A 140,394-nucleotide genomic window follows, 5' to 3' on the forward strand; every position below is an offset into this window, starting at 1 on the left:
ATGGAATAATAAAAAAAAAAAAAAACTAAAAATTCTACCTAAGCACAAATCCGCGTCGGCGGCGCCAAAATGATTATGGTTTTTGATGGGGTTGTAGTAAATAGGATTCATTTCAGACTTGTGAAGGAAATGGAATTTTAGATTTAATAAAAATATATATACAAAAATATTAACAATGGGCGAGAGTACTGGGACTAAAGATTCGGCCGTTTTTTTCATTTTCAAATGGTTCAGAAATTAATTCTAGCAATTATAGTTCAAAAACAAAACAAATATTAACTCTAGTTTATTGCCAAGATAGATTTTATAAAATATTACTTGTATTTCTTAAGCATGGCATATCAAAAATCCCTAGGACTAAGCATACTCCATCAAATGAAATCACAAGTAATTAATTTAAAATCTTAATTCAATTAAAATTAGTGCAAAAAGTAAATAAAAGAGTTAATGAAATTACCACATGGATGAAATTCGACCTCCTCCGCCGTCCCAGTGTTGGGGTTTAACTCATCATGTAGAAAACACACTCAAAATATTTATTTATTGCTCAAATGGTGTTTACAATGAAGAGAAGAAGAGAAAATGGTGTAAAACTGTAATCTGCGACGCACAAAAAGCGTCACAGAGTGAACGATAAAAGACAAGTGCTGCTGCTCTTTAGACTGCACTGCGACCCACACCTGTGCGTCTTAGACACTGTTGATAAACGACTGTCCTTGCGAGTCCGTTCTTCGTGTTTTTGGTGTTCTTCATCAGCAGCAGCAGCAGCCACAGAGTTTCATCAACTCTTGATTTCTGCTTCTCTGGACCTCCTCTCGATCCCAAACTCTCGACACCCCTTCTACTCAACCCCATCAACCTATTTATACCCAACAGACCTATCGAATCTCGCTCATTCACTCCATATAATTCTCTTTAACTCGGCAGTAAAGAAAATATTTCTGGGAATATTTTCTTTCCTGTTTCATCTTCTCACGCGTTTTCAAGCCTCCAAATTACCATATTTAACTCCTTCACGCTCCAACAAGTCGTTCAAGTCATTACACATCATCAGAACACGTACAAATTCTTCCAGAACCCGTGGATATCTTCTCCCTGTACGTGTTTTCCCTGTTTGAAACTCGTGGATTGCCTAGCCGATTCTAGCTAATTCTGATCGAACCAAAAGCCCACAACGTGTTTTCTAGGCCATATCAGAACTTCCTGCCAAAAATCAGCCATTGAATCTCCCTAGAACACGTTCAAAACTTCAATCAAAAATCTACCAGTGAAGAAGGAAATTTTCCCGCCAAAAATGAAATTTGAATTTTAGAAGAAGGAAACCCCTTATCCAGTGGTCTCCCCTTATCCGTTGCTGGAGTCCGAATAACACATGTCCTTTGGGTGCCTTAACTAATTTTTCTGGGGTGTTTCCAGCATTTTTTCTGGGTTCCTCCGGCGCATTTCTGGGGTGTTTTTAGTCTCTATCCTGGGGTGTAAAACACCACTTTTCGAGCCAATTTCGCCGCAAGAGCTTATTTTTCCAAAAGCATCTACAAAAACATAAAATAACACAATAAGTATTTAATCGAGTCTAACAATACAGAACATTGAGAACAAAATAGACACATAAATGCGTCCATCACGGGTCATTACAAATGGTATCAGAACCGACGACGGTTCACCGGCCGAGGGTGGGAAGGTACGCTGGACGAGGTTTGTCCAGGTGCTTCTCATGAGGAGCAGGGAACGTCGGAGATCTGGGCTTGAGCATATATCCAGGAGCTGAAGACGGATCCAATTTAAGGTGGTGGTATTGTAATACCCCGATATTCGACAATTGTTGGAATATAAGTATGATTTGTCATTTCCTAACACCGAGGCCTGATGAGTACACTTGATTGAGTTGTGGGAAAAACTTCTCAGTTAAGCGTGCTCGGTCAGGAGTAGTCAAATGATAGAAGCTGTTGCTGGATGACCGCAGTAGTGTCGTTAAAAATCTCACACTACTGGATAACCGCAGTGGGTAAGTGGGAACAATATCGGTGTTAGTTGGGATACAACTTGGGACGGTTCGCTTGTGCTCGGGTGGAAAAGTATGATGGGGTGTTATGCCAGATACTGCTTTCACATGAGGTAAGGAACTTCTACATTATACCGAGGCCTTTTCAGCATAGTTGGCTCCACAGTTGGCAGAAAACTCTGCAGTTAAGCGTGCTCGGGCGGGAGCAATCCTGGGATGGGTGACCTCCCTGGAAGTTGCTGTTGGATTACCTCAGCGATGCCCGTTGAAAACCCCACACTGCCGGATAAACGCAGTGGCTAAGTGGGGACAATATCGGTGGAAGGACGGGTCATTACAAATGATATCAGAGCCGACGAAGGTTCACCTGCCGAGGGTGGGAAGGTACGCTGGACGGGGTTGGTCCAGGTGCTTCTCATGAGGGGAAGGGAACGTCGGAGATCTGGGCTTGTATATATATTCCGGAGCTGAGGAAGGCTCCAATTTAAGGTGGTGGTATTGTAATACCCCTATATTTGGTAGTGGTTGGCCGTATGGAATATAAGTAATGATTTGTCCTTTCCTAACACCGAGGCCCTTTCAGTACAATTGGCTCTAGAGTGGCAGAAAATTCTGCTGTTAAGCGTGTTCGGGCGGGGCAATCCAGAGATGGGTGACCATCCGGGAAGTTGCTGCTGGATTAGCGCAGTGATGCCCATTAAAAAACCACACACTGTCGGATGACCACAGTGGCTAAGTAGGGACAGTATCGGTGGAGAGACGGGTCATTACATCTTCTAATGGAGAAAGCAGAAAGATTGAAAAGAATGGAAATTATGAAAATCAAGAAAGTGGTTTAAGTTATGTTTTCGTATTTAACTAGGATAAATATATATATAGTAATAATAACGAAAATGATTTTTGACTACCAAATTTCCTACTCCCATTGTTCCCAACATTAGTTGGCTGTCCACGTATATCTAAACTTCCCCAAACTTAAAAAAAAAAAAATTAATTTGCAGATCATCCCTAAAACCGGAGGTGAGCGAAATGATGGTGAACATTTGATATACGTATTGATCTCTCCGATACATGATATATTTGATCGACTTCGAAACATTAAACATGAGATTCATAAGAATCATTGTTCATAACTTGTCTTGAAGCATCTCAATTTTACTTAGTTGAGTAGCGTAATTTTTTTGGTGGTGGTGTGGGGAATATATTGTATGGGCCGGTCTTCCTCTTTGGTTGTGATCAGGATCATTTCAAATTTATAATCCTTATGAATTCTAATTTTCAGTTAATCTCTTGACGTTTAAAAAAACATTTTACTGCAACTTATTTGTAAGCCATAATATATCTGTTACTCGAACTTGAATATACATATTTAGATAGATGCAAGTGGTCCTCACGAATGAATTGAATGATCACTTACATATGAACAATAAGCTGGGCAAAACGTTATTTGTGTTTCATTCAATATTCTATTTATAATCTTCCCCTTCCTCTGACAAAACCAAAAACTGGGTGTTCATGCCCAATAGTGGTGTACGTGTTCATGCTTCATATTCGATCAAAGACTAAAAAGTGCAGTTTTTAATGAACCATCCATAGTCTAGGCCGATCAAACTTGATATTGTGATCGCTCACTACAATAATTATGATTTGAAATTCCTATAGTCAGGGGGATATTGAATCATACAACAGTACTGGCTGCAGATGCAGATGCGTAAACAAATTATTGATAATAACCTTATGCCCTGATAAAAATCAATAAAAGTTATCAAAATCCTACATAAAGTCTGGCTTAAAATCGAATGCTTCCACCCCTGTAAGATTAGTGACTCTCAAATCTCAAAACATAGAGAATCAATGTATCCAATTTTAATCTCAAATCTTATTCTATGGCTGAAAAATTATTTCTCCCACCTCTTGTTTTTCTGTAGGAAGACGTAATTATTATTCTTCCAGTTTTTGGAATTTTATTGAAATAAAATTACATGTAGACGCCTCCTAATATTGGGAGTAATGGGAGTCGGATATTTGGGACTCACAAATCATTTTCATAATAATAAACAAAGTTGGCTAGCTTAAGATGGAAAAACATGTGTCGTTATTTTATTTGCAGGCACATAGGGTACACGGCTGCTTGGGCACTGAGGATCCAGACCCTGCATGCATTTGGTTATGTTAAGTAAGTTGTATGCATTTAGTTAAGTAAATTGTATGCACTTAGTTAAGTTAAGTAAGATTTTTCCAAATAAAAAGGTTATATCTTTTTGAGTTTCCCCCTAAATAAATTAGTGATGTAGTACTCTCCCCTAAATTTTTAATGAGGTAGGATCCATATGGACATTCATGGACAACGTCAAAAAAGATTTGTGTCATTTTTTCCGCAAAATCCAAACGACAACGAATTTAAATGTAATATTTTGACGATATGTTTTTCTTATAAGACTCTACATTCCTACAAAAAAAATGAACGCAATTCGAGATAGCAAACCTCACCATCTACCAATCTTAATTTCAACCGTTAAATTTGAACGACTGATATTCAAAGGGGTAGAGGGTTGTTTTATAAATCTCGAATTGTGTTCATTTTTTTATAGGAATGTAGAGTCTTATAAGAGGAACATATCATCAAGATATTACACTTAAAATCATTGTCGTTTGAGTTTTAACGGAGAAAATTGCACAAATCTTGTCTGACCTTGTCCATCTAAGAGTGTCCATGGATCTTCCCTTGTTATTAATTTTAGTAACTTATCTCCTAAATTAATTTTTTTGACCAAAAATTCTTTAACGTGGGGGTGCGATCTACGCATGTACATGGCTAGTACATTTCTGTCCTAATATACCCGTTTTACCCCCACTTGTTTCTCCCCATCTTCTGCGCCGCCTAAAGCATGGTGAGTTCTTTTCCAATGAGTTTCGTGCAATTAGATTAGGGTCCAGTATTTTTGTGTTCATACTGTATTAGATATGAATTTACCATATCATTATTATTTGATTTGATTTTACTCATATCCCACATTAGGACACCCAAACGATCGGTGAAACTTTAGAATTGATACTGAATAGATATTCCTACAGTAGTATTGTTGGATGTGTATTAATAACAGATTGACAGACTTAGTCAAGTCATTGACTTGACTTCACCTGTATTCCTAATACACCCTCCTCAAACGTTACAGGAAAACGCTGAAACAGTTTGAAGAGATGAGAAAGAAAGGGAAAAACAAATCACTCACAAGTCACAAACTCAGCTATCTAAGACAGACACATTCACTCGAAAAAAGCACCAGAAATGCAAAGACAGTTGATATTTATAGTCAACAAGACTTGAATTATTAGAACAATTGGCAGCAGCAGTCTTCAACGGAAAATAAAAGATATCAGAAAATTACTGAGAAACCCTTCAACAGAAATCCAACGTGAAGGAGTAGCACCAGTTGTGGCATCAAGAGACCAACACAAATAGCAGTAATTGCAGAAACACAAATAGCAGTAATAACAGCTAAAATAGCAGCTTCCGGTATTCGTTTTGGTGTTCTCTGTTGGTTAAGAGACTCAAATTATTGTTGGTGTTCTCTGTTGATTAAGAGACTCAAATTGTTTTTGGTGTTCTCTGTTGGTTAAGAGACTCAAAAAATGATATTTAGAAACCGGTATTTGTAAGACCAGATCTGTAAAGGTATTGATATGACTTGTTTTGAAGTAATAAGTCATAAAACTGGTTATTGAAATGTTTATCGGACCAGTTATATATTGAAGAAGTATTACTCCATCTGCGAAACACACACAATAAAGAAATGGGGAAATTTTTTAAGAAGTTATTACCCATATGAATGTTGACATACCCGGAAGTTGCTACTGCTGTAGAATTGATTATGAAGTTGTTACTTTTGTGGAATCAGTTGACACTGTTGTTGTTGTTGCGGTAAATTATGCTCTTCAACTGCTTCAGTAAGTACTATGCGAAGTAAGTATTTCTATGACTAGTTGTTGTAATGTTGCTTCTTCTGTTGTTGGTCAGTGATGGCCTTACCATTCTGCTTAGCCTCTGACAATTGATTAAGTTGAAGAAATGGAAGTGCTGAGGTTTGTAAATTCATATCAACAATGTTGAGTATCTTTGCTTGTTTCTGTAAATCTTCTCCTGGGTTTCCATATGTTCTCAGAGCAAATTCCATCCCTTTTCTTTCTCAAATCGATGGAACTCACTGTTTCTTTCCTTGCACAACCATATCCGCTAACAGTGCGAGTACTTCCGATTTTCGCAGACATTCTTTAATTCTTACTAACTGAGGCTGACAATTCTCCCCAATTACTACTCATCTCAACAAGATTTTGAGATTGAGAAATTGAATTGGACTTGATAAAATCATCTTGTGTTGTCTCTACTACAAGAATGAGGTGTTAATCACCATTAACTACATCTTTCAATTGAAAGACCTCATCTTGCTTACTTGCTATACAAATTTTGTTACTACTTTCTGAATTCATCATCTTAACCACAACATTTTCATATTGAGACATGGATGGGGGTAAAGAATGAACTTGACATACCTCCTCTTTTGTTGAATCTTTAGAATAAATCTCTTCTTGGGTTTCTTTCATTTGTTCTGCAATGAATGAATCATCCAATTCTTTGTTGACTGGTTCTTGATTCTTCTTGACAACATTTTGTAACTGAGAAATGGGTTCATCAGAATCTTCTTTCTTCTCCACATCCACCAACAATACAGAAGTGATGATAGTATTAACATGAAAACCCTCAGAAATGACCATTTCTTTATTCTTTTCTTCTTCTTCTTGATCAATTTCTAGAGTAACTTCATCTTTCTTCTTACCGTTATCATCAATTACACACATTGCACGGCATTGATGCCCAGAGATTTGTGAAGGAATAAAACCCAAGACTTCATCTTTTTCGATTTCTGGTTTGAAATGGGTAAAAATAGAAGAATCCATAATAGTGGGTTGTTGGATTTCTTTAGACATAAATGTGCACTTGAAGCTGAATTAGGGTTTGGGTTTAAAAGAAATCGTTTGAATCAGAGATTAGAGACAGAGAGGACTGGGTTAGGGTTTCAGAGAGGAAGAAAAAATTATATTTATATCAAAAAAAATTACTTCTATCAAATAGAAATTCACCATCGTAGTAGCCAAAACACCATAAATTTCTGATCATTAGAGCAACAAAAGTGAAAACATCTTCAATATCAATTTGATTTCTTCTTTTTCTTTTTATTCTTATTCTTAGGACAACCTTTTGATGATGATGATGATTGTGATGATGCAGCGGAAACTAAAAATCGATTTTCCATTACAGAGAATTATGGAGATGAAAAGAAGGCCTAGGATCGAATAAGAATTTTAGTAGATGTTTTTCCCGAATGATACCATGTGAAACTTTAGAATTGATATTGAATAGATGTTCTTACAGTAGCATTGTTGGATGTCTAATACAAATACAGGAGAGGTGTATTTATAACAGACTGACAGATTTAGTCAAGTCATTGACTTGACTGCACCTATATTCCTAATACGATCACCTAAAAGAGTAGATCATGACTTAAATTCCAACAATGAACCAAATCATCGACTATTATCCAACAAGGAGATGTGGCCATGATTTTGCTTACAATTAAGTAATGGGGGTTTTGCCTCTATACAGATACCCGAAAAAAAAAAATCGTCGCACAACACTAACAAAAATGGAGAAGATAACACGGTTTGAGTCAAAAACAACAATGAGCTTTCTTAGAATACAAAGGGAAACAAATATTGAGTTAGGACGTCGGCCAAACATGTAAAGGGGAAAAATAGGTAGAGTTTAAAATACGCTAGTCATTCACATGTATACATCGCACACATGTATACATCGCAACATGCGCCAAGGAGTTTTTGGACACAAAATTAGTTTATGGCATAAGTTACTAGTATTAACAATTTCGGGGAAAACTACATCACTAATTTGTTTAGGGGGAAAACTCAAAAACCCCTAAAATAAAAGATATGTTTTTATACACTTAGTTAAGTTAAGTAAGTTTTTTTTGAAATAAAAAGGTTATATTAAAATAAAAGATATGTACAACCCAGAGAAAGATTCAAACACTTATATTAAGAGGGTAGAACCATTTTCCAGTTAAACACAATAGGCCTAAAGGAGCATGTATAAAAGTATTCTTCTCATGAAGCCATAAAAAAACACCTTGCTGAATAAGCATAACTAACTCATTAACAGACTTATGCCTCGCTCCAAAAACTTTATCATTTATCTGTTGCCATAAGTGTCAATTGATAACATAGTGAATCTTCTCCCAAACATCCTTAGTTCTGCTTTGAGTTTACACCGACTCCAAATCTCAAAAAGACTATGTAGAGTATTGGCATCACTCATTGCATTTTAAAAGCCTCCAGGAAATGCATCTAGACCTCATGAGCATACTTACACATTACAAATATGTGATCAGCTTCCTCCACCTCAGTCAGACATAAATGACATATACGTTGTATACATTATGTTAAAGGGACAAGATCCAATGACATGGTTATATTGACATAATCATGACATGGTTTGCCCATTTTTTCTACAAAATCCAAGCGACAACGAGTTTGAAGCTAATTTTCTGGAGACATGTTCCACTTATATAGCTCTACATTCCTGCTAAGAATGAGAGTATTCCGATATACAAAACTTCAACATCCAAAAATTTAATCTTCAACGGTTGATATTCAAAATGGTAGATGGTAGTCTTATACGTCTGAGAATTCTCTCATTTTTTGTAGGAATGTAAAGCTATATAAGAGAAATATGTCACCAAAAAAATTAGCTTCAAATACATTGTCGCTTGGGTTTTGTAGAAAAGACAGTCAAACCATGTCATGATCATGTCAATATAACCATGTCACTGGATCCTACCCCTATGTTAAATGATAAATTAAAATAACATATAATTTGCAACGCTACTTCTTGTTCATAAATCTAATTTTCGAGTTAGTTTACATTGCCTTGAAAGTGAATCTAGATAATAAGATACAAACTAGACAATCATAACTTAAAATAAAAGACTTTAAAAATTAAAATTAAGGACAATGTTCTTCATCTTGTTTATCTTTTTCATTTCAAATAACTTCCAATCAATACATTCATGAACGGAGTTTTTTTTGTTCTTATTTTTTTCTTTCAAATTTTCCTTGGCTTGAACTCTTTTTTGCCTTTTCTTAGCTGCAGGTTTGATTAGGTTAATATCTAGAACTTATAAACTTCTTTGCTTTTTACCCATTTCTTTATAGTTGTCACATATCTTGCTAACAACAGCTTCAAGCACCACTCCAGAAAAATCAAGTTGGGTTTCTAATTCAAGTTGGCTTTCAAATTGTGCCATTTGAATTACACATATTTATAGCAATAGATAAATAGCCATTGGAGAGGGAATACCCACCGAACGCCAGAGATTAAATTGATAACAATCTAGTCTTGATTTCTAACGGTTTAGTCTCTACCGTTCGTTAGCTACTCCATCACTGAACCTTGTTACCATAGTGGCGCGGCCAGTTTTCCAGGCCACCTGGCATGGCATATGCGAGGGTTTGCCAACCCCCATAGGACCGATCTAAGTGGAGGTAAAATAAAAATTCTAGATAAGAGCATCTCCAACGGGCCCTCGAAGTCTTTCCTACATGGATGTATTAAAGAAGACATCCTTAAACCAAAATCTCCTTATTTTTAGGAAATTGGATAATACCATCTCCAACGGGACTCTGGCCAAATGTCCAAAGCATATTAGTTTCCAATTTTATTTTAAGTTATCCTATTTTTTAAAGAGTATTACATTAACTAGTTGTAAATGTAACAAGCTAAGCTCCAACAACGCACTACTACATTAATTGAACAGGTTGCTGTGCTAGCTTACCAGCGAGCCTCATGGGTAACCTATTTCAGGGAGCCGAAGCGGATGGGGGGGCTGAGATTGTGTCACAAGGGGGAAAGCTAACTCTACCTTCCATGTTAATTCCTGCAACATTACGTCATTGAGGGCTCGAACCTGGGACCTCCTGGAGCGCATGAAACTTTGGAAAACGGGGATAACCAGCTGAGCTATGTGCCCGTTAACATGGAAGGTAGAGTTAGCTTGCCCCCTTGTGACACAATCTCAGCCTCCTAAATCTGGAAGAAAGAAAATAAGAAGAAAAAAACGTTAGAAGTGTTTTAGATAATTAACTTTATCACCTTTTAAAACATAAAAATAAGAATAAAGTGGCTAAGTAGAGTTAATACGTATGTTACCTTTAAGACTCGAGGATGTCTAATTAATAGGTCTCGAGCTCATCCTCATATTCCCTCTTTACATCTTTGTGGGGAAAAATATTAGGTAAAAGTTGTATATATCCTAGGTGACCATGTGGAAAATAAAGATTCTCTCATTAAAGATGCTCTAATACTTTCTCCATGATCTTAAGTCTTCAGTCCACATCACCATTTTGTTTCTAAATTTAAACAAAGTTTCTTAAATAAGACCTTGTATTGGAGATGAACTTTAGGTAAAAAGTTTCTATCTTTATTTTTTCTACGAAAATGGTTTATGACACGCCCATTTCATACTTGTGTTGATCTCGATGTTAGTTAGCAAACACGTGGCTAGAAAATAGAAGCCTCTTTGGAAATTCAAAATCTCGGTACAAATTGTTTGTACCTAAATTTTGTAACTATATAGGGTAAAACAATATATTGTGTAAGTACTTTAAGTTCAGAAGATCCAACTCGCAAAAATCCGGCTCATACTAACAAATCGTCGTTTCATCCTTGCTTCGGTTATAGAGGAAACAAAAGGGTTGATTTTAGGGGAGGGAATAAGAGAAAGTTTAGGAATCACGGTGGTAATATTTTACAGTGTGGAGTTGTTGAACTAATATGTGAAGGATAGATCTGTGAACATAGACTTGTCTTGATCCTCCTCCTTGGAAAACGAAACTATGTATTTATTGTTGCAATGAGCACATATTGGTTCCATGTAAGATGTGGAGGTTGTGAAGATGTGGAAAAGTGGAGTTTGTGGAGGTAATGGTGAAGTCATGGCCGATTTGTTAGGGAAGACCTCATGAAAATTACTGAATTACTCGTCTAATTGCTCTTAAACGTTTTCTCATCATGGAGTGTTTCCACGCCACATATTTTTATAAATCACCAGACCAATACCTCATGAGAATCCCCCCATGTGACATATTTTATATCTTGTAGAAAATAATGGATTCATGTACTACCTCTTATTTCGGCTAAACCATAACCATGGCGTGTTGAGACTAGATGCACAACTCTAAATAGACTGACTAGTTTCAAGTCTTATAATAATAATAATGAGTCTATTCATAACTTGTAAGTCTAAGAGTAGATTATATCATCACATCTTAAGCGTTGAGATCTGATGATGATACCATATGAATCTAAGCAAGATGATACTCATCAATGATGTGAATGACCAATGATGGTGTCTTAGTGATGATCTCATCTAGAAGATTTAATTATAGAATATTTGCGACTCATGGCTTCGAGAAGGTAGCTTAGATTTGAACACCAATGAGTAATACGAAGGTATGGTCGTTCACTTGGGTAGAAAGCTTGGTCTTTCAACAAGGTTGAAGACTTGGTATGGCACGAAGGTTGAAGGATTGGTATGTGTTAGAGCAGTGCTCGGTTGAACCCACCAAGCATTGGTATTGTTAGAGCACTTCTCGGTCGAACTCGCAAGCGTTTCTATCTCAAGCTTGTTTGTCAAGTTTAGTTGCCAAAACTATAAGTCTTGATTTCTAGTATACTTATAGCTAAGTCTCGGATTAGGATTGAAAGTGTAGTTGAGCATTAGAATTCACGGCATTCATCGATTGAAGATGAAGAACTACTGAGGGGAGCTTGTGGAACTTCATCAACAAAAGGTGTGTGGAGACTTGAACTCATCTATCACTCAAAAGTTTATCTACTCTATCTCCTATTTGATACAAAAGTCGTATAGCTATATAGACTTCGATTATACACATTTGATATTTCGATATTAGTTTAACTCGCTTACACATAACAATACATGAAACTTTTTGTTATTAAATCTTGGACCCATTGAACAAAAAACTTGGCCGTTCTCACTTACTTATTTCAAAGGGTTTTCATTTTCTTACCACTTTCATTTTTAAGTTAACCACATTTGACTTTGGTCGGTATCTTTGGACTAAACATGCCTTAGTATTTTTAGAGTCGAACCTCTCTAATTAAACTCTAACTCTTATCCTCTAATTTATAACCAAGAACCACAATATGAGAAAATACCCAATTTTTTAAAAACCCTAACATTTAATTTGAATCTATATAAAGTAATAAACCATAAGGAGAAATCATAGATACCCATTTCATGGATTCACAAAAGAAGTCAAATGTGATGAAATCCTCATATTTTCAGTGAGGAATTCTAAGTCTCAAGATGACCCCTAATGCATTGAAATCAACTTGTTATAACACAATTTCATGGAGATTAAAAACATGAATTTCAACAATCAAAACCAAAGCTAAACATCAAAACCAAAAATCAAACTCGTGTATATATAACGTGTTGGATCATTACCTAAATTTGTTGTTCTTATTCCCCATTCTTAGTAATATGATAAATGAAGAAGAAAATATTTAGAGTGAATTTTTCCATCTTGCAAGAAATTGGAAATTTCTTGTTTTCGATTGCTTGGAAGAGAGATGAGAAGAAAATCTATAAAAGTATGTGTTTAAGGAATAAAATTAAGGCTTTGAAATAGTACCTTGTTTTCGATTATTTTCAAATATCCACAGGTTTGAATCAGAGGAGAAGGATAAGAAAATACTCATAGGAAGATGATCATGTTGACAAAACTTTGGTTTAGAGGAAATAGGATTTGTTGTCATGTTAAGTTTAATTAGGGTCAGTTAAAGGGTATGATAATCATTTAAACTGTTATTATTATTATTGTTGAAACAATTGGAGATGGTGGGTTTTTCTATCGAATTCATTTCATGTAACTTTATTGTAGAGAGGGTTGAAGATATTTGTTGTTTGTCTGAATACTCATCATCTGCTGTAAAATCCAGAGTGAGTCATTTAGATTAAGGTAGTTGATTTACATAATTCACCAAATACCCTTGAAGATTGAAGACTGCATATCACATGAAGACATCAGCGAGAACTTCGTCAACAAAGGTAAGTGAAGACTGATTTTCCTACTTGACTCATTGTTTTCTACCTATCCTCCTTTTGAGATAATGTTGCCAACTCTAGTAATTGATTATGTACAAAGAAGAATCGTATCACAAAATTAACTTCATGCTATTATCTTGTGACGTTTCAAGTTCAAGCTTGTTCTAAACTAATTTTGAAACTAGAACTAAAGCAAGAGAAGTTCATAGCAGTTATCGCATTTGAGGTTGAGAGCAACTTTAATTGTTCAATAAACTATGTTTCTGCAAGAAGTACCTAAAACTCTAAGTTTCACATTGAGTCCGCGAATTGAAATTGTGAGTTCGTAAACTGTGAAAAAGTTGGACATTCTTGAACTCCAAATTACAGGAGAGTTCGCAGACTACTTTTATCAGTTCGCGAACTGTGCAATTTTCGGTGTTTTCTGTTAATCCAAAAATACACTCTTGAGTTCACAAAACACTTATGGGAGTTTGTGAACAATGCATGATTGTTCGCGGACCATAATGGGTAGATCGCGAACTTTGATGCACGGTTCTCGTTTACAAATATATGTGTGCACTTTCTTCTTTGTATTACAAGGAAAGCGTCTTGCATGCTTAATGGTTTCTATTCTTGGTTCCATGTTATTGCGAATAAGTTAATTCTTTTCGTAATTGAGTAGAAGCTAACTTTATAAGTACATCTCTTTGGAAAATACTTGGTTAACAATTCGTACGACTTTAACCAAATAAAAGAACTTTACTACGAGAAAGTTCAAACTATAGAAACAAGTTTACTTACCAAAGTAAAAACTATTCTAAGTAGTATTGGGATTACTTGGGACCAAAGTAATTTGCGAGATGATAACTAGTTCACGAACTTACTTAGGTATTCCAAAAAATAGTTGCTTGAAATTAAGAAACCTAACAGTAGTATCATCAGTATAAATAGAGGACTCCCTGCAATAGAGATTCTTATCCCTACATGTTGTGCATCTTTGTTGTTGTAAAGATTCGTCCTCCATAAACCTAATATTTCTCGAGAAACATAATTAGGTTACGACTTAAAGACATTATATGAGATTCTTTAAGCACCAATCGTATTATCTTCTACCTGATAGATCTTTGAATTCGACATCTTATCTCAATCATCATTGTTCTTGTCTATTCGAATGTCTTTCTCTTCTGATTTAAGGCCATTTAAGAACTATATATCAAGGAATACGATTTAAAGAAATTACAAGGGGTTATTCGTCTCAGACCTTGTTAGTTCCACAAGATTATGATCTAAAGTTGTACTTAGATAGATTTTTCTTTGATAACTCTTTTCGAAGATTTTAAAATCTAATAGTTGAGTGCTTTGGTAACTCTTTTTTCTTTTGGAGATCCCTCAACACATAGATCTTCATTCCTTATGTATATAATATCCAAAAGAAATCAAATACATACTATCTTAGAGGCAGGATAGCATTAGTCTTCACGAAGGACGGTAGAGAAATTCTTATACATGGTTGGGGACACAATATCCACCTCCTACCGGAATAACTCGTAACCTAGATGTATCTTACGATCCAAAATCTACAATTGTGTGTCTGAGCTTCATAATCTATCCGAAGACCAAGAATGTGCTTAGTAAACCAACAATTTAAAATTTATATTGTGCCAAAAAATCTACCATTGTGTCTGAGCTTCATAATCTATCCGAAAACCAATAATGTGCTTAGTAAACCAACAATGTATCGTGCGTCCGTGAACTAGCTGATATGCTTGCTTCACGTTCTGTGACCTAATTAAAATAACCTAAATTCCTAATTAAATCATTAAACCTTTTGTTTAGTTCAGTTTACTCTGATTTCCTTTTAGTACCAATTTCCCCCACTACGTAATCTGACTAGCTTACACCAAAGTGTTCTATTCATTTGTCTTTTTTGGTTCAGTTATATGGTTTGATGTTTTCCATTGCTGGCTTGTAGTGTTTACTCCTTATTGTGTCAGTGTCTAAGCCCTATTTATTCTTCTTGTCCAAGCCAATAGTGCTTCTTCATTCTTAACCCTATGGATTGTTCAAGTCCTTTTTTTTAGAAAAAATCTCTCAGTGATGTGTTAATCTTTCCTTTTCCTCCCTATTTCTGTTTTGTCAATTACTTATAGAACTCATCCTCTTGTATACCCTTTTTGCTGGACTGTCTTATCTTTCTTTCTCAATGAAGTTGCTATCCTGGAATGTCCAGGGTTTTGGAACTCCCATCACTAAGGATCATTTTCATTATTTATGTTAATAATACAAGCCGGATATAGTTTTTTTAGCTGAGACAAAAGACCCTTCGTCTCGCATGGACTCCTTTTTCAAGAACTCCTCTTTTGGAGACTGGTTCATTGTTCCATCCATGGGAATAGCTAAGGGTCTAGTAATTTCCTGGCACAACAATATCGAAATGAAATTAATATCATCAAAATTCAATGTTTGTCATTTTGATTCTAAAATAGGAAATACAGATATAATAATCACATGTGTATACGGAGCAGTTGAAGCATATGACAAAATCGAACAATGGACATATATCTTGGAAATTGGGCAACAAATAAACAAGCCCTGGGTTCTAATAGGCGACCTAAATGTAATCATGGACCCAGACGAGAAACAAGGTGGGAATAAAGCTAGATCCAGCAGTAAATCCTTCATCATCGATACTATCGACACTTTGGGCCTACAAGATGAGGTTTACGAAGGATCTCCTTTCACCTGGTCAAATAATAGAAAGGGGGAGGCAAACATCTGCGAACGAATCGACAGAGCGCTAACTTCATTTTTGTGGTCTCAGAAATTTCCGGATACCAAGGTAACTCACCTCCCAAGGGTAGGTTATGATCATACGCCTATTTTATTTGATTCAAACCCAGAAAAATATAGGCTCCAGAAACCTTTTAGATGTCTTCGATCCTTGTTAACTCATTCCACTCTTCCTACGGTAGTCGAAGCATCTTGGAATTTACACTCCGCCAATTCCAATGAGACATCTTTTACTGAGCTTCTAAAATTACTCTCCACCGACTTAGCCCATTGGAACACAAATATTTTTGGGAACATACACAAAAATATTAAATCCATAAACAATAGAATTGATAGTATTCATAGATCCGGAAATATCTCTAAAGAAATAGACACGCTAAAAAATCTTCAATCGGAGCTAGGAAAATGGTACAAAATCAAAAATGATTATTACCGTCAACTTTCTAGGGATAAGTTCTTCAAATAATATGACCAGAATACAAAATATTTCCATGCATCCGCCTCAAATAGAAAAAGAATCAATGCGATAAATTCTCTTAGAGAACCTTCTGGGCTATGGCTTTCATATAGAGATCAAATCAACTCTCTTCTGGTTAAACACTTCCAACAAATAGGCTCGTCCCAAAACAACAACTTCGATTTTGATCTATCTATCATCATAAATCCTTGCATCAGTATCGAAGGAAATGCCTCATTGACTGTAATTCCCACTAAAGAAGAAATTTGGCTCACCCTTTCCAATATGAATCAATGGGGAGCTCCAGGTCCGGATGGCTTTCAGCCAGGATTCTTTAAAGCCAACTGGGACATTCTGGGAAATGATATCATCGATACTGTCCAAGAGTTCTTTCGCTCGACCATTCTCGAGAAAGATCTTAATCATTCTTTCCTAACCCTCATCCCAAAAATTTCCATGCCACAAGCGCCGGGGGATTTCAGACCTATTAGCCTGAGTAATACCATTTCTAAAATCATCTAAAAAATATTAGCTAATAGACTAAAACCCATTCTCAGTAAAATAATATCCCCTAATCAATCAGATGTCCTCCCTGGTCGACAAATCACAGATAACATCATAATTGCTCACAAACTTATCCATTCGATGAAAACCTCCAAGAAAAAAAAGGGTTTCCTGGCGTTAAAGCTAGATCTATCAAAAGATTTTGATAGGGTCGAATGAAACTTTATTGAGAAAGTCCTCTTAGCTTTTGGCTTTTCGGAATTCTGGACAAAACTCGTTTTACAATGCATTTCAACAACCTCCTTTTCAATCCTTCTAAATGGTTCCCTGGGACCATCTTTCAATACCTCTAGGGGTTTAAGACATGGTGACCCTTTATCACCATATCTCTTCCTAATTTGCATAGGAATTCTTTATAGAATCCTCGAAAAAGCAATAGAAGACAAGAGAGTATCTGGGTTCCAAATAAACAAAGATGCTCCAAATATCTCTCACCTCTTTTTTTGCGGACGACTGCTTTTTATTTACAAAAGCGGACCTGGGGGAAGCGAAAAGCCTATTGGAAATATTACATTTATTTGGGAGCATCACGGGACAAATGGTTAACCTATAAAAATCCAGTGTCTATTTCATCCCAAAAATACATCCAAGACATGGAAAAATCATAGCAAGAATATTAAAAGTCCCGCTGATGACCAAAAATGATAGGTACCTGGGTACACCGCTATTCTTCGACAAAAACCGAAAAGCCAACTTTGAGCCTCTACTACAACGTTACTACTCTACGTAACAAGGTTGGAAATCAAAACTGTTATCTCAAGCAGGGAGGACTGTTTTGATAAAATATCTCCTTCAATCCTACCCAACATATCAAATGCAAGTCCTCGCCCTGCCAAAAACAACTCTTGATCAGCTCGACCGCATTCAGAGAAACTTCTGGTGGAAAAAAAATGGGCAAAAAAGACAAAGAGGATTTATAAGGGTTTGGAAAAGTATATGCAAACCCATTTCCCAAGGTGGTTCAGAAATTAAAAATCCCCATCAATTTAACTTAGCCCTTCTCACTAAACTTGCCAGTAGACTGGTAACTGAACAAGACCAATTATGGGTCAAACTTTTAAAAGCAAAATATTTCCTACACTCCCACCCTCTCGAAAAATCCAGAACTTCGAATCTTTCGTGGATTTGGACAAACATACAAAAAGGGTTAGAGTTAATAAAAGATAATTTTATTTGGCAAGTCAAAATGAAGCTTCGGTGAAAATCTGGGAAGACAGATGGATCTCTAACGCAAATATAATCCAAATAACCCCTAATAGTCAAGAACATGCACCAACTAGAGTTCAAGATCTAATTATGTATCAGAATAGATGGGATCAAGAAAAGCTAAACCAATTCTTCTACTCGGAGGACAAGGAAAAAAATCCAAGCTTTAAATCTAAGGAACCATGAGCAAAACATTATTAGATGGAGACACCATCACTCAGGAAAATTCTCGGCCAAAAATGTTTACACTTTTCTAGCCAATCAGGATCTCGACAATAATGATAACCCAGATTTCCCATGGAGCAAGATCTGGAGAATTCAAGCCATCCCAAGAATTAGACTTTTCATTTGGAAAATAGTGCAAAAAGTTCTCCCAACGTCGGCTAGATTAGGTGCTCACAATACGGAAATCGACCCGATTTGCCAACTATGTAACAATCAAGCGCCAGAAACGGAGGTTCATTTCTTCTGCGAGTGTCCTTTTGCAAGAGCCGTTTGGTTTGGTCTATCCCTACATAATATAATCCTTAGATACCCTCCCAACACCGCTATTGATTGGGTTAAGTGGTGGATTATGGAAGCTGATTTGAGACAATTTCAGGTAAAAATATCTACCACACTTTGGTTCATTTGGAAATACAGATGTTCGGTAGTTTTTGAGAAAATCCACCCAAACCCAGCCAATTTAATAGGACAAATAAATAGTTTCTTAAATTCCTCACCGTCGAATACCCTTCAAAGCAATAAGAAGAATCAAAAGAAAATATCAATCAACAATTCTTGGTCCAACCTAAATTCAGATTGGATAATCTTCATTGATGCTTCTTATAAGAAAGAGGATTCATCGATGGGATACGCTTTCATCCTATATTATGCTGATGAAGAGACTTTCATGCATCTTTCTGCGGGTTCGGAGTGGGCAATGTCAGCTTTCCACGCAGAAGCAAAAGCCTTGCTAAAGGCAGTTACATGGTTAAGAGAAAATATTTTATCAAGTGCGGTCATTGTAACTGACTGCAAAGCTTTGGCAGACAACTTAAACACGGTTATTACAGAATCTTCGTGATCGGCAGAAAATACCTTACAGGAAATAAGGATAATATTGGGCGATTTACCTCAAGCTAAAGTGAAATTTATAAAGAGAAAGAACAACAATGCAGCGGACTACATCGCTAAGGAGGCAAGGATTAAAAGGCTACAACACATGTCAGAAAACCTATACCAAAAAGTTCATAAATCTAGCATAGATTCTAATTCTTTTGATAAAAATGATTTTGTAAACCTACTGTACTACATTTGCTAGCTTTAATATACGATCTTTCCCATCAAAAAAAAAAAAATCCTAATCAATAGTCGATTAAAATATTCAACTTAGTTGACCCAAGTCTACATAGAACAATATACAACTAATCAGAGATTATCCTTTCAGATTAGCCTAATTGATACACGCAAACACATCCCAAGTGTTTGCAAACAAAAGCATATACTTTTGTACTCCACTCTTAATAAAAAAAAGAAAAATTTATTTTGGGTCTGAGAAAAACCAAAATAAAGTAGAGAGAAATAATCAACGATCATGCCAGAGGAGAAAACGAGTATGGATTATGTAATGGAAGCAGCTTCTGGTGCACACTTCTCTGGTTTACGTGTAGATGGTCTTCTTCGTTCTTCTTCTTCTTTGTCTTCTCCAACATCAACTTCTTCTCCACCTCCTTCTTCTTCATTATCGTCAACCATTACCGACTCTTCAAAGCAACCCTTTGTAATTGGTAAGTTATATCATACTTTTAAATCAATTTAAACAAAACCCTAGTTTCAATTTTTGTGTGGGTTCTGATTTTTACTGATAATTTTTTTTTTCTTGTTTTGGGAATTTTTCTTTGAATAGGAGTTTCAGGAGGTACTGCTTCTGGGAAAACTACAGTTTGTGATTTGATTATTCAACAACTTCATGATCATCGTGTTGTACTTGTTAATCAGGTAAAACTGATTATAAATTGAGCTTCAATTTCGAATGTAGTGTAGGTGTTTAATAAAATTACTGAAAAGATATTTTGCGCTTCTTTATTGGATAGGATTCATTTTATCGGGGTTTGACGGCTGAAGAATCTGAACATGTACATGAGTATAACTTCGATCATCCTGGTAATACATCACTGAAACTTAACAAATGTTGTTGTCGGACGATTACATTTTGATAAGACTTGGTAGTATCTGTTTATGTTGTTAACTCATTTAGTAGTTTATGTGCAGATGCATTTGATACTGAACAACTACTTGAGTGTGTTGGCAAACTGAAATGTGGCCAATCTGTTCATGTACCAATATATGATTTTAAGAACCATCGTCGATGTTCTGAGAGTTTCCGACAGGTATTTTATTTTTAACTTGATTGCTCGTCGTCTGGAAATTCTCTTATCCTTGGTGCACTCCAGTTGATTTGAGCTGTGGATGTGATGACCAGTCTTTCACGTATGTTAACTGTCTTATTCATACCCTAGGAAGATGTAAATCTTTGCGTGTGTAGACCACAAGTTTTTATAGAACTACATTGAGATAGTATTCTCTCTCATCTAGTTCATTCTGTAATGAATCATGCTCTACAGAAATAATGTTTTTTATGTTACTTACGAAGACAATCATTTTTCAGGTAAATGCATCTGATGTAATTATTTTGGAGGGGATATTGGTATTCCATGATCAGCGTGTCCGTAACTTGATGAATATGAAAATTTTCGTTGACACAGGTAAGTTTGCTCCTTGAGTCCATTTTCCAACATCATGACCTGTTATACTTAGGACACCTTTGTTATCTGTTAAAACAAATACTTAACCAAACTACGCTGTTGTTCTTCCCTGACTTCCCCATGCAACACATATTTGAGTTCTTAATTAGGTTTCCTAGGATAACTTGTGTCTGTTTTGAGACGTTTCCGATTCCATGCAACCCAGCTTGTGTTGTATAGCACAGTTATTTTTTCCATGTATCATATCAATCATTTCTGCTTGTCTCATGTTTGAGTCTTTATATGGTCAAATATTAGTACCCTTGCTATATGGTCTTTTCTGCATGTCTCATGTTTGAGTCTTAATATATTCATACATGGGTATCCTTGCTATGTTGTAAATTTGTAATGTCATTTAAGTGCAGTTTTCACCGTTTATTGTCTCGTGTACAACCCTTGTTTACCATACTGATTAATCTGTGATTGTTCAACCTAGATGCTGATGTCAGGCTTGCTCGAAGAATAAGGCGTGACACTGTTGAGAGAGGAAGAGATGTAAACTCTGTTCTTGAACAGGCAAGTGCCAATTGTACTAGTTTAGATTTCTTCTTAATCTTTTGTACCTTCTCAAGATTTTCTGTTTGATACGCGATGTGAAATTTCATTGTTCTTTTCTACCAAATATGGTATTTGCTCCAAATATCTCGATTACACAGGTGGATAATCTTATTTGCAGTTATCACTACCAAGGTTACATTTTTTTTTTTTTGATTAGTTAACTCACTCCCGATTTTCACCACCGTTTCTTCATGGGTGTTTTATACATGCCGCATATTAGTGTTGTCCTTCTATTTTCCCCACTCTGCTTTATTTTTTGTTGTTTTTAGTTGTCGTGCACAAAATACTAAACTCCTGCATGACGGCTAACATCCGACTGCTCCTTAATCTTTATCTCTGATACCTTATTGTGTAAGAAATTTCATTTTTGACTGTGCAGTATTCAAAGTTTGTCAAGCCTGCTTTTGATGATTTTGTTCTACCGTCGAAGAAATATGCAGATGTGATCATACCGCGAGGAGGTGATAATCATGTTGCAGTTGATCTGATTGTGCAACATATCCACACAAAGCTTGGTCAGCATGATCTATGCAAAATATATCCAAACGTATATGTCATTCAATCAACATTCCAGGTACCGTTCATCTTGTTCAGCACTGCTCGTTTATTTGTAGGATTTTGGTTCCGAGATGGAAACATATAGGCATATATTCTTTAGCATTCAAAATTCCAAATTGATCATGTTGTTTTAATCAGTCAGTGTGCACCTTGGGATAAATGACCAAGAAAATTGGAAAGACAAGATGCACTTTTGGTCTCTATGATTCTAGAGTGTGCATTCAATAGGAGATCTTGGATCGAATCAATATTGATGCATTAGTCACTTGTTAAAGCAGATGTGCTGACATGCACTTTTAACCATTGATATATAAATTGGAATGACCTTGGATGCTTATCCGGCATGATTTTAAACAACAATTGCGAGAAGTTTTCAGTTCTTTGTTCAGAATCATCACAATAGTCGCATTTGTACTTACATGCTGCAAGCCCTGATTACAGATAAGAGGGATGCATACGCTTATTCGGGATAGGGAGATATCAAAGCACGACTTCGTCTTTTATTCAGACCGGCTTATTCGTCTGGTAATTTCACAAAACTACTAATTTGAAGTTAATGCTTTACATGGTTCCCTGCCTTGGATAAATATATCAGTTTACTTGATTGTTTGTATTGATCAGTGAGTACTATCTCAGGTTGTTGAGCATGGGCTTGGTCATTTGCCTTTCACAGAAAAGCAAGTAGTTACTCCTACAGGTATTTGCTTAAAGAAAAGGTTGAAATTCAGATACCCATTTTTTCAATCAGTATACCTCATAGCTCATAGGATATGTGTAGTATGAGAGGATAATTTTTGAAAATGTTGAAGCATTATTCTCTTTTGACTCCATGATCTGCAATATTCTCTACTCTATGAACTCCACTGCAAGTTCTGAATCGTGTTATTTCTTTAACCAGGATCTGTATATACGGGGGTTGACTTTTGTAAGAAATTGTGTGGAGTATCCATTGTTCGAAGGTAATTTCATGAGTCATCTGTTCTTGATGAGATTACCAATGAAGTATAACATAGCTTGCATTAGCTATAACTCCACTATGTCATCAGATCTTAACTAAAGTCTTTGTCTGCTTTGTTTCAGCGGTGAAAGCATGGAAAATGCATTACGTGCATGTTGCAAAGGTATCAAAATTGGAAAGATACTGATACACCGTGATGGGGACAATGGGCAGCAGGTATCCCTCTTTTAAAAATCTATAGTGCTTCCCGTACTAATATATTCTCCCTTGAAAATTCTTCTCACGGTACATTTCATGTTGAATACTGCAAGCAGCTCATATACGAGAAGCTACCCAAAGATATTTCGGAAAGGCATGTTCTGCTTCTGGACCCGGTTCTTGCTACAGGTAACTTTTCTGTATATGAATCAAGATTTGAACAAATCCACACCGTAACTCGTGATGGCATGAAATTTGTAGACTTAACTGTCTCCACACACAGTGGGTTCTAATTGCTAGCCTAAACTACTCTTCAGCATTGAAGTTGGATATTGTTTGCACTTGTCAAATTGATTGTTAACCTTCTCTGTAATATCTCTCAAGGTAACTCTGCTAATCAAGCAATTGAGCTTCTAATACGAAAAGGAGTCCCAGAGTCCCACATAATCTTCTTAAACCTCATATCTGTAAGTACTTCATCTTCCACCTTTTGTTTGTCAAGTGTTTGTATCTTGGTCACTCTTTGCGTCCTTTAATCTCCATGTGATTTTGTTTTTTTCCTGACTTCAGGCACCTGAGGGAATTCATTGTGTCTGCAAACGATTCCCGGCCTTAAAGATTGTCACCTCAGAGATCGATGAGGCATTAAATGATGAGTTCAGGGTTATACCAGGATTGGGAGAGTTTGGTGATCGATACTTTGGCACAGACGATTGATTGAGTGAGATGTACCTTTTAGTGCTTAAAATTTGAAAATTGATTATTGGGAGAGATTGAATAACACTTTCTTAATCCAAATCTCCATCAAAGAAGGTTGTTTTGGTGCATCTTTAAAAATAAATGAATGCAAAATATTCAGATTCCTTTCGTTGTGTGGAGTGTACTGAAAAGTTAAATTAAAAGAGGTTTGTTTGAGAAGTATATCTCTCCCTCTCTCTATATATATATATTGAATATTAATCATATACCTCTCTTCCATCAACAGTAACAGAGGTGTTTTCTTTTACCAGCTAGCTTTAAACTTCTCTATGATCCCCGGTAATGTAATCTTCCTCGAAACCTGGTCTCAACAACAAATCCTTAAGTTTGAACCTGTTTTCTCTCTCACTACCTTCCCAATCTGCTTCCGTTACAGTTTTAATCGCTTATCTGCTTGCGTTACAGTTTTAATAGCTTATCTGCTTCCATTACAATTTTAATCGCTTTACAGCCACTTTCCTTCGTGAACCATCCCAGTTGTTGAATCCAACCATTTTTGACAATCCCACTACCTTTCTATTCTTTCTTTGTAGCCCTCGGGTAATGCTTCTTCACTCGTAATGGTGGCTTTAATGCAAGTAAAAGATGGCATATTTGTTAATTCAAAACCCAGAAGTAGCTCTTGAAATTGCTCCCTTTTCTTCTAATGACACAAAAAATAATAGAATGAGTTTCGAATTTGTTCAACCACATATCTCATTTTTCCGTATTGTTTCTGCACAACATCCATGAAAGCACCTTCAAGTTCCATACATACACGATCTAAAACCAAGTGCATCAGCGTTCTTGTAAGATAATGTGGGACGCTCATGAAATGAAATTCTACCGTAATCACGGTATGTAATGAAACTCATCATTTTAGCTTGATGAAGATGGAGTCTAATTGATGATCCTGGGAAACCCGGTGGTTGCTGCATCCTGTCTTAGCCTAACATGGAAAAGCAGCACGAATTCATGAAAATCTTCAAGTTATGGTATTGGTACGTACGTTGATGCTTGCTGGAAGTAAGAGATACGAAGCAGATGTCATGCTAATGTTACAGTAAAGGCAAGCTTTAATGCCGAGTTCTTTGGAGCCAATGAGTAAAATCGTAAAACACGTAATCTGGTTCAAGTTCACGAAGAGCAGACTCAACTTGAGGCCTGGTGAGATCCATGGCAGTCATTAGGAGATGGTGTAAAGCAAGTGGAACATTTGAAGTGGCTTCAGAACCAGGTGGAAGACCTTTGACGGCGGGGACAGTAAGTGGGATAAATTTGATCTGATCCGGGTAAAAATTGAAGGGTTCTAACTTTGGTTGTGTATTGGTAGGTAAGGAGAAACTAACTCAGTGACCAAATGCAAACCATGGGTACATAGCAATGTGTAAGCTCCTTTTATCTCCCATCATGTCTTAATCTAAAGATATACCCGATGAAATATTATTTCACGACGGAGATCAAAGGAGCTTACACATCGCTACGGGAGAAATAATTAGAAAGATTGGCACACCATACGCCAATTTTACTGTGCTGTAATTCGGATGAGAAGTTTAAATCTCCTTTTAGGTTTGACAATTTTATCTTAAGGCATCCTAATTTTCTAAATAGTCTTAAAATTTGGTGGATGAATTTAAACTTTTCTGGTAACCCAAGTTACATTTTTGCAAAGAAATTACAAGCTTGAAAATTCTTTATTAAGAATGGGCAGAAATCCACTTTTGGTAATTTACAATCTCAAATTGATAATTTAGAGCTTACAACTTATGTGCTGGATAGTTTAGAGGAGATCAATTAATACTCTTTCTGATGATGATATTATAGCTAGGGCTAAAGTTCAACATGCTTCTCTTTCTTTGAAGTTCAACATCTAGGGTTAGCCCAGTTGGCCAGGAGGAGTCTGATGCTGAAGTAGGAGGTCTGCAGTTCGAGTCTCCGCTCAAATATTGGAGATTTCGTGTAATTACTACTAATTTTATTATGGGGAAGGGGGTCGGGTTTGCTCTACCGAGGGGAAGGCTCGGTGGCTACGCTGCCAGGGGGCAGGACGGGTCTATGCCTAGTTTCAAAAAAAAGAAAAATCTTTTAAATATAAGTTGAATAACATAAATTGTCTGATAATTGGTGGCAATATGTGTTATGACAAGAAAATGATTTCTAAGGAAACTACTTCCTAGTATTTCTTTTGAAGAATGTATAAGTCTGGAAAACTCTTTTTCTGAAGTCGAAGTTAAGCAGGTGATTGATCAGTTTGGTGCTCGGGATCAGATGGCTTTACGATGGAAATCTATAAGTATGCATGGGACATTGTCAAGTCCGATTCAATGCTTGTTGTTAGAGAGTTTGAGAGAACCAGAATGCTTGATTGGAGGTTAAACTATACCAATATTACTTTGATTCCTAAATATAGTGGGGGAGTTTCTCTTCATACATTTGGATATCGAGATATAATTTATCTTGGAAATTGAACAAAGCATATCAACCTGTGGTTTTCTTCACACATTATCTACAAAAAAAATGGTGAGATTGTCATCAACAAGTATACTCAAGTAACAGTATAACGTACCTCTTCTTAACGAATTACCAACTTCGATACTCAATAAAATTATTTTACAAAATTGGAAATTATGCGTCGAATAAATTATTTATAAGCCAAGATTTTGCTGAAGTACCCATCAGGGGAAGTATCATTATAAAAGATAACTTATCAGACTTAACATGTTGTACTCTTTTTACTTCGGGAAGGTTTTGTCCCTCTGGATTTTTCTTCTCAAGGTTTTCATGAAGCAACATATGCGTGTTCAACACTATTCTAAATCTTACATATTTTAGGGATTTATTCTCTGAGTTTTCTAAAGATATTATAGTTATTAAGTACAGATTGGTCATCATGGGAAGTGTTATAAACACATATTACACTTGGGATACCTGGGATAAACTTATTATGCCTACGTTTCTTTATTAAGGTGCCTTTGTTTCTAACCATTGTTCTACACATCAATAATAAAAAATTTCATCTCTTTCTCTTTATCTCCTCTCTCTTTATCTTTATAACACTTTTCATATTGATATATGCACATGAGTGTTGTTTCGCTATAATTAACTCATATTTCCAAATTTGAAACAGTTAGACGACGAGAATAATTCGACATGTGTTATGTGGAGGATTAAGGGAATTCACCTAAGGGTAAGGTTTGAAAAACGGTCATGAGAAATATTTGTGCGGTCATTTTAGTACTCGAGGTCATGTGTCGTGAGTCGTGACCAAAATAGTTAATATCATGTACCGGCTAGTGCAGGTGAAGTCCACCTAGACAAAAATAATATATGAGTTATATTCGAATTCAAATAAACACAAGTAACATTGTAATATTACAATTTGCACATTTAAATATTATGTTACTCAAAAGTTTTAATGTGGGGTATTTACAATGGGCAGTGACTAAATACAACCTAGATTTTGACTAAATCTAATCCTCATTGAAAAATACAAATAATGATAAACCATAAATAACGTGGGTAGTGAAAACCCGTCACCAATTCATCTTCTCAGTAGAAAAAGTCAAACATAACAAATGTTATTCTTTTGTCCAGATCTTCCACTTTAATATATTCAATTAAATAATATTTTCTTCCACTTTAATATATTCAATTAAATTCCAAAACCAAAAATGTTAATCTTAAATCTCAAAACCTAAGAATTATACCATAATATTTGATATTACTGATTGATGTAATTATATTAATTTTATGGTGATCATATTTGTTGATTCCAACTACTACTTACTGATGGGACTGTATTTACACGAATGATTCAAGAAAGGGCTCTAAGATCTAGATCAAAAACAGAGACTAAAAAAGGGTTTAACGATCTTATTATAATTTTTGTATTACTTTGATATAGAGATTAATTGACCTGTGAAATCAAAAGACCAATCGCAAAGAAAGTATCTTGCTAACAAACTCAATCACATCGCGAAAACGCTTTCACACGAGAGAACCCTATTTTCCTAAAAACTTCCTCTTCTGATTTCGTCGGCTCTGATGGTATCTGTTACATGGATAATTAGGGGTACTGCTAAGATCTAAGATTTTGATTCGATACAAATGAAGATTTGATTTTTTTTATTTGAAGATTTGCTTGAGGATTCACAAAAGAGAAAAGGGGTTCCGGTATTCTGAAAATTTCGGCGGTTCAGAAAAAAGAAGTTTTAGAAAGATTTGTTTTTCCTCTATTCTTCTCGATCTCATGGCCTTCTTCTGATTTCAGCCACCAAAGTCAGGTATTGTTCCTCATCAATTTTCAATATTGGGTCTTTTAATTAGGTTTCTCAGAAGATCTGATTTTTTAATCTGCTATTAGAACCTTAGAGTATTCAATATTGACATTTGGAAGAATCACTGGTAAATCCCCCACAAATGGTTGTTTGCTTTCCCTGTTTCCAAGCCTACCTTTGCATATTCCTCTTGCACACTGGTTTATCATTTCTTTGTTAAGAATTTCTAATTTTCTTTTAGTCAGTTGGGTTCCCAATTCAATCTTCTTCCTATAAATACTCTTGATGATGAAGTTTGTTGTTATACCTGAGTTGTGCGTCTCATACCAGTTTATCCCTGTAAAACCCCAATTTCAATACCTAGCTATCATTCAACTTCTTGTAGCTTTTCAGTTGTTCATCAGTGTATCATCATGTATGCAGTCTGGCATGGTGATGTTTCCCAGCTAACAAATCAATTACAACAATCCCTGAATCTGAGTAATGGGAGACACTTCAACCTTAATGAAGTCATACCTACTAGCTACCAAAACACTCATTTGCTCTGGACTAACTGTCTGATAGGAGTTTTTACTGAGCCAGTAGAAAGGAACTGTTGGGATATAAAAAATGCATTGTTGTTTCAATGGGAGATCCATGGGGGGATTTCTGTGAGAAAAGCTAGTGAGTGGGTTTACCTTATTAGGTTTCAACATGATTATGATATGCATAGAGTCTTAAATCTAGATACTAGAAGAGTATTTGGATATATTTTTAGCATCAAAAAATGGGAAGCTTCTGATGATTTGAAGAATTGATGTCCAACAGTGGAGATGTTCTTTATTGCAGTCAAAAATATTATTCCAGCTCAAGTAACAAGTGACAACATTAGAAGATATTTGGCTAGCATGGAGAGATACTTTCCTTCTCTTATCCAGTGAGACAATCAAATGGAAGTCTCTTAATCACAGTGAGAGCAAGTATAAGGTTCAGATAGAGGATAAAGTTTAGTGTAAAAGCTGAAAATGAATTGGGAAATGGCAACACTGTGTTCTTTCAGTTTCATAATTTTCCTGTTAATTTCTGTGATTTTTGTTAGCTGATTGGTCATAAAACCCAAGATTGCATGAAATACCACATGGCTCTACACCAAGCTGAAATTCAGCAAGCTCAGGCCGATGAAGTCCTAATTTCCATGCAGCAAGAACAGATGCAGCCTGTGATGGTGCAGGATGGCATGGAGTTTTCAGATGACAGTCTTGGTAATTCATCCCCTGATCGTGCTGCTTCTAAGGTAACTTACACTGACTATATTAATCCAATTGACAGTGAAATTGATAACAATACATTTTATGGATCGCGAAATATTTCTGCTTCTATTGAGTTTCCTGCATCCAACTGGTTTAATGGATCTACAAGTAATGATATGGAAAATAACACTAATAAGGACTCTTATATGTGGAAGCTCATACCAAAAAGAGACAGACCCAGTAATCCTTTTAATTTTGTTTCTGGCCTATGGGGTGAAGCTAACACATCCCAGCATACTTCTAGCCTGAACAACACTGCATATGCTAGAAACTGGGGCTTGATGCAAAACTACTTTCATTGGGATTGTCCATTGCCAGCACCTAAGAAACCAAGAATCTATGACATTGATTTGAATCTTTCGCTGGGAATTGCTAGTCATGCAGAAGCAAGAAGTAGAGATTATTGAACCAGAAAGGTATTTCAAGGAATACACTCGCCAATGGTTTAACGGTGAATTCTCATCAAACCCAACTGGTGGTCAAGATGATAATACTCAAGGTGATAAATAAGAAGACAATGCCAGATAGTTCTAAATCTCTTGAAAAGAAGCTACCCTGTTAATCTGTTATATCCATGTAACAAGCCATCAGAGCCTATGAGCTCATTTTCCTGTTGTTGATGGTGTTTTTTAGCTTAGGGTTAAAATCGTAAAACCTTGCATCTGACGTCACTCTGCAAGGAAACGGTGTCGTGAGTGCTAACCTCTCCACCAGCATATTTATTGAGACATTCAATATATTTACACGAAATTTATCCAGACTGGTGAATGTAGCAACCATCCCAAACACTCTGTAAATTTCGGCACCTCTCCAATACAAGACTCACTGAGTACTTTCCTGTGCTATGTTTCCCGGAAGAACCCTTAATATCGGTATGGCATGACGGATTTGTGTTCACTCGCAGCGGAATAGCATGAACCTCCAAGTACCAAAGTTAAGGCCATCGCACAAAGTGCTCAGACGGAAAGCACACTACATTCTGTAGATAAGGATTTTTGTGACAACATACAAAATCCAGCCAATTATTGTGATAACTCACAAAAACCTCATAAACCCAACTAATTTGCAAAGTTAGGGTTTCGCGCCCCGCGCAGTATACTAGACCCCGTTGGTCGAAAAATTATGCTTAGCCCAACTAGGCGATTAAATCCGCCACATCACACTGGAAGTGTGGCCACGCCCTAGCTTGCCGGCCCCACTTCCCATCGACCAATCATGTCGCTTTAAATCTGCCACACTCACACAGAAGTGTAGCCACGCCCATGCTTGGCCGACCCTCTTACATTAACCAATCATGTTGCTTCAAACTCGCCACAGTGTTGAAAAGGAGGAAACCATGCCAGATGGTCGCAAAGCCAATTAGCTTCCCAAAACCCGCGCCAAACGCGCATGCCAGGTGCACATGCCAATCTGCATGCCTAACTTGCCAAACGCGCATGCTAGGCGCACATGCCAATCGGCATGCCTAACTTGCCAAACGCGCATGCCATGCGCACATGCCAATCGGCATGCTAAACATGCCAAGCAACATGTCAAACTCGCCGAACGCGCATGCCAGGCGCACATACCAATCGGCATGCCAAACACGCCAAGCAGTATGCCAAATGCGCATGCCAGGCGCACATGCCAAACGACATGCCTAACTTGCCAAACGCGCATGCCAGACGCACATTCCAAGCAGCATGCCAAACTCGCCAAACGCACATGCCAATCAGCATGCCTAACTTGCCAAACGCGCATGCCAGGCGCACATGCCATATATGCTAATTAGAGTTTCGGCATGCTAAACCCTAATTTAGACAAAGTTTCCAGGCGCCGACAGAAGGTAGCCATAATCAACGGCTATCATTCCTCATGAGATGCAATCTCAGCCGTCCAAGTTCGCCACCGAGCTGATAGACTTGTGGCAACTTTCAGGCGACCAGCCGCGTAAAACTAATGGTCATGGCTACGCCAGGGTCCACTTGCACCATCGTGCCACTGGCATGCACGAGCCATGCCAGCCATGCCGCATTGCCACTAGCGTGCACCAAAAACGCCACTGCACCATCTTCAGGCGCCAACATAAGGTAGCCATAATCAACGGCTACCCTTCCTCCCGAGATGCAATCTCAGCCATCCAAATTCGCCACCGAGTTGGCAGGCTCGTGGCAAGTTTCAGGCGACTATCCAAGACAATCCTAATAGCATCACATGCTATTTTCCTAGGACAGGCCTCTCGACTTTAACTTGCCACACGTAGCAAAGTGCTACATGTTTTCCACGAAAACACTCGAGACGTCAGAACATGTCACAAACTGGGGGATACTCATCAGGGTATTGGTCTGGCGGTTTACAGCGTGCGGCATGCAATATGCCCGTTACAAGAAAGTGTCATAAAGCGAGGTGGTTAGTAATGGCAAGAAGTAATGGTGAAACGTATCCTTCATTATGGAAACATCAATTCCAGGCATTACCCGTTACTCTTTTCTTCCACCACTTAACCGTTTCCACTTCCTACGAGACCAGGGTACGTTTTATTGCGACTTGTATAAATAGGTCTCACCTATTCCCACCAGATAACAAGTTTTGTTCAGGAGAAGAATACAACATCCATAAATCATCTGATAGCTTTTCATTCAGCTAGCCAGTTCAATTTTCTGATACAAGTCACGAAACACCCACACTTCCAGAATCAACTATTCTGGTCTCAACACTTTCTTCGCTTCCCTCCCTAAGACCAACCCTTCTCCTTCACTTTGTGACCGAAGCAAGCATGGAACGGTCATTTCTTGGTTTAGGCCAGTATTATACAAATTGATCTCTCGAATCAAAAGTACTCCCGTGCAGTACATTGTTTAGGGTTTAGACTTGTTTCTCATCCACACACGAAATTACCAAAAACAGCAGAAACTGTTTTCACCCACAAACAATTGGCGACCACATTGGGAGATTAATCTCTCGCTTACAATATCAATTTCCAATTCCGAGTTTCATTCTTCAACCCAGACATCAATATGGTAGAAGCAAACGATCTGCGCGGGGTTCAATGGCTCAGTTGTCAGTTATTACACGATGAGGAATGACTGAGGACTTCTCACAGTCACAACGGCGTCGCCCATAAAATTCAGACTTACGCCCGGAAGATCCATTTTGTTGGGAGACCCTAAAAGCGAGTAATTCTTGTTAGACAAAGTACATAATCTACTACTTCAAGTTTTCACGTTGATAATAGAAATCGATAGTCGTGTTACCCCAAAAATTCATCTTATACTTTCTATCGTCATACAACATTCACAATTCCATGACTCTCATGGAATATTCATGCTACTAACAGTCATGATCAAAACGACATTATTCTAAAATTCATTCCAAAGAATAATCCAAAACCCTCATAGGTAACAATTATCTATCAATCCAAAAATATCAAACCATAAACCAGGCGTTTCGTTTGCCTTTCAAAAAGAAAACCTAAGCAAAAGAAGTCCAGAAGACATAAGATATTCAAGGAAAATCATTAAACAATGGCTTGCTCTTCTTAGAGAAATCCTCCTTCGCGCTTTGGAGAGCCGCCCGTTTCAGCTTCAATTTTTTGGAAAACCTTTCGATTTACGCTTCATGTTGATTGATCACATCCGCGGAGGGGCCGTCGGTTTCCTCAGCCTGCAACTTTTGGATCTCGATGAAACCCCCAACAAACCAGGGGTGTTGAACTCAAAGTTTATGCACATGTCCCGGTGGAACTTCCAGCTCGAGATTACATCCTCGAAAATGGTATGGCCAGTCACATTGGACATGTCATCAATCGAAGATAAGGCTTCTTACACGCGCCTGACTAGCGCGAACTGGATAGTGATCTTTTTGGTTGTGGCGATATGTCTGTACCTTTCCAATATCTTAGTGTATAATTTCGCATATTTTCCTTGCACACTGAAGCCTCCAATCAGCACATGATCTGGAAAAGGAACCAAATATGGAGGAGCAAAAATGGCTCCCGCAACTGAATCTGTGACCGACAGAGGATTCCTGACTACAATTGCGCCAACGGTCGCCTAAGTAATTTACACCATCTGGGTTGCAACGACGTCTTCAATCTCCATTTCCAAATCACCAACAGGCGCGGCTTCCACGGTTGAGGTCGAAGCTACATCTTCACCGTCACGAGTCTCCACCTCAGTGACATCTTCAGAACCAACTCCTCCCAGCGATATTACAGTTTAGTTTTGTTTCAAAAAAAAAGGAGAAGAATGCAGAAACTTACCGACTCATTCGCGGACTTGCTGGAGGAAGACTCAGCGCTACTTTCAGAAGTACTTCCATCATCACCACTGGATCCCGAACATTCCTCTTCTCCTGACTCTTCTTCATCTTCAGAAAACTTAGACGCTGATTTCTGACCGTGCGCGAGTCTGGCAAAGGGGTTCATGTTGTCAAGACCCTGAGTTGTGAAAGAAAAGAAGAAAAGATGTTCAGCGACGAAACAAAAGATTTGTGTGAACCAGTCAAATCAAGAAGGAGCCATGCATACCCGTATGTTGGAAGAACTGAAAGTCACGAGAGATGACGAATCCGACTGAAAACCACCCGCACGGTTTTTAGACCTTCGCTCCTTTTCATGGGGATTGTCCACATCCGAGCTGGGAGATTTCCGCTTAGCCGTAGGAAGCTCCCTCAACAATGTATGTTTCGCTAAAATCGCAGGGGAAGGCTTGCCACGGGGATCTTTCACCACCTCATTCACAAATCCATGAAGGGAGAGAAACTCATCCTGCCAGAACACATTGTATTTGGATGTCGTCGATGGACTTCGTTTTGAGAGGGCTTTTACCCGGCGCAAGAACACTGGCATCAAGAACAGCTGACAACAATTCTTTCGGAGCCTCCGAATGACGAAGAAATGAGACTCCTTGGTCAAAACCCATATACCGAGCAGACCTGTCAATATTATAAGGAACCGCCTCATAAGATCCCCTGAAGAAAGATGGCACATGTCCAGGTGTACAGCTTCGTATGAATATGATTTCTCCAACGCTCATATTCTCTTCAGCAGAAAACAAAGTCATATTTGGGACAACAACAAAAGTGTTCGGCTGAAATATGGATGCATGGACCGGATCCCAAGGACGAAAGCTAACTGCATACGCATTGTCGAGGAATTCGATGAGATTCGACCCGGAGTTTGGACGCTTATTCAACCAGCGGAGTATCCTGAAACCGCCATGGGAGTCAGGAAATGAAGCCAGCGGCTTAGGAGCATAATTTTTGAAATGCTCCCACAACCACATTTGAAGAAAAGTGATGTGTACATACGAGTCTACTTTTATATGACCATTAGAAGCATACATGTCCGCGGTCAAGTGATCCAGATGGTTGTACAAAGATCCAAGAAACAAGCCGCCGATGGGGAGGATAAAACCTTTCGCCGATTTGATAGCCAGTTTGATAAGCTCCTGTCTTATCTCCTTCTTGCCAGAGCCATCATCAAGAATATCTCTAGATAACCACAAAGCCAAAAATGCAGCGACATGGAGCGTACCGTTCATCTGATTCGGCTCTGAGTCTTTCGAGAACCATTTAGACACCCACCAGCTATAGAAGCACTTCGTTTCGTAATTTTTCCGAACAAACCCTGCCGACTTGGCAACGAGAGTGGCACGCATTTCCTCTTCCTCATCAGACAAAGTAATGTCAATGTTCCCTGTTATTGGAAGATTCAGCAGGACGGCTACACTCTCTAAAGAAATAGTCATTTCACCCCACCTGCATGTGGCCGTATGAGTATCTGGACACCATCTGGAGATAAAAGTGACCAAGCCCACGATGTCCTTCCTGATTTGAAGTGTTGCAGAATCCATGACCGCGTTGATGATTTGCGCCCTGGTCAGACTGTCTCTTACGCAGTCTTGACTTATCATGAACTGCATCCATTCATCAAAAGAACGCAATGGGCTCTGACAAGCCATGAAGTCAATAGGAGAAGCAGGTACTCATTTTTTTGAAGACAGAATCGTATCACGCGCCCTGGCCGAACTAATGGGCGTCTCCTCCATTTTCTGAACCGCTCAGAAGGATAGCCACATATTTGGGATGGTTTCTTTTAACTGTGGCAGATTGTGTAAAGAATTCGTCATCCGTGTTGGGCTTCGAGTTGCTAACGTTTTTCGACATAGCGACAGGACTATTCTCAGGCGACATCCCTAACAAAATTTTCTTATACTGCTTTCACTTTCAAAGTAACTACAACGGAGCAAAACGAAGAAAAGTTACTACCAAAAAAAAAGGTGCATGAAGACTACTTATCACCGGCGGAGAATCTATTTTGGTCGCAAGCCAATTTATTTTGGTCACAAGCCATAGCACAGGTAGCCAAAAGGGACACGCATAGACAAAAGAGTGAGGACTGATACTCCCTTCAACAAGCCATGTTTTGCCGCGGAAACGTGCCCCTAGCCAAAACCGTGTCTCGCAGCAGGAAGTATGCTTTCGACCAAAGGGAGAGTGTGTCCCACCATGGAAATTGTGCGACGACCGCAAAAGGAAAAGGAAACCCTAAGGCTAGGTTTTCATAGGAGAAGAACTAATGGCGGCCACCCATCCGTGCGCGCCTACTTTGCATAACAATTGGCTTCCTTACCATCAATGTGGCGGCTAATATTACTACGATACTGCTAGCAGAGAAGAATCATTCATACACGAGTATTTCTACGGGTTTATGGAGGATATGCTTATGGCTATGGTTTACAACAACACAGAAGAGCAAACAAAAGAAGAAACGTTGATAAACATACCTAAAATACGCTCGCCTACTTTTGTTGCTGCTCTCTCCGCCGATCCAAGCCTTTGCCGCTAGCACCAAGATGTGAAAACAAAGTAAACAATACGAAATTAAGGAAGATAGGTAACGCCTTTTATAGGCATGGTGTTTTGGAGTTCGACTATAGAAAGGTTTCTATTTTGGGACACGCACGAAATAAGGTAGCTCGGCCCGCGGTGTTGACATTCCATTGCTAATCTCCACGTCCAAGCCAACACTACACCAACGCCCCATGGATCCATCTCTACCACTCCTAGCCTACGCCATCTCTACCCACTCCAAGTTAGTTGCGCCATCCACCATGCAACAGATGCAGCCAAACCAATAGTACCACGCCAGCGCCAGCAGTCCGCGTTCAAGCCTCGTGCCAAAGGTCCGCGTCCAAGCCAGCAACCATCTCGGCCATTCCGCGTCCAAGCCAGCGGCACCATCTCCGTAAGGCCAAGCTAGCCGCACCACTCCACGGATATCCCAAGGTAGTCGCGCCATCCGCCATGCCAAGCTAGCAGCGCCAACCTAGCCATTCAAAGCAGTGCCATCTCCACCAGCCAAGGAAGCGCCATCCTGGCCGTTCAAATCAGCGTCATCTCCATATGTTCCGTAACCTATCCAGCTAGCATTCACCAATTCTCGAACCAAATTATTGTACCATCTCTGCCAATCAGTAGGCGAAGTTTCAGCGCCAACTTTTCCGCTCTTGACAAGTGCCATATGCAGCCCCAACCAACTCCCACCGCGTCCTAACCAATGCCTTAGCCAGCAGCGGCGTGAACCATTCCCTAACCAGTAGCCAAAGACGCCGCATTGGTGCCAACATCCCACGGCTAAGACGAATTTATGCAAAAGACTCCAACACAAGGATCACTGATTCCTCATGCCTTCCACCAAAGGTTAGTTGAATTTCCTTGGAAATCTCTTCACGTCTTGCTCTTTCGATTTTACTCTTGTCTGTCACCATCTCATGCTTACCCCGCAACAATGCCACTGTTACGTGTTAAGCAGGGGACTTGATGTTGATGGTGGTTTTTAGCTTAGGTTTAAAATCGTACAACCTTGCATCTGACGTCAATCTGCAAGGAAATGGTGCCGTGAGTGCCAACCTCTCCACCAGCATATTTATTGAGCCATTCAATATAATTACACGAAATTTATCCAGACTGGCGAATGTAGCAACCATCCCAAACACTCTGTAAATTTTGGCGCCTCGCCAATACAAGACTCACTGAGTACTTTCATGTGCTATGTTCCCCGACAGAACCCTTAATATCGGTATGGCATGATGGATTTGTGTTCACTCGCAGCGGAGTCGCATGAACCTCCAAGTACCAAAGTTAAGGCCATCGCACGAAGTGCTCAGACAGAAAGCACACTGCATTCTGTAAATAAGGATTTTTGTGGCAGCATACAAAATCCAGCCAATTATTGTGATAACTCACAAAAAACTCATAAACCCGACTAATTTGCAAAATTAGGGTTTCGCTACCCGCGCAGTACACTAGACCCCGTTGGTCGAAAAACTATGCTTAGCCAAACTAGGCGATTAAATCCGCCACAACACACTGGAATTGTGGCCACGCCCTAGCTTGCCGACCCCACTTCCCATCGACCAATCAGGACGCTTTATATCCGCCACACTCACACAGAAGTGTAGCCACGCCCATGCTTGGCCGACCCTCTTACATTAACCAATCAGGTTGCTTCAAACTCGCCACAGTGTTGAAAAGGAGGAAACCACGCCAGATGGTCGCAAAGCCAATGGCTTCCCAAAACCCGCGCCAAACGCGCATGCCAGGCGCACATGCCAATCGGCATGCCAAACAAGACAAGCAGCATGCCAAACTCGCAAAACGTGCATGCTATGCACACATTCCAATCGGCATGCCTAACTTGCCAAACGCGCATGCCAGGCGCACATGCCAATCGGCATGCTAAACATGCCAAGCAGCATGCCAAACTCGCCGAATGCGCATGTCAGGCGCACATGCCAAACACGCCAAGCAGCATGCCAAACTCTCCAAATGCGCACATGCCCAACGGCTTGCCTAACTTGCCAAACGTGCATGCCATGCGCACATGCCAATCAGAATGCCAAACATGCCAAGCAGCATGCCAAACTCGCCAAACGCGCATGCTAGGAGCACATGCCAATCGGCATTCCTAACTTACCAAACGCGCATGCCAGGCGCACATGTCGAACGGCATGCCAAACTTGCCAAAACGCGCATGCCAAGCGCACATGCCAAACGGCATGCCATATATGCTAATTAGGGTTTCGGCATGCTAAAACCTAATTTAGACAAAATTGCCAGACGCCGATAGAAGGTAGCCATAATCAACTGCTATCCTTCCTTATGAGATGCAATCTCAGCCATCCAAGTTCGCCACCGAGCTGACAGACTTGTGGCAACTTTCAGGCGACCAGCCGCCTAAAACTAATGGCCATGGCTACGCAAGGGTCCACTTGCATCATCGTGCCACTGGCATGCACGAGCCATGCCAGCCATGCCGAATTGCCACTAGCGTGCACCAAAAACGCCACTCCGTCATCTTCAGGCGCCAAAATAAGGTAGCCATAATCAACGGCTACCCTTCCTCCTGAGATGCAATCTCAGCTATCCAAATTCGCCACCGAGTTGGCAGGCTCGTGGCAACTTTCAGGCGACTATCCAAGACAAGACTAATAGCATCACATGCTATTTTCCTACGATAGGCCTCTCGACTTTAACTTGCCACACGTAGCAAAGTGCTACATGTTTTCCACGAAAACACTCGAGAATCAGAACATGTCACAAACTGGGGGATACTCATCAAGGTATTGGTCTGGAGGTTTATAACGTGCAGCGTACACAAGAAAGTGTCATAAAGCGAGGCGGTTAGTAATGGAAAGAAGTAATGGTGAAACGTATCCTTCATTATGGAAACATCAATTCCAGGCGTTACCCGTTACTCTTTTCTTCCACCACTCAACCGTTTTCACTTCCTACGAGACCAGGGTACGTTTTATTGCGAATTGTATAAATAGGTCTCACCTATTTTCACCAGACAACAAGTTTTGGTCAGGAGAAGAATACAACATCCAGAAATCATCTGATAGCTTTTCATTCAGCTAGCTTTTCATTCAGCTAGCCAGTTCAATTTTCTGATACAAGTCACGAAACACCCACACTTCCAGAATCAACTATTCTGGTCTCAACACTTTCTTCGCTTCCCTCCCTAAGTCCAACCCTTCTCCTTCACTTTGTGACCGAAGCAAGCCTGAAATGGCCATTTCTTGGTTTAGGCTAGTATTGTACAGATTGATCTCTCGAATCAAAAGTACTCTCGTGCAGTACATTGTTTAGGGTTTAGACTCATTTCTTATCCACACACGAAATTACCAAAAACAACAGAAACCGTTTTCACCCACAAACACCTGTATTTTTGCTTTTGGCTTTACTGTTTTTTGCTTTCTATTGTAATAGCTGTAGTTAAGTTCTGTTTTTAGTACTTTTCTGTACTTTGTTTCTTCCCTGTAATCCTCCTAGTTGTTATTTCTTGTAAAATTTAGTATTTTCTTTCCCTTTGTTAGTTTCCATTGCCCTAAATCTTTTGCTTTTCTATCCTCTGTTCAGAGCTTCCATATAAGACTTCTCTTATGCTTATTGTCTTATCCTATATACTCTTTTTTTGGGTTTCCTTTTTACTTACTTGTGCCTGTTTTTTACTTGAGTCCATGTTCTTCTAGGCTTGCATAAGGCTTGTTATGTCCCCTCTCTTTTGTGAGCTTTCTCCTGCTCTTTAATCTGGTGAAGTTTTTTTTATGCTATCTTATTGCTTCTAACACTAGTTTTCAGGTGCAATTCCTTTCTCTTCTGGATTGAGTAATTTATCTTGGTGGTCTCTGAGCTGTTTTTTTTTTGTCCTGGGCTTGAGCGGTTTTCTTTTCTCCCTCCCCTGTGTGGCTTTTTGTGTTTCTCTCCATGCCTTTTTGAGTCCTCTGGTGTTGTTCATTTTTTATTGTCCTTCTTTTTGGTAGTCTCTCCTAATAAACATTTTTATGAGTCCATTCCTTTTCCTCTAGGGTTTTCTCTTTTCCCTCTTATTGTTTTGTGTCTTCCCTACTGGTTGTTTTCTTCGCTTATCCAATGAAACTTCTTTCTTGGAATGTCCAAGGAATAGGGACTCCTATTACTAAGGACTATCTTAATCACCTTTGCCATTTCTACAAGCCAGATATTATTTTTTTATCTAAGACAAAGGCCACATTCGATAGAATGAACCTTTTGTTGAAAAAATCCGATTTTCATGATTGGTTCATAGTCCCGTCGGTGGGGATAGCTAAGGGGTTGGTGATAGATTGGCATAATAATGTATAGCTAAATCTAATCTCAGCTTATTTAAATGTTTGCCATTTTGAATCAACAATCGGAGACAAAGAAATAGAAATTACATGTGTCTATGGCACCGTGGAAGCAGATTATAAAGTAGATCAATGGTCTTATATTCAGGATTTAGCGAGACAAGTACAAAAACCTTGGGTCCTAATTGGAGATTTGAATATAATATTGGACTCGGGTGGGAAATAATACGAGCTCAAGCAGTAAATCCTTCGTCAGGCAGATAATAGACGCGTTGGGGCTACAAGATGCAGGTTACGAAGGAACGCCTTTCACTTGGTCAAATAACAGAACCGGAGATGCTAATATATACGAAAGGATCGATAGAGCTTTAATATCTTATCAGTGGATTCAGTTATTCCCGGACACAAAGGTAAGTCACCTAACCAGAGTTGGCTCTGACCACACCCCTATCCTTTTCGATTCCAATCCAGAAACAAAAAGACTTCTTAAACCGTTTAGATGCATTAGGTCTTGGCTCTCCCATCCCTCTTTATCTACTGTGGTAGAAGCGTCTTGGATTCTTCACTCACCCAATTCTTCAGGAAAAAATTTCACTTCAAGTCTAAAAGCTCTTTCGTTGGATTTAGCCCAGTGGAACTCAGATGTTTTCGGTAATATCCATAAAAATATAAAAAACCTCAATATGAAAATAGATAACATTCATAGATCCGGAAACATCTCCTCCAAGATAGATATCCTCAAAAATCTCCAAGTTGAGCTAGGAAAATGGTACGAAATTAAAAATGACTACTACCATCAACTCTCTAGAGAGATAAAATTTTCAAAGAATACGATCAAAATACTGAATATTTTCATGCCTCTGCTTCAAATAGGAAGAAAATCAATGCAATTCATTCGCTCAGAGAACCTTCAGGGCTCTGGATTTCTGACTGAGACCAAATAAATTCTCTCTTAATCAATCACTTCTCCCAAATCGGAACTCCCAAATGAAGAACTACAATACTACACCAACAACAGCCATTTTGTGGCGCTTATAAACGTTGCGCAAAATTGTGCAACGACAATAAAAGTTGGTAAAACGGCGTTGCGTTTTGATATGCAACGTATAACATGCGTCACACAAATTAATTTGTACAACTTTTATAACGGTTCACAACCGTTGCACCTTTTCTTATTTGTGCAGCATATAATTTAGTTTTTGAAACGGATATTATTTACAGAATAACACTTTTGTGGGTCCCATGGTGTATTCTGTCAACGTTTTATTTATTTGGTGGCAGTTAAATCCGTTGCTCACTTCAGGTGACCTTTGCAACGGATAATTTTCCTACCTTTATATCCGTTGCACAATAATTTTCAGGTTAAAAAAAAGTTACTGTCGACACAAATTCCGGCAGATTTCTGCTCCTGAATTACAATCGATCAAGAACAATTATTGATTATCACAATCCATCAAGAACGATTCATACATCAACAAAGTAGCTAAGCTAGATAGATGAACCATAAACCCATTCAGATTAAACAACTTGTGCAAAATCCAAAATGTTGTAAACACAAGTTCTGAATTTGAAACTACGAAAACCCTAACCCACTGTTGTTACATTCTGAGAAGCTTTGCGCAGGCACATTTCCTTGAATCGATACAAACTCCTTTGCAGTTGTATCCAAGCAGGGGCCGAGTGAACGAAAGATGAATTCAGGGTGATTTTCTCGTTGAAGCACACGAAAGATGAAAACGGCTAATGCATCAAGAGTGAACGAATTTAAGTCACTTCCTGCAAAATGGAAAATTTACATTTCATATATCAACCAACTCATCCGGGGAAAGGGAACTACTAATTACTATGATCTGTCAATTAGTTAAGATGGAAGTAGAATCGTAAATGACAGAGTTAAGAACCTTCAGAATCAGGAACAACTGGAACTGCAGACGTTCTTGTGCTTACCAGTTGGTTATCTTAAGAGATATTACCCGCCTTGTCTCGGGAGAGGTTAGCTGGCGAAAAAATTCTGGATTCTACATCATTTCTCGCAACTGAGGACTGGAATCAAGCAGGCCTCGCAGTTGGGGATTGAGTCCCAACACCTAACAAGCAAAAGGTAGCGTTAAAATATGAGAAAAAGTTACATGTTCAATAATAGATCAATTACAACCTGCCTGGCATATTTGATAAACTAATACTTGATTCATGTACTGATGGTTAGAGAGAATGCTTTGCATTATCTGGCCAACAGCTGGATTCTGCAGAAGTTGATTCATTTGGGAAGGATCTTGTGCGCCATTAAGCATCCGTTCCATATCTGGAGGTAGTCCAAACCCACCTAAGCCAGTAATATTCGGTGTCCTAGCATCACCAGCAGGATTTGGCCTTGCTGTAGTGTTTGTTGGCACACCCCCTGCAACTGAATTCATTTATCCTTGAGATAATCTTCGAAAAACTATGAAATTATAAACTTCTGAATTAATGCTGCTCGTGATAAAGCAAAGCAGTCTCACGATATGTTAACAAACCAGTATCTCTTACAATTGGATTTCACAGTTATATTATTCAACATAAACACGTTGATGCCCAGAGTCAAATCGCCCTTGGGCTAGAAAGAGTACTGTACAGATCTTACCTACGTAAACACTGCTGTTCAATAAGGATACCAGTCCTATACTAAGGCGGGGGACTTGCACTACTAATTAAAACATCCAATTCATGGATAGTTGGATACCCAGATAAACCCAAAATTAGTTCTGAACTCTTAATAAAAATAAACCCCAAATAGAACACAATTGTCATCAGCATAAAAATTAAAAAAATGAACTTAATTAGACCATAACAAATACTAACTTTGGTAAGATAAACCCAAATTTCACAACCAAAGTATTTGTACAAACCCACGGAGTAAGTTGAAGACAGGGGAGGAAGAGATTGCCGGAAATTGCAGAGATATATAGAAAAGTATGCGCATTATAATCCACCACTATGGGTCATTAGTATAACATCACTTCGACAAAGTCAGCATACATATAATAAGCATGTACTGGCCATAACTCAGAAAAATGACACACAATTAATAAACATTTAATTATGACTTTTCATATGTGTACTTCCTACAAGGGAGTATAGCAACTATCTTACCCTAAATCCTTACCTGACCTTACATTCTTTAGTTATTTATTATCTGATGTCACCTTAATCATCTCCACAAATTACAGAAGCAGACCTATATTTAACTTTTAACATAAAGGAAAACGACTAGAAATGCCTAACTACGATACACAACAGCACTTTCGGAAAACAGGCATACTCATAGTCTATTTACCGTAGTGACACACTCAATCTTATTTAGGATTTTATTTTGTCGATCTAGGGCCTATAATTTAGCAGAAGGAATTCCTATTAACCAACACTTCTTACAGACCATCTTATCGTTTGGGTATTTCATCGAACATCTGATTATCATTCCTTTGGTATAACTACTATAACCTATTGATTGTATTACTCAGATTCATTATCAATAGAAAGGGGTTTAAATCTTACCTCCAATGGCAACTAAAAACTCAATCCAAATCTATCTAACGCCAAGCTCACCAATCAATCAACTCCCACTTACCTTAACTCTTCAAATCTATGAAGCAAAATTTCAAATTTCATCAAACCCAAGATATACAAAAGAAAAGGGTTTCTTTAACTCAATAATTAAGGTAAACTGCTGAATAGAAACAAACCCAATTCGTAAAAAGTACATATTACAAACCCAATTCATAAAAAGTACATATTACAAAATAAAGAACGCCAAAATCAAAAATCCGTAACTCATTCACAGAGTTGGGTCAAAATTAAAAAAAAAAACTCCAAAAGATTTCGGATAAAAATAAAATTAACAAGCAGTAGTAGTAGCTGAACGATTATACCTGATTATAATCCACAAAATTCTGCTAATAATCCTATTGAATTATGATTTAATGTTAGATTCAGGGAAAAAATTGATGTTCTAAAATTAGGGTTTAGGAAGATTTCAACTATTGAATCGATTACAAGATGTTTAGAACATGGGTTTTGATTTGTTGAAACGTTTTTCTCTTCTCTAATTCTAAAATCTAAGCAGATTTGATGAAGAAAAAGAAAAGTTTTTCTCTTCTCTCGGCCGAAGATATAAGAGTTATCGAATGAAAATAGAAAGAGAGAGAGTTCGGAGAGATGTGTGAAATAAATACGGGGGATATTACGAAAAAATTAATAAATCAGAAAATTAATTAATAAATAAACTACTAAAAGCCCATAACATACTATGTATTACAAAAAAACCATAGGCTGTGCAACGATTTTAGGTGTTGACCAGACGTTGCACCCCTAGTTTATTTTAGTAAATGAAATATAATTAATTTGTGCAACGGATAATCTGGTGCGCGACGGATATTAAGATTGTTAAGCATGCAACGTTAATATCCGTTGTGCATCTCCGTAAAAAAAGCGTTGCTAAAACCAGGATTTGACCTAGCTGATATTATAAAACCTTGTGTTACCGACTCGGAAATCATAGATTTAACCCATATTCCTTCTAAAGAGGAAATCTGGTCAACTCTCTCCAACATGAATCCTTGGGGTGCACCAGGCCCAGACGGTTTCCAACCGGATTTCTTCAAAGCTAATTGGGACATCTTGGGTCCAGATATAATAAGTTCTACGCAAGATTTCTTTAGGTCTGAGATTATGGAAAGGGACTTTAACCACTCCTATATTACTCTTATACCAAAAATCACAACTCCTCAAACCTCAGCGGATTTTAGACCTATTAGCCTCAGCAATACTATCTATAAACTCATCTCAAAAATATTGGCGAACCGTATAAAACCCATCTTAAATAGGTTAATTTCCCCAAATCAATCAGCCTTTCTCCCAGGAAGACAAATTACAGATAATATTATCATAGTCCATGAATTGATTCACTCAATGAAAACTTCCAAGAAAAAAAAGAGGTTTCTAGCTCTCAAAATTGATCTTTCCAAATCCTTTGATAGAGTAGAGTGGCCTTTTATTGCAAAAGCCTTATCTTCCTTCGGTTTTGGCGATTGTTGGGTCAACCTCATTCTCAATGCATTTCCTCAACCTCTTATTTTATTCTTTTAAATGGATCTCCGGGTCCAACTTTCTCCACCTCTAGGGGGATTAAGGCAGGGGATCCTCTATCACCATATTTATTCCTAATTTGCATGGAGGTTCTCTCAAGACTCCTCGAAAAAGCCACAGAAGAAAATAAGATTTCGGGCATTAAAATAAACAAACATGCCCCTACTATATCCCACCTACTCTTTGCTGGCGACTGTTTTCTTTTCATCAAAGCGAACCTAGGGGAAGCAAAAAATTTACTGGACATTTTATCTAATTTTAGGGAAATCACAGGGCAAATGATAAATTTACAAAAATATGGCATTTATTTCAGCCCTAAAATACACCCAAACACATGCTAAGGTAATTGCAAAAATCCTAAAAGTCCCTCTGTTGACAAAAAAGGACAGGTATCTTGGTACTCCTCTTTTTTTTCAATAAAAACAGAAAAGAAAATTTCGAACCGCTCCTTCAAAGGTACTACAACACTCTACATGGCTGGCAATCAAAGTTGTTATCGCAAGCGGGCAGGACAGTTCTAATTCAATCTATTCTCCAAGCTTACCCAACTTACCATATGCAGATGCTAGCACTTCCAAAAGAAATTCTAGATAAACTTGACAAAATCCAAAAAGACTTTTGGTGGAATAAAGATAAGCCAAACGAAAAAGGTGGTTATATAAAAGCGTGGAAAGGCATGGGTAAACCAAAATCTTAAGGGGGGTTAGGAATTAAAATCCCTCACAATTTCAATATAGCCCTCCTGACGAAGCTAGCGAGAAGATTAATGACAGAGAAAGATCAATTATGGGTAAAACTTCTAGAGGCGAAATACTGCCATGATTCAAACCCATTTAAACCGACCAGAAATTACGAACTTTCTTGGATATGGACAAGTATTCAAAAGGGGCTCAATATCATAAAAGGAAACTTTATTTGGCAAGTGAAAGATGGAGCTAATACGAAGATATGGAAAGACAGTTGGATCCATAATGCGGATATAGTGAATAAACCAAGTGATACAGTTGACCCCTGCCCCAAAAGGTCCAAGAGCTATTAAAAATAGACGGTTCATGGAACATTCAACAAAATTGACGATTACTTTCATCCAGATATTAAGGAAAAAATTTTAACAGTTACCCCAAACAAAGATAAGAGGGATCGGAATAGATGGAAATATCATAGTTCTGGGGCATTCTCAGCAAAAAATATTTACAACTATCTCATCAAGCAACATAATAATAATGAGGAGGATATAATTTTTCCGTGGAACTATCTTTGGAAACTGCAGTCAATCCCCCGGATAAGACTATTTATATGGAAACTAGTTCAAAAAGCGCTTCCGGCTAATTGCAGACTAGCTGCTCACAACGCAAAAATGTCCCATGAGTGTCCTTTATGTGATACTCAAGCGTCGGAAACAGAAGACCACCTTTGCTAGATCGATTTGGTTAGGCTGCGATCTGAATACGGTCAATTCACTGATTAACACTAACTCAATTGTTTAGTGGGTGGAAACTTGGATATTTGATCCTAACTTCTCAAATTGTTGTGAAAAAATCGCTACAATCATCTGGTTCCTATGGAAGTATAGATGTGAAGTGGTATTTAGGAAAACCATCCCATACCCATACTCTTTGATTCAACAGATTAAGAACTTCTTATAGACCCATGCCGTTCGAAAAGGAGAAAATTAAAAAATATATTCAGATAAAGAAAGCAAGTAAATATGTGTGGAATAATTTCAAAATGGATTGGATAACTTTTACAGATGCGTCGTTTAACAAGGAGAACTTGTCCATGGGTTACGCCTTCATTCTTTATTCGGTAGAACAAGAAACCTTTATGCATCTTTCTACAGGTTCAGATTGGGCGTCATCGGCTTTACATGCAGAAGAAAAATCCTTTTTAAATGCTTTAAAATGGCTAGAAGACAATATTCTTTCCAGTGTCTTTATAGCTACATATTGTAAAGTCCTGGAAGATATCATTAATAAAAAATGACAGAAGTTTCTTGGACAGCTGAGAATACCATAGAAGAAACTACTAATATTCTAGGCAGATTACCACAAGCAAAGGTAAAATTTATTAACAGAGAGCACAATGCAGCAGAGGACACAGTGGCAAAAGAAGCAAGAATCAGAAGACTACAACACATGACGAAACATTTGCAACAACAAGTGCAAAAGGAAAGCATCCTTTCTAGTATGTTCGGACAAAATGAAATTGTAGACCTTCTATATTATATTGCTTAATTAATACATTCCTCTTTATAGTCAAAAAAAAAAAAAACTCAATCACCAATAAAGGAAGGAGGGTCTTGGTTGTTACTCACGTAATAATGGTTAACAAATATTTGACTTTTACCAAAAGGTTGTATTTAACCAAATGTGGGGTTGTATTTAGTTATCGCCTTTACAATACATCAATCAAGGAAGATTACATGTAATATACTATATATTATTGTCATTTACAAACACATATCTCTCATTTTTTAAAATAGCCAAACATACTTACCATTGCAGAAAAATAAGCAAAATTGATTTTAAAGTTGAAAGTTTAAACACGTGAATAACCAAAAGTTTTAAATCCATAACATGACAGTTCTAACATGAGAATCCTAAATATTACGAATTTGAAGTTCGATTTTCGATTGAGTTTTAATTGAATTCTTACAATGGGTTTTTAGAATGGGTTTCTAAACAAGGATGTTTTGATTTCATTATCAGATTTCATTTCATGTTTTGACATCTCATCTGAATCTTCACTCTGGGATGCGTCAATTAGTAGTCGGTATTTGTCTAAACAGATTTAGATGCGTCCTGATGTTGATGGGGGTCTTCAATTTGACTACTAATTCACCTAGATTTAATTATCATCTGAACATATTTCATGATTTTGACTCAATTTTGATTTGCTTATTTTGGATGTATCGATTAGTAGTTGATATTCAATACCAAAATTGAGATTAACCTACCTTGTCCTATTAAGTTTGTTGGAAATGGATTTTAGTGTAGTTGCAAGACCAAAAATCAGCTATCGTTTGATGGTGCTACTGCTTCCTTAGATTTCTTTGGGTGTGTTAGAATGGTTTTGACTGATTTTGGAGGCCAGGGTTGGATAAGAACTACAAGATCAAGTTTGATAATGTTTAGTGTAGTCTTTGGTCTAACAGAAATACTTGAAAGAACTAATGTTGTTGTTTTATTTTGTGACGCTTTTAATAAGTTTCTGATAGGTAGTTTTCAAAGGTTCAGTAAGAATAACACGTAGGCAGGATGATCACAAAGTTCAGGTGAGTAAGCTTTGGTTTTGAGCTCGAGTTCATGGAGTTTTTGCTTCTAGTTGGAACTGAAAAATCAACAAGAAAACAAAGTAAGAGAAGTGCTTCTGTTGCTGTTAATTTAGAAGATGAATGAAGAGGGTTGAAAGTAGTTTTAGAAGTTAAGAAGGTCACAAAGCCTGGGTATGAATTAGTAAAATATTTGGGTCTTATTCGGTTAATATGCAAGGAAGAAGGTATAAGAGGTGAACATAACAAAATCTATCTCTCAAGTTACCAGTTTGACGCCTTCCAAGTGGTCGATAAAATTCCACAAAAAACAAATTTAGTAGTTTATTATACCAGCGGTTGTAAAACAGCTTAGGGAGTGTGGTGTTGTCATTGGTGTTCTCACGATGCACGGTGGTTGATTAGAGTATTATGGATTCGAATTTGGAAGAAAGGTTAAGCTGTAAAAGGAGATGCAACCAATTGGGTGTGAACTGCACCACTCAACTGCTCGTGAAAATACCCGACCGAACTGAATTAACTAGCATCTGAAATCTGGCTATTTGGAACAGAGATACTTTGTTAAAGGGTCGCATGTTTAGGGCCTGGGTCGTAAAAGATGCAGTTGATGTATTAGGGTCATAGACTAACAAGAGACTGTTAACAAACCGTTAGCTTACTTTTAAAATTCGTCAAAAGTTCTGATTGTTAATTAAGTTTTGTTGACTGTTTAAGTTATCGTCAAAACTTATAATTCTTTAGTTTATTTCCGTCTTCTTACATTAGTGATACTAAAATCTTTCTTTCTCCTCGTAAAATCTTAGTACTATCTATCAATTGTATTACTGCATATTTATATGTATTTTTTTTATATTTACCTAGTTGAGACATGATGAGACGTAAAGTAAGAAAAAGATAACGATCAATTATTTAGAAGTATATAATTAAGTTACCGATCGAAGAAAGAAAGAAATAATTAAGTTTAAATTCAAAATAATACCGGATGGAATAATAGAATATCACGTGAGATCTTTTAGGAATCATAACGGATTAGGAATTAAGAATACTTAAAACTGAAATGAAGTTGCGTAATTATGGAGATTATGAAAGACCTTTATGCAGAACTGCTCTGATGGTGTATATATCATGATAACATATGAAAAAAACTTGATTCAACCATGTAGCATGAACCTTCAGAATATCTAAGTATTCAATCATTGCTTATTCAAAAAAAATTGATTTGAGTTTATTTTTACGATCTCCAAATCTTAGTTCGATTATAAGAAACCCAACGCAAAGGATGAAAAAAATCGAACAATTCAGTTTGGATAAAAGGTCAAAACTCTATTTCACGAGGGCATCGTCAAAAAATCAGACGATTAACCAAGTTTTTGATGAGTCTACGACCTTTTTGCATCAACTGCAACTTCCACGACCCAAACCCTAATTAGGCCCTAAAGATATGACCCTTTTAGTATAGTCAACTGTATACATAGTTAAATGTACACGACAAAATACCTCTTTGGAACACTCTAACAAGTTGTTTAACGACTCGGTAATTTAAAGGACTAAACAATCCTTTTAAGTGTAGTTAATTGTACACATGGAGGATAACTCTCTGTTATCTGGGTCAAACAGGAGTACATTTGTAAAATAAGAAAACGTACATTTGAAAGCACACATAAAAAACATGAGTACATCTGTATTTGGCCCAAATCTGTTCTTTTTTTCTTATTTAAAAATGGAGCAGGATCCAATGACATGGTTATATTGACATAATCATGACATAGTTTGGCTATTTTTTCTACAAAATCCAAACGAGAACGATTTTGAAACTAATTTTTTGGTGACATGTTCCACTTATATAGCTCTACTTTCCTGCCAAAAATGAGAGCATTCCGATATACGAAACTTCATTATTTTTTTTGCTAAGTCCAAATGGTTTATTGCAGCAAAAAAATAAAATTACAAGAATTACAAAATGGAGGACACCAGGCCCCCCACCTTGATAAACCAATGGGATGAAAAAAGAAAAGTACACATAAGAGTTCAAGAACCCTAAAAAACACAACTCATAAAACCTAGAGAACATCTTCTAAAAAAAAGGACAAGTGAGTCTATTTTCTCTTTTTCTTCTTAGGAGTGACTTCATTCTTTTTTCTTGTTCTTTTATTTTTTTGAAGTACTCTTTTCTGGATGCTAAGTCTTGCAAAAACTTAGTCCGAATATCTGTATTCTTAATTGTATCATAAACCTCCCGCTCCTTTTCAGTCAATGGACTGGATTCAATTGTATTGGGCTTAGGTGATCTCTGTTGGGTTTTGGTTTCCAAAGTACCGACTTGCTGAACCAAACGCGTAGTCATTTTATGTGCTCTCATTCTGGATTTGATATCCTCACCTATATTTATGTTTGGCTCCATATTAGAATCTTCTAAATTATATGCATCCTGGTCCTGTTCCAAATCAGTTTCTTCTCCCTCACTATTAATACTATCAGCACTATTCATACTGGCAGTAAGAGCTCTCTTATTTTTCTCCAAATCAGCCAAAGCCAATAGATATTTTTCTTCTGCCTCAGCAAGTTCCAAAACCAACTGTTTATCACTAACATTTACAGAAATAGCATTGTCAGTGCCTGCATCCATATCATCAGTATTAACATTACATGGGTCTACAAAATTCTGCCCATACTTAGATTATTCCATAGGTTCTTTAGCATCTGAAATAGAACCCCATTTTTTTGAAATTTTCACTTCATTTGCCATAGCAGTAGCCTCCAATTTAGGATCAGAGTGCTCATCTGATTCCACACTATCATCAACAATATTAAATTTCTCCACTTCATCTCTAAGACCAAGCTCAGCACTTGAAAAGATTTTTTAGAGAGAATTGGTTCAGACCTGAGCAAATCATTCACCAAAGGCGTTGAAGAGTCATCCACCACACCTGCAACATTCTTGTCCTTGCGTAACTGACCCATAGAACCTGTATTTACAACACCATTCTTTTCAGCAACCTCCAAATTCCTTTTACTACCTCGCACTTCTTTCCAAGCATACTTAGAATTTTCCTTCCTAAGTGCATCCTCCTTCTTTAGTTTACTCTGATCATTGCAAGTATCCTTAGTCCCTGCTGAAACTGTACCACCCAAAATCTTACGACCTGCAAGACAATTCTCAAATTTGTGTATCATATGCTCGCAGTGGCTACAAAACTTAATGCTCTACATATCTTGAATTTCAACATACCAAACAGAAGCATGAGACGTGCTTTGCCTTTCTGGATCAAAATTTGAGAAAAAATTGAAAACCCTAAGAGTTTTCTTCTAAACTACCCATGAATCTCCATGCCATACTCGTTCCTTATCTTCAGCAGACGTTAGCTTGATAATGCAAAACCCCTTTGTCATTGGAACCAACTTGCACCTTCCATCTCCATGTTTTCATTGTTCCTCCAAAATTCTCTGAAATTTAATATCCCAATAAGACTAAATTGAAACATATCCCGCCCCTCTTGTGTTAACTCAAGAGATAAATCTAATGCTGGTTCATCACGAAAACTAATAGCCCCGGGAAGAGATGTGATATCCGAATTTGTTAACATACTAAAAATAACCCGTGTCGTAACCGCACAGCATGAGACGATAGAATTTTTGGTCATAATGATTTAAATAAATACTATAAACTATGATAAGAAGACTTATTTTGACCCATACGAACTTGTAGTTATGATTGTATAAGTGTTTGTTACATTACCGAAGTCTCCTAAATTATTGGTTGTGCACTTTTAAGAAAAAAACCACCATATATCCTCCTCTAAATTGTAGCTTTGATAAGGACATAATTTGTGTTTTATTTACTACATATAATTTAAATAAATTTTTACTCTCATCAATTGTGATTTTATAAAACAGGTAAAAACCTGGAATTTGGCAAGGTTTAAAATTTTATTACTAACAAAGGCCTTTGGGTTTAATATGAACCCATCTACTCAAGAATGATTGCACGGTAATTATGACATCCAAAAGTTCCTCAAAAGTTTTTACCAAACATTGAATACATGAGTTTATCAAATAAAAATCGACACTGGAACATAAAAACGTACCTTTATTTCAGAAGTACGGTTAGTTTACACACTTGCTCAACATTAAACTCTATTAGAATTAACATGCATACGCATTATTGTTCGAATTTTCTCTTGATGGTACCTAATCATATTTATCTGGTTCCCAAATGAAAAATAATTTTTTTCTTCTTTTGTTGATAAAGATTCTAATGTTGTTCTTTCTTTAGACTTTGATGAAGGATGGCTAATTTGTTCCTGACAATAATATTAACTATACATGTTTTTAACTCCAAGAAATATAAATGATGGTCTTCATTTATCTTCTTGTCACATTTAATGTTTTTTTATGATCATAATGATGAGGAAATCTAACTAATGTATATATATAATTGAAGGAGGTTACAAATCTTACATCCGTCAGATGTATTTGGTTGGGATGAGACTGGGATAGTCGGATGCAACGTTTGTCTCTCAAAATATTATCCGACCGTCCAAACTCTAAAACCCCTTCTGTTTTGTATTATATATAGGGTTTTTTTACCCTTAACCAAATCAGCAAAAGACGCTGCTTTAGTCTCATGAGATATAGCAGTTGAATCTGAAGTTTCTCCATTAGCACTAACGAGAACTAATGGTTGACTTTTCTGCATCGTGAAAAAAATTGAAACCCTAAAAAAATCGCCTAGAAATCGCCTAGAGAGAAAGTCGTGCTTTCTCTTTCCTCATCTTTTTTTAGTCAGCTAATGATATACGAAACTTTACCATCCACAAATTTTAATTTCAACAGGTTAATCTTCAACGGTCGATATTCAAAATGGTAGATGGCAGTCTTATACATCTCGGAATGCTCTCATTTTTGGTAGGAATTGAGAGATATATAAGAGGAATATGTCACCAAAAAATTAACCTTAAATACGTTGTCGCTTGGGTTTTGTATAAAAAAATGGCCAAACCATGTCATGATTATGTCAATATAACCATGTCATGATCATTGGATCTTGCCCCGTTAAAAATAATGGGAATGTTATAAATACCCTTCATTTTTGTTGACCTTGCACAAATACTCCCGAGGGGTAAAAAATAATTTTTTTTTGAATCAACTTGTATGAAGTTGCGTCCACTTTTGAAAGCAATTTGTGCTAATTGCTTCCACTTTTCAGAAGGTAGGGATATTTTAAAAAATTGAATAATGGTATATTTTAAGGAGCGAATTTTAAAGAATATTTAAATAATAAAAATAATATAACTAATATAAGAAGAAAAAGAAGTGGCATTTTTTGGTAGGACACCCCTCTAGCCGACTAACTTACCCCGCCTCGTTTAAGTTACTAAACTTTATTACATCACATAAATTTAATAAAAATAAAGGGTATAAATGTACATAAAATTAATATTTACATGTTACAATATTGCAATTGTTTTAAAAATAAATCAAAAACTTTGAAAGCTTTTTACATGTTCACATAATTGCGATTATTTTATAAATAGATCAAAATTTTTAAAAACTTAACATCCTTCAAAATGTATACGGAATTTTTATCAAATTTATATGTTTAAAAAGCTGTCTGAGTTATCTATATAAATAAAAATATTAAACTTTTATTTAAAGCAAAAAATTTCACTATCTTTAAATCTCCCATTATTGAGTTAAATTTAAGCATATGCATCATGATGTGACTAGTAAAAATATAATGGTAGGTGATGCTGATCCATGTGGTACCCAAAAAATTGGGCATCCCAATCTCACATGGGACGACGACCTTTTCTTGGGAAAAAGACGAGAATCAACTGTAATACGCATTAACCTTTCTTTAAGCTAAAGATCTTCTCAAACAGTCCAGATTCTTGCATACATAAAAAGAGTACCCACTCTTTTCCTCTATATTTACTATTTAATGCTAAAATAGTAAGGATCAAGCTACAGACTTCACATTGCACCCAGTCCGATACATTACAATTTCTCTTGCTTTTTAGCTAACCAAAATGCCAATAGAGACAGCTTTGATAAATCCATGTGCGGACAAGGACTAAGTACATAGAAAGAGCAAGAGAGAGTAATTGTGGAAGTGAACCCAAGAAGAATGCTAGATTTGTTTCCTTTCCTTGCGCAGAGTGTGGAAGTGGAAACTGCTGGTTTATTACCATTCTGGCTCTTGGCTAAGGTGTGAGAGAAGGAAAAATACAAAAAGGAGTGGAGAAAAAACATGAGAAAAAGCCACACAAGCAGTTTAGCTGTTTAGGAGAGAATGAGTGTCCAAAAAGGGAGAAAAGTTATAAAAATTGCTTCACGCGTGCGGGTGATACTCTTCGGCAAATCACATTAACCTTTTGCTTAGATAGTCACTTGCTCTCCCAAAGGTTAATGTAATGCTAATAGGGGTACCAACAAGGCCCTCTTACAAACTGTCGTGTACTAACTATAGGCATCACAAAGTTGCCTTTTTTCTATTTCTGGTTTGGGTTGTAAACACGACAGTTTGTAACGCTGTCACAAGCTACCTTTATTCTAGTTTGGCTTGTAAATACAACAGTTTGTAACGCTGTCACAAGCATCTATTATCTTAATAATTTTGGCAAAATCATTTAGTGACACTTATGACTGTTACCAATTAACTTATACTGTAATTGAAGAAATAAAAGAATTTGGGGCCTCAATAATTTGGGGTCCCGCGCGATTGCCTGGTTCGCCTACCCCTTAAAACTGCCCAAGGTACCACAATAATAATTCAGGGGTGTACAATTTTAATGTTGCAACATTCAAAATATACGCTATAGATTTTCATACTTCAAACCAATAAACTTTTTGGAGAAAAAAATCCATGTGAATACCAACAAAAAAAATAATCGTTTTCCCCTCTACAACATAGTGTGATAACTTGTGCAAACCCAAACGTACACATGCCTTTTCTCTTCCTCACTCGTCAATATATATAACAATATTTATATGGATAAGATGATACATCATACTTGCATATTTTTGATTGAAAGTGAGATCATATTTTGGATTTATTATTATCAAAAAATAGAATTCTTTAGTACTTGTCGTTCTTTGAGATTTTTTTGATTTCGAGAATTCTAGAAATAATATTGGTATGTTTGCTTGGGAGTTTAAGAGAGAAGTGAACTCCGTATTTTTGAAGGTTAACAACATGACCAGACATATCACCAAGTTTCTTAAGAATATTCATAAGATTTTTAGCTTCAGACATGTTTGTTTTTTTAAAGAGGAAGGAGTCATCAGCGAAAAACATGTGCGAGACAGATGGGACAAGTTTCGCAACCTTGTGATTTTTCCATCGGTTTCGGATTTACGAGAAATCTGGTTATAATTTCCATTTCCATACTAATAATGAAAAGGTATGGAGAGAGAGAATCTCCCTTGAGAATAAGTCTCTCAAGAAAGAATTATTCTCCAGGTGAATTGATGTGATTTGTAGATAGTGGTAAAAGTGGTTCGATTCTCAGAATTGTGAAGGATATAAATTAGACTTAAATTCTAATATTAAAATAGAAAACTCACTAAAAATTATAGCAAACTCAATCAAAGATGATATCAATACTAAAAGAAACACTGAGGCTAAGATTCCACTATTTTCCAAGTTCAAAGTGATTAAACCAATACTTATATTTATGCAATTTTCTTGTTTAATTTGATTCTAAAATATTACAACAAGTAGATTTTCAAAAGTAATAATTGTAAATACCAAGTATGAAGCATCAAAAGTCTTAAAACTAAGCATACTCCATCAAAATAGATCACAATCACTCAAATAAAAATCATATTCAATAATAGTTCAAGGAAAATAATCATATAATTATTGCAAATAAAAAGATAAAAATAGAATATACCACTTTTTGTTGGAAAAATAGCTTCCTCTATCGCCTCAGCAATGGGGTTTAGCTCCTCATATTAATCATGATCTCAAAATATGATTAAAATAGTGAAAAGTAATAACACAGACTGTTTGCAATAGTGTATTGGTTTTGCAAAACAGCTGTTACAATAGAACTGTTACAGAAAAACTGTTGCTTTGTCGCTGATTTTAAGACCCTAAAATAAGACTGCCCTGAACAGCTTAATGTTCTTCAGCTGTTAAACAACGACATTGTTCTGCGACTGTTTACCGAGCGTTAATGTTCTTCGCGTTCTTCTTCTTCAGCAGCAGCAGAAACAGAGTTTGGTAAAGCTCTGATTTCTTCTTCTCTGGCTCTCCTTAGGTTCCCAAACTCTCGACACCTCTTCTATATGACCCAAGACATCTATTTATATCAAAAATACCGATTAAATCTCTCCCAAATCTTCCAAAATCTCTTTCCTTCTCTTCACGGCCAAGTTGCGGCAATTTCTTGTTTTAGGATTTCTACGTGTTTCTGAGATTTCCTTTTTATTCTAAACTCTTCCTTAGATAGATACAAATATTTGGGAAGGTTTACAACGTTTTAATCTCTCTAAAATTCCCTAAAACAGGTCACACACGTGACTTTTCATATTTTCTGTTGTGAGGAAAATCCGTCGATTGAGCCCAATCTAATCAATTTGAACACCCATATCAGATTCCTAGACCCATAAGGAGTCTATCCTATGAAAATCAGAGGTTTAATCGACCTCAAACTCCTCCAAATCACGATTGCCAAAAATGCTATTTAACTGCATTTTTTTCCCGACAAAAACCTGGTTTTTTGAAATGTTGAAGATGGTTGCCCCTTATCCAGAGTAGGGGTGCGATTAGAAAATGCCTGGAAATGGGATGCCTCTTAGTAATTAGGTTACCCCTTATCCAAAGTGAGAGTCTGAATAGCAAATGTCCTCCGGGTGCTTTCCGACAACTTTTCGAGCCAATTTTTTCCAAAAATATTATTAGCCAAAAATACCTACAAATAAATAAAACACCATAATAAGTACAAAAATGTTTCTTAACAATATATAGAATCAAGACAAATTGGACACAAAAATGTGGCCATCAAATACCCTCAAACCTATTATTTGCTAGTCCTCGAGCAAAAATAAAATCCTAGCTCACTGTCGCAGGCATCGTCGATTGCATTTAGCGTATGCAATAAGCCATTAAACCCCTAGGTGTCCCTAGTGGCGGAGTGTTGTCTCCGGAGGGCTTACCAGAGGTATACCCACAAAACCTTTATACTCCAGACCCTAGCTATCTACACAGAACCTTGGAAGGCACTAAAGAATCTCCTTGGTTGTCATACTTATTGACTACAGGAGGAAGTACCCTGATGCGAAATTCCAATTGTTTTACACGAGTTTGCACTCAAGCATACTAAAATTCATATGAAGTGACAGAGCTCTACTCAGATAGTTGCACTATGGACATCAATATCCGGAGTCAAAACTAATCACATGGATAGATCAAGAAGATGGATATAGAAAAACATAGATGGTTTTGATGTTTACTAGGTGAACGGTGTTTCTCATATCTGTTTGAAGGCCTCCGCCAAAATGAACCTATCCTAACGGACTGAGATACTAGTCTGACAAATATCAACACACTGGCATATACAAGGGAACCAGTGATTGATAATCCTAACTCTAGGTCAACACAACTGGCATATACAATGGTTCCAGTTGTTGACTTTATTGAATTTATTTCAGTTGGTCTGATGGTCTGGTCTCTTTTTCTTTCTTTTTTCTTTTTTTTTTCTCTTTTTTTTTGTATCTCAATCACTCTAATTCACCCTAGCATTGGTAACAACTTGAATCGTGAGCCCCACCTAATCACTTAGAGAAACATAGTTTAAAAACAAAACAAAATAAAAACAGAAGTGAAAAGGACTCAACGAGATATGGTGAAACTATCATGTTATTTCTAACACCTGAGCTATGTGCTTTTATGAATAGACTCTTTAGATGTTGCCATCTAGTCAGATTGGTTCCTCAACTCCTACAACCAAAATGCTTCTATCCACTTAGATTGGTTAGTGCCATCCTTAATAGGGATAAATTTCTAGGCTCTGGAGTTTATTTATTGCAACGAAAAGGTAACAAAAAGTTCTACCCCACCCCCAAACTTAAATCTAACATTGTCCTCAATGTTTCTAATCAAAGAACAGTACCAAAAATATAAGTAACATGAGAAAATAGTAAAGAGAGAAGTCGGAAAGATAGTACCTGGGTGAAGTGTAACCAAAAACCTACAAAAATATTATACCACATACAAAATCGCCTCGATGGTTAATCAAGGTAAACAGGGTCCTCCAGAGGGACCTCCTCAACATCACCTGTAGGAGAAGGCTCTAAAAAGGACTTCAATCGCTGACCGTTAACTTTCGAAGAACTACTACCATCTGGTGTCTCAATCTCAACAGCGCCATGAGGAAAAACAGTACGGACCACAAAAGGACTGGTCCACCGAGAGCTCAACTTCCCGTGGAATAGATGCAAACGAGTGTCATAATAAGAACTTTTTGACCTGGAGAAAATTACTTTCGTAAAATATTCCTATCATGCACAAGTTTCATTTTGTTCTTATACTCCTTAGCACTATCGTATGCATCTCTACGAATCTCGTCCAACTCATTGAGCTGGAGCTTTCTTTGAGCTCCTGCCTTGTCAAGTGAAAAGCTTAAGTTCTTAATAGCCCAATAGGCTCGATGCTCTAACTCAACAGGCAGGTGACATGCCTTGCCAAACACTAAACGATAAGGTGACATTCCAATGGGTGTCTTAAACGCAGTACGGTAAGCCCATAAGGCATCAGTAAGCCTCGACGACCAGTCTTTCCTATTTGGATTAACTGTTTTCTCTAGAATACGTTTAATTTCCCTATTGGAAACCTCTACCTAACCACTAGTATGAGGGTGATATGGGGTTGCTACTTTATGGGTAATACCGTATTGTTTCATTAAAAGAGAAAACGGTCTATTACAAAAGTGTGAACCTCCATCACTAATTATAGCTCGCGGCGTACCAAAACGTGTAGGTATATTCTCTTTCAAAAACTGGACTACGACCATGTGGTCATTCGTTCTACACGGAACCGCCTCAACCCACTTAGACACATAGTCTACAGCGACAAGTATGTAAAGATAACCAAACAAAATAGGAAATGGACCCATAAAATCAATGCCCCGCACATCAAAGACCTCAATCACTAAAATAGGGTTCAAAGGCATCATATTTCTACGGGAAATGGTTCCTAACTTCTGGAAACGCTCACAAGAAACGCAATGACTATGGGAATCTTCAAACAACGAAGGCCATTAAAATTTACACTGCAAAATCTTAGCAGCAGTCTTGTTAGCACTAAAATGACCCCCACATGCATGTTCATGACAAAAGGAGATAATACTAGATTGGTCACTCTCAGATACACATCTCCTAATAATCTGGTCCGGACAATACTTAAACAGATAAGGATCGTCCCAAAAGAAATGCTTAACCTCGGCTAAAAACCTAGAACGATCTTTTTTACCCCAATGTTGAGGGGTTCGACCAGTAACAAGATAATTCACTATATTTGCGTACCAAGGTGATTGGGAAACAGAGAAAAATTGTTCATCAGGAAAGTTATCCCTTATAGGAAGGGAATCACTAGGGGAACTAACAACTAGCCTAGACAAGTGATCTGCTACTACATTTTCTGCACCCTTTTTGTCTCTAATGTCTGGGGGAAATTTCTGTAACAATAGGATCCATCTAACCAATCTAGGTTTGGTATCCTTCTTAGATAAAAGGTATTTCAAAGCAGCATGATCTGTATAGATTAAGATCTTAGAACCTAATAGGTAGGACCTAAACTTATCCAAGGCAAACACGATGGATAAAAGTTCCTTCTCGGTAGTTGTGTAGTTCATTTGGGCATCATTCATAGTTTTTCTAGCATAATAAATCACATGAAGTAATTTGTTTTCTCGTTGTCCTAAAACGACGCCTATAGCATAATCTGAAGAATCACACATAATCTCAAAGGGTAGGTTCCAGTTAGGTGCCTGGACTATCGGGGCAGTAGTGAATAAAGTTTTAAGCTTCTCAAAATCCTCTAAACAAGTATCATCAAAGAAAAACTTAACATCTTTTGCAAGCAAATTGCAAAGAGCTCTAGAAATCAAGCTAAAATCCTTAATGAATCGACGGTAAAAACCTGCATGCCCTAGGAATGACCTAATATCTTTCACGGTTTTTGGGACCTGTAAAGTCTTAATAAGGTCAACTTTGGCTTTGTCTACCTCTATACCCTTCGAAGAGACGATGTGCCCTAATACAATTCCTGATTTAACCATGAAATGGCATTTTTCCCAATTAAGCACTAAATTTTTTTCCTTACACCTAGTCAACACTAATGTCAAATGATGCAAGCACTCATCGAAAGATGAACCAAACACTGAAAAATCATACATAAAGACCTCTAAGAACCGTTCTACCATATCAGAAAATATGCTCATCATACAACGCTGAAAAGTTGCAGGGGCATTACATAGCCCGAAAGGCATGCGTCTATACGCAAAGGTACCAAAGGGACATGTAAAAGTGGTTTTCTCTTGGTCTTATGGGGCAATAACGATCTGATTATAACCGGAGTAGCCATCTAAGAAGCAATAGTGACTATGTCCATCTAATCGCTCTAGCATTTGGTCTATAAAAGGAAGGGGAAAGTGATCCTTCCTTGTGACCTTGTTCAATTTCCTATAGTCAATACACACACCCCATCCCGTGGTCACTCGGGTTGGGATTAATTCATTATTATCATTCTGGACTACAGTGATACCTGATTTCTTGGGGACAACCTGAACAGGGCTGACCCACTTACTGTCTGAAATTGGGTAAATAATACCTGCATCTAACAACTTAAGCACCTCTTTTCGAAATACCTCTTTCATGTTAGGGTTCAGTCGACGTTGCATCTCCCTAGAAGGTTTGGAGTCTTCCTCTAAATGAATCTGATGCATACACACAGTAGGACTTATACCCTTAATGTCTGCTATAGTCCACCCTAAAGCTTCCTTATTGTCTTGAAGTACACTTACTAGCCTACTTTCCTGATCACTATCCAAATTGGAAGCTACAATCACAGGTAAAGTCTCAGATGGGCCTAAAAACACATACTTTAGAGTATCGGGTAGCGGTTTAAGGTCCAACTTTGGGGGCTCTTCTAAAGAAAGAATTAGGGTAGTCTCAGAAACTGGTAATGGTTCGAACCTAGTTTTCCATCTATCAGTGTCTAACACAGGGGTAGAATCTAATAGAGCATCACCTGTTCAATAGTGCTATCGTCGTCAAAATCTAAACCAAAATGGAATAGACAACTTTCTAATGGGTCTTCAGACAAGATGTTTGGTAATGACTCCTGAACTAAGGCTTCTATGATGTTCACCTCCTCAACACATGTGTCATCTAGATCATGATGTTGCTTACTGACATTAAAAATGTTCATCTCTATAGTCATATTGCCAAAAGATAAACTCATCACACCATTTCGACAGTTAATGATCGCATTAGACGTAGCTAAAAATGGGCGACCTAAAATCGCAGGTATCTGGTTCTCTGGGTCAGGGACAGGTTGGGTATCTAGGACCACGAAATCCACTGGATAAATAAACTTGTCGACTTCAATAAGAACACCCTCGATAACACCTCGAGGTATTTTGACAGACCTATCAGCTAACTGCAGTGTCATCTGAGTAGGTTTCATTTCACCAAGTCCTAGCTGTAAGTATACATGGAATGGCAGTAAGTTCACACTGGCTCCTAAGTCAAGTAAAGATTTTTCTACCCGGAAGTTACCTATTGTGCAAGCAATGGTAGGAGAACATGGGTCTTTGTACTTTGGAGTTGTGGTGTTCTGAATGATTGAACTTACGTGACTAGCTAAAAAGGCTTTCTTATGGACGCTAAGTTTTCGCTTTCGCGTACACATATCCTTAAGGAAATTGGCATAAGCAGGAATTTGCCTAATCGCATCTAATAAGGGAAGGTTTATGGTAACTTGCTTAAAAACCTCCACTATGTCATTAAAGTTCTATTCCTTCTTTGTTGGTACTAATAGCTGAGGAAATGGGGCTCTAGGCCTAAAATCAGATCTTTCAGGAACCGAATTCACATCATCAGAAACTTTATCAGTCTCTTCAGATACTGGTCCTGAGAGGTGAGATCCTGAGGGGTGAACTACAGTATGTTCACTATCGGGAATGGTTACCTTATTGTCTACAACTCTACCACTTCTAAGGGTTCTAACAGCATTCAATTGATTCGATGGTTTTGCACCTAATTCATGAACTCCTCTAGGGTTGGGTTGTGTTTGACTAGGAAACTTACCTTTTTCTCTCAAAGAATCACTTATCAGACCAACCTGGGTTTTTAACTCGGAAATAGCCTGACTATTTTCTTGTCCTATCCTATTACTAGCTTGTAGACTCTGTTCTACGGATAACTGGAATTTTGCAGTTTGCTGAGTTAACAAGGCGAGAGATTCCTCTAAACTTAGAATTTTATTATCTGACTGATTCTGAAACTGAGCTAGTCCTGAAGGATTCTTAGTATAGCCAAAACCTGGGGGAGCATTAGAATTACTAAACTGACCTTGACTTTGGCACTTAGACCACGAAAGGTTCGGATGGTTTCTCCAACCAGGATTATAGGTTTCTGAATATGAGTCAATCTTTTGACGGTTATCAAATCTAGTGTTATTATAAAGAGCATTGGCCTGCTCTTCAATATTCTGGCCTTCCCAAAAAGGCTCCACTCTACCACTAGTCTGGCCCACTTCTAAGGCTTCTAACCTTTTTGCTATAGCAGCAATTTTGGCATCTGATTCATAGCCTCCTTCTACCCTATTAACGTTTCCTCTACTTAAAAGAATTGTTTTCTGGGGTGCCCTACTATTTTCCTATTGCTGGGTTTTTTCGGCGATTTCATTAAAAAATTCCATCGCCGCATCAACAGTTTGGTTTTCAAATCCACCAGTGCATAGAGACTCAACCATGGTCGTTGTGGAATAATCTAAACCCTCATAAAGGATCTGAACTAGCCTAACCTTTTCTAAACCATGATGAGGACACTGGGATAATAAATCATTGAACCTTTCCAAATACCTATATAAAGATTCTCCCTCTTGTTGTGAAAATGTGCATATTTGCGTCCTAATAGACGATGTTTTGTGCCTAGGGAAGAACTTATTGAAAAAGGCAGATGTAAGTTGTTCATATGTCTCAATTGACTCGGAGTCCAAACTATACATCCACGACTTGGCCTTAACTTTCAGGTAAAATGGGAATAACCTAAGTTTCAAAGCATCATCATCTAAGCCTCTAATTCTTAGAGTACTAAAAATTTCCTCAAAATCCCTAACATGGTAATAAGGGTTTTCATTTTCTTTCCCTAAAAGATTGGGAGCATCTGTAAGGTCCCAGGTTTCAGTTCATAGGGTGCCTCCGTTTCGGCTAACTTAATACACGAAGGACGGGTAGTCCTAGTTGGATTTAACAAAGCTTTCAAAGTTTCCATTTATGGCGCTATCGGAGCAACAGGGATTCTCTCCTCAGTCAAATAACGTTCAAAAACAGACTCTTCAAAAGCTGGACTTTCTAGATTAAGGTAATCGAGACGCTTCGAACTACTAGGTTTCTCTTTAACAAATCTACCTAGTGCGTCTCTTTTACGTTCAGGCATACAATAGAATTTTCTAAATTGGAAGGGTAAGCAAACACAGATCAAGGCCGACTCAACCAAATCAAACCTATTGATTTCTAGCAAACAAAAAGCATGATGGCTCCACTTGGATTGTTTCTAGATAAGCTTCTAATCCTTCGAACGGGAATTCGTTACAATTTAATCAAACCCCTCTGGAATCAATCCGAGTTAACGTAAGTTGAATAGAGGCGAGGGAAGCTCGGTGGAGCTTTAATACCCAAGGCCTCACCGGTATTACAAGGCGGCGCAGTCACGCATTCAACTTACAGACACCGTCAAGAACTTCGAAGTATGCTTAAAAGAGTAAGCAATATTTTTCTAATGACTTTCCTTTTAAGCTCGTTACCCTATCGGTCTCGTTCTAGTCAAAAATTTAGGCTTAGGTTCGCGTAGGTTACGTGTTCCTAAAGCGGGAAAGAAGAGAACGGTGATGAAATCCGAACCCTTATCTTGTATGGCCAGGCCTTGCCCTTTACTAGAAAAATAAATGTATGTATTCAGTCCTCAACATATATGCATACGAAGGAGTCAAGTAACTCGCTGACAGGGGATTCGCGAGTGTTTAGAATCTTACCTCCCGTTCCAGACGGGGGATGAATCGGTTGTAGTCGACTCGGGCCACTGACTCCGATGTCTAGTGTACGAACCCAAGGTGCAGAGACAATATCGTAATTGTCCTCCTTCTCTGCAAACAGTTTATATTTAAAGTACCCTTCCGTAGGGTAATAAAAAAAATAATGTCTCAAAGTCCAAAAGTCCAAAAGTCCAAGAAAATAAAGAAAAATTACAAAAATAATAAACCCTAATACGGTTTTTTTTTAAATAGAATAAACAAACCCTAAACTAAAATTGTCTAAAATAAAATTGTCTTCTTTTCTGTTCTTTTTCCTTTAATCTTTAGCTCCAAGTCTTTATGAAATCACCAAACTCCTTGGCTCAATTTTCTTTATGATCCAGAACCTGTGGACACAAGATAAATACCCAAAAACATAAAGAAGGACAAAAATAATAAAATAAATAAAAATAAAAAATATATATATACATAACTTTGGAATCATTATACAAAGCTTTTGGTTGGTAACCTAGCAACAAACTGGGCTCCAACACCTTTTTGAATAGCAACGCCTAATCTATGAAAAATAAAGCTACCAAAACCCTAAAAACAAGTCCCCGGCAGCGGCGCCAAAAATTGATGTGATTTGTAGATAGTGGTAAAAGTGGTTCGTTCTCAGACTTGTGAAGGATATTAATTAGACTTAAATTCTAATATTAAAATAGAAAACTCACTAAAAATTATAGCAAACTCAATCAAAGATGATATCAATACTAAAAGAAACACTGAGGCTAAGATTCCACTATTTCCAAGTTCAAAGTGATTAAACCAATAATTATATTTATGCAATTTTCTTGTTTAATTTGATTCTAAAATATTGCAACAAGTAGATTTTCAAAAGTAATAATTGTAAATACCAAGTATGAAGCATCAAAAGTCTTAAAACTAAGCATACTCCATCAAAATAGATCACAATCACTCAAATAAAAATCATATTCAATAATAGTTCAAGGCAAATAATCTTAAAATTATTGCAAATAAAAAGATAAAATAGAATATACCACTTTTTGTTGGAAAAATAGCTTCCTCTATCGCCTCAGCAATCGGGGTTTAGCTCCTCATATTAATCATGATCTCCAAATATGTGTTTGTTGCTCAAAAGATGATTAAAATAGTGAAAAGTAATAACACAGACTGTTTGCAACAGTGTATTGTGTTGCAAAACAGCTGTTAGAATGGAACTGTTACAGAAAAACTGTTGCTTTGTCGCTGATTTTAAGACCCTAAAATAAGACTGCCCTGAACAGCTTAATGTTCTTCAGCTGTTAAACAACGACACTGTTTTGCGACTGTTTACCGAGCGTCAATGTTCTTCGCGTTCTTCTTCTTCAGCAGCAGCAGCAGAAACAGAGTTTGGTAAAGCTCTGATTTCTTCTTCTCTAGCTCTCCTTAGGTTCCAAAACTCTCGACACCTCTTCTATATGACCCAAGACATCTATTTATATCAAAAATACCGATTAAATCTCTCCCAAATCTTCCAACATCTCTTTCCTTCTCTTCACGGCCAAGTTGCGGCAATTTCTTGTTTTAAGATTTCTACGCGTTTCTGAGCTTTCTTTTTTATTCTAAACTCTTCCTTAGATAGATACAAATATTTGGGAAGGTTTGCAGCGTTTTAATCTCTCTAAAATTCCCTAAAACAGGTCACACACGTGACTTTCCATATTTTCTGTTGTGAGAAAAATCCGTCGATTGAGCCCAATCTAATCGATTTAAACACCCATATCAGATTCTTAGACCCATAAGGAGTCTATCCTATGAAAATCAGAGGTTTAATCGACCGCAAACTCCTCCAAATCACGATTGCCAAAACTGCTCTTTAACTGCACTTTTTTTCCCGCCAAAAACCTGGTTTTTTGAAATGTTGAAGATGGTTGCCCCTTGTGCGATTAGCAACTGCCTGGAAATGGGATGCCCCTTAGTAATTAGGTTACCCCTTATCCAAAGTGAGAGTCTGAATAGAAAATGTCCTCCGGGTGCTTTCCGACAACTTTTCGAGCCAATTTTTTCCAAAAATGTTTATTAGCCAAAAATATCTACAAATAAATAAAACACCATAATAAGTACAAAAATGAGCCCTAACAATATATAGAATCGAGACAAATCGGACACAAAAATGTGTCTATCATGAACCATTAAAAAGAATAGAAAAACAAGGAGTGGTGATGCATTGGTGTATAAGATGACACCACTCACTACTGAAACCAAAAGCTAACATGATATTTTTTTATAAAATCTCATTCAACCCTATCAAAAGATTTCGACAGGTCAATTTTAATGGACAAAATAAGATGGAAATCTAAACCTTCAGAAGAAGTTACAAATAGCTCTGTTTATAAGTATATACTACCTCTGTTTCTGAAAAGAGGTACTTTCACTTTTTCAGTTTAGCCTATTTTTAGGCTAAATTGAAACAGTAAAAGTAACACTTGTCCAGAAACGGAGGGAGCATTTAATTATAAATATAACCATGAGACAACCTGTTTTTGTTAAAAATTATGCAAACTTAGCCTTATTCCTAAAATTCAAATGTTTGAATGGAAAGTGGTGTCAAGAGTGTTACTGGTAGGAAAAAAATAACTAGTTACTAAAATAAAGATGCATATCCTTACTGTAGACTTTGTAATTCTGATAGTTGGGAGGATGAAATTCATTTGTTTGTTGAATGCAATTTTACCAAATCTATTTGGTTTTCCATTTCCTTTACGAATGTTTTAAAGTATAATCATGAAAATGATACTCAAAAGTACTTTGCTTCTTGGATTAATGATAATAGTCTTAAAGAGTTTTGGCAAAAAAATTCATGCATTCTTTGGCATGTTTAGAAATACAAAAATAAAGTAATTTTTGATAAAATTAAGTCTGATCCTACATCTCTTGTTAATACTATATTCCTGGATCATCTTTTTCACTATACTGATAAAGCTACTAGGCACATCCCTGGTAATCTAGATATCTCAGAAAATAACCATCTATACCGAGATGGTTGGTTCAATTTGATGCATCTTTCATGGAAGCATATTTAATTATGGGTTTTGTTGTTTATATTATGGATTCTATGGACAAAAGAAAGTCCATCAGAGCAGGTTCTGGATGGGAATCATGCCCACTAGATACTGAAACTAAAGCTTGTTATGTTGCTCTCAACTGGATTAAGGGATTGGGCATAAGTTCGTGCAGTGTACAATCTGATATCCAGATTTTAGTCAAGGCGCTTAATAAAGACTTAAATCCAATATTGAAAACTCCATTGGAAGCTCAGAACAATGTCATATATATTGTAATAGTGTATTTAATGTTATAGCATTACTCGGTCGAACTCACATGTGTTGCTATATCAAGCATATTTGTCAATGTTAGTGATCCAAACTATAAGTCTTGATTTCTAGTCTATTATAGCTAAGTCTCAGACTAGGATAGAAAGCGTAGTTGAGCTCAAGGACTTCATCGTGATTCATCATACAAGTAGAAGAACTACTCAAGGAACCGGTGGAACTTCTCGACTCAATGTTAGTGATCAAAACTATAAATTTTGATTTCTAGTCTATTATAGCTAAGTCTCGGACTAGGATAGAAAGTGTAGTTGAGCTCAAGGACTTCATGGCAATTCATCATACAAGTAGAAGAACTACTCAAGGAACCGGTGTAACTTCTCGACAAAAATGTGAAGACTTGAACTTATCTATCACTCAAAAGTCTATCTACTCTATCTCCTACTCTTTGAGACAAGAAGTCGTATGCTATATATATAGACTTTGATTATACACATTTGGTATTTCGAGCCGAGTATACCTCGCCTATCTATATCTCGAAATATGTGTTGGTAAGCTTTTCGCTTCGATCAAGTTTATCTTTACCATGTGACGAAAGTCATGATATGTTTCAATCATCTTGAAAATTGCTTTGACGAGAAATGGTGTAACAACTGTATAACGTCTTCTAAGAATGTTTCAATGATTGAAATGAGAGTTTAGATTATATAACCAATGGTGGACATAAGCATTGTTGTGGAAACACATTTATGTATAAGTCCTATTCCTTGAACCAAAGTTTGCGAATTTTGTTGATAAAGAGAACCGGAAGAATGGCGTGAGCCAAGTCCGCGAACTGCAAAATTTCTCAAACCCGAGAATTTGTGTTGGAGTTGACAAAATACTTGCGTGAAGTTAAGTCTACGAACTCAGTCCGCGAAGCCAGTCCACGAACCGGAGAAGTTCTCATACCCGAGAATTTCCGCTGGAGTTTGTAAACTCTGCCCGGTAACTTTAGTCCGCGAACCTAGTCTGCGAACTTGAGAAGGTTATATATCTGAAGATGATTTCTGAACTTAAACTTAGAAAGACTAAGGAATGCAATTTGCAAACCGTGGCTATAAAAGTTCATGAACCGATTCAAGTGAATAAAATCACATTTGCTTCAATTGTGTCTTGTGTAGTACATGAGATTTCCTTGCAATTGAACAACTCTCTAACTAGTTCATTTGAAGTCATTTGAACTAGTTATGGTGAAGAAGAACGTGGTTGATATGGAATGCTCATATGGCTAACCATTTGGTTAACTATTGTTGAACCAACAAGTGCATGCGTTAGGGTACGGTTAACAAACCTAGAAGCGTGCATTGTCAAGTGTGTGTAACGAGCTAAGTTTTCGATCTAACGGTTGAGAAATATTAGCTTGAATCTAAATCAGGTTTTCATCTAACGGTGGATATTGATTGCTTTGTTACCAAGGTAACTTAATTGCAAACCCTGATTGGAAAGACTATATAAAGGAGACATCTAATATTGTGCAAAACTAATCCCCACACCTCATGTGTGATACTATTTTGCGTACTAGAGTCGATTCTCCTTTAACCTTTGGTTTTCTTCTTCTAAAACCAGGTTAACGACTTAAAGACTTCATTGGGATTGTGAAGCCAGGCCGATACTACTTTTATCGTAGTTGTGTGATATGATCTTGCATCTTCTACCGTACGAGTACAATCAAATTGATTGGGTTGAGATTGATATCTCTGATAGGCAAGATATAAAAAGTAATCACAAACATCTTCGTCTCATTGTTTGTGATTCCGCAACATCTTGTTTCGCTACCATACGATTAAGATTGTTGTGAGGTGATTGATAACTCTAGGCTGTTCTTCGAGAATATAAGACCGGATTACCAATTAGTTCCTGTTCACTTTGATTATTATCAAAAGACGGAACAAAACCTTTTAGGGTTTATCTGTGGGAGACAGATTGATCTTTGACAGACTTGTCTGTGTGAGACAGATTTGTGTTATTGTCAAAGCCTGCGATTTTGGGTCGTAACAACTCTTATTTGTGGGTGAGATCAGCTAAGGGAATCAAGTGCGCAGTATCCTGCTGGGATCAGAGGCGTAGGGAGTACAACTGTACCTTGGATCGGTGAGAGACTGATTGGGGTTCAACTACATTCCAGTCCGAAGTTAGCTTGGAGTAGGCTAGTGTATGTAGCGGCTTAATACAGTGTGTGTTCAATCTGGACTAGGTCCTTGGGTTTTTCTGCATTTGCGGTTTCCTCGTTAACAAAATTTCTGGTGTCTGTGTTATTTCAATTTCCGCATTATATTGTTTTATCTTTATAATTGAAATAATACAGGTTGTGCGTTAGATCATCAATTAGAGTAATCCAACCTTTGGTTGTTGATTGTCATTGATTGATCCTTGGATATTGGTTTTTGGTACCATCCAAGTTATTCCTTTGTGTTTGATTAATGACTCGCTGATTTCTATTAGCTCGAGTAAATCAAAACAAGAAAGAGATATTAACTTCTTGAGATACTTCTACTTAGATTGAGTCTAACTGTCTAGTTGATTCTGTAGAAAGTATTTTGGAGTCAGTCCATACAGATTGCTAAGAGAAATATTGGATGGTGTTGTTAGACCCCCGCTTTTTCATTTAAGTTTATGAACATTTGTGTGCTTAGGTTACTTAATAGGCTTGTAAGTAGTAGATAGGATTGCTAAAGAAGCGAGGAAAAATAGAATTGTTGCTTTCTCTTCTGATATACTATCTGAGGACCTGCAATCCTCATATTTTTTGGGATAAACCAGTGGTGATTTGCCTACCCTTGCATATCCAATTTCTTGGATGGTAATACATATTTTAAAATAGAAACATATGAGCTTCTGCCTATCCTAAAAGAAACCCAAATCCGATACTATATCTACACAAAGTAAACGACAAAAAGTGCAAAATAAAATTAAAACGTATATATATAAGTATAAAATATAGAGAATACTCAGAGATAGTATACCGGTTTAAAATTAAGCTTATTATTCCCGGACATTCACACATTGTGGCCCAAGAAATAATCAAAGATTTAGCTTTCATATCAACAATTTTATCGGTTTTGAAACCTGGCTAAATTGGGGCCTAGTCCAATTATTTGGGGCCTATCAAAATTTCTCTTCCAACTCTACCAAATGACCATGGGATGCCAAACTTCTCAAAAATTCTAATTTAAATCCAAATTAATTCCTAAAACTAAACCATATAAATACTAATTTTACTTCCAGTAAAACCCAAAAACATAAAAAACCTAAATCAAAAAAACTTTATATTTTCATCATAATCTTTCCAAATTCTCAAAACCCTAATCAAAAAAAAAAAGATCCTTTTCTCCAACGATCTACGATCCAACCAAGTAAAAGGTAAATGTCCATCAACCCATTCTAGTATTCGTATTTCTTCATTGATTGATATGTTTAAATCTTTGATTTTTGAAAATCAAAATCTCTGATCTACCCAGAATCGGTTTATATTGACATATCGTATAAACCGATTATGGGTTTTGTTCATCATCCATGAAGAGCATGCAGAGTAATCGGTTTATTTGATAATTAACAAAGACCGATTCTGGGTCCTGAATCTGAATATGAAAAGACATCACCAGAATCGGTTTATAAGCGCATTAGCATAACCCGGTTCTGGGTACTTAATTCTTTTGAACTCCGGGTTTCCACAATCAGATTTTATTTGCTTGTTAATGTACTGATTGTGAATTGTCTATTCAGATTCCATTTCACAATCGATTTTTATATATGTACCACATAAACTGATTCTTAATGTTTGAAATTCATGTGTGTTTTTGTGTTTACAATAGGATCACATATGTTTTCTATGTACCGATTGTTAACTAGATTTTTGTTTTTTTGTAGATATAGACTTCGGCCACCTAGCATTTTAGTATCACCCAGGAGGATTTCACGGAGTACCACAACGCGTGCCACAAAGAAGCCTCTACAAGTTCGCCTATGGCGGTGAGACTCGTATGAAGGAAGCCCTCGCACTAGTAGACAAGATTGCACTGGAAGAGCTCCATGAGGTCATCAAGTTTGCGAGGAGAATGAGGGATTTTATTTCAACTAGGAGGGATCACGACAGACATTTGGAAGGTATTTTTGAAGAAATGGTTGAAGTTCAATCCCTTGCTGAAGCTGAAGCTGCTGCTGCTGCGAATGCTCCTGGTGTTGCTGCTCTTGATGCTGGTGCTCCATGATTTATAAGTTTAAGTTTTAGGTATTAAAAGTTTAAGGTTCTAAGACTTGGTTGTTTAACTTTTAAGTTTTTACACTCTTTTGGGATGGTTAAGATTTATATTTTGGATGATCCTAGTGTTGAACTTAATGCACTTAAAGTTTTAATTATAATTATGTGTATCGTAAAACAAGTTTACGCATGCTCAATAATTCTGTTTTCCAAACACAAGAAAATAATCAGGCTACTTGATATGTCAACATAATCCAATTGTCGAGGGTCCATTAAAAAATAGGTTTATGTGTGGGGTCATTATAATCCGATTATTGTTGGTTTATGCGGTTTTTTCTGTATCTTTCTCTAGCTAGAATCGGATCACATGTGAAGTTATATAAACCGATTATTATAGGTGAAAATTCAAAATTTGTACTTCTATTTAATCAGTTTATATTGTCTAACATAAAGACCGATTCTTGGTGGCATAAAAACATAATCGGATTATATGGACCTTCGAGAAGACCGACTGTGCCAAATTATTTCATTTTTTTCTCAAAAACTAGCGTTGGGGTCTTTCTCTATATACAAAGATCTCATCCTTGGACCCCATTTGCCCTAAAATTGCTCATTCTATTCCCTCTCACTCCATATACTCCACAAGTACTCATTTCATATCTCCAGATATAAGAAATGGCATCGTTTGACTCTGCCGAAGATTCGGCAATCACCAAAGCATAGTACGCCTAAACTCAAATTAAAAATCAGTCATCCGTAAGGGTATATGCCAAAACCTTTTGGACAAAGGTACATAAAAAATATAGGAAAGCTTTTGGGAATCCGAATGGAAGAAGTGTTCAACAAATCCATGATAGGCACCAAGTCATCGAAAGAGCAATACTTGCTTATCTATCCAACATCATATTTTGAATGCTAGACACTTTAGATTGTTCATTGAACAAATTGTAAGTGTTTTGTGGTTTATTTTACGTAATCCATGTGGTTTGATCTTCCAATTAAACACCACTAACAAAGTAAGTTTGTGACGTGTTTTGTAGCACCAAGTCGTGAAAGCGCGCTACTTGGAGGAAAATGGGAAAGCCTTCACATTTGATGCAAGCTATCATTTCATGGTATCAAAAATTCCGAAGTATGCCCCGGATTTTATGGTGGGCGAATCGGACTCGGATTCCTCCGACGAAGATTGATGGTTTTAGAAGTTTTTGTGTAGGTTTTATGGGTAGATCTCTATGTAAACCTTCATGAGACTATAACTCGTCCACTAGGGTCGCCTAGGGGTTCAAAGGATTGATGTATGTGCTAAGTGTATCTGTGATTCCTACGAAAATGAGTAGATATGAAATGAATGAAAAAAAATTCTTATGAAAGGTATTAATCGATTTATATATATCTTACAAAACCCCGATTATAGGAATAAGATTTTATTTATGCATACTTCAACCGATTCTGGAAGTCCTCTGTTAATTTCAAAAATACCAACCCAGAATCGGTTTACGAGTGCATGACGTAAACAGATTCTGGGTAGTGTTTTCGAAGAAAAAAATCAAAATTTTTAAGTTGTTTGATGTTTTGAAGATCGATTTTTTTTTGATAAACAAAGCCGAATTTATTAACTAGAAGCCGGCAATACAAGTTTTAAGATAGGAAAAAGAATTCCTTCTTAGTTTGTCCAAAAACAACATCTTAACATCATTATCTAAAAGATCTGAAGAAAAGTTCTTAATGCTTAAAACCCTAGCTTCTTTTGCTAACTTACCTATTGAAAACAGTAAATTCCTATTTCTAAATTTAAAACACACACTACTAACAATATTGAAAAGTTCTTTGCATTTCTTGATGTCGTTTAGCTCTCTCCAATGAGGTTGATAGGTATTATCTCCATTGATAATTAAGACAAGATTTTTGCAGTCGTTTATGAACTCGCAGGAGTTAATCTTCATTTATGTTATCCACTTGAGAGCTTGAAGAAATGCCATTGCTTCAGCATCTAAGGGGCTGGCTGCCCAACCGAAATATGCTCTGATTGCTCTGTAGACTCTTGTAACATCATATAGTGATATATCATATCCCATAGAGTTATTATTTTCTTTAAAAGAAGCATCAAAGCGAACACTCCAATCATAGTGTCTTGAATTTTCAAATTTTAAGCAATCATTTTGATTTGAGATCATAAGAACTGGCTTGTCGTTAGGAATGCTCATATATTTCTTTTGAATATTATTAATTAAGACTAAAGGATCAGGTTTAACATAATTGAAAACCACATCATTTCTAAAATTCCAAATCGACCAAAGTATGTAAGCTATTTTAGCCATATCTTTTCTAATGACATTATCATTCATGCAGAGATGAAACCAGCGTTTGCTATCATTGTTATGACTAATATTAGTAATGTCAGATAGCGAAAGTGCAAACCAAATGTGTTTTGAAAAAGTACAGTTCAGAAATAAATGAAATTCATCTTCTAACTGACTATTAGTGCACATACAACAACATGGATAAGCATTCTTATTATACTGGTAAGTTCTTTTTCTTAGAGGTAAAACATTAGAAACCATTTTCCAGCAGAGCAGCTTAACTCTAGGAATACATTCCATATTCCACAGAGATTTCCAGAAAAGTCGTTCACTGCAATTAGTGTTAGTATTAAAAATAACATGATAAGCATAATTAGTTGTGCATTCTCCAGATTTAATGTGCTTCCATCTAATCCTATCAGGCATCTTAGGATCCAAAGTGATAGACTTAATTTTATTATGCAAAGAAGAGTGAATATATTTGTTAATCAAAATATCATTCCAATTTTTCATGACCATCAGTAAGTTGGTTTACAGTAGAAGGCAAATTATTATCAATAACGTTAGGATTAACGCAAGCATCTTGTTTTGGCAATCAATAGTCAGACCAAATACTAACATGCGAACCATTGTTAACCTGTCATTAATAATTAGATCTAATTATATCCAGGCCTTTCTTTATGCTTCTCCAAATCCAAGAGTTATTGTATTTTATAGAGGTTATCATAGGATTAGTTATAGGGAAGTATTTATGTTTTAGAATTATAACCCAAAGCTGATTAGGATTGTTTAAAAATCTCCAGGCTAATCTTGTTACCATAGAAATGTTTTGTTTATGTGGGTTTCTAATGCCTAGACCCCCATATCCAAGGCTAGTACAAATACTAACCCAAGACTTGGTATAAATTCCATTTGCAGAATATTTTTTGTTCCACCAAAGCTCACGTTGAATTTTATCAAAGTTGTCCAGCACAGCCTTTGGAAAGGATATGCATTGCATCTGATATCTAGGATAAACACTTAGAGAAGACTTAATAATGACAGTTCTACCGGCTTGAGAAAGAAGTTCCGGTTTCCAACCCCGAAGAGCAGCATAACACTTACTAAGCAAAGGTTCAAAATTGTTAGTCTTATTTCTATCAAAAAAATAAAAGTGTTCCTAGATATTTATCATTTTTAGAAATTTGTCTAACTTTAAGGATCCTACTTATTATTTTAAAGTGTTTATTATGTATCTTAGGGGATAAGTAAACACCATATTTTTGTAGGTTTATCACCTAACCAAAAATATCTCCAAATAACTTAATTACATCCATTTAATTCCTAGCTTCAGGGATCCCATCTTTAGAAAACAAAAAACAATCATCGGCGAAGAAAAGATGCAAAATAAAAGGAGAAAATTTAGACACTTTGATTCCAGCAATTCTATTATCAGATTCAGCTTTAAAAAGAAGTCTAGATAAGAAATCTATACATATTAGAAAGAGATAGGGAGACAAAGGTGAAAAGGCGGGGGTCTAACAACCTCACCCAATATTTCGATTAACAATCTGTATGGACAAACTTCAATATACTTTTATGAGAATCAACTAGACAGTTGGACTCAATCAATAGAAAAGTATATCAAAGAGTTTTATATCTCTATCTCTTGATTTAAATCTTACTCAAGCAATCTGCGAGTCTCGATTAAATATAAGAGAGATAAACTTGGATGGTACCAAAGACCAATATCCAAGGATCAATCAATTTTCAATCAACAACCAAAGGTTGGATTTCATTATTGATCGATACGACGCACAATCTGTGATATTTCAATTATTTAACAAAATATAATGCGGAATAGAAATAACACAGACACCAGAAAATTTTGTTAACGAGGAAACTGCAAATGCAGAAAAATACCGGGACCTAGTCCATATTGAACACCACACTGTATTAATCCTCTACAGACACTAGACCATTACAAACTAAATTCGGTCTGGACTGTAGTTGAACCCTAATCAATCTCACACTAATTCAAGGTACAGTTTCGCTCCTTACGTCTCTGATCCCAGCAGGATACTACGCACTTGATTCCCTTAGCTGATCTCACCAACAACCAAGAGTTGCTACGACCCAAAGTCGAAATCTTTAATAAACAAATCTGTTTTACACAGAAAAGTCTACAAGGATAGATAAATCTGTTTCCCACAGATAAACCTAAAAGTTTTGTTCTGTCTTTTGATAAAAATCAAGGTGAACAAGAACCAATTGATAAATCGGACTTATATTCCGAAGAACAACCTAGTATTATCAATCACCTCACAATAATCTAAATCGTATGGTAGCGAAACTATATATTGCGGAATCACAAACGAAGAGACGAAGATGTTTGTGATTTATTTTTATCTTGCCCTATCGGAGATATAATCTCAAGTCAATTATTCAATTGAAATCGTACGATAGAAAATGGAAAGATCAGATCGCTCAACTACAAGAGGAGTAGTTTCGTCTGGCTTCACAATCCCAATGAGGTCTTTAAGTCGTTAATCGACAGGGTCTCGAGAAGAAACCTACGATTAAAGGATAATCGACTCTAGCAAACCAACTAGTATCACACATGAGGTGTGGGGATTAGTTTTGCACAATTGCTAGACGTCTCCTTATATAGTTTTCAAATCAGGGTTTGTAATCTAAGTTACCTTGGTAACAAAGTATTCAATAATCACCGTTAGATGAAAAACCTGATTTATCCAAGATAATATCTTTCAACCGTTAGATCGAAACTTAGCTTGTCACACAGAAATGAAATGTATTCATTTAGGTTTGAGTAACCGTACCTAAACATGTACATTGATTGGTTCACAAATGGTTGACCAATGGTTAGCCATATGAGTGCTTCCATATTAACCGTATTCATCTTTCTCATAACTAGTTCAAATGACTCATAAGAACTAGTTCAAAAGTTGTTCAATTGCTTAGGTCTTTATACATAGACACAATCGAAACAAAATCGGTTTGATTTGTTTGAATCAATTCATGAACAATATAGCCACGGTTTGCAAAGATTGCATTCCTTATATTTATTGTTTTAAGTCCATGAACTACCGATTTGAGAAATAACCATCTTGGGTACGCGTACGGGTGTACCTTAGCTACCGAATTTTGAGTTGGTTTTAGTTTCCAAACTCAGCATAATTTTTCGGGTGAAAAGTTCTGCCAGTACGCGTACGGGTACGCGTACCTAAGGTAACTGGTTTTGAGTTCGTAAACTCCAAACTTAGCAGAAATTCACGGACGTGAACTTCCGCCAGTACGCGTACCCAACCTGTCTCCTTCACCAATACCGCATGCGCACATATGCACGCACATGGTTTCCGGTACATGGATTTATACAGTAATGTGCGAACACACTATATGCTTACATCCACAGGTGGTTACATGTTATCAACTCTACATTTCAATCATTGAAACATTCTTCTATAATGTTATAATAGTCGTTAGACATAAAGAATTGACTATCGTCATCAAAGCTATTTTCAAGATTGAAACGTCATCATGACTTTCATCACGAGTAAAGATGAAAATGGTTGAAGAAAAAGCTTACCAACACGTATTTCGAGAAAGAGATAGGCGAGTAAACTCGGCTCGAAATAGCAAATGTGTATGTATGAAAACTATCATACTTATACGAATTTTGTCTCAAGAGTAGGAGATAGAGTAGATAGACTTTTGAGTGACAAGATGAGTTTAAGTCTCCACATACCTTTTAGTCGGATGAAGTTCCACTGGTTCCTTGAGTAGTTCTTCGTCTTTGCAACATAATCACCATGGAGTATGGAGCTCAACTATTCATAACTATCCTAGACCGAGACTTAGTCATAAGTATACTAGAAATCAAGACATATAGTTTTGATCACTAATATTGATAAACATGCTTGAGATAACAACGCATGCGAGTTCGACCGAGCAATGCTCTAACAATCTCCCCCTTTGTCAATTTTAGAGACTAAACTATCAATACATATGGATTACAAAATAAATAAAACTTTGTAGCTTCTCGTCCACATGCTTGATCTCCTTGGTGCTTCAACATTACTTGAAAACTTCGTCTTTTCCAAGTACTCCCATGATTCCATAGATGTTCAATTCAACATCATAGTTATTGAAGTTCCGTAGCCATAAAAATGAGAAAACAAAAGCTCTCGATTATTGTTATACAATGTCATAGTATTATTACACAACATCAAACTTCTTATATCACAACTTCGACAACTATACTATGGTGATATGTATCACTACCCCTTAGTAAATACTTTCGTCTCAACATGAAAACCACCTCCCCTTACATAATGACCCGTAAAGCACGTAAATCATATGTATTTGTAGTGTGAACAATATATTATTCTCCCCCTTTTTTGTTAATAAAATTGGCAAAGGTACGAAAACGGGATCCTAATGAACTTTCCACGAAGACGGTTCAAGACCAAAGAAAATTACATATCAACTTGTTTAGATGCAATCATAAAGCCGAGGCTAAATGAATTCATCAAGGAGTTTATAAAGATACAAGATAACCCCTAAATAATTCCACAGCTGCACTCCCCACAAAGATATGGAAATTAAGTGCAAGTTCAAAAGATTTCTCCCCCATTTGATGTCATTCCCAAGAGAACAACAAGAGCGACCTTACTTTTGCAAAAAAGAAGGATTTTACTGGACACTAAGATACTTAGAAGATACGTCTACTAGAAACAAATGTGGAAAACAAATTTACACCTCAAGAAGTTTCAAACTCAATTGCCCAGAAGATTGAGATAAGCACAGGGAAAAGAGTAATGGATGAGTAATGGACCAGAACAACACCAATAGACTGCCGTAAGTTTTGAAACGTAGCAGTATCTAATGGTTTGGTGAGAATATCAGCCAATTGTTGTCCTGAGGGCACAAATTCCATAGTAATGATACCATTCTCATAAAGATCTCGAATAAAATGATACCTTATGTCGATGTGCTTAGTCCTTGAGTGCCCAACTGGATTTTCCGTTATGCAAATTGCACTAGTATTGTCGCATAAGATTCCCATCACTCCAGTGTTGATTCCATAATCAGCAAGCTTTTGTTTCATCCATAGAAGTTGAGTACAACATGAGCCTGCAGCAATGTATTCTGCTTCACATATTGAGAGGGATTGTGAATTTTGTTTCTTGCTATGACAAGCCACAAGATTCATTCCTACATAGTGGAAACCCCCTGAAGTACTTTTTCTATCTTCTACACAGCCTTCCCAATCAACAGCTGAATAGGCAGTAAGATCAATGTTAGTATCAAAAGTGTAAGATAGACCATACCCTGTAGTGTGATTAATGTAGCATATAATCCTTTTTGCAGCTGCAATATGAGATTCCTTCGGATTTGACTGAAACCTAGCACAACAACCAACACTAAAAGCAATATCAGGTCGAGTAGTTGTAAGATATAGAAGGCTTCCAATGATAGATCGATAAAGTTTTTGATCCACATTTACTCATTTATCATCTCGGTGCAGTTTACCAGTGGTAGGCATAAGAGTTAGTTTAGGAGTGGACTTATCGAGGCCAAATCTTGAGACGAGAGATCTTTAGCATATTTCTCTTAAGATAAGTAGATTACATCCTTGTGTTATTGAATTTGTAAACCCAAAAAAGAATTTTAATTCACCAACATTGCTCATTTAAAACTCCTTTCCAAGGGAAACTTGAAATTATTGTGCAAGTTTCTCTGATGTTGATCCATAGATGATATCATCTACATAAACTTGAGCAATGACAACATCTTTTCCACTCCACTTGGTAAACAGTGTTTTATCAGCTCCCCCTCTCAAAAAACCTTTCCCAAGAAGAGATGAGGACAGTTTTTCGTACCAGGCACGAGGTGCTTGTTTCAACCCATACATCGCCTTATCGAGTTTAAGGACATGATCTGGGAAGTCAGGATTTTCAAATCCCTTAGGTTGAGATACATAGACTTCTTCCTTTAAGGTACCGTTTAAAAAAAAGCGGATTTGATGTCCATTTGAAATAGCTTTACCTTAAGAAAACAAGCATGAGCTAATAATAATATGATGGACTCAAGGCGTGCCACAGGAGAAAAAGTCCCGCCAAAGTCGATTCCTTCGATTTGTGAGTATCCTTGAGCGACAAGTCTTGCTTTGTTTCTGACAACAGTGCCAAATTCATCAGACTTGATCCATTTGGTGCCCACAATATTGATATTTGGAGGACAAGGCACAAGCTTCCATACATCTCGTATTTGAAATTGATTTAGCTCTTCATGCATTGCATTTACCCATAAGGGATCGCTAAGAGCTTCATCAATATTCCTTGGTTCTACTTGAGAGAGATAACATCTATAATTGCACAAATTTTGAAGTTGTCCTCTAGTCTTTGCAGTAGAATCACTTCCTCCAATGATAATGTTCGGATCATGGTTTCTTTGACCCAGAGGTGTGGTGGGGGGACACGTTCTTGTTCAACAGGTACATTCTGATCAGTATTTTTCTCCTCGTCACTCAAAAGATCAGGATTAGTAACAGTAGGTGTAACTTCAACTGAATCCGGAACTTCTTTGACTTTCTCAGTTGTCTCGGTTGGAGGCAATTCAGCGGGAGAAAAATAATGATGAAAATCACTAATATCATCAATGATGACATTTGCAGATTCCATTATTACTTGGGTTCTGATAATAAATACTCGAAAACCATGACTATCATATGCATACCCCAAAAAGATGCCTTCATCACTTTTAGTATCGAATTTTCCTCTATGTTCTCGATCTTTTAGGATGTAGCACTTACTTCCGAATACTCTAAGATAGTGTAGGTTTGGTTTTATACCATACCACAACTCATATGGAGTGTTTAGGGTTTTAGACCGCAGGTAGACACGGTTGGTCAAGTAACATGCTGTGAAAACAGCTTCTCCCCAAAACCTTAGAGGTAGGTTTTTGTTATGGAGCATGACCCTGGCCATTTCCTGAATATTCATATTCTTTCTTTCATCAACTCCATTAGCTTGAGGAGTAATGGGTGGTGATTATTGTTGAATAATCCCCAGTTTATCATAGAATTCAAATACTTCGGTGTCTTTGAATTCAGTGCCACGGTTACTTCTAATTTTCTTTAGTTTGCGACCTTGTTCATTCTGGATTCTATTAACAATAATCTTAAATTCATCAAGGGTTTCATTCATATGAGTAAGAAATGCTACCTAGGTGAATCTGGTGTAGTCATCTACCATAACTAAAGCATACTTCTTTCCTCCAACAGTAGATTGTTGGATTGGTCCAAAGAGATCCATATGAATTAAATCAAGTGGAGCTTTATTGAGAATATCTCGAGATGACTTATGGTGAACTTGAGTTTGTTTACCCTTTTGACAGGCACCACATACACCATCAATTTTTGCATTGATTTTGGGAACGCCTCTAAAAAGTTCTTTATTTATGATCTTAGTTAAGAGAGGATAATTGATGTGACCAAAACGCTAATGCCAAAGATGTGTAGATTTCACCTTAGTCAAATTGCAACAATTACTAAACTGCGTATCGAGGAGATAACAGTTGTTTTTACCACGAGTCCCTTGAAAAATTACTTTTCTAGTTTTGTCTACAATGTCACATCCATTTGCATTGAAGACAATTCTATGTCCTTTGTCATAAATTTGACTAACAGAAAAAAGATTTGCAGCCGTACCTTTGACGTAGACTACATCATGGATTTCTGGAACACCGGGAAGCTTGATTGTACCCTTCTTGCTAATGTAGCAACAACTCCCATCTCCGAAAGTAACTGGTCCTCCTTCAAAATCTCTTATGGAAACAAACCACGAAAGATCACCAGTCATATGTCGACTACAACCACTATCGAGAAACCATTGAAAAGGCGATGTTGCTTTTAAAGCAAAAGCTCCCATACTAACACTACTTTTCTGTTTAGAATTTCTTGTTAGCATTGTACACCTTTTTAGATAAGTAAACATTTTTTCAGCTTTCTTGTGAAGATTGCTCGCAACTTTTATACTTTTTTGAAAACACGTACATATATGTTGAGCAATATTGTGATACTCACAAAACATACAAGGGTTAACATCAATAATCTTATTTAATAAGTTCTTCCTTCTATCAAGTTTTTCAAAGCATATACTTTGTTTAACACTTGACTTCAAATCCATACGCTTTGCAATTTCTGCAGAAATATCATGGTTGATCCGGATTTGTTCATCCACTTCCTTTGGAGAATAACAGGGTTTTTAGAACATTCTCTAAGATCGTGATGAATTCCTGGTGAAGCATTTATAGAGACTTTATTGTCCATCTAGTCAGATCGCTACAAACACAGACTGATAAAGTCTTTAACATGTTTGCCTTCTCTAATACCAATTGAAAAAGCGGGGGTCTAACAACCTCACCCAATATTTCGATTAGCAACCTGTATGGACAAACTCCAATATACTTTTATGAGAATCAACTAGACAGTTAGACTCAATCAATAGAAAAGTATATCAAAGAGTTTTATATCTCTATCTCTTGATTTAAATCTTACTCAAGCAATCTGCGAGTCTCTATTAAATACAAGAGAGATAAACTTGGATGGTACCAAAGACCAATATCAAAGGATCAATCAATTTCCAATCAACAACCAAATGTTGGATTTCATTATTGATCGATACAACGCACAAACTGTGATATTTCAATTATTTAACAAAATATAATGCGGAATAGAAATAACACAGACACCAGAAAATTTTGTTAACGAGGAAACCGCAAATGCAGAAAACCCTCGGGACCTAGTCCAGATTGAACACCACACTGTATTAAGTCGTTACAGACACTACCCTACTAGAAACTAACTCCGGTCTGGACTGTAGTTGAACCCTAATCAATGTCACACTGATTCAAGGTACAATTGCGCTCCTTATATCTCTGATCCCAGCAGGATACTACGCACTTGATTCCCTTAGCTGATCTCACCCACAACCAAGAGTTGCTACGACCCAAAGTCGAAGACTTTAATAAACAAATATGTATCACACAGAAAAGTCTACAAGGATAGATAAATATGTCTCCCACAGACAAACCTAAAAGTTTTGTTATGTCTTTTGATAACAAGGTGAACAAGAACCAATTGATACCGAAGAACATCCTAGTATTATCAATCACCTAACAATAATCTAAATCGTATGGTAGCGAAACTAGATATTGCGGAATCACAAACGATGAGACGAAGATGTTTGTGATTTCTTTTTATCTTGCCATATCGGAGATATAATCTCAAGTCAATTATTCAATTGAAATCGTATGATAGAAAATGGAAACATCGGATCGCTCAACTACAAGAGAAGTAGTGTCGTCTGGCTTCACAATCCCAATGAAGTCTTTAAGTCGTTAATCGACAGGGTCTCGAGAAGAAACCTACGATTAAAGGAGAATCGACTCTAGCGAACCAACTAGTATCACGCAGAAGGTGTGGGGATTAGTTTTGCACAATTGCTAGACGTCTCCTTATATAGTTTTCAAATCAGGGTTTGCAATCTAAGTTACCTTGGTAACAAAGTATTCAATAATCACCGTTAGATGAAAAACCTGATTTATCCAAGCTAATATCTTTCAACCGTTAGATCGAAACTTAGCTTGTCACACACAAATGAAGTGTATTCATTTAGGTTTGAGTAACCGTATCTAAACGTGTACATTGGTTGGTTCACAAATGATTGACCAATGGTTATCCATATGAGTGCTTCCATATTAACCGTATTCATCTTTCTCATAACTAGTTCAAATGACTCATAAGAACTAGTTCAAGAGTTGTTCAATTACTTAGATCTTTATACATAGACTTAATCGAAACAAAATCGGTTTGATTCGTTTGAATCAATTCATGAACAATATAGCCAAGGTTTGCAAAGATTGCATTCCTTATAATTTATTGTTTTAAGTCCATGAACTACCGATTTGAGAAATAACCAGCTTGGTTACGCGTACGGGTGTACCTTAGCTACCGGATTTTGAGTTGGTTTTAGTTTCCAAACTCATCATAATTTTTCGGGTGAAAAGTTCTGCCAGTACGCGTACCTAAGATGACTGGTTTTGAGTTCGTAAACTCCACACTTAGCAGAAATTCACGGACGTGAACTTCCGCCAGTACGCGTACCCAACCTGTCTCCTTCACCAATACCGCATGCACACATATGCACGCACTTGGTTTCCGGCACATGGATTTATACACTAATGTGCGAACACACTATATGCTTACATCCATAGGTGGTTACATATTTTCAACTCTACATTTCAATCATTGAAACATTCTTCTATAATGTTATAATAGTCGTTAGACATAAAGAATCGACTATCGTCATCAAATCTATTTTCAAGATTGAAACGTCATCATGACTTTCGTCACGGGTAAAAATGAAAATGGTTAAAGGAAAATCTTACCAACACGTATTTCGAGAAAAATATAGGCGAGTAAACTCGGCTCGAAATAGTAAATGTGTATGTCTGAAAACTATCATACTTATACGACTTTTGTCTCAAGAATAGGAAATAGAGTAGATAGACTTTTGAGTGACAAGATGAGTTCAAGTCTCCACATACCTTTTAGTCGGATGAAGTTCCACTGGTTCCTTGAGTAGTTCTTCGTCTTTGCAAGATAATCGCCATGGAGTCTGGAGATCAACTATTCCTAACTATCCTCGACCGAGACTTAGTCATAAGTATATTAGAAATCAAGACATATAGTTTGGATCACTAATATTGACAAACATGCTTGAGATAGAAACACATGCAAGTTCGACCGAGCAATGCTCTAATAAAAGGGTCTCCCTGTCTAAGGCATGTATCTACTTCAAACACTTGATCAAGGATTCCATTTACAAGAACGGAAAAAGAAGTAGTGGTCACGCATTGCATAATAAGATGACACCAATATTTATCAAATCCAAAGGAAGACAAAGTTTTTTCTAGAAAATTCCATTCAATACGGTCAAAGGCTTTCGAAAGGTAAATTTTCATAGTATGGAGGATTTCATGTGCTATAATAATGTTATCAGTAATATGGCGGCCTGGAATGAAAGCAGATTGGTTTTGCGAAATCTTTTTGTTTAAGAGTGGTTTTAAGTCTACTCGCTAGTATCTTAGATATTAGTTTGTATAAAGTGTTACTTAAACTTATAGGTCTAAAATCATTAGGGTTAGAAGGATTTTGGACTTTAAGAATTAAAGTGATGTAAGGGTAGTTTAACTGTTTATGCATTTGTTTGGTCTTAAAGAAATCTTGCACAAGATTAACAGTCTCGTTGGAAAAATATCCCATTGAGCTTTAAAGAAGCCATGTGGATAATCATCTGGCCCTGGAGCACCCCATTGGTTCTTACAAAATAAGGTATTTTTTATCTCATCAAGCTCTGAAATTCTGGTAAGACTAAGATTATCTCCAGCAGTGATAACAGGATCAATAAGTTCACTAATAATGTTTTCATGCATGATTCCGTTAGAAGTTCCGATATCTTTAAAATATTTAGATAACATGTTATTAATTTGATAAGGGCCTTCTATCCACAGACCAGAAGAATCTCTAAGAGTATGAATATGGTTAATTCTTCTTCTATTCGAAGCAGTATGATGAAAGTAAGCAGTATTCCTGTCATGATCTTTTAGAAACTTATCCTAAGCTAAATGGTTCAAATAATCGTTTTCTCTGTCGTACCAAACATCAAGTTGTTCTTGTAGTTTTTTTATTTCAACAACAAATAAAGGTTCAATATGGTGAAGGTCCAAGATTTTCATGTTAATTTCGTTAATGTTCAAGAAAATGTTTCCAAAAACTTTTTTGTTCCGTAAAGATAAGTCGTATGATAGATTTTTCAGTTTATTAGTAATTGAATTTTTTATATTATGTGTCCATTTGTCTTTAATAAAGTTAGTAAAATTATCATGACTTAACCAATATATAATTATCCTAAAAGGCCTAACTTTTTTATTTTTTAAAGGAGTTGTTTCAAAGAGAATTGGAGCATAGTCAGAACCAACTCTGACCAGATGTCTAACTATGGCATCAGGAAAAAGGTCAGTTCAACCCGTAAAGGCTAAGACTCTATCGATTCTTTCCTTAATATTTTCCTGACCTTGTCTGTTATTAGTCCAGGTAAACGGTATACCTTGGTATCTAAGATCTATAAGACCTAAATTTTGTATAGTATTATGAATAAATTTGGTCGCTTTAGAATAGTTATCATTGCCCCCTTTTTTCATCAACATGCATAATAAAGTTAAGATCTCCTATAATAATCCAAGGGAAAATGTTAGACTCACTAAAGTTTTTAATAACATTCCACTGATCAGATTTTCCAAAATTAAAGAGCCATACATGCAAACTAAATTCCAAAAGTTTCCAAAATTATCATTAACACTAAACTTGCATATATTGTTTTTAAAATCAATGCATTAACTTTTAAATTATTATGCCAAGCAATGAGCATTCCACCATAAGCCAATTCTAGGGACCGAAAACCAATCAGAAAACTTGAATTTTCTAACCAACTTTTCCGTTCTATCACTATCAGTTTTTGTTTCAGACAGGAATATCATATCAGGATTAAACTGTTTTACAAGATAATTTAGATGATTTTTAGTTCTAAGGGGGACAATGCCTTGCACATTCCATGCTAACAGTTTCATTATGATTAGAAGTAAAACAGACATATATATAAATCTAAGTATGATATCAAATCAGAATATAAATCATAGATATTTAAGCTTGCAAAATAATTACATGCAGACATGAATTCAATTAAATTTCTTTTAAGATAAGAATGTAGACTAACCTGATTGGTTATGATATCCAGAGTAATTGCAGTTGCATCCTTAGCATTAGTAGCAGGTTACTGGCCTTGGATTTTGTTGATTTCCTCCATATTTTCCATTTGAGCAGCAGAGTCAGAAATTTCACCCATCTCCTTTGGCTTTCCAGTAATATAGTCATCTAAGATATCATCCCAAACCCATTTTATCTTTTCAGTTTCTTTGCCATCCTTTGTCACTTCTTCAGCCAGTTTAACCAGTGCATCATTAATATCTCTATATAGTGACTCCAGGTTCAGTTGATCTTCTCTAGCATCCTCATCTCTTCTTCTTTTAGCACCACTTTCCCCTTCTGTAGGACTAGTCATAGTATCAACATATATTTGTTCAGGAACATGAGAGTCAACTAAGTGGGTTTATGTTGATTTATGCTTCCCTTGGTTCAACGTTAATTGTCTCCACAATAATAGCTTGAACATGATCTTCCACTATCTCGTCCCCTTCCTGATTATTTCCATGATTATCAACTTGAATTGCTTGATTGTTCACCACATCTTCTTCATTGAAAGGATCGACACCTTGAAGATAGAGTACAAGTTCATTCATCCATGCAAGATTTGCAACTATTCCATAATAAATTTCACTGTGATTGAAAACATAGCAATTTCTACATGTTGTGGATGGAAATCCGAAGTAAAAAATTGCAATCTTCACCACTTCCCCATCTTCGAGAGTATTCTTGACCTTTCTGCATATTGGTAGATTAGCATCCACCCTAACTCTTGTTTTAACCACCCCAGTTTTATCTCTGTTGAAAACCTTGATTACTGCACCAGCTTGAGAAGCTATCATATAGAAAATATTATGGGTGTTTTACATAATGGTCACACTCTCTTAATTGGTTTCACAAAATGATCACAGCTTTAATTAGTGATTACAAAGTGATATCTTTCTATCCGACTTAACTGTTTTGAGAAAAACAGTCTGAATTTTGTCTTAAATACCCCTCTAGAGTTCTTGAGGTGATGGTGGTGGTGGTGGCAGTGGCAGTGGCGGTGGTGGAAGATATACCCAGGAAAGGAAGTGGTGAACCCTTCTAGGGAAGGTGTTGAAACCATCCTGAATGCGGACTGAAGTTCCGGTGCAATGTAAGGATCCTGATCTATTTCACCACCAGCAGCAGCAACAAGCAGTAGCACCACCGCTACCTGCAAGCAGCAACACCACCAGCAGCAAGAAGCACCGCTGAAAGGTTAAGATCCATCAAAACCATCAAATCCATTCTTAAACATACATGCAACACCCTGTAATTATCCAAAACACTTTATCATTACCAATCCAATCTAGGGTTTCAGGAAAATAATCCCCAATTTCAGAAATTTAGGGTTTTTAAGAAATAAATCCCAAAACTAAAGTTTCTGAATCGAAATTGGGATAACATGTAATCTTATGAAAAATCAAAAAATTGTAGAAAAAGAAAAAATCCCCAAGATTTTGTTTCACAAATTTAGGGTTTATGACGGAAGAAACAAAATCCAAAAATTAAAAACTAAGGTTTCTGAATCAGACTTATAAAAGAGTAGAGGAGAAGAATTATTACCTCGTAATGGCTATGAACATCTTGAATATGGAAACTAACAGTGATCATCATCTTGAAACTGATGAAACCAATATTTCTTTTAACTCGTGATGAAGAAGAGAACCCTAAACCAGCGATGAAGAAGAAATCTCAGTTCGACTATATAACTACATACGCTCAAGTTCACCTCACCATTCTCTCTATTGTTGCAGAGAAGAAGTTGCAGAGAAGCAAATGTAGAACAAAAGCGGCGGGTGAATGAGGAAGGAAATAGAAATGGAGAGTTATATGTTAGGTTTTCACCCAGTTTGATCAAACAGCGTAAACTTCTTAGAGATTTGCAAACTCGATGGCACAATCGTAATTGACTTTGTCCAGGGACAACTAGGTAATTCAAGCACCTAATATAACTCTGACGAGCCACATAACTCTCCAGTTAGTTGTATAATGACTAGTATGCAAATACTTTGTAACACTATGACTCATTTGTGAACCGGAATTACAAAGTGGGGCTGTTTTTGTAAATACCCAAATATCATCTCTATCCAAGTCAGCCCTTAGTCTAAATTCAATATATAATAGCTCAAACTGGAAGATGAAATTTTGAACATTCATATGAAACTCCCATGGCATAAGAACCATAAGATAACCTTGAAGGGAATATGGTCTTTCTCTTAAAACTCTTTGACAAACTTCTCTATTTTGTAGCCTGGATATGAAAACATTCCTCCTATTGGTGTTTATGATAACTATCTCATGATCAGAGCACCTCTTGTTACTACAGTATCCTATTTACATATGCATCCAATAAGATTGAAAGATTCCACGAATTTTCCTTTTCTTTCTAGAATAACATGCTTGGTATTTTTTTGAGACACCAAACATTGCTTTGCCAGTTGGGAGGAAAGGTTGTTCACAGTTGAACTTGAACTTGCCATTTGAGAAAGAATGTGAGGTAAATGGATGTTGGAGTTGTGTGTAAAACTACTATTGTTTTGTATTTCCTTAAAGAGGTTTTCAGAGAATGAGGAATGAGATTTATAGTGGAAACTACAAGCATATTCAGGATAGATATTAAATTGCCAAGTGTTAATCATGCATTGATTTAGATTTAAATGTAGATTGTGTAAAGAACTGTACTTGGACTGGCCGTGAAGAAGATACTTGTTCAAAGTAATGACTATTACTTGGAATGCAAGAGTAAGAATAAGATTTGTATTTGATATTTTCATGAAGTGGAACTTAGCTTGTATAGGTAGCCAAAATATCGTGAAGAGGATTTTGGTTTGAACACCCGCGTGACTATTTACTGCTCTTTCTAAAGACCAGAAATCTGCAACCGCCGCCAAGAAACAGAGCAAAAACCCTAGTACCTACCAATCAGGATGGAGAGGCGAGAAGGGATAAGTCCTGTAAAAGGAGCAAACAAAGAATAATAATTAGATATGTGGATTAAAATATCATTTGGATTTATAAAATTTCAGGAATCAAAACAAGTTGAACTTTTCTAATATGAGCAGATCCACTGAGTAATTACAAATTATTGATTATGATTTGTTCAGGGATACAAAAAGGATTAAAAAAACAGGAGTCTTATTGAAAGTATTACGGAGACGAATAATCAGATTTGGGGAAGATCAATAAAGAGAAGAACATCTTTTCTTATAAGAAAGTAGGGAAATCATTATATTTAGCTTGAGGGTATCATAAAATCGAGAAAGTAAAAACATGTAGGAATTCTAAGCGTAAAGAAAACAGGATCTAAGAAAAAGATTTAGATTTGCATCGATTTTGGAATTAAAATCAAAGAAATTGATATCGAGAAGAAATGAGTTAGGGAAACCGATTTAATCATCCATCTTGAAGATGGATTTAACATTAGTTGACCTCCCATCTAACATATGACTAACACCTAATACGATTAATTAATGCTAATTAATTAAAAATAAAATAAGTAGTAAGAAAATAATAGATAAGGGGTTGTATAATTATTTCTAATGACTTTTTTTGTTATCTAGGAACAGGTCCGAGGCTAGCCAGATTTTTGAAGTAGGCTTTTCTTCCAACATTTGACCATCCCGTTTCTGGATCAGTGTCAATGTGTACGAATATACAACAGCGGAGCCATGAAGACCATATGTTTTATTGACAATTAAGAATCCCAGTAATAAGATACATAATTAAACAAAAGGCATGATAAATTTGACGACCAAATGGGTCGAGATTAATATACTCACTGCACTGCACACGAAATCCTAAGCTATCTGTCATCGGTCTCGATAATCTACACTTTTGAACTCCCACCCACCACATCCCCGCGATTCAAGAGATCTTGTCAAACAGTAACAATAGATTATTTACCCTACTAGTGTATACTAGAATAGTATACTCAATGCTCCAAGTGTGTTCCCACTCCAGTAACTGATACACAAAGGGTACATGCATAGCGGCCCAAAATATTGATTCCAGATGGTTTTTAATTTTTAATTTTTTGAGCCTAAAATGGAATGATTGATGGGATCAGAATCCTTTATGATGATGGAGTGTACATAATCTACTACTTCCGACGTAAGCAGATAAATCATTCATTTACTAGTTGTTTTGACGGATAATGGGTCATTTGTCCAGATATTTTTAAAACATGGTTCAAATGGACGAGTAAAAATTAGTATGGGGAAATCGACACCAAAAAAATAGCAAGGATGGAACTGGATTCATCCTGACTTTAACATAAGAAATAGCAAAGATGAAACTGGATGCATCCTAATATAAATTAAAAATAAGAAAAAGTATTTGAAAATGGGAATGAAGAAATTGTTTATATCCTGGCTATTTTTTCATTTTTGTCCATTTAAACAGTATCAAAATTGAAGTGTCTTTTTCACCCAGAAATTGTTGATTTTGATCTTTTTAACCAATTTTGATTTGTTTCCAATAAGAGTCATTTCTCACACACTCATACACACGTGAGAACACTCGGTACTATTAGTTTCGAATCCCGCGGGCTTTTTTGTTTGTTTTTGTTTTTCTCATAGAAGAGCGCAACTCTGTTACACGAAATACATTCCCCTTCCCTTGTAGTTGTACAGTATAATAAGCAGCGGTCTGCAGTCATGCAATCTTTTCCCCCTTTTGACGATACGGTGACGACCGAAAATGTGATTACCCAAACAAAATCTAATCCTCAAGATTTATACCCTCAAATCCTTGGTCAAATCATCTATGGTCTTCTTTTATAATAGTACCCTGTTGTTCCTCATTAATACGGCTAAAACATAGGACATGTATGGTTGGTATGCAGATTTGATCTTTATTTTGGAACCCAATAGAGAGGTTCATAATGACCCAGGACAGACGTTAGTATATCCTCCCTCTGATAACTTGGCAGAGAGATGGAAAGAAAAGAATAGGTTAATTATGATGTGCATGAGTAAGATTGAAACTGACAAGAGTATCTTAATTCACTATATCCTCCCTCTCTCAGCAAGATTTCGTTCATTATTATTAATTATATAAGTAGTAGTGAGAAAGGGTTTTGTTTTTGCATACTTCATTCATTGTCACTCTCTGTTGGTTTCCTCTTCTGCTTGTGATTTTTATTCATAAAAAAGAAAAAGGAACCTCAGACAAGACTGTAGAAGGAAATTAATGGTGATGAGGAATGAAGTATTTCCCTTCTTGAAACCAGAGGTACTACTCAATATGAATAACACCATTCAAAAGTTTAAATTAATTACTACTACCCATGAATCTCAGCAACAACAACAACCACTTTCATCTTTCTACTATCATTATCATGATGGTGATAATACTAATAGTGATTCAGTGCTGTTTGGAAACACCCATCATCAGTTTTCTACTTCATCATCAGCATCACAGTTTTATAACTCCTGCTTTCCAAATAGTTACACTGCAAATGCAAATCCATGCAAAGCCTTAGATCCTCTGCCACACAATGCTGATGCTAACCAATCTTTACTTCTTGATGGAATTGCTGCTGTTGTTGGAAAACACATTCTCTTTGGCAACCCCAAAGATACTGCTAACACGGGTAATATCAAAATCAACAACTCTCCTGGTGGAAGTAGTACTAATACAGTTGACGGAAAACAAGATTGTAACCTGTTAGGTGTAAGCAACACTAGTTCTACCATTCAGAAGCCGAGCTACAGAGGAGTCAGAAAGAGACCATGGGGAAGGTGGTCAGCTGAGATACGCGATCGAATAGGTAAGTGCAGACACTGGTTGGGTACTTTCGACACAGCTGAAGAAGCAGCTCGAGCTTATGACTCTGCAGCTAGACGGTTAAGGGGATCTAAAGCTAAAACAAATTTCTCAATTCCTTCTACTTATATACCTATACCTGTCCCATCTCCATCCTCTTCTTTTACTTCTACTTCTTCTTCATCTTATTCTTCTTTTTCATCTTTAGATGAGGAGAAGACTTGTAAGAAAATGATGAGTTCTGGTGGACGAAATAGTAACCATAACAGGGCCAGAATTACTAGGACTTGTTCAGTTGTTACTTCTGCTGCTCATCTTTTTAGTAGTCAGCAACTTAAACCAAATAAGCTGATGAAACTTGGTGGTGGTTTATCTCTTATCCAGAACACCAACCAGTACTAAATGTAAAGAACAAAAGGTATGTATAGTATGTGACTATGTGGTTTTGGTTTAGTATTTGTTTTGGTTTTCTTGACGAGTTTTTTTTGGCTTTTTAGTCATGTATACAGGTGCTCAGAAGTCTAGTACTTTCTGGCTTTTGCTTATTAATATGTAAAGAACAAAAGGTGTATGTGACTGTAGTTGGGAAGGAGGCTTGCCACCGATCAGCGTACGTGAAGATGTATCTAGGTGGGGTTATTGTTGTTTTCTCAGCTCACCGATCTTGAAAGACTTAAATGTAACAGTCTAACAGAGCATTTTGCTAGTTAAGATGGAGTATGAGTAACCTTTGAAGCAAATCTGTGGACTAGTAGAGCTATAAAATTTGGCTCTTCCGCGCCTGAAGTAGTATTACTCTACCTCATGTTTGCACAATAAGTATGAGGTGGAGTCACCTGAAGTGCAAACGTAAATGAACTGTCAAATTTTGGAGGCAATATACGCCTTGTTGTTAAAAGCATTTCCAGCGCAGCAACCATCACTCCAATAACATTAACATGCTCGGTTGTAAGGGTGATTTTATACAAACCGTGAAAGTGAACTAAACAAAAACCGTTTACACACTGAAAAACCGTTTTAAGATGGTTTATTTTCACGGTTTTCCAAAAAAAAATGCAGTTTTAATAGGGAATGTGATGGAGAATGTTTTTTTTTTGTTTTGTTTTGTTTTTTATTTATTTTTCCTACTGTAAGGAACAAAATATATTAAAGAAAGAGTTCACTCAAGGTGACAAAAGTACAACAACTCAAAAAAGAACGAATAACCAAAACCGTCAAAGAACAGTTAGTAAAAGCATCCCAATTATAGACTAAAGTTGAAAGAGGGAAACCATCAAAAGTCTTAGTATGAATCAACCAATTGAACATGGTGCATTTAACTCACTGCTCCTGTATTTATTCTTGAAGCACATGTTCTTTCGTTCTTGCCAAATAGTCTACCAAACTGCAAAAGATAAGAGAATCCAAATCTTCGGTTTTCTTGACTTAGGTTTCGCAACTCTCCAATTCCATATTGTTCCTTTAACAAATTCAGGGAAAACCTATTTTAAACTTAGGTTGTCAAAGAATTAGTTTCGTACTTTAGTTTCGTACTTTGCTAGTAAACTTGTAATGAAAAAATAAATGTGAGTTTGTTTTCTGTTCAGAACCACAAAAAAGACAAATAGGAGATTGCACCTTGCCAGCTCTGTAGAGATAATCTCTTGTTGGCGCACATTTATAGCACAATGTCCAAACAAATAAAGACACCTTCAAGGAAATATGAGCATTCCAAACTTGTTTATAGGGAAATGCAATCAGTCCATCACTATCATAAGTATCATAAGCTGCACCTACCGTAAAACTCTTACCATTAAGCCAGGTCTTTTCATTTGTGCCTTCAGCTAAATGATCACTAGGAGAACCAATTAGTTGGAGTAACTGATTTCAACCCAAATTCAGGTTCTCTAAGATTCCTAGAAAAATTCAAGTTCCATCTATCTGAATTGAAAAAGCGGGGGTACAACAACCACACCCAATATTTCGATTAGCAATTTGTATGGACTAACTTCAATATACTTTCAAGAGAATCAACTAAACTCATTTTTAATAAAGTATATCAAAGAGTTATATCTCTCTTTCTCGATTCAATTCTTACTCAAGCAAATAGAAATCTGCGAGTCTAGTTGAATACAAGAGAAATCACTTGAACGGTACCAAAGACCAATGTTCAGGTATCAATCAATTTCAATCAACAACCAAAGCTCGGATTTCCAGTTGATTGATTCAAACGCACAACCTGTGATATTTCTATTATATAACAAAATATAATGCGGAAAATAAATAACACAGACACCAGAATTTTGTTAACGAGGAAACCTCAAATGCAGAAAAACCCCGGGACCTAGTCCAGATTGAACATACACTGTATTAAGCCGCTACGACACTAGCCTACTAGAAACTAACTTCGGTCTGGACTGTAGTTGAACCCCAATTAATCTCACACTGATCCAAGGTATAGTTGCGCTCCTTACATCTCTGATCCCAGCAGGATACTACGCACTTGATTCCCTTAGCTGATCTCACCCACAACTAAGAGTTGCTACGACCCAAAGTCGAAGACTTTAATAAACAAATCTGTATCACACAGAAAAGTCTACGGTAATAGATAAATATGTCTCCCACAAAAATACCTACAAGTTTTTGTTCCGTCTTTTGATAAATCAAGGTGAACATGAACCAATTGATAACCCGGACTTATATTCCAGAAGAACATCCTAGTATTATCAATCACCTCACAACAATCTTAATTGAAGCGACTAAATAAGATATTGTGGAATCACAAACGATGAGACGAAGATGTTTGTGACTACTTTTATATCTTTTCTATCGAAGATATTAATCTCAAGCTAATCGTTATGATTGTACTCAACACGATAGAGTCAGCAAGATCAGATCACACAACTACGAGAAAGTAGTATCGGTCTGGCTTCACAATCCCAATGAAGTCTTCAAGTCGTTAACCTGGTTTACAAGAAGAAACCTAAGGTTAAAGGAGAATCGACTCTAGCTTATAAAACTAGTATCACACAGGAGGTGCGGGGTTTAGGTTTCCCAGTTGCTAGAGTTCTCTCTTATATAGTCTTTCAAATCTGGGTTTGCAATCAATGTTAGCTTAGTAACAAAGCATTCAATATTCACCGTTAGATGAAAACCTGATTAGATTCAAGCTAATATATTTCAACCGTTAGATCGAAAACCTCGCTTGTTACACACAAATGAAATGCACGATTTTAGGTTTGTGTAATTGTACCCAAACATGTAGATTTGTTGGTTCAAGAGTAGTTAACCAAATGGTTAGCATATGAGCACTTTCATATCAACCATATTATTCTTCACCATAACTAGTTCAAATGACTCAAATGAACTAGTTAGAGAGTTGTTCAATTGTATAAATCTTATATAACTATACAAGACACAATCTAAGCAAAAACGATTTGATTCACTCGAATCGATTCATGAAATTTATAGCCACGGTTTGGAATTTGCATTCCTTAGTTAATATAAATATAAGTTCCCAGATAATCGTCTTTAGATATAACCAACTCAAGTTCGCGGACTTAAGTTCCCGGAAGAAGTTCACAAACTCCAATAGATATTCTCGGGATGAGAGCCTCCGCCAGTTCGCGGACTGAGCTCACAACTCTTGTTCTGGTTTTCCTGATCAACAAAGTACACATACTTTGGTTCAAGGAATAAGGACGTATACATATATGTGTTTCCACACAATGCTTATATCCAACAATGGTTATATAATCTAGACTCTCATTTCAATCATTGAAACATTCTTAGAGGACGTTATATAGTTGTTATTCACAAACCATTTTTCGTCAAAGCCATTTTCAAAGTGATTGAAATATAACATGAATTTCGTCACTAGGTAAAGATGAACTTGGCCAAAGTAAAAGCTTACCAATACATATTTCGAGAAATAGATAGGCGAGATAAAATCTGATCGAAATAGCAAATATGTATAATCAAAGTATATATAGCAAAACGACTTTTGTCTCAAGATAGGAGATAGAGTAGATAGACTTTCGAGTGATAGATAAGTTCAAGTCTCCACATACCTTTTAGTCGATGAAGTTCCACAAGTTCCTTGAGTAGTTCTTCGTCTTGTATGATGATCACCATGGAGTTCTTTAGCTCAACTACATTTTCTATCCTAGTCTGAGACTTAGCTATAGTAGACTAGAAATCAAGACTTATAGTTTTGATCACTAACATTGGCAAACATGCTTGAGATAGCAACGCATGCGAGTTCGACCGAGCAGTGCTCTAACAATCTCCCCCTTTGTCAATTTTAGTGACAAAATTATCAATACATATGGAATACAAAAATAAATAAATAAACTTTTGTAGCTCCTATTCCACATGCCTAATCTTCAACATTACTCGAAATCTTCGTCACTTCCAAGTACTCCAATGATCCCAAAGGTTGTAAGTTCAGCATCATCGTTGTTGAAAACCCGTAGCTATAACAATGAGAAAACAAGTATTCTCAATCATTGTTATACAGTGTTATATTATCATTACACAGCGTCAAAGTTCAATTGTATCACAACTTCGACAACAATACTATAGTGATATGTATCACTCCCCTTTAGTCAATACTCCATCTCACATGGAAACCACTCCCCCTTACATAATGATCCGAAAACCATATGTATTTGTAGTGTGAACTACATATTAATTCTCCCCCTTTTTGTCAATAAAATTGGCAAAGGTACGCAAACGGGATCCTAATGAAATTTCCAAAAGAGACATTTCATGACCAAAAGAAAGCATATATCAACTTGTTTAGATGCAATCATAAAGCCGAAGCTAAATGCTTTCATCAAGGAGTTTATAAAGATACAAGATAACCCCTATAACATTCCACAGCCGCACTCCCCACAAAGATTTGGAAATTAAGCACAAGTTCAATTAAGAACTCTCCCCCATAAAATGTCATTCCCGAAAGAACAACAAGAGCGACCTTATTTTCAAAAGAAAAGAAGGATTTCTTTGGACATGACAAATCACATAGGAATATGAATTTGAATCCAAAAAATACTCAATTAGATTAATCACAAGAGAACCCATAATTAATCTAATCGGGAATATACAACCAAATTAACCACAAAAAGTGATGAATTTAATTGATCATGATCGACATAAGAGAACTTACGGAGCCTCACAGTATATACATAAAATTATGGATCAGGGAAGATCAATATTGCGGAATATACAAGGATTCATTCTATTTTTCATCACTATTCGCACAATGACATGCAATAGACATAATCCTTGTCAACAAAAGATTTTAACCTATCTTCCATCAATAAATGACATAATAGGCTTAACTTTTGTATTGTCAAAAGTAAATTCATTCTTTTATCAATACATGCATATCAACATATGAAAGACTTAACTTTTGACAAGGTATGGGACAATCATAGTTCACGGACGCAAACACACATATCCCATAACAAATTTCAATATATAAAACCATAAAGATTAATACTGCAAAAATCATCTTCCAAACAATTTTAGAATTTAAACAAATAAACCTAAAAACATGAAGATGAAGACGTTGGACATAGCTATGTGTAATCACAATAATTGCTATTCCAAACTCTAGTTATTCTTCTAAACAAAACAAGAAAAGAAAATTCTTATCCGAATATTTACTAGGCATAAAGATCAAATTACTCGTCATCTTCATCATCGGAAACACTCCAAGATGCTTGAATCATGTTCAATTCTTCCTTGAGCTCGGGAAACTTAGTTGCAACCAATGACAATTGTTCTTACACACACTTTACCCTTGCATTGACCTTACACACACCCTTGTGAAATTTTTGAAAAAGACTCAAGGTGGTATGGTCACAATCGTCAAGGGAATCATCTCTTTGTATTTTGCACACATTCTCCTTTATACGTCTGAAGGTAAATTGAAGAACATGCTTGGGAACCCCAAGAGAATTGTCGATTGAACCAAAACCATGATCACGACAAATTTGACTAATCAAGCAAGGGTAACCTAACTTCTTGATGGGTGATGTCATCGAAGTCATTTGAAAAATGATGAATCCACAAATATCGAGACTTGGAACATCCAATTCAAGGAAATAGACTAATTCCGCAAACTCGCGACTCCACCGAAAATTCTCAATTGTGGAGGAATAAAGATTAGAGATACCAAGTTTTCTGAAAGCCATCAAAAGAACACTAAGAACATTAGTAGGAAACTTCCCTTGATTCCAAGCACCCTTCTTACGGCAAATCCCAAGAGAGATGTCATCACATGATGGTCGTTCATCATATGGCCTAGGCAGATGTACGTTTCCCAACGGGATTTTGGTAATCTCTGAAATCAACTCTCTATTGACAAGAAATATTTCTCTATTTATCATGGATTTGAATTCCATCTTTTCAAGATCAACATCATGAATGTTGGTATAGAAAATTCTTGTAAGAGAATTAAAACCTTGGCCAAGACCATCAAAGATGTTTCCAAGATTGAATTTTTCAAAGAAAACTAAATCCTCTTTATGTCTACTAGATAAATCCAATTTCTTTTCTACAATAAAACCCATAGATGAAATCCTTTCAAAAGTATTAGCACAAGAATCATTAACAAACCTAATCCTAAGAGAATTTTGGTCCAAAGGAGGATTCATGCTAGAGGAACCTAAACTTTTTGAAGTTCTTTTTGAAACCTTGAAGTTCATCATGAGATCTAGAAATTGGAGAGGAACAATAGGAAATTACTTACTCTGAATGAACTTTGACCACCCCTTTGTCTTATTTTCCTCCAATAAAGATTTAATGGAGAAATAATATGAACCCTAGAAAGTTCACGTACACGAACTGATGTGAGGAAGAAGAAGGTCCGCGTACCTCTTCTTTATAGGCTCACTAATGGGCTTGGACCCGTTTATGAACCGCAACCCACAAAAGGAATGTGGGATTTTATTTGATGTTCGCACATCAAAGTTGTGCATTCCATGACACCACAATTACTAAGAGGAGACAGATGCAGTAAAAAGCTCCATTTGACACTCAAAAGATAGAGTAACATTAACTATACATAAATCAAACTAGTTTCTTGCCCCATTCTAAGATATGTACAAATTGGGTAATGCCAAACATGTTACCGAGAGGCATAATGTTCAGAGGAATCCTCAAGCAATATTTATGGTTGATATTTGTAAGCAGCACCTGTGATATAATCAAAGTAATGATGATAATCAGGGCTGTCAGAGCTTTCTATCTTCCTTTTGATCTGACTAGAAAGAAGATTTTTCCGATTTCTAGTATGTACAATATTTACCATGGTTTAACATGTACGGAACTTTTGTCGGGTTGATTCTTAATCTTAACAGAATTAAGTTTTTCTAAGAATCTGAGAACGCTTTCAAAAGCTCTAAATAGATCTTTGTCAACTGATCCGTAACGATAGTATTTCTCAAACAGATCAGGAGTTAATCTAGTGAGAGTCCGTATCTTCGAGCGTAATAAACGTTTTCTCAATCTTATCTTCTTTCAGTTTTTTCTTTAGATTGGTCCTTGCCATCTCCGTTTACCAATAACTTAGATGAACTGAGATTATCATGAGACACCAAAAGTTTTGTCCATAATAATCTTTGACCAATCTTTAAGAGATTCTGGTGTACGTTACAGATGCCACGAGCAAGATTTCGAAAGAAATTTCCCATAAGGTAATTTTTAAGGATCAAACAAACACAAACTTATTAGGTATATAGTGTTTTCCTGCTCTGATACCAATTGAAAAAGCGGGGGTACAATAACCACACCCAATATTTCGATTAGCAATCTGTATGGACTAACTCCAATACACTTTCAAGAGAATCAACAAGACTCAATCTTAATAAAGTATATCAAAGAATTATATCTCTCTTTCTCGATTCAATTCTTACTCATGCAAATACAAATCTGCGAGTCTAATTGGATACAAAGTAAATCACTTGAACGGTACCAAAGACCAATGTTCAAGTATCAATCAATTTCAATCAACAACCAAAGGTCGGATTTCCAATTGATTGATTCAAACGCACAACCTGTGATATTTCAATTATATAAAAAAAATAATGCGGAAAAGAAATAACACAGACACCAGAATTTTGTAAACGAGGAAACCGCAAATGAAGAAAAACCCCGGGACCTAGTACAGATTGAACACACACTTTATTAAGCCGCTACAGACACTAGCCTACTACAAACTAACTTCGGTCTGGAATGTAGTTGAACCCCAATCAATCTCACACTGATCCAAGGTACAGTTGCGCTCCTTACGTCTCTGATCCCAGCAAGATACTATGCACCTGATTCCCTTAGCTGATCTCACCCACAACTAAGAGTTGTTATGATCCAAAGTCGAAGACTTTAATAAACAAATTTGTATCACACAGAAAAGTCTACGGTAATAGATAAATCTGTCTCCCACAGAAATACCTACAAGTTTTTGTTCCGTCCTTTGATAAATCAAGGTGAACAGGAACCAATTGATAACCTAGACTTATATTCCCGAAGAACAACCTAGTATTATCAATCACCTCACAATAATCTTAATCGACGCGGCGAAAGAAGATATTGTGGAATCACAAACAATGAATCGAAGATGTTTGTGACTACTTTTATATCTTGCCTATCGGAGATATTAATCTCAAGCCAATCGTTACGATTGTACTCAACACGATAGAATCAGCAAGATCAGATCACATAACTACGAGAAAGTAGTATCAGTCTGGCTTCACAATCCCAATGAAGTCTTCAAGTGGTTAACCTGGTTTACAAGAAGAAACCTAAGGTTAAAGGAGAATCGACTCTAGCTTATACAACTAGTATCACACAGGAGGTGTGGGGATTAGGTTCCCAGTTGCTAGAGTTCTCCCTTATATAGTCTTTCAAACCAGGGTTTGCAATCAATGTTAGCTTAGTAACAAAGCATTCAATATTCAGCGCTAGATGAAAACCTGATTAGATTCAAGCTAATATCTTTCAACCGTTATATCGAAAACCTATCTTGTTACACACAAATGAAATGCACGATTTTAGGTTTGTGTAACCATACCCAAACATGTACTTTTGTTGGTTCAACAGTAGTTAACCAAATGGTTAGCCATATGAGCACTTTCATATCAACCACATTCTTGTTCACCATAACTAGTACAAATGACTCAAATGAACTAGTTAGAGATCGTTCAATTGTATAAATCTTATATAACTATACAAGACACAATTGAAGCAAAAACGATTCACTCGAATCGATTCATGAACTTTATATCCACGGTTTGCAATTTGCATTCCTTAGTTAATATAAATATAATTTCACAAATAATCGTCTTTAAATATAACCAACTCAAGTTCGCGGACTTAAGTTCCCGGAAGGAGTTCATAAACTTCGGCAGATATTCTCGGGATGAGAACCTCCGCCAGTTCGCGGACTGAGCTCACTACTCTTGTTTCGGTTTTTCTGATCAACAAAGTACGCATACTTTTTTTCAAGGAATAAGGACTTATACATGTATGTGTTGCCACACAATGCTTATATCCAACAATGGTTATATAATTTAAACTCTCATTTCAATCATTGAAACATTCTTAGAGGACGTTATATAGTTGTTATTCACAAACCATTTTTCGTCAAAGCCATTTTCAAAGTGATTGAAACATAACATGACTTTCTTCACTAGGTAAATATGAACTTGGCCAAAGCGAAAGCTTACCAACACATATTTCGAGAAATAGATAGGCGAGATAAACTCGGCTCGATATAGCAAATGTGTATAATCATGGTCTATATAGCAAAACGAATTTTGTCTCAAGATAGGAGATAGAGTATATAGACTTCTGAGTGATAAATAAGTTCAAGTCTCCACATACCTTTTAGTCGATGAAGTTCCACCAGTGCCCTGAGTAGTTCTTTGTCTTATATGATGATCGCCATGGAGTTCTTGAGCTCAACTACACTTTTTATCCTAGTCCGAGACTTATCTATAGTAGACTAGAAATCAAGACTTATAGTTTTGATCACTAACATTAACAAACATGCTTGAGATAGCAACGCATGCGAGTTCGACCGAGCAGTGCTCTAACATGAATTATTAGCCAATCCAGCTACGAAAGCATTCTTACATCTTGAAATTTTGAATAAGAAAGGAAACAAAGTCTGCAAAGGAGTATTACCAACACATATATATTTCCAAAACAGAATACTAGTACCATTCTTAAGTTTCAAGTTTGAACACTTGACAACTAAGTCTACATAATTTAAAATGCCCGCCCATAAACTAGAAACAACCGGTTTTTTACAAGAAAGAATTAATGTTATCTCCAAACTTTTGGTGTATAATTTTTCACCAAAGTGCAATCTTTTCCGACCCATACCTCCAAATCCATTTAGAGTAAAGAGAAGAATTCACAAGCTTTAGTTTTCTGATCCCCACACCTCCTTTTTTTTCTTTGAAATCATCACATTTGACCAAGCCACCCAACTTTTGTTTTCATTTGACATCACAATTATTTTATCCTCTTGAATGTCTGACAATTTCTAAACTCAAAAATTTGTATACTACTTATGAAACTTGGGTATATGTGATAATTTTGGTTGAACTTATTACTTTTCTTTCTCTATCTGCTGGGATGTAATGGCCGAAAGCAGGTGGTACACACCATTACGCGTAGTTCTTGAAGGAGATGGTCGAATTCTACACCTACATGAATGACATGAAGCTTTTAATGGGAATTGGCCGTTCTACTCTTGGAGGTTGAAAACAGTTTCGCTACCCTGGGAACAGAAAACAGGTCGAAAACCTACAAATAAAGGTCTCACATTTAAATCTTCTCTTACTAATTGTTGTGTTTAATCTCTTTGATCGAATGAAAGAAAAAAGACATATAATGATTTGACTATAGAAAACTACATAGAAGAAGTTGTACATATTAGTAAATTAAAGAGAGAAAGAAAGGAAGCAGTTGTATTCAGGGACTTCCTCCTTGATTATCTCAATATCGTGCTCGAGAATGGGTAGGTTATAGAAACATCAGAAAGCAGGTAAAATGACTTATAATAGCCATGGAATGGAGCAGTTTGTTTGTCAAAGAAGATTTATATCATTTTGTTGCATTTGAGATCATCTTCTCTATATCCCATGGAATATCTGGCAAATCCAGGTAAGCCTCACCAATAACTAGCACTAAGTTGATTTAAAGGGTTATTCGTAGGTTTCCAGTTTTGATTTGTTGTTGGTTGACGTCAAGTGTGCATGTTGTTGGTTGATGAGAAGTCTGGAAGATATAAAGTTCAGAGCTGACTTCAATAACATTAAGTGGGAATGTCACTTTTACCAGGTGCTAACACTTTGTTAGCATCGCCCTGTATTTGTTGCTGCACCATCCCAGAAAACACTCATATGGTTCCTTCTATCACTAGATCCACCTCTGCATCCTTGCAGAGAGCTCATACATTATTCTAACTCACGATTAATATCTCAATACATGTCACTCAAGGCCAATATACGTTCAATGCATTGTGTGATCAAGACGATGAATTGTGTTTTCTTTCAGTCCCTTTTGCTGTCTTTACGATTTAGTTTACTTAGTAAACTGTGAGGTGTGTATAATGAACAATGCGCACGTAATAAGGTAGTCTTACTGTTCTGAATGGATGAATTATAATGTATATACTTATCTTATAACCACCATTCCAGTATTTTTACAGGTCTTGATGTCCTTGAGTCTCACGAGGATTTTTCCTCTTTACCCTAATGGTTTGCTTTAAAGAAGCCTTTTAGTCAGACTTGAGTCAATTCCATATGGAGAAATTTCAATATGGACATTTTTTGGTATGAACCTAGATAGATACTCAGATGTAATTCCATAATTTGGGTTGGATATATAATTGAAATCATCGTCTTTGATAAATATCATGATAATAATTCTTTGGCAATGACCAGCGCGCAGAATCAGAGTAAAAGTCACTAGATGACTAACTCGAGTAATTTAACGGGACCAACGAAGTCAAGAGAATCAGTAGTAGGAGAACATGTTATTGCAATGTTTTAATTTCCACCGCACATCGTCTTTGATAAATATCATGATAATAATTCTTTTCACCTACTGTTCATTTTGCTAACAATTTTACCTAAGCAGTAAGTACATCCAAATTATGTTTTGCATCTTTTAGATGGTTTTTTAGTCCTAAAATGAGAAGATGTTGTTTTGCTACTCCATTAATCATAAACTTCGAGAATATGACTAGAGCAGGAAATATGAGGAAGGCAACAAATTTACAGAAAAGGAATTTTATAGTATATAATAACTATTAGGAAATATGTTCATAATCCATTTCACAGTCTATGCTAATTCCGTGAAATTGTGGATATAAGTATCTCATACCAGAAATTAGTGAAGCCCTTATGAAACCCCAAGGCCAATGTGTAGTCATCCTTTTATGAAGAGAATTCCGTCAGATGCTCAAATTATCAATACCCCAGTTGTAATAAAATATTCAACTTATCCAGAAAACAAAAAGAAACTCTGAAAAGAGAAATTCAAGTTTATCTTTTGCCTTTTTCAAAAAAAAAAAGAAATTTAAGTTTTGTCCTCCTAAATATCCTGGCGTTTTTAGGGGCCACTCAAAAGGAATTAGGGGCCAACAATAAAACAAAAAATGTCACCTAATTCTAAATTGTGTTCACCCCTTATCTCCCATATTTCGTAATGACAAAATTACCCTTCAATATTCGGTAGTTTGAGCAGGATTCGGGTGATAAAAAAAATTGAGCGATTTTTTTTTTTTTTTTTTTTGCTTTTTCGAATTTTGGTACAACCATAATCGATAGTAAAGTGTGTTACTTTAATTTCCGAATGTATATTGGTCCCAAAATGAGATTTTTCCAAAATCCTTTAATTTTCGACTTTGGTACAACCATAATCGGTAGTAAATTGTGTTACTTTAGCCTCCGAATATATTCATTTTTTGAATCTTAGTACTACTATAATCGGTAGTAAATTTAACTTCCGAATGTATTGGTCCCAAAATGAGATTTTGCCAAAATCATTTAATTTTCGAACTTTTGTACAACCATAATCGGTAGTAAAGTGTGTTACTTTAACCTCCGAATATACTAAATTTTCGAATTTTAGCACTACCATAATCGGTAGTAAATTTAACTTCCGAACGTATATTGGCCCCAAAATGAGATTTTGCCAAAATCCTAAAATTTTCGAACTTTGGTACTACCATAATCGGTAGTAAAGTGTGTTACTTTAACCTCCGAATATACTCAATTTTCGAACTTTTAGGACTACCATAATCGGTAGTAAATTTGATTTCCGAATGTATATTGGCCCCAAAATGTGATTTTGCAAAATCCTAAAATTTTCGAATTTTGGTACTACCATAATCGGTAGTAAAGTGTGTTACTTTAACCTCCGAATATATTCAATTTTCGAATATTAGTACTACCATAATCGGTAGTAAATTTGACTTCCGAATATATATTGGCCCCAAAATATGATTTTGCCAAAATCCTAAAATTTTCGAACTTTGGTACTACCATAATCGGTAGTAAAGTGTGTTACTTTAACCTCCGAATATACTAAAATTTCGAATTTTAGTACTACCGTAATCGGAAGTGAATTGTGTTAATAAGTGATGCTTATTTTCTGCCGATTGTGTTCATGGCCTCAAATTCAAATTTTCAAAACTTAACAAAAATTTCAAAATTTTCTACTTTCACAATCGGTAGTTAATGGTGTTCATTATCTATCGATTGTGCGTAACTTTTTGTACAGAGAAATTTAATTTTTAGAATCAAGAATAATCGGTAGATATCGATCAAGTTACCTACCGATTATGGTTGATGTTCTTATGAAACGAAGAACATCAACCATAATCGGTAGGTAAAGTAGATTATTATCTACCAATTATGTTTCTGCTAGTGTAAATCCAAGAACATCAACCATAATCGGTAGGTAAAATAGATAGTTATCTACCGATTATGTTTCTGCTACTGTAAATCCAAGAAAATTTTCGGATCAAATTTTTGATTTCAAGTAATCAAATCCTAATTTTGAATCAAAACTACTATCATCTATTCGTTTTGTTTGTTGAACTCCTTTTTTTTTGATGTTCTAAGTTTCAACTTTAAGGTTAATGAATTTTGGGTTTTAATTTTAAACAATCAATCATAACATTTGTTTGATCGATGATCTTTGTTTTCAATCAAAATTAAAATGATGGAAAAAAATTTCAATGGGTGGAAACGAGAAGAAGAAGTGGAATGATATGATTATGAAAATAAAGGATATAGGTTTAGATTTAGTATAAAGGTGAAGGACAATATAGACAATGTTCTATTTTTAAGACACCCCTTAACCTCCTTCAATGGATGGGAATAAAAAAGTGGCCCCTAATTTTTTTTGAGTGGCCCCTAAAAACGCCAGGCTAAATATGCAGCCAACCAAATCTTATAAGCAAAACTCTCTTATATGAAATCTTGGTCTTTGAAGGTCCAAAATGAGAACTATGCACACGTCCACCTTTTTTTTGATCAATAAAACGATATAATTTTATATATAAAAGAATAATGAATGGAAGAGTTACAACACCCCGAAAACATAATGGATCAAGGTGAAGGAAAAAGTAAAAGATTCAACAATAAAGTGACTATCTCCTGACCAACTCTTCCCATTTGAAGACTAATATTTCATATATAATATCCTTAAGCGGCTTGGAGGGATGAGACCAATACATAATATTTGCCTTAATGTCTAATATGATCTTTTGAGCGTCTTTCTTTTTTGCCTCTACGACAAACATCCGTTGATTGCGTTTTCTCCATATATTCCAACAAATAGCATAAGGAAAGATGTTCCAAATAAAATCCCAGCCGTTGTGAATTCAGTTCTATCTCTATCTTTAAAAGAATCCTTTATGTCATCTCCTGGTGGTCTTCCCACTCCAAAACCATTTAGGAAAACATCCACCTTCAGATAGACCCATTCATTGTCAAATTAAAACCACTGTATTAAAGATGAAGAAGAAATTAAAAACCTACTAGGATCAACTACCAAAAATGGACAGATTTAAAAATCATCACAAACCGTGATACACAGTTTCAGTAGATATGCTTTTCGGGCACTTGAACCCGTTTGGAACACATCTAGATAAATAGAAACAGGGATACATTCAATGACACGATATGCACGTCAAGAATACCAGTCCTCCACAAGTGTGTGCAATGGTGGAGACAAGCGAAATCGAACTACCATCTATACAATGAGTCGGAGTCAGCATTATGTAGACTACAAAATAGATTAGTTTGAGAGTTGTGTGGATCATGATTTTAAGACCATTCATTAAATACAGGGAAAAGTTTTGTTGTTTATTTGCGCCCGTTTGAAACTTGACCGTTACTAGGTTTTGCAAGAAAAAAATAAGCTTTTATTTGGGGTCCATCTACTTACAATTTCATTATAGTTGAAAGTTATCCGAGATCCGATCCTTTAACCGACACCAAATTTCACCTTCATTGATAATTGGTTGGACATCCTCCTCACCATCAAAAGATCAAACATACAACGGTTATGGCCTATAAATTATAATCTACTTTTATGTTCTAGAAAAGCTCTAAGAGCAGGGTATTTGATCCCAAGTTGGCTTTTTTACTTAACAACGATATCAAGTACTTTTCAGACACCTGATAAAATTCCGGGCCGTTACGACACGGGTCATATTCTAGTATTAGATAAAAAAAAGGATTATTTGATGGTTCTAATGATTTTGAGGGAGGTTAGAGCCAATATCAAACGACCCTTGGCTCCACCCCAGACTATGTGTCTCTTCAAATCACATTTTAACGAGGTAATTTAATAAATTATGGGTTTTAGAGCCCATCTTTTCTTCAAAAAAGATTCATAAACAGAGTATTCGTTTGCGATATACTTAGTTTAAAACTACTATAATAATGCTCTCAAATTAAATATAATTGCAAATATTTATTTTAGATTTCTTAATTAAAATAAAAAATATAATTAAGATATTTTTTAGCTTAGAAAACTATCATAATTCATGCATGTAAATGTTATAATGTTATTAATTAGGTTAACAAGAATTAAGGGAGGGTAGTTTTGGTCTATGGAATTAAAAGTTTAATTTGTTAAAACTGTTAAAAAAAACAAAGACAATTTTCATTTCCTCATTTGTACATACGATCACATCAAAAAATGACCCACATCGAAGAAAAAAAACCCTTTCATCTAATCCTTCGCAATTTTGAATGTTGACTAGTTCCAATTAATAGATACTATTCACTATCCATATCATTACGTAAATAATTGAGCATGCTGGGGTTGGAGTTTTTAGAATTTAATTTAATTTCCTTTTAAGTATTTATTTCATTTTATTTTTAGATTATTAATATTTTTAAGTTGTTCTGAACTATCAAGCATTCATCGAGTTCAATAACTTTCAAAAAATTATATAAGCTCCTTAACTATATAAAACAACTTGTGAATAATTTTTCAAATCATAATTTTAAAACTTTTCATATCCATAAGTTCACGAACAATCCAAAATGAGTTCATGCACTTAAATTATAAAAAGTGTCCATGAACCTCTTAAAATCAACTAGATCGCTAACTGATCAAAATTGTCCATGTACTTTCGGATTTAAAAATATCCATGAACATCTCAAAGTAAACCAGTTCTCCAAGTGACCAAAATAAGTTTGTGTATGTGAGTTAATAAGAGAATAAATCATCGAGTCTTATTATTTGTAAGTTCCAAGTTCGTGTATTGAACAAATCAGTTTGTTAATATAAAGAACTATTGGGAATATATATTTAAAACATAAATTTATTTCCCAATTAAAATATTTTTGGTAACAATAAAGTTTTTCTTAAAAACTAATTTGTGTTATAATTGATTTTGACCGTTTCATACTTTGTTATGTTAATGGTGTTAATTGCACTTTAATAATTTCTCATTAAACTATATTGAAACCTTGGCTAGAAAAATCAGATTTTTTATGAAAAGAATTTTAAGAGTTGTTGAAACATTTTTTTCTCTTGTGTGAGAGCTTTTCATTTTATGTCTTTTGAGTTTTAAAGAAAAACGAATTTTTTGTGAGAAAGAAAAAAACAAGTGTGTGATCATCCTTGGTTTTTCTAGAAGAGTTTCTGAGCAAGAATAAAGTGTAGAAGTTTCACATCCTATCACCGTGCAAGAGCGATTGTGTAAGAGATTGATCTCCACTGTTTTATCCTGGGGATGATGCGACAACGATGAACTGCTTGCATAATTTTGGGCAGGGCCGCGAAACGTCAGAAAGAAAGTGACCTAGTCCGCGACTCAGCCATAATATTATTTTTTTTGTGATTGTTTTGCAGGCATAATTCAGCAATTGTTCCAACAAGAACTAACTTTATATCTCCCATGAAATTTTTACGCAATCACGTACGTTGAAAAATAAATTGCTCTCAACCTACTATGCAATAAGTTCTTCATTACTTGAATTTGAAATTAGGGATTTATCAAGTACTAGCTTGAGTTCGAGATTTCTTCTTTGGAATATTTATTATAATGCTAAAGTCATGCAACATTGTCCCAATAAAGATAATGGTAGAAAATATAAGTACATAGGATAATCAATCTCCACATACCTTTGTTGATGAAGTTCTCATAGATGTCTTCGTTGTTCTTCGGTCTTCAATCTACAAGGTCGATTGGTGAATTCATACACTCAAATTCCATACTCTATTCCTCGTTCGAGAGTGACCTTAGTAAAATATAAATTAAGATATAATTTTGACCAAATAAATTTGACAACAAGTTTGACATACCAAAACTTTTCAGTTTGACCGAACGATGCTCTAACACATCATTTCTTATCCTTATCTTATAAACTTATCACTTGAAAAACCCTTTTTATTCATAACATATCACCACAAGCATGGCATCTTATGATCCAAATGAAGATTGAGCCATTATTAAAGCTTGTTTTATTGAAACCCCTTGTTGGGAATATATGTTTTAAAAACATTATTAATTTCCAAAAATTAGTGTCTCATTTAAATGGTGTAAATGTGATAATTATTCTCTCTCTTAAAGAATAAATATTTTGTGTTAATGTAAAAAACCGTTTTTTGTTGAACGAATTAATGATGCTAATTAACATCTTAATGATGTCTTTCATTTAATCCATATTTATTTATTCTTGGCTTTAAAAATAAAAAATCAGGATTTTTATAAGAGTTGTTGAAACATTTCTATAGAGAGTGTTTCTCTTTTATGTCTCTTGGGTTTTCAAAGAAAAATGAATTTTTGTGATATAGAAAAACAAGTGTGTGATCATCCTTGATTTTTCTAAAAGTGTTTCTGAGAAAGAATGAAGTGTAGAAGTTTCACATCCTCTCATCGTGCAAGAGTGATTGTGTAAGAGATTGAACTCGGCTGTTTTATCCTGGAGACGACGCGACATTGAAGAATTGCTTGCACAATCTTGGGCAGAGCCGCGAAACGTCTTAAAGAAAGCGACTTATTCCGCTACTCAGCCATAACAATGTTTTGTTTACTTTTGTGATTATTTTGCAGGCATAATTCAGCAATTGTTCCAACAATTTTAAGACGTTCTATTCTGCATACGAACCAAAAGAAAAACGATGGCTGAAACGCGATAAGTATCATTGTTAATTTTTTTTATTGAATTATTAACGATATAATTTTTGTTTAACGATTTTATATGATACTTGGACATTTTAGGTTATTGATTACCTAGAGTTAAATATTATGTCTGGTTTTGATAAACTAGGAATAACATGGTTAAATATTTTTCTTTCTGAATATTTGACATAGAAACATTTTGTTGATGATAAACAATTGTTTTTTAACATGTTGTAAGAGTTTTATTTTTACCTCCTACATGAAAATGAATTGGGTCTTGAAATTTTTACTAGATATACTAGACATCACGAGGATAATCCATGTTAAATTTCACAATTTTTAGATACCAAAAAATATTTTTAAGGTATTTTATAAAACCACATAATGTTTTTGAAATTTTTGATGGGAAGAAATTTATCCCTAATTGAATTCGTTTGTCACAATCTTGGTATAACTATTTTGAATTTGTGGAATATGAAACTTTTGGATCATGATTTTATCTTCAAAATTAATTTTGAAATTTCCCATTTAGATTTTTGGCTTGAGAAGTGTGGTGATTTTAAAATCGTTGTGTATGTCTATCTAAAACAGGGGACGTGATACTTGAGATTAGAGATTAGAGATGTAAGAAATTACATTATAAAAATCGTGTTTTGATTCTAGTACTTCGTATTCTTGTTTTGATAAAGAAAAAGAAGATCATTGTTAGCAATCAAACTAACACACCACATATGTTTGATAAAATGCTTACTAGAAAGTTGTAAATACATGATGTTATAACTAAAGAACTTTGTATCTTTGTTTGATATTTAAGAGCAGCTTGGAGTACTAATTTTGTGAATGGTCTTGAAATAATTATGTAAGTGCATACCTTGCTTATTTTTGTTTTCAAATGCTCACATGTACATGATTGTGACAGGTGAAAATTCACTTAATTGAGCAAGTTTTTATTTTCCTATGAAATAAAAATTGCGGGAGATTAATCGGTGTGGGGAGCGATGGGGTTGCTGATTTCTTTGTTGGTGCGCAAAGAATGGACAATGGTTTATAACCAATTGAGCTTTAAAAGCAATTGATGTATGTTTGATGAAATATTTGTAGTTATTGTAGTGATCAAAAAATTGGCATTCTAAATTGAATAAATTTATTGTTCAATCTTAGAATAAAATTTAGGGAAACAAAATATTGAGAATTATTGTGTATGACAATAAACATGTGACTCATATAAGTTTGGAACTTATGAGATTGAACTTTATACGAACCCAAAACCGAAATAATTAGAAACCTAGTCAAAACAAATGTGAATATCAACTCTCACCGAAAAAAAAATGAACATAATATTGATTATGAGATTATTTGCTATTCTTGCACAACATTGCAAGGATATCAAATGTTACTAACAACGCTTTTTAAGCTTAGTTAATGTGAACTATGGATACGGTGATAAGTTGATATATATTGGTGTTTTACACCATATTTGTTTTGATAGGTTATGGTTCAAAAGTTGAACCAAATCGTTTTGAAAGAAAGTGGCGTCAGATATACTCACATCACTAGGACTTTCGGTATTGGTATAGCCTACAAGTTTACTTTGGGTAGAACAATCTTGTTAAAGATGTATCTAGTTTCCAAGATGTTCATATCTTGTTATAAACAAGAGTGAGATTAGAAATTTGTTGAATTTGATCATTGCACTACTACAAATGATATGTAATGGATAAAATGTTTGTATAAAATATTGTAATTTTATCATCACATGAAATGAACCTTGAATGCTTTGGACATGAGACCTTATCATAACTTAATGAAGTTGATAAGTTAGTGATGAGTATGAGCATGTTATGTTTTCCTTTAAACTTGGTGAATTTTTTGAATAACATGTTGTAATCTTGGGCAAGTTGAAATGATATTGAATGAAATAAAATGTTGGAGAATTTTATAAATACTTGCTTGATGCTTCTAGTAGCTTGTCTTGATAGAATATATTATCATTTGAGTCGTGACTTAGGCGATATTGACTTTACGAAAATTGTTTGAATTTTTATTCTCTATATTGTGCAAAACGTTTTGGGTTTAAATCATTAGTTCATTAGTTTTTCACAATTTTTGGAGTCTTTTGATATTGTTTTGAAATTCTTGTTTAAGTTAAAAAATAGTGGGGGTTCCATACCCTATGTTTTACTAACTTTGATTTAAATTAGAGGAACTTGGAAAATGAAGATGACAAGTAATTCACTAAGAATGAACCTAGAAATGCATAAATATAGTGAGACTAAAAGTTAGTCATGAATATTTTGTTGCTTATAATTTGAAAGATAACTTCTCATAAAAGGTAACTTTGTTCTTCAAAAAGTTAATTTTTGGAAAAATAAATTCATGAGCCTATTGTTTTTAGACAAGAAAACATAAAATCGTTGACACGTGCATCCATGTCGCTAACTTACATGCTTGTTTTATTGATGTTGTTTCTACGATGTATGATTTGTAATAGTCAATAGTAGAAATATGTAAGTTAAAGATGAGAATCTATGTAAACCAAGAATAGAAAATTGTGTATTTTCTACAATAAAAGAAAACATATAAGTTAGATATAAGTTATCATTTATATTATGAAAACAACTTTAAAACAATTTTTAAAAAGGAATTGTTTACTTGATTCATTGGAATGATTTCATAATTGATGAAAATGAAATGCACGATACTTTTTGTTTTCTATGCATAAGTGATTTGTTGAATTTTTATTCTAACTTATAGGATGAAAATGAAATTGAGAACATGCTTAGTCTTCTATTTGACATGAAAGACTGAGTGAAGATGATGTATATTTATGAAATGATTTTTTTTCTTTCTTTGGATCTATTTCATTTCAATGAATATAGAATTTTAAAAAGAGATAGAAATATTTATAGTCTGACCGTAAACTAGTTTTCACTCGTGTTGTTCAGTGCTAATGCTTTTGAGATTGTGTGTGATTGCACTTGACATGAGTATGCTAGCTTAGTATGTTTCTTTGCTACATGATTGACTATATATAAGTATTTTTTGTAGTGGCGGTTTATTATATTACCTCCGCAGTGGGGTTTTATATTTAGATTTACCAATCCTAGTATGGAAAATTGGTAAAATTTTGAGAAAGTTATGAGGTGTCTCAAACACACCTTAAATCTAGAAATACACTTTATAAATGGTTACCGCAATCCTTTAAGGATATTGCTAAGCTGATTGGACATCCTTTCAGTTGAATCCTTTAAGGGATAGAGCGATTCGATCCTCTAATGGATAGAAGAATAGACATATTAATCCAATGTGATAGTACCGTGGCTATTGCATGAATTGAGAATGAAACGACAACTATAAAAGTTGATTTTATGAGAATATGGATAATATAGTGTCTGGAAAGAGTTTTCATTAGTCCTTTGACGAAAGGATTGATAAGAAGGTGTTAATACATCTTGGGGATGAGGTTGATGCCCATTGAGATTGAGTCATCTGTGATGGATACCCAACCTAAAAATAGGTTCAAAGGGACTAGACGAAGTCATAAATGATAGCATCATTGAGATTGAGTTATTTATGATGCGGTACCAACCTATAACTCAAGATCTCAAAAGTAGGTTCAAAAGGGTAACCCTTACCTATGGAATGAGATCCCAAAATATAGGTTCAAATGGGACACCAAGTCATAGATAATATAGAGATGCGAGAATCATGCTTTTGAAGAATTCATCCCACGGCATGATATCCTGAAGTGAGTAGAGGTTGAGTTTACTTTTAATTTCTAATTTTTAAACTCTTAATGATGTTTATATCTCTATTTAGAGTGGGGTACTTTCAGGAGTGCTCTTGATAAACTCACCTATGTTAATGTGAAAGTGTGACCGCTTTCTATGAGAATACAGGCAGTTCTCTAGATCATTCATTTAACTGGGATACAAGCGCAGGGCCGTAATGCGCTGGCTTTAGACTTTACACTAGTGTAGTCGTGTGTGTTAAGCAATCTTTTTATCTCATAGAGTTCAAGACTTATGTTCACTCTATGGTCAGATTTAATGGGAGCCTATTAGCACTACGTAAAGGTTCAAGTCGCGAGACACCTTTGCTTATGCACAAATCTGTACGTTCTTGCTCAATGTTTTGAAAAATATAAGTGGGGGATTGTTGGGAACATATGTTTTAAAAACATTATTAATTTCCAAAAATTAGTGTCTCATTTAAATGGTGTAAATGTGATAATTATTCTCTCTCTTAAAGAATAAATATTTTGTGTTAATGTCAAAAACCGTTTTTTGTTGAACGAATTAATGATGCTAATTAACATCTTAATAATGTCTTTCATTTAATCCATATTTATTTATTCTTGGCTTTAAAAATAAAAAATCAGGATTTTTATAAGAGTTGTTGAAACATTTCTATAAAGAGTGTTTCTCTTTTATGTCTCTTGGGTTTTCAAAGAAAAATGAATTTTTGTGATATAGAAAAACAAGTGTGTGATCATCCTTGATTTTCTGAAAGTGTTTCTGAGCAAGAATGAAGTGTAGAAGTTTCACATCCTCTCATCGTGCAAGAGTGATTGTGTAAGAGATTGAACTCGGCTGTTTTGTCCTGGGGACGACGCGCCATTGAAGAACTGCTTGCACAATCTTAAGCAGAGCCGCGAAACGTCTTAAAGAAAGCGACCTAGTCCGCGACTCATCCATAACAATGTTTTGTTTGTTTTTTGTGATTATTTTGCAGGCATAATTCAACAATTTTTCCAACACCCCTTGTCCCGACGTCCAATAAAAAAAAGGTCCAAGTGATATATTCTGGAACAAAGTGTTTAACAAATATTTCCAAGATTAGAAAAATTCTTGTCAGTGCAAAAAAAAAGATAATTATTAAGTTATCTAGGAAGGAGCAGATGAGTACATAGGCATCCAAGTGAGACTTTATAGAAAATAAGTATTGCATTCATAGATCTTCTAATAAACAATCACAAAGTTTATATTTCTTTTTGTAAGAAACACTTGCAAAAATACCATATTGTCATATTTACGGAAGAGAATCCGAATTTGATGAAAGCTCCGGTCATTTAAAAAAGAAATTTTCATATTTACTCCTTTAACTAAATCTCTAAGATTTTTCTGAAGATTCCAATGGAGATTGAGACAAATTAAAGTAAAATTTGTAGGTACATCTCTTGTAAATTCTCATGAAACTAAACTCGTACACTAGGTTTGACGATAGGTTTAAAACCTTGTTACACATGCTAAGCATAACCGTGATTCCGTCGTCCTAAATAAGTGAGTTAAACTTTAAAAATTCAACCGATGTACTAACATTTCTTCAAATTCATAAATTTGTACCTGAAAAAACGGGGGTCTAACAACCTCACCCAATATTTCACTTAGCAATCTGTATGGACTAACTCCAATATACCTTCAAGACAATCAACTAGACAGTCAGACTCAATCTTAAGAAAAAGTATATCAAAGAGTTATATCTCAATTTCTCAATTCAATCTGCAATCAGGCAAATAGGAATTTGCGATGCTGATAGAATATAAAAGAAATAACTTGAACGGTAACAAAGACCAATGTTCAAGGATCAATCAATTTCAATCAACAACCAAAGGTTGGATTTACCAATTGATCGATTCAGCGCACAACCTGTGATACTTCAATTATATAACAAAATATAATGCGAAAAAGAAATAAAACATACACCAGAAGTTTTGTTAACGAGGAAACCGCAAATGCAGAAAAACCCCGGGACCTAGTCCAGATTTGAACACCACACTGTGTTAAGCCACTACAGAAACTAGCCTACTACCAATGAACTTCGGACTGGAATATAGTTGAAACCTAATCAATCTCACACTGATTCAAGGTACAGTCGTGCTTCTTAAGTCTCTGATCCTAGCAGGATACTACGCACTTAATTCCCTTAGATGATCTCACCCACAACTGAGAGTTTCTACGACCCAAAGTCGAAGACTTGATAAACATATTTATCTCCCACAGAAAAGTCCATTGAATAGATAAATATGTCTCCCACAGAAATACCTACGAGTTTTGTTCCGTCTTTTGATAAATCAAGGTGAACAGGAACCAATTGGTAATCTGGACTTATATTCCGAAGAACAACCTAGTATTATCATTCACCTCACGATAATCTTAATCGATTAAGGAAACAAGATATTGTGGAATCACAAACGATGATACGAAGGTGTTTGTGACTGCTTTTCAACTTCTCGAGCAAATCTTAAAGAAGATAGTACTCAAATGACGATAGAAAACAACAAGATCATAACACACAACTACAGAGAAAATAGTTGGGTCTGGCTTCACAATCCCAATAAAGTTTCAAGTCATTAATCTACAGGGTTTTGTGAAAAACCTAAGGTTAAAGCAGAATTGATTTTTAGCTTATGCAACTAGTATCACACAGGAGGTGTGGGGGGTAGGTTTCCCAGTTTCTAGAGTTCTCCTTTATATAGATTTCAAATCAGAGTTTGCAATCTAAGTTACCTTGGTAACAAAGCATTCAATATCCACTGTTAGATGAAAACCTGATTAGATTCAAGCTAATATCTTTCAATCGTTAGATCGAGCTTAGATTGTTATACACAAATGAAAAGTACCTTCAGTTAGGTTTGAGTTATCGTACCTAAATGTGTATATTTAGTCGGTTCAACAATAATTAATCAATGCTTTACCATATGAGCACTTTCATATCAAGCTTATTCATCTTTACCATAACTAGTTCAAATGACTCAAATGAAACTAGTTAGATAGTTGTTCAATTGCTTAGATCTCGTAGAAGTATACAAGGCACAATTGAAGAAAAATCGATTTTGATTCACTCGAATCATTTCATGAACATCATAGCCACGGTTTGAAAAATATTGCATTCCTTATTATATAAATAAATGTTTTAGTTCAGGAACAAACCGATTTTAGAAAGTAACCTACTTAAGTATGTAAATGGGTACGAATACCTAAGTAGCCGGACCGAGTTTGGTTACACCAGTACGCGTACGGGTACGCATACCAATTCACATTCCAAGCTCCAAAAGAAATTCACGAAACCCAAACTTCCGCCAGTACGCGTACGAGTACGCATACCTAGGTTCCGGACTTCCAACAACCAACCAGTACGTGTACGGGTACGCATACTTAGGTCCCCGGTTTTGGATTCTTACACAAATGTGAATACACACTATGTTTATATCCAACGATGGTTACTTGTTCTAAACTCTTATTTCAATCATTGAAACTTTCTTAGAGGATGACAATAGTTGTTATCCACAAACTATTAGCATCAAAGCGATTTTCAAGTTATTTAAATAATCAATATGACTTTTGTCAAGAGTAAAGATGAACTTGGTTAAAGCGAAAGCTTACCAAAACATATTTCGAGAAATAGATAAGTGAGTTAAACTCAGCTCGAAATAGCAAATGTGTATAATTGAAGTCTATATAGCAACACGACTTTTGTCTCAAAATACGAGATAGAATATATAGACTTTTGAGTGATAGGTAAGTTCAAGTATCCACATACCTTTTGTTAATGAAATTCCACAAGTTCCCTTGAGTAGTTCTTCGTCTTCATTCAATGAATGCCGTGGAGTCTGAAGCTCAACTACACTTACTATCCTAATATGAGACTCAACTATAAGTAGACTAGAAATCAAGACTTATAGTTTTGCCAACTAAACTTCACAAACAAGCTTGAGATAGTAACGCTTGCGAGTTCGATCGAGTAGTGCTCTAACAATACCGCATTACATAAATAAAGTACGTCACATCTCTTTGATTTAATCAAACTCTTTTAAAATTTAGATTACACAACATTATATTAAAAAAGTTTACTTTTATATTGACTTTTTTCCCGCAAACGAGTTCCAAATAACTCGTTTGCTTTGAAGTGAATAAATGTCTCTCTTCTCCGCTTGGCATATTGAGCATGTGACGCAAACTTGTGACCCTTCTGCGTAGATATAAACTCTTTGTACTAGTTAAAGATTGAAACACCACTTTCTAATGTAAATGATGCGATCTCGAACCGTCTACATATTGTGAAGATGAGCTTAAGTTCCCTACGATAGGTTGTATTTCTGTACTCATATAATATGTTCCCTAAAGAAATTCTCAGGTTGTTTGTCTTCGGGAATCCAACACCTGGTAATAACTTCGAATCAAATAGTTTTTTTTTTAATTATTTGTTCTATTTGTTCCAAACTAATAAATGGAAACAATTGTAAATAGTATTTGCTGGAGAAGGGTTTCTTTAATTTCAATTGAATTGAACTTATTAAGTTATCATTTGTTATGAAATAAATATATAATGGATTTAAACCACACTTACGCTCTTGTTCACCACCATCCTTTTCACATATTCACTTTCCCCATTACTTCGTAGCCACCACCATCACTAGTAATAATGGATGCATGCCTCTTAATTCCATTGTAAATGTTCTTCTTTTCTCCCTATAAATAGAGAGCGTTTCTTTTGTAATGAACAACTAATTAGAATTTTCGTCTTCTTATCTCTTTACTCTCTATGTCTCCTTTTAGTTTATAACAACATTGATCTTTTTAATTTATTATTATTATTATTATTATTTTAAAGTGATTTTGCTGAAAATGGTAAAATAAAGTAGGTTGATAAGAAACGAGTCTAAAACCCTAATCAAATGTACTGCACATGAGTACTTTAGATTCGAGAGATCAATCTATAAAATTCTGGACTAAACCAAAAAATGGTCGTTCCAGTCTTCCTTCGGTCACAAAGGAAGGAGAAGGGTTGATCTTAGGGAGATAAGCAGAGAAGGTGTTGAGATCAGAATGATGAACTCTATAAAGTGTGGTTGTTTATTACTATGCATCAGAAGATATAACTTTTTTGTAAAGTGTAAGATGTATGTTCTCTGTGTTTTATGGATACTTGTGTTGGTTTTCGATTGAATATGTTAAAAATCTATTTATATCAAGTCATAGTCGAACACCCTGATCTCATAGGACATGGAGGTTGTAGAGTAGTGAAGAAGTGGATATCATGTGAAAGTGATGAAAACCGTGTCCCTATTGGAAAGGAAGGACTATCCGGTTCTGTATGGATTACTCTTCTACTCTTGTTAACTGTCCGCCTTTCCTGACACTCTTTCATAATGGGTGCATTGCACACAATATGTTGTAAACCGCAAAACCAAGACCCCGATGAACATCCCCCATTTGTGACTTTGTTGAAGTCTCGAGTGAAAAAATATAAAAGAAGTCGACTTGCATGACTAGCTTGACCAACATGACTAGATTGACATGTATCTCTAAGTTGACCTGTATGACTAGGCTAGCAAGTTGCGTCACGTGAAACGTGGTTATCCAACACCTCTCCTTGACATCATGACATGTGAAGAATTTTCATGAGAAGTGGAGAAGAGGATGCATGGTTACCCAAAAACTACTGTTGATCGTGTATATGAGACCTGCACATTTTGACAAATCACGGACGAGCTATGTTGCAGGTGGGTGATGGCATGTGTCAAGTCTCATATGACTTTTCAGGAGAAGTACTCAATAAACCATAAGGTGGTTCAATTGATTAAATAACTTATGTTATTAAGTTATTTGAATGAATTCAATAATGTAAAGTATCGTAATTGGTTAAACAACTCTTTTTAAACATCCCTATCCCGACGTTCATGCTCAATAATCATGTCGTGTAAAATCAGACAACATTTCATTATTAGGTTCAAGTCATATTGTTGCCAATACTTACAAGATGATATGATAATTCGAAATTTACCTTAAAACACACCAAAGGCACGCTCGATATCCTTTCATTTAGCCATCTGATACTTGTCGAATCTTAACATTTCTGGAACCTCCAATGTATGACTAAAATCTTGTACAATTGTAGTCAACTTGGGATAGATAACATTGACTAAGAAATAACCCATCTTGTATTGGTCACCATTCCTAATATAACTGCATGGCAGTGCTATACTCTTTAACATGTTATCAAAAAGGGGTGAATGTGCCAACACATTAAAATATTTATTTGACCCAGGAATTCCAAAAAAAGCATTCGAAAACCATAAATCATATGATGCCTCCGTCTCTAACACCATACTATTTCTCTTTACCCTAATAAGTTCCTTGCCAAGCTATCATACAATTCTTATATGTCCACTAAATACAATCAATACTACATAGCATTCTTGGAAATCCTCGTTCGGCATTCTCGCAAAAGTCATGCAAATCATGTTGCAAAATCCTTTTAGATAATAGTATATTGTTGTGGCACCAATACAAGTGTAGTCATCGACACTATCAGATGATGTACTTTTGCACAAACATTTCATCACGACAACTAATTTCATATGCGGAGAGTGCCCATAACATTTGTTGCATCCGGACGTTGATGCCATTCTGGATCCACTTCAAATAAATTTCCTAACAATTTTTCAAATGAATCTTCCTTCATGCATAGACGTTGTTTGATTTATCTGGAGGTATAACCGGTTCCAGGTATGAAATAATTATTCATCATTTTTGCATCATGCCACACTCGGTCTCGAATAATTGCATGTCTGCACCTCCCTAGGGGCAGGTTGCCGAATAATACACAAACTTTCTTCCAAACACAATTGTGTGAATATTAGCAGAGCTTTTTTTCTTCATTACTAGAAGTATCCAAATAGATTCCATGTTTAATTCTCACATAAGCACGCATTAGAGTCATTTTGTACCTTTGCAAACAACTATTACAGTATCAATTTCTCTATACTATACATGAAATAAAAGTCAATCAATATTAACATCAATAGAATAGTAGTTTATAAACATTTCATTCAACATAAATCAAGAGATGCATCGCAAAACAAGTAATAATCGTGGATTTTTCACTACATCTATACCTTAACGTTGTTATTAAGTACATACGAAATACCTAATCAACTTAGTATCAACAATTTCATCAAAATAATAAAAAAAAGTTAATTTGGAAACATAAAATTAGAATAACTTACCTTTGATGATTTTGTGGATGGAATTCGAATTTGAAGGATGCAATGGAATCACCTTTACGTATGGATAAAACCCTTTTAATTTCAACCAACAAATCGCAAACAATCACCATGAAAATCAAAAAGAGGAGAAAAGGGTGTTTGTGAGGGTTTTGAGAGGAAAAAAGAAGAGGAAAGAAGAGAAGTGCCAAATCCGAGCGTCTTCTGGATGGTTATACCCATGAAACATATACTGGGTTTCCGTGTTGGTCAAGTCGACGAATTAACTCAAACGGATACACAACTTGGCACTATTTGCACGGAAACTCGGTTTGCATACCGTGTATCCAAGGGATGCTACATTACCATAGTGAGGTTTCCATTGAACTTTTTTCCTTAGCTTTAAATAAGCTAGTTAAGGAAAATGGCGCACCATAATACTTGACCTTGGCTACAATCTAGCCACTTTTCTACCCACTGGTTGCTTAGTGCTAGATTGCAGCCAAACTTTAGCTTGGTGGATCATAGTGCCACATTACCCAGCTTAGTGGATCATAGTTTCGCTTTAGCAAACTTCTCTGAGATTCGAGTTGAAGGTTGTTTTTAGGCATACCAAAAACTTTCAAGGCATACAAAATAGTTTTCTCATCCTAGGTGACCTTATAAGGGGTGTCTATTGGATAGTTCAATTACCTATATACCCTCGAACATAAAATCAAAAAATAAACTATCCTAAACATCTCTTCTTCTTCCTCCATCCAAACCACCTTCCTTTTCTCTCAGCATTTTTTTTCATCACCTAATTAATTATCGATTCGTGAAAATTCGATCATCTGTTAAATTGAACTATATAATGGATCGTACAAAGAAAAGCAAACGTCAGGTGTTATAAATCCTCTTCCAATCCATGAATTAAAGAAGAAGAACCAATTGAAGATGAAGGTGTAAAAACTATAATTGAACCAGAAATTGAATCGGAAATTCAACCATTTGAAGCTCCAAATACTGAAACGAGGATAAGAAGGTATTCCCTACAAACCAAATCTTTTATTTGTTGTTTTTCATGGATTGAATGGGTTAAATTGCTAAAAACTTAGGGTTTTTGACGGTTACAGTAGCGGGTTCGGCTGATAATTGAGTTGAGTTTTGAGCCGAACTGTTCTTGAAATTTCACCCTGAAAGTGTCTATGAAAAGTTCGGCTAAACCGTAAATGTCAATTTTTAGCCGAACCCCAAAATGTGTATTGAATACGTCCCAGAACAGTGTCAGGTTCGGCTAATACCTTGCAAACCTTCCCGACCAAACCTGAGAAGTGAAATTTACCCCAGGTGGTTGTCAGGTTTGGATGACTCGATTAGATCACTTTCAAGCCGAACCTCTCTCTGTAAACACTTCGAAAATATTGATTTGCAGGTTCTAGGTTGGGCTAGCTCGTGTTGTTGAGTTATCAGCCGAACCTTCTCTTTGCACACTCAAGTTTTTCGATCTTGTTTTGGCCATAACTTTTTCCTCCGATGTCGGAATGACCTCATTCTTTTTGCGTTGTGTTTGTCTTTTCATTCTCTTGAAGTTGAAGATAAGATATCATTGATTTTAATGATTTTAATATGGACCTTGGTATTCTCCATCATTAGACTTCACTTTCTTAACACTTTCAGTAATTTCCATTTTTTTTGTTTGGTTCATCCTATGAAAAGGCTGCACAATAGAAAACATATGTACTAAAAAGCCTAACCGCTAAATGTGTATGAATTTAAGTGTTTCATGGAAAATCAGTATCATGCTCGGCTGATGTGATTTTTTGAATATGAGCCGAACTTGGAAAAATATATAGTTTGCCTGATACGATATTTAGAGTGAAAACCGAACCTAACTCGCAGGAATAGGTTCGGCTTGTTATTAGACTTTAATATAAGCTAAACTAGGATCTTGCAAATAGGTTGGAAGTTGGAAAATGAAGGTTCGGCGTATAACGTTAACAAATTCAGCTAGCCGAATTGTTCATCAGTTTAGTGGGTTCGGCTTATATTTTTAAGCCGAACATAGTCATGGTTCGCCGAACCATGATGAAAAATACAATTTTTTGATGATTTCAAGCTACAAAAGTGAGGTTAAACATAAAATAGAAGTGTACACGTGTGTTAGAAGCATTGGGTTCCTCGTCTATGTATTTATCATCTGGATTTGGCTCATAAAAATCATCATCTTGAGTTTGAGTTTGCTCATAATCTGAGAAATCATCCATTTCTGGATCATTGTTGTAGTTGATATGTATTTTCCTAAGTTTTTTAGATGAAGAATGACCCTCCTCATCTTCCATTGAATCAAGAGTTTTTTTTCCCACAAAGGACAGATTTGTCATTATAAATTTTTTGATTAAGGAGGTTTCTGATTTGTTATTTGACGTCCTTTTATTTGTCTTTATTCCTAAATGCCTAGAAAGATTTAGGTATGCATAAAAACAGCCTTCTTCGAGTTCAACTAGTTCGAATCTCCCTGCTGAACAATAAGTGAGATGGTGCATGTTCTCTCTTGACTAATCTCGTCCCTCACAAAAAAACTGTTTCTCTTTAGTCTTTTCCCTCTCTACATTTCTAAAACCCTAATTCCAAATTCTTAATCAAATGAAAACATAAACGTGATTTCTCAAAACTTCGAAATGACTGCTACTAGTAGAAAAACTACTCGAAGTAGGATCAAACCAACAAACAACAATGTCGATGAAGACGACCACAACGATCGAAAATCAATCAAGAAAAATCGAAATGGGGATCCCAACTCAATTAAGTTTATGAAAGTTAATCTCAAGTATTTATTAGGGTTTGGTATTTTTGCGTCCCTAATTTTAATTCTCTTAATTTATCATCTCATTCAACCAAATGAAGGAGAAAAACAAGTTGAGAAACCTAGGGTTATAACTCCTTTTCCCGCACCAAAGATTATGGATCTTATACAGGTTACTAAATGAGATATTCTTCTTTCAGTTTTCAGATGTTTAGTTTGTGATTTTGTATTTTTTTATTTATTTTGGATGGTGTGACGAAGATTGCAGTTTCAAGGTGATCATAAGGAAAGCTTGTATTGGGGAACTTATCGCCCTCATGTTTATCTTGGAATTCGATCCAGGTATATAACTGATATTTAACTGTCAGTTTTAATGTTTTGTCATTTTGATAATTCTGGTGCAAATTGACACTTTTGATTTAGAGAATTTTATTTTGGACTATTGGGGTGATTTAGGACACCGCGGTCATTGATTGCTGGGTTAATGTGGATCGGTGTAAAGGATGGGAGGTACGTTATGCGACATATTTGTGAGGATTCTGATGAGCTCAGTAAGTATGGATGGACACATCATAATGGGAGGGATTACGGGCGTCAAGTTATGGTTGATCATGGCATGACGTTGACGACTGATTTTTTGAAAGTGAAAGGAGATGGTAGTGGTTATGGAGGAGATTGGGCTGTTCGTATTGATGCACAACATGATAAGTAAAGTTTTTGACTTATCATGGTTTTTGGTTGAGAGAATTGGAATTATATGAGTGCCAGCATAAACATGACATCAATATTTTTGTTAATGAACTGATGAAGATGTGTATCTTACCTCATTGCCTTTGGTATTCTTTGGTGAATAATGATTTTATGTTTACTTGCAGATCTAAACTTGACGAAGAATTATGGGGTACTGGTCATTTTTTCTTCTATGTGGCAGATGAAGAAGGAAATAGTCTAAGCTTAGGTAGAGAGAAACTGGATACTCATGATTCATCTCTTTTGGCATATGGTACGCGTAAAGATATTGGAGATTGGGAGTTGCATACAGATTCAACGGTATGTGTTAAGATATCTTGAAAGATTTGTCCTCCACTTGTCTATATTGATCTCGTGACAAATTTGACTTGGAGAATCTAAATTCAGAGTATGAACTTCTAATTTCGCAGGATAACATGGAAATCCATTATTCTGGTTTCAGAACTCCTCATTTTCACAATTTAACTGAACTTGTGTTGGGAACCCTTGGAGCTCATGTATGTATATTTTGTGCTAGTAGTAGCGCGTTTACACAGCATTCGTTGTATTCCCTTGCAGTGCTGTTTTTCCAACGAAATATTAGGCTATACTAAAGGACACGTTTTTCTGTCTTTCTGATTCATATCTTAACCAGGCAAGACGGGTTGGTTTACTACAGCTACCAGACTCATCTGATAAATTACCCAATGTTTTAGTGTTTCAGGTCCGTAGGTCCTTCTTAATCATTTATATCTCCCTGGATGTACCAACTTTCTCAGTTTGTAGTCTCGTACACTCTGTTATGGATTCTATCTCATATTGATAAATTTTGAAGTTCTCACACTTTTTATGTTTCCCGTATACAGATTTCTGCAAAATTTCCTTTCAGAACAGATATTGCTTTTGTATCTGGAGCTGGTTTAAAACGTTCAAGAGCTGAACAACGTCTCAAGAGCATTACAGGTGTTTTTGTTATAACTAATACTTGCCTTTATTATTTAGCTTTTCCGCTTATCTGTTATTCTATGGATATTTCAAGATAGTATTGTGATGCGTCCCCATCTCCAACAAGTTGAATGTTTCATATGTTACAGTTCTCATCTACCTTTAACTGCTTCCATGAATTTCTATCTAATGTATCATATGTTTCATTTTACATTTAACTGATTTTATGAATTGCTGCTGATGGAATCACATGCTCCAGTTCTTAATTACACTTAACCAATTTCATGAATTATTTGTGAATCTTATTCAGGAACTCTACTGAGTAATAAACTGATTGAGAAACAGAGAGATTTTGAAGACAAATATATAGCACTATTCAATTTAACAGACAAGGTATCCTGCATCTTAATTATTTAGTAAGCAATACTCTTTTGATGGTAGACTTGCTTTGTGAACATAATATGAAGGCATGCTTTGTACCAAAATGTTGCTTATCCATTTTCTTCTTGAATTTTAAAGAATTTTATAGTGCATAAATGGCAGTGGTGGTATCTATACAAATCATGAGATTATGACATCTTTTAATTCTATAATTTTTATTTTGATGCTTAAATAGTTCCAAATTCATTACACTCTACCAGGTTGAACCCGAATCAGCGACTGTGGGTAGGGCCGCTATAGGTAATCTGCTTGGTGGTATTGGCTACTTTTACGGGCAATCTAAAATTGCCCTCACACAAGATTTGAGTGTAAGTGTTAAAAGTTATTTGGCTTTGTTAAAGAGATTTAATTGATTGCAAAAATTGTTAACATTTTTCATTCTCTCTTGCAGCGTAAGTATGGGGAGGATTTTGTTTCGTATTGGCCAGCTGAGCTTTACACTGCTGTCCCAAGCAGATCCTTCTTTCCAAGGGGGTTCTTATGGGATGAAGGTTTTCACCAACTCCTAATCTGGTTAGTTAGCTTGGCACCAAGAATTATTAGCTATCACCCCATTTTTGGGCTGCTTGTGACGATTAAGAAATATATATCCATGTTCTTCTATTTTGGGGTTTTATTCCTAGACCCAGCTATTTAATTAAATGTGTTGTGTTGCATGGTCTGAACTCTTTTGTTTACACCCTGAATAGCCGTTGGGACATCCAAATTTGCTTGGATATCATTGGACACTGGCTAGATTTGATGAATGTTGATGGATGGATACCCCGTGAGCAAATCTTAGGTGCTGAAGCTCGAAGGTGATTTACATATTTACAAGCTAAAACATGTGTATAATATCAAAGATTCATTTATAATAATGTTAAGCCTCACAATCTTATTATGGAATATCTGCAGTAAAGTACCCAAGGAATTCATTCCTCAGCACCCAACTAATGGAAATCCACCAACTCTGTTTCTAGCTCTACATGGTAACTTTCTTGACAACATCAGTATTTTGGTACTCCAAAATGCTATGCTCTTCTTTGGAATATGAAAGGCTTCACTCCACCAGTATATAATGACAGCACCACTCTGAACTTGTGGACTTGCCTCTTTCAGATTTGGTTCGTGGCATAAGTAGAAATAAACTTACTACTACTGAGATCAATGAGGTCTCTTCATTCTTAGATAGAGCGTTTGTTCGTCTGGAAGCATGGTTCCAGTGGTTCAATAATACACAGTCGGGTGAGTTTGACTATAGTACTCGATCACAAGCCTGTGTGTTAGAATCCATGACTTCATGTCTTATTTGGATATCTCTGTTGTCCATATCATCTATTAGATGATTCATGCCCAAGTTCCTTTTGATTTTAATATGTAGGTAAGGATGTTGGCAGCTATTACTGGCATGGCAGAGACCAAACAACAATTCGAGAGCTAAATCCAAAGGTAGTCTTTGCCACAGCCTTTCTATTATCCGGTAAATATCAAGTATTTTCCTGCTTGTGTTGCTGAACTACTTTTATGGTTTTTCGTTTGTCCTGGTAACCATGTGGTCAAATTAGGATCCAAATATATGACAAACAGTGGCGGATCCAGAACTTTACGTTGGTAGGGGCACTTCATGAAAAAATCATTATTTTTCTTTTGAACACTTATTTGCCATACGATTGCTTGCATAATCGAGTCTCCAAAAAATCTCACACTGGAAAATGTTTTTCTACTCTAGCAGACTAGCATTACCCACGGTAAGAACATGCTAATGTCGAATGAAAATAAATAAATGCATACACTTTGTGTTTCTTCATCTCAATCACTTTCTTAGCAAGGTCACCGATACTTTTCAACCTAAAAACGCCAATCAAATAGTTTCAAGTGAATTTTCTAAGCATCCCATACTCATCACTTGAGAAGTGTTTCGGATAAAATTTTGTATGACCGACATGGTTTTGCTTATAATGAAAAAACGAGAAACCTTTTAATCCTGTCTGTACTCTTTCTTATAAATTTTAGACTTAAAACAAAAAAAAATTATCATAAAAAGATTTTTAAAGAACTACGATGACCGGCTACTGCATTACTCTCATGTGCTGTTATGCGTGGCTGATTTTGATGCTTATTTGTGGTCACTAGAGACTAGTCTAATGATTAATGCGAACTGTGTATCCCTAATTTTTGTAGCAAATAAAAGAAGCCACAGTTAGTTCAATTCTAGTTCGTTTGTACCTAAAAGGTAGGTGGAAAAAATTGATAGTTCGTTTATTACCTACAAGATAGGAGGAAAATTTAACCTGGATGAAAACGTGTACATGAGAATCTTTATAAATTTGATAAATATAAGTAGGTAGATTTTTTTTACGAAATTTTTGTATGGGCACGTGCCTAAGGGTGCCTAGGCATAGATTCGCCCCTGATGACAAAGATCATTTCTGTTGTCCTTTCTGTGGTCCAGTTCAGTTGAGTACTTTTTCAAAGTTCCTTTTTTCTAAGTTTCTAGTATTAGGAACAGATACGTAGATTGAGAATGGAATTTTGTTTCCCGGTTTTTTACTTGCTTGCTTGCTTGATTTATTTAATTTTATTATTAGATGGTCGAATCATCTTTTGTTTTTCCGTGGTCATGTTGTGCGATTAATGTTGTATATGGTTTATCCAGACACTGTCCTCTGGGTTGGATGATTATCCACGTGCATCACATCCCAATGAAGAAGAGCGCCACTTGGATCTACGTTGTTGGATGCTTCGTGCTGCAGATTGCATGAGTTCCATCACAGTGCTTCTTGGAAAGCAGAATGATTTAGGAAAGGTATAGTGTTGCGAGAAATCACCCCATAAGCGGCGAGTTTCATTTCTTGGATTTTAAAGCATTGAGTTTTTCCTATGCAGGAATATCAGGCGACGGCTAATCTGCTCTCAAATTTCGAGCTTCTGAATCAGGTATTTTCTCTTTTCTATACATCCGGTGACTTTTGCATTCATCATTATCAGGTCTTTTATCCAACTGCTTGATGCCAGAAACATATACCTTGTCAAGCCACAAACCCAAAGTGTTTTAGAATTATGGACTGGTAGACCATTGAACCTGCACTGCTTTATATTTGTTCTTTGGTCGCCTGTTTGATTTTTCTGTTACATCACTTGCTATTTATGACTATTAATGGAAATGCATGTCTAATTTTTTGATCCATGTTTTTTGTCTCATTCCTATTTTCGATATGTTCATTGCTAAATAACTTCTTTCCTTCATCGTGTATATTCATTTTACTAGACTTGTACATCTAGTATATTCCTATCTTCTATATATTCATTGCTATCTTTACATGTGGTGTCTGTCTTGTACTTTTTTACTACACTTCTTCTGAAATTATAAATATCATAATTATTCATAGATGCATTATGATGATGTTGCTGGAGCATATTTTGATTTTGGGAACCACTCCGAGAAGGTATGTGTAATTCTATCCCCAGCTAGTTTGGATTTGGTTTGTAAATATTTTCTTATATTTTGTTTTTGAACTTGTTTTAATAATCATAAGTCTGAACCTAATACTTATAGGTTCACTTGACTTGGCGACAAACAGAGACCTTAAACAGCAACCATGCTAGCCGAGAGCTTACCCGAGCAGTTACGGAAAGGCCACAACTGAGGCTGGTTCCTCATATTGGTTATGTCAGCCTTTTCCCCTTTATGATGGGGCTAATTCCATCTGTAAGTTTTCGTGGTTCACATATTTTTCCTTGGTGAGGTAATTCTCCAGAAGTTATACTGTTTAGCTTGTTCCTCGTTCCCCTGTCTTTGGATCTCTTAATTTTATCTCTCCCCTCATCATAAAATGTACAGGGTTCTCCAATACTTGGAAAGCAGCTCGACCATATTTTCAACAGAAGCACATTATGGACAGATTACGGACTACTCTCTCTAGCTAAGTCAAGGTATTGTTATCCTTTTAGTAATCTGCTTATTTGATCCTATTGAGAATCAAAAATACTAAAACCATTAAATATTTCAAGCAGCACTTTGTACATGAAACGCAACACGGAGCATGACCCGCCATATTGGAGAGGCCCAATATGGATGAATATGAACTACATGATTCTTTCAGCACTCCACCATTATTCTCTAGGTATTCACAATCTCTTCTGCTATGTTTTGTCTATCTCAAAGTTATTAGACGACAATAGAGATGGATACCTGCCCCAAAAAAATAGCCATTTCAAAAGTTCGAGAGATGATAAAACGTTTTAAAATGGTTTTACTAGTAGATAAGGTCAGTACTTGTTGAAGTATTTGTCATCTGTTAGATAACGTTATTTGATTATCTTTGTTATTTCTTCTTATTTTCTTAGAGGATGGACCTTATAAAGAGAGAGCGAGAACTATATATGGTGAATTACGGCAAAACTTGATCAGGTATTTTCTCTGTTCTATATATTAGATGTGGGGAACCAATCTCACCTTACATATTCGTTGAAGTGGACTTTGTCAGGTAATGAATCATCAGTACTGGCGTTTGTGTTTATTGCAGGAATGTAGTCGAGAACTATTTCAAAACAGGGTATCTGTGGGAGCAGTATGACCAAAAGAAGAAGGGGAAGGGTAAAGGTGCTCGACCTTTCACTGGTTGGACTTCACTTGTTCTTTTGATCATGGCAGAAGCTTATCCTGAAATTTGAAGCCTCGAGTTTTGTAGATTTTTTTCTTCTGGGAGGCAAATGTTTTACTTAGAGAAAATTACTTCATTATAGAGTATCATAATATTTAACTACCATTACAGATTTAGCCAATCATGATGTACATATGTATGCTTCATGACATTAAAATTTTGATTGTCGAAGGGATTTGAAGCCATGGAAGATAAAGTCTTGTTATTTCGTACAGCCGCAACAATCCCTAGGATGAAATTCTGTACATACATTATAATAAAGCTCATCAAGTTAAACATGTCCAGTGGAACCGTAGTTTTCTTAACATTGTTATGTAATATCAAACCTCAATGATTTTGACAGAATCATATCGTGTCCAAATCTATTATGCGCAAGGAAATTATCAGCCATGATATCAGCTTTTTTATTTAATTCTACATGAAATGATGATTCCTTCTGTTTGCAGTTTGGCTACAAGTAGTCAACTAGCTTAATGTCCATAGAATACTTCTGAGGTATCCTAAATTAAAGGCGAGTAATTTCAAAGTCTGCAGTGTCATTTTTGGAAAATACAAGTTTTTCTTCTTTTTTATATGCAAACACTAGCACTCTGATGGGCTCTGTACGGTATCAAACCAAAAATGTCAGCACTGTAAGTATACCTGAACTATGTGACTATGTCAAGCATCAAGCTATGCTGACATGCAGTGTTGCGATTTGAGTAAAGTGCGGATCTTTTGAAGGGGCACAAGAAATCTCATATATAAGCACCTCTGACAAACTCAAGTACTTAAACAAATCAATAATCAAACTAAACCCTATGTTGGATGGACAATGTGTGAGAAAGCAGTCACCGGAAACCAAAATCTCACTTGGTCAAAACTCTAAACACATGTCCGATACATGCCCACACTTTATTTCTAACGTTAATGAAGAAGTTTTATCGTGGTAAGGTACTGACTATATCTGTATGCTAAGGTTGTTAATGGGACTCAATGTTCAACAAAACAGCCTCTAAATGACAGACAGGAAGCTAGACACAGCGTGAGAATAAAATATATGAAGCTCAGCCTCAGCTTCTCAGGTATATGTCAGTCAGGCTCTCAGGTATTGTACGTTGTTTGTCTTTGGAAACCATGGGTCCATGAGACCCTTGCTGAAAACTTATGTAGCGGACTGGTACAACAAAGAACCAGGTGGCTAACCTAAATGGTCATGAAAGATGTCAGAATATATAACTAGATGGTGGAGTGGCCAAATCAGGTGATGAATCATCAATGAATATATATCCTTCTTCGTGTGCATGTGTGGGGTCCCATGATCATGTAAGATAATCTTCAGGAGGAGGAAAGGTTGATAACTTGTGTGAATTGAATTGAATGTTTCATGGAAGAGCAAGGAAGGGAGATTGAGATTTGAAAAATGTTGATGGTTAGAGAGAATGTAGTACATCACCTTCAACACCCAACCGTCCTGGGCCCATAACAGAAAATAGTACGTACACTCACTGCCCACACAGAGAGAGGAGAGAGAGAGACGACGGCTTTGATTTTCTGTATCAATTTTGTCTTTTTCTGGTTGGTGAAACTTCCCATTTTATCCTTTTATTTCTTGCCGTCACTCTTTCCTCATGAATAGTCGTTTGATCGTCCTTCATGGCATCCCAGTAACAAAAACTAAAACAGATACCGGATTTTATTTAGCTTTCTACTCTCTAAACTTGTCTAAAAAAAAACTGGCAAGCTTACATTTGTTTCGAAGCTTTTAGAAGTAGAACTACTACCTCTCTAGTTAAACTAAATTGCATCCCATCAGTAAGGCCCAAATTCATCAAGTTTTATAGTCCAGTTATTATTATTAAGAATAAGACTCGTCCTAGACAAACTTACAAGAAAAAAAGAACTAGAACCACTAGTAATTAAAAGCCATGGGGGGTAAGTTAATTAAACAACCTATCACATTCCCCGTACATCTCACTTTTTGCAGTAACAACTTTTACATTTTCGCATATAATATATATAAGGGTACCCCACCACTCTTTCTGCTCAGAAGAAGCTTCATCAATGGAGGAATCACTTGCTCTCTATCATGATTTTCTCAACATGCCTTCTTCTTCTTATTATTATGAGTTTCCATCTCCTACTACTACTGCAGATCTTCATCATCCCTCCTATGAAATTAACACCAAGACAAACAAAAGGAGGAAGAAACCACCACCATCGCCATCAGGAGCAGAAACGAACAAGAAACTATTCTCGTGTAATTACTGTACTCGTCAATTCTTAACTTCTCAAGCATTAGGTGGCCATCAAAACTCTCATAAGAAAGAAAGAGATGCTTATCGCAAAACCCATGGTGATACTAAAAGACGTTTGCTCCCTATCAATAACAATCCTTATTACTACTACATACCACCACAGATAACACCACCACCACCACCACCACCACCACCACCACCACCACCACCATCATCTTCATCGTCGTCACCTGTAGCAGCGTATGATTCTTCTCATCATAAGCAACAGTTTTATTGGTTTGATCGCACTAATCTTCAACAATTACCCACTGCTGCAGAGAATCACAACAATATCATTTATCAGACTGGTTATTCCCCTATTCCTGACTCATTCTGCTCCGAGTGTTATCAGTATGATGATCATCTTAATATTCCTACCAACAACAACAACAAAAATATTATTAACAACAACAACGATGATGATGATGAAATCAACAATCTCGATCTCACCCTTCACCTATAAATAGGTTTCTCGAGCTCTCTACAACTCTCTTTCTTTCTTTCTCTCTTTCTTTCTTCTTCTGTTTTCAGTTTAATGGTTATTGGTAGTAGGATTTATGTGAGTTTTGTCCTGAATCAACAAGCATGTAGGTTCTTGGTGATGGTGATAACGAGGGATATGTTTTTATTTCGGCATTTTGATATAGATTAGGAAATTTTGCAAAATCGAGGGATATGTACCGATGGTGAAGATTAACAACAAGCAAATATTAAGAATTCTGAATTCATATATTACGTTTTGTGGAGATGATTTGGACAAGGAACTTAATGGTGTTCAATATTTGATGCATTTTACTCTAAATTTTTTCTGTTTTAATTTCTAATCAATTATCTCATACATCTCATACTAGGTATGATTTGGAATGTTTGTTAAGAGATATATTTCAATTATGGGTGGATTTGATAACAATACCCTAGTTGGATATTCACTGATACAAATAAATGAAAATTATTGAGGTTAAATCAGTAGCTAGGTAGTAAGTGTGATCGGTGAATACTGAATTCCCGTTTTCTAATTATAAGGGCAATTCCTATGGGAACGAACAAACCCATGTTTTTGTTGCCTGGTGGATGGCCAAACTGGTTTTCCCATTATGGTAAAGCACTTGGTGTTAGATAACTAACCACGCGAGCGAAAGACAAACGCTGGAGATTCTGGGTAAAGCACCGGCAAAGGAAGGACAAGCGCCGGCGTTCAAAACTTCAACGCGGCGCTTGAACTTAAGTCGCTGGCGATTATAGCAAAAACGCCAACGAGTATTTCTTTTTTAAAATTCAAAATTCACTTTTTACCTCTACAAATTACCATCAATTTCAAACAATTAACTCACACCAAAATTTACTTCTCTTGAATTTTCTCTTCTAAAATCTATTTCTCAATCGCTGAAAGGCGATTACACTTTTTTGCGATGCAAAACTTGAAGCTGTTGTTTCTAAGGTATGTGGAAGTTTTAAAAAGATTTAAAATTGTAAGAGGGAAGTGCAAGTTTTTGAAGTTGCTCCAAGAAAATGTTCCACTAAAAGGCAAAGAAGAGCTCCAGTTTTGAAAGTTGACAACAAAAAATCCAAAAACAAAGGCGAAACTGTCAAAAAGCGCGTTGAATGGAAGATACATCAAATGAAGATAAACATGAGACTAAAACTTGTACTTGGTTTTTATTGAAGTTGTTAGTACGTTTTATTATTTCCTAAGTTTATATCTTGTAAAAGAATTGGCATCAATGAACGAAAATATTTAGATTTTAAAATAGAGATTTTCACTTTAGATTAAACGAAATTTATTACAATATGAACTTGCAAATAATATCAAATCCACAAAAAAAATATCAAACTACATCAAATCCAGCGACATTCTCTCGAAAGAGTTCATAGCATTCAAAATGCTTAAACTCTCTTCCACTTTCTTCAGTAAACTTGGTCTGAGCGATGGTTTTCTGTAAAACAGATAAACCACAAGTTCAGATATTTATGATGCAGTTGATCAGTGAGGAAAAAGGTAAGATACTCACCAGTTCTTCGTTGGATAATCCAGAATAGCTACGATGAACCATCCACAAAACTTCCGTATAATGTTTGACTTCCTTAGTGATGAATGTAATTCTTAGTTCTAGGCTCTTACTGTTTCTTATGGCTTCGTTCCGCGATGCTACAAAATGTCCTAATACTCTTTCCCATAAATTGTCATTGTTCATTGGTCTCACCATACGATGTAACCAACATCGAACAAGAGCAACATCTTCTTCCATTGTAAAGACCGTCAGTGACATTCGAGTGCAGTAACGATGTGCTTGAGATGGACCATCTTTTAGAATTCTGAAACACGCTTCGTAACGAAAAGGTTTACCGTGAGCTTCCTCCTAATTATCAAGAGCTGTTTGGATCACTTCATCTTCAGTTACACCGCTGAACATTATTTCTCGATCAATTTCCATTACCAGAACAAGAAATGGCTGGACTGGAAGCCTAATAGATTGAAAACGAGCACGCAATCGACGAGCATCTCGGTTTCCTGGGTTTCCCCTCAATGAGACGAACATTGAAAAATCTTTCTCCCAAAAAGAACCGTCATGAGAAATAACAACACCAGTGATTACCCTATGTAAAAAATATGCTTTGCATATTGTTATATCCTCTTCTTATGTAAACTTGGGACCACGATTTCTAACAGACATTTCTGCAGAGTGGGAGAGATTAAGAGTTTTAGGAAAAAAGAAGAAGAAGATGTGATTTTGAAGATGGGAGGAATGTAATTTATAGGTCGAGAAATAAAATCGAGCCGTTGGAAATTTAGACGTTGGTGTTTGTCGTAAAAATTCCCGCGACTTTCCTTTAGATCCCGGTTGGTGTTTGTAGTAAACCGCGCGACTTTACTAAAACCCCCCGTTAGAATTACCAAAGCCTATTTTCTTGTTATAAATACACCACTATGGGTGGCCTCTCAACTAAACCAACAGATTTCTTTCTCAACATCCACCATGTTTTCTAAAAGCAAAGCGAAGCAAATATTATGTGTCGAAGCAAAAGAGGTTTGTCCATTACGTTTCATGGATAACCACAGTCTTATGCAATGCCCTTGGATGTATTCAAAGTGTCCGCGTGAAGATTGTTCACGCATCATAATGGTGATTGAATAACAACTGGAAAAGCTCAGGTATTTGCAATGTCAAGATCCCAACTGAGCCTTAACTTAATGCTACTTAGCTCATGCTCAACATATTAAAAACACAAGCATTCATCATACAAAATAATTCAAACACAACATACACATAACATTCAACTGTTAACTGCATAAGAAGAACAGAAATTGGAATTGCATAAAATTTGTTTCAATTCTCTACTGGCTAGTCCAGAGATGCCGAATTTTACAACCCTAACACCCTTTTATAGTTACAGCCCAAAAAAAACTAAAATCCCCAAATCAGTAAAATTAGGGTTTACTAAAAAATCTAAAATTGACCTTTACCTAATCTCTGAAATCAATCAATGGTCTCGACCCATTCTTCTATTGCTTCTCCTCTTCCGTAATTGGTGGTTTGATTTCACTAACTCTGTTTCTCTCAAACCTAGTTTCTAGGTTCACTGTTTTTGAACAGATAAAAGGGTTGAGAGAGAAGGAGCTAGAGAGTATCATGGTGGTGTCCTTTAGTGATGGAGGGGGTGGCTGATTGATGGGGTACAGTGATGGAGGTGGTTGAGCGGACATGGTGGAGGTGATGGTCGCTGTAGAGGAATGGAGAAGATGGAGACGATGGTTTTGGGAGAAGGGTGCGTTTGGTGCGGGTAATAGAGTTAGGTTGCTTAGGTGTTAAACGGGATCATCAAATTTGATGTTTTGTGAAGGGAATCCGTGGGATGATAACTTCTGAAACGGATCTAACGGCGAGATGGAGACAGATTATGAGCAACCGTTGGATGCAAAAATACAACGAAACTAACGGCTCAAGATGGAGTTAGGTGCTGTAGTGTTGGTAAGGTGCATCGAAATCTGATGCATGATGACGCAGCGACCGTTGGATGATGGAATGGATCCAATCTTACGGTTAAGAAGGAAAACGGGTTTGGGTATTGAATTTTGGGTTTAGGATATGGATTTGGGTTTAGGAATTGGAATTGGGTTTAGGAATTGGATTTGGGCTTAGGAATTGGATTTGGGCTTAGGTAATCTTGAGCCCACTTCTTCTTTAAGAACAATTTCTTCCTTTTTAAGCCCATTTTTATCCTTGAGTCTTCCATAACACATTCTTCACTTCTTTTCCGCTAGAGATTCCACCGGCTTTCTCCCGTGTCTTTGCTCTTTTGGCTCCGCAACTCATCTAATCTTTATTTGGTACCTAAAAATACAAAATTAATTAATAAAATATTTATTCTTGAAAACAATGAAAATACAGAATATGGGATAAAATGTAGAATTAATGCACAAAAGATGAGTTAAATGCCAAGAAAAATATATAGAAATATGCACTTTTTAGCACTCATCAAATACCCCCAAACCTGAATTTTACTTGTCCTCAAGTAAAACAAAACTAAGGAAATCCTACCTATACCACTGTCGCTGGTCTCTCGAATGCATTTAGCGTATGCACTAAGCCTTTTAAACCACTAAGTGTCCCTAGTGGACGAGTGAAGTCTCGTGAAGGTTTGCTTAGAACGTACCTACAAAGTTCTAGGTCAAAGTATAAGCTCATATTCCATCAAATGTGACATGTGCAAAACAGTTTAAGCTCACAGCAAAATGGAGATGTCAATCTAGCTATGTAAGGCACAATCCTAGCACTGATAACAAATAAAGACATGTGATAAGAGTGTAAAGTGTATCTACACATGTGTAAAGAAAGATCGGATGTTATGACTACTAATCACCAAGAGATAGTTTCTCAGGCTAAGAACCGAGGTCGAAATCTAGCTAGCTGTCCGGACTTTACGAGAATTGTGAATGAGTTGGAGGTATTTCACAATTACTCGCGTTGTACATCAATGGCATACACCCTCCTTGCTTATTACAATGAAACAACAAAATGACTCTTTACATGACTCATATTTACATTGACTACTCTCTTTTATTTTTGGAACAAGAGAGGATGGAATTGATAAATACTTGATTTTTTTGTATTTTT

The 140,394-nt window shown here is 36.1% G+C and overlaps 4 protein-coding genes, 1 long non-coding RNA gene and 2 pseudogenes across 7 annotated transcripts; 5 read left to right on the forward strand and 2 right to left on the reverse strand.

Moving 5' to 3' along the window:
* Nucleotides 1-19,775: 19,775 nt before the first annotated feature.
* On the forward strand, nucleotides 19,776-24,178 carry LOC113276593 (uridine kinase-like protein 1, chloroplastic). The gene is made up of 14 exons (XM_026526212.1): nucleotides 19,776-19,968; nucleotides 20,088-20,179; nucleotides 20,275-20,344; nucleotides 20,453-20,571; nucleotides 20,850-20,946; nucleotides 21,422-21,501; nucleotides 21,923-22,117; nucleotides 22,543-22,626; nucleotides 22,738-22,798; nucleotides 23,000-23,060; nucleotides 23,182-23,275; nucleotides 23,374-23,446; nucleotides 23,642-23,724; nucleotides 23,828-24,178. The coding sequence occupies exons 1-14, from the start codon at nucleotides 19,776-19,778 to the stop codon at nucleotides 23,972-23,974; spliced, it is 1,449 nt and encodes a 482-aa protein (XP_026381997.1). The 3' UTR covers nucleotides 23,975-24,178.
* Nucleotides 24,179-24,415: 237 nt separating this feature from the next.
* On the reverse strand, nucleotides 24,416-25,407 carry LOC113273145 (annotated as a pseudogene).
* A 2,260-nt stretch (nucleotides 25,408-27,667) lies between these two features.
* LOC113276594 lies at nucleotides 27,668-30,298 on the forward strand. 2 transcript variants are annotated; one of them, XM_026526213.1, is made up of 2 exons: nucleotides 27,668-28,278; nucleotides 29,080-30,298. In XM_026526213.1, the coding sequence occupies exon 2, from the start codon at nucleotides 29,378-29,380 to the stop codon at nucleotides 29,966-29,968; it is 591 nt and encodes a 196-aa protein (XP_026381998.1). In that variant the 5' UTR covers nucleotides 27,668-28,278; nucleotides 29,080-29,377; the 3' UTR covers nucleotides 29,969-30,298. The 2 variants fall into 2 exon arrangements, with proteins under 2 accessions (XP_026381998.1, XP_026381999.1); XM_026526214.1 differs by having other exon boundaries at nucleotides 29,101-30,298.
* Nucleotides 30,299-42,131: 11,833 nt separating this feature from the next.
* LOC113274272 lies at nucleotides 42,132-44,839 on the reverse strand. Its single transcript, XR_003322917.1, has 4 exons — nucleotides 44,599-44,839; nucleotides 42,877-43,097; nucleotides 42,641-42,780; nucleotides 42,132-42,469 (listed from the first exon to the last, which is right to left on the reverse strand). It is a non-coding gene; the product is annotated as an uncharacterized LOC113274272 (long non-coding RNA).
* Nucleotides 44,840-64,126: 19,287 nt separating this feature from the next.
* Nucleotides 64,127-64,226, forward strand: LOC113276779 (annotated as a pseudogene).
* A 29,017-nt stretch (nucleotides 64,227-93,243) lies between these two features.
* On the forward strand, nucleotides 93,244-94,221 carry LOC113273146 (ethylene-responsive transcription factor ERF084-like). The gene has a single exon (XM_026522909.1). It carries the CDS (start codon nucleotides 93,244-93,246, stop codon nucleotides 94,219-94,221), a length of 978 nt encoding a protein of 325 aa, XP_026378694.1.
* Nucleotides 94,222-126,121: 31,900 nt separating this feature from the next.
* LOC113276595 (mannosyl-oligosaccharide glucosidase GCS1-like) lies at nucleotides 126,122-133,294 on the forward strand. 2 transcript variants are annotated; one of them, XM_026526215.1, is made up of 22 exons: nucleotides 126,122-126,418; nucleotides 126,515-126,588; nucleotides 126,703-126,954; nucleotides 127,122-127,296; nucleotides 127,407-127,493; nucleotides 127,631-127,699; nucleotides 127,842-127,938; nucleotides 128,231-128,313; nucleotides 128,562-128,669; nucleotides 128,753-128,874; nucleotides 129,051-129,158; nucleotides 129,256-129,329; nucleotides 129,460-129,585; nucleotides 129,722-129,789; nucleotides 130,997-131,146; nucleotides 131,227-131,277; nucleotides 131,730-131,786; nucleotides 131,897-132,049; nucleotides 132,182-132,273; nucleotides 132,355-132,464; nucleotides 132,688-132,751; nucleotides 132,867-133,294. In XM_026526215.1, exons 1-22 carry the CDS (start codon nucleotides 126,122-126,124, stop codon nucleotides 133,012-133,014), a joined length of 2,565 nt encoding a protein of 854 aa, XP_026382000.1. In that variant the 3' UTR covers nucleotides 133,015-133,294. The 2 variants fall into 2 exon arrangements, with proteins under 2 accessions (XP_026382000.1, XP_026382001.1); XM_026526216.1 differs by having other exon boundaries at nucleotides 126,280-126,418; nucleotides 126,508-126,588; nucleotides 132,867-133,175.
* Nucleotides 133,295-140,394: the final 7,100 nt, after the last annotated feature.

This window comes from Papaver somniferum, chromosome 4 (assembly GCF_003573695.1).
Source record: "Papaver somniferum cultivar HN1 chromosome 4, ASM357369v1, whole genome shotgun sequence".
Lineage (NCBI taxonomy): Eukaryota > Viridiplantae > Streptophyta > Magnoliopsida > Ranunculales > Papaveraceae > Papaver > Papaver somniferum.

What these genes read in the sequence shown, in the direction of transcription:
- LOC113273146 (XM_026522909.1), top strand. Translation starts at nt 93,244, where the DNA reads ATGGTGATGAGGAATGAAGTATTTCCCTTCTTGAAACCAGAGGTACTA.
- LOC113276594 (XM_026526213.1), top strand. Translation starts at nt 29,378, where the DNA reads ATGAAATACCACATGGCTCTACACCAAGCTGAAATTCAGCAAGCTCAG.
- LOC113276593 (XM_026526212.1), top strand. Translation starts at nt 19,776, where the DNA reads ATGCCAGAGGAGAAAACGAGTATGGATTATGTAATGGAAGCAGCTTCT. An exon ending in GTTCTGAGAGTTTCCGACAG is followed by an intron (nt 20,572 to 20,849) that starts GTATTTTATTTT and finishes ATCATTTTTCAG; the next exon opens with GTAAATGCATCTGATGTAAT. An exon ending in TCATTCAATCAACATTCCAG is followed by an intron (nt 22,118 to 22,542) that starts GTACCGTTCATC and finishes CCCTGATTACAG; the next exon opens with ATAAGAGGGATGCATACGCT.
- LOC113276595 (XM_026526215.1), top strand. Translation starts at nt 126,122, where the DNA reads ATGACTGCTACTAGTAGAAAAACTACTCGAAGTAGGATCAAACCAACA. An exon ending in ACGTCTCAAGAGCATTACAG is followed by an intron (nt 127,939 to 128,230) that starts GTGTTTTTGTTA and finishes AATCTTATTCAG; the next exon opens with GAACTCTACTGAGTAATAAA. An exon ending in CCCTCACACAAGATTTGAGT is followed by an intron (nt 128,670 to 128,752) that starts GTAAGTGTTAAA and finishes TCTCTCTTGCAG; the next exon opens with CGTAAGTATGGGGAGGATTT.